Raw genomic sequence first — 125449 nt, 5'->3', positions numbered from 1 at the left:
CTAGAATTACCTATTAGTACCCTTTGGTTACTTATCTCTTGGGAAATAGATCTTATTCTTAAAATATATCTTAATTTTTTATAGGTCTATATAGGTGTCCTAAAAACCCTACTGCAGTTTTAAAGTTTTTATAATTTCAGAAATATAAATTCTACAAACACAACAATATCTTTTGAAATGTAAATTATTTAGATTTTTTTATATTTATTTAGTTTTGTTAATTTTGAAAAATAATTTTTTAATGTTAAGCTTAACAAGATAGAACACCCTATAATTATGTATTGTATGTGTACTACTACAGTTTTAGGATAATAAGACTTGTGGATTAATGTTTTATTAAAATTTTATTATGGAAATACCTTTTGTTTTAGTTTGATCCTAAGGACAATAAGCTAAAATGGAATTGCTTTGTAATTGTTCTTATTTAAATTAAAACATAAAATTAGAAGTAGGACAAAGAGATGAAAAATGGAAAACAAATATAGACATTTATAGTAAATTCTTTTTTAACAATCAAGGATCAGAGTGATTACATTTGGTCTCTATATCTAAATCCTGAATTGTTGCTAGAGGAAATGAAAGTGACTTAAACAAGACAATATGGAATAAGCAGTTAAAATAGATCTAGTTTACATAGAGGAGAACCATGCTTGAGGCAAAATAATTTTGAGGGCATTGTGTGTGTGGGGTCAATTGGCAAGATATCTAAGAGAGGGAGAAAAAGAAATCCAAAGGTCAAAAAATTGGAATTTTTTTTTTACATTAAAAATTAATTTATGTATCCTTTGTTTTTGTATCACCTACATTTCCCAATGTGCCCTTCTCCCCTTCTCAGAGAACCTTTTTATCATAAAGAATACAGTACTTGGCCTAATTCTATTTCTTCAGTTGCATTGCATATTTCTCTTCCTTTTTCACTATTATCTAGCCAAATTGGACTTCTGTTCTTCAGAAAAGGGATTTTTAACTTTCTGTCTCCATGCCTTTACACTGCCCATCCTTTATGTTGAGAATGTACTCTTTCATTACTATCTTATATGCTCTTTTTCCAAGGCAAAGTTCTTTCAAAATTTTCTGATCCAGCTACTAGGGTCTTGTTATCAGTGCTTCCTTATATTTATTATATAATAATGGCATCTGTCTCAGAGGATAGTTGTGAGATTCAAGCAAGATATATGTAAAGTGATTTGAACTTAAAGCACTATATAAATGATAGCTATATAATAACTTTGTATTTATCTTCTTCATATTCCTTACATACTTATGTAGTAGTTATCTCCCATGTTAGAATTTAAGGTTCTTGTGATTAGGGATTGCTTCTATCTTTATATTCTCATCCCCTATTATGGTGCCTGTCATGTAGGAGACACTATAATAAATGCTTGTTGATTGATTAATTGATTATAAAATGTTGACAGAACATTAGACTATGAATTAAATTAATCAACAGTATTTCTTAAGTGATATTGTCAAGGCAGTAGGCTAGACACTGAAGATAAGTCAAATGTGAGACAGTTTATTGCTAAAGTAATTTATAAATTGATTGGTGTGATAATATGCACATACGTGAATAGGTACTAAAATAAATGCAAGGTAATTTTGGAAAAAAGGCCCTGGCACCTGGGGGAAACAGGAAAAACTTGATACAAAAGGTAGCATATCAGCTAAGCATTGAAGGAAATATGGGGATTATAAGAAGTAGTGAGTAGTATGAAGAAGTACATTCAAGGTATGGAGAATGAAAAGGCAAGGTGATCTCAAAGAGAATATTGTGCATGAATAAAACAATGAAGCATGCCAGTTTGATTGACTTTGGTGAATGTAAAGAATACAATCTCATACTATATCATAAGGTATAAGATCATAAGGAGCCAGGTTGTGAATGACTTTAAATAGAACAAAATGGAAGTAATCTCAGAAAAAAGGTAGTAGCAATGAGTGTTGGGTGGAAAAGAAAATAAGAAAAGTTTCAGGTGAGTAATATTGAAAACTAAAATGTAAAGACTGGGGAGAAAAGAGGAAATACAAGCAATAAATATTAATCAGTTTCTAGGAGTTTCAATAATTTTTATCTTTTTGATATGGCTGGAGCAGAAGAAGGGAATATTTTTCTAATTATGTCTGCCTTTATTTCTTTAAAGAATGCTTTCTGGTTGTATTTAAATCTTATATATGTCTTAGTAGGTTAAGCTAAAATGCCTTATATATTAATTTCTTCAAATGGAATTTCAATCCTGGTTTTTATTAATATTATGTAATATAAATGATAATTTTTAAGTGGATTTACTTTGTATTCTGCTCTTTTACTAAAGTCATTAATCATTTTAATTTATTTCTTCATTGATTATATGGATTTTTCTAGCTATATAACATATTATCTACAATTAGGGATTTTTTCCTCTTTTGGCAGCAAATACATTTAATTCTGTTTTTTTCCCTTGCTATAGCTAACTCTTAAAACTATGTCTAATAATGTGGAGAAAAGAGCACTCTTGCTTTATTCTTATTTATACTAATAGAAAAGATTCTAGTGTTTCTCCATTGTAAACAATTCTAGCTTTTGGTTTGAGGTACATGGTTTTTTAATGGTAAACGTCCCTTCTATAATCATACTTTTTACAGTTTTGACATAATTGTGTATTATGCTTTGCCAAAAGCATTCCTACACAGTTTGAAATCATCATGTATTTTAGAAATATGATTAATTGTGCTAATTGTGTTCCTAATATCGAAACATCTATTTATCTCCAGATTGATGAATTCAGTTTGCTAATAATGAATAATTTTCTGAATGTATTGTCATATTGCCTAAAAGGATTTTATTTATAACTTTTACAACAATATTTGTTAATAAAATTGGTCTATAGATCTTTCTCTGATTTAATCTTTGGGTAGATTTAGGATCATCTTTGCTTCACAAAAGAAGTTTTAATAGTTTTTTTTTTTCTTTCTGTTTTTGAAAATAATTTTTGTAGCAGTTAATAGTTTCTCTTTATAAATCCGATAGAATTTACTTATAAAGCTATTTGGACCAAGAGTTTTATCCTTTCATGATTTACTTCTCATTCTTTTACTCTTCTTTTAACTTCATTCCTGACTCTTCAGATTTCTCCTTTTAGTTGAGACTTAGTGGAAGGCAGAAAAGTCAGTAGGCAGAGTTGAAAGAGAACATTCTGGGGATGGGGGAAAAGTAAGAGAAAAATGGCTATAGCTGAGAGATGAATTTTCTTTTTTTATAGAACAATCAAGAGGCCAATCACTGAAATGAAGAATACATGGCAAAGACTAATATATATATATATATATATATAAGATGATAGGAAAGATAGGAGAGGGATAGACTATGAAGGACTTTGCATGCTAGACAGATTATATATTTGTGGAGGCAATTGAGAGCCATTGGAGTTTATAGAATACTGGGATGATATGATTGGGTCTGCACTTTAGGAAAAGTCACTGAATGGAATGGGTCACATGTAGACTCATTAGCAGGATACTACAGTAGTCCAGGCCTATGTGTGTAGCTACTGTGTTTTAACCCATTCTCTTTATGAATACAAATTATAGTATTGTGAGAATATATATATATATAATAGCTTATAGCCTTTGCTATAAGCTAATTGTGTCTATTGGCTGATTATTAATTGAAAGCACATTAGTGGGAGCTCATAATGAGCTGTAGTGTTAGGAAAACTATATCTCATAGAGTTGGTCAGGCCTGGCTCAGGCTGGGCCAATAGCTCTGGCTCTAGATTATAATGAAATGAGACAGTCCATTCAATAGTTAACACACAGAGACTTACTCAGCCATAATCAGGGAAGGACATTCAGAACAAGGAAAAGATATTTTTTCATTAAGGATGTGATATTCATTCTATTTAGCATAACTTTCCAGTGTTGGCTGGGCTGCTAGGAGGAGCTGACTATTTTGCTCAGGTGAATTGGAGACTAAATCAATGGTTCCCTGAGTCAATCAAGTCTTGAGGACCATTTCAGTGCCTTTTAAGGAAAAACTTAGCCTAATATCCATGAGGTAAGGCCTTAAGAAATATCTAGCCAATTCTTTATGGTAGGAGACTAGTAGAAATCTTTTTTCACAGAAAGATAGAAGACTTTCTATTCTAAATCTGGTTCTTTTGGTTTTTCATATCACTGAAGACCCCTTGTTAGTGATTTGTCCGATAAGATGATTTCAAATATCACTTCCAATTTTGGGATTCTGTGGATTTGTTTCCTGAGCCACCTTTTCTTTTTCTGTTGTTTTAAGGAATTCATTTGGACTGTGTGCTGCTGTTTTGTAATTGTGTTGGCATTGGATCAAGTGGGGTGAATGGGAGCATTCTGGATTTGGAATCTGAAAATCTGGGTTCAAATATCTCAGATAACTATTTGAGTATACAATCATGGGCAAATTACTTAACTCCAGGGCATCTTTCCCCATGTTATTAATACTTGTACTATTTGCCTCAAAGTTGTGAGAAAAGCACTCTATAAACCTTTAATTATATAAATGTGAATCATTATTTCATCTACAAATAGTCATCATTGTGTATTCTGAATATAATTTATTATACATTTTTTAAAAATCATCTTGAGAATCAAGATTTTCAAAGCAAATCAACTTTGCCTTGAAGTGAAAACACCTTGAAAAGTACTAAAGAATATAATTGAATTAACTTGTTAATTTGATTTTTTGAGAAGTAGTTATCATGCATTAAATGCTTTGTGTTTTTCTTTGTTCTTTAGAAATTAAAAAGGAAAAGTCATGAAAAAAAAATAGACCTGTTTTAAGTCCTTGGCTTGACAAAGAATAATATAAATAGTTAATAGAGACTGAGTCACATTGAATATAGGAAGAATTTACTGGTGTTTTTTGTATTTCAGAGGGTTTTAATTAAACAGACGTAATCCAAGAGTCATTTCTGAATCTAATTTAAAACTTTAATAGAATTATATTTGATAGATGTATAATCAACAGAAAAAGCCTAAGAATTTTTGTATCCCATGTAAACTTTAATACAATTATATTTAATGAAAGTATAATCTATAACCCCAAACTGAAACTCTGAATTTGTACTATGATTAGGTTTGATTTTAAGAGCTTTCTCAAACAAACCTCTTTTGAGTCTGTGATCTCTAGTTAGATTTTTCTCTTGAAATATCAGAATATTGTCTGAGTCTGTAGTTTTAAAAGAAAGGGAAAAGGGCTATTGGTTGTCATGCAAGTAGTCAGATTAGTATAATATCAAATAGGATAGGCGTTCCTCAGCCTAACTGAAAAAAATGAAAAAAGGCTCATACCTAAACCCCAAAGCAGTCTAGATAGCTTTCTTTCTCTCTACAATTATCCCTACTTCTCATATAGGGACTTATATAGACCCATATAGGGATCTATATAGATCTCTAGCTTATTATTCTGATTGAGTTCTTTTTTTTTTTTTAATGAAATTCCATTTTACTTTGCTTTTTAAAAATATTCTTTTTTTTATAAAGCTTTTTATTTTTAAAACACATGCAGATAGTTTTCAACATTTACCCTTGCAAAACCTTGTGTTCCAATTTTTCTCCCTGTTTTCCACCTCCTCTCACTTTCTCTAGACAGCAAGTAATCCGATATATGTTAAACATGTACAATTTTACTATACTTTTCCCCACAATTATTATTCTATCTATCATTCTATCATTCAAGAAAAATCAGATCAAAAAGGAAAAAAAATGAGAAAGAAAAAAATGCAAGCAAACAATAACAAAAAAAGGTGTGAACTATCTTTTAGTCCTAACAATCCTTTCTCTGGATGCAGATGGCTCTATCACAAGTCTATTGGAATTGCCTTGAATCATCTCATTGGAAAGAGCCATGTCCATCAGAATTGAAAATCACATAATCTTTTTGTTATTGTGTACAATGTTCTCTTGGTTCTAGTCACTTCACTCAGTATCAGATAATGTAAATTTTTCCAGGTCTCCCTGAAATCATCTTGCTGATCCTTTCTTAAAGAACAATAATATTCCATTATTCATATGCCATAACTTATTCAGCCATTCTTCAACTGATGGACATCCCTCAGTTCCTTGCCACTTCCAGCCACTACAAAAAGGGCTGTTACAAACATTTTTGTAAATGACGGTCCTTTTCCTTTTTTATGATCTCTTTGAAATACAGACCCAGTAGAGCTCTGGTTGAATTCTTATCTCCCTTCCACACAAGGGGAGAGCACTTGGGGTTAATACCTAAGCAACTCTTTCTTGTGGTCAGGTCAGAATAACTACTTTAAAAATAGAATTGGTGAAATGGGGATGGAGGATTCTTTCAATAGGTATTTTACATTCTGATTCTAGGTATCAGGGCAGTTTTCCTTGATGATTTCTTAAGAGATGCTGTCCAGGCTCTTTTTTCATCGTGGCTTTTCAGGATTAGATGGTCTCTCCTGGATCTATTTTCCAGGTCAGTTGTTTTTCCAGTGAGGTATTTTACTTTTTCTTCTATTGTTTCATTTTTTTTTTTTTTTTTTTTTTTTTGGTTTTGACTGGTTCTTGATGTCTCATTGAGTCATTCACTTCCATTTGTTCAATTTTAATTTTTAGTGAATTATTTTCTTCAGTTAGTTTTACTTCCTTTTGTGTCTGGCTAATTGTACTTTTAAAGGAGTTGTTTTGTTCATTGGATTCCCTTCCCTCCCCATTTTACCAATTCTATTTTTAAAGTAGTTATTCTTTTTTTCCATTTCACCAATTCTACTTTTCAAGTTTTCTTTTTCTATTTCACCAACTTTATTTTTTAAGGAGTTGTTTTCTTCAGTCAATTTCTCCTTTTCCTTTTTCAAACTCTCCTGCAAAGATTTCATTTCCTTCCCCCATTTTCTTTTTTTAAGATCTTTTTTGAATTCTTCCAAGAGAGCCTTTTGAGTTGGAGACCAGTTCATATCCCCTTTTGAAGCTTTATCTGGAGGCATTTTGTGTTTAACATCCTTTGAATTTGAGTTCTATTCTTCCCAGACTCCATAATAGCTATCTATGTTTAGAACTTTTTTTCTTTTTTGCTCATATTTGAAGGTTGAGGTCTGCTCCTAAGGCACAGGGGAGATTGTCTCAAGCTTTCTCTATAGGGTGACAGGGCCTTCATGCTGCACTGGGGCCTGGTGGTGCAGGCTTCCTCCCTACACTAGGTAAATCTGGCCAAGTCCTGTCTGTTATGCTGGGGTTCAGAGGTTCACTATTTGTCTTCTGTAATTGTGTTACAGGTTTCACAGCTAGTCTGCTAATCCACTGGCTTCTGAACCGGGATAGAGTAGCCAACACTGTTGTATTTTGTCCGATTATATTCTCCACATGTAGGTCTCCACCTTGGGTATCTCCAGCTGAGCCCTGTCACCCCCCTACCCAATTGAGACATACCTTTCCTGACGACCTTCCAAGGTATCTTCTGCTGGAAATTTGTTACACTTCAAATGGGTTCTGTCACTCCAAAATCCATTCAGAGCTTGATCTGGTGTTGATTTTGAGGGAAGCCAGGAAGAGCTCAGGCAAAGTCCTGTCTACTCTCTGTTATCCTGGCTCCATCTCAATCCCCTGAGCTCCAAACTTATATTGTCACAGGCTTACTGGAAAGTTCCTAGGGTACCTCTGGTATCTAAAATTCAACTGGTTCAAAATAGAACTCATCATATTCCCTCAAAATCTGCTCTTCTTTCAAACTTCCTGGCTTCTGTCAAGAGTATCATCATCCTTCTGGTCACCCAGATTCATGACTTCATGAATCAGTCTTAGCTCTGCTTTCTCCCTTGTCCCCCAAATACCCTCAGCTGTTGAACCTTACTAATTGTATCAATGTCTTGCTGTTGAACCTTACTAATTGTATCAATGTCTTATCTTTTGCCTTAAATATTTCTAATCACCTCTTAACTGATTGACATGTTTCCAAGTCTTTCCCTTCTTTAATCCATCTCCACATAGCTGAGAAAATCATATTAAGACACAGGTATGGCCACATCACCCTCCTGCTCAGCAGCTTCAATGGCTCTCTATTGCCTTTCACTATACATAATACATATGTACACATACACACATATTTAGTCCTGAGTGTGCCACTTAAAGCCTTCCTCAATTTGGTTTCAGCCTATCTTTCTAAATTTTTTCTTTAACATATTACTCTCCTTCATGTGTTGCATGGCCCAGCCAAATCAGTCTATATGATATTCACTGAACTTGACATTCCATCACCTGTCCATCTACTCCTCATATCCATGTGTCAGAACCCTAGCTTCCTTCAAAGCTTAAATCTTGTTATTCAAAGCAGTGTCTTTCTTGATCCTTCAGTTTTAATGCTCTCATTTCCATCAAACTGTCTTGTCTTTATTTCTCTGTGTATATTTTATTTCCACCAGCAAAATATAAGCCCTTTGATAGTAGGGAGATTTCCTTTTTGCTTTTGTGTTTCAAGAAGCTAGCACTGTGTTTCACACTCTGTAAATGTTTATTGAATTGAAAAAATTGGATATAATTTAAAGAATAAGTATGATCCAATGGCTTAACATTCTTTAGGAGAATAAATTCCAGAACATCATGCCAAGAGCAGTGGAAAAAGTGCATAGCAACAGACAAAGGCTTGATTAAAGATAAAATTCCTACCAGCTACCAAAAAGTAGAATGACCGCCTTGAGATGTAGTAGGTTTCCCTTTACTAGAGGACTATAAGTAGAGGCTAGATTACCATCAGATATGTTGCAGATAGATTTCTTCATTAAGGTCAGGTTGAACTAGAAAGCTTTGGAGGACCTTGATTATACTAAAATTTCACAATTCTGCTATCCTATTCCAAATGTTTTTCCTATGATATATACTCTCCAAACAACCTTTCTAACTAGTCTTTTTTTTTTTTCCATAGTAAGACAAACTTATTCCATTTTAATGTCAAACTTTTATTTTTAAATGTGTTTGCTGTGGAAATTTGTGTGCTTCTGATAATTTGGAGCTGTTTTACATAATGAGTATCTATATATCTTTGATATAGTGTTCTAGTTAATAGTCCCTTTGTCTCATAAATATTCTTTTGTAATTGTTCCTGGAAGCTTTTCCTGCTACCTGAATTCTAGTAGACTCTAAATATAAGTGTTGTGATATTTGAATCCTTAATATTATGTTTGAAATCTGAGTCAGAGAGTTATAAAATGGTGGGTTAATTATTATTTACTATGCTCAAAGTGCCATGTTTCCCATTTTGTGTTTTTGGTTTTTAATTTTCACTTTTGCTCAATTTTCTTTCAGCTATTCCAGAACTAGTTACTTGCTTTTTTTTTTTTTTTTTTTGTCATTGTCTCTACTGTTGGCTGTTTCTTTTAATTTTTTATCTAAAAGCACTTTTAAGCTCATCAGAGTTGCATCAGGGTCAAGTAATTTGATAAGAGGAACATCCACCTGTTTGTCATGGTAGAGCTTATTTTTCAGGGTTATAGCTGCCAAAGAATCCAAGCCAAGTGATATAAGTGGTGTGTCCATCGAAATGTCGTTAAGATTTGTACTGCTGAATTCATTTGCAAGGGAGTTAAGGTATACTTCATTCGATGTCTGAGATACTTCCTTCATTATCTGAGATGAATTTTCATCAACAACTAAGTCAGGTTCATCCAAACTGTTGATTTCTTCTTGGAAAATTGTTGAAAAACGGATTCTGAGAGCTGGAACCTGAGTAAAATAGTAATCCTGTAAATTTTTGTAATGAAATTTAATAATTGCTTGCTGAGGATTATTCAGGAGTAAGCATTTACTAAAATACTTAAAAATTTCAGATTTCTGAAGAGTGAGTATTCCCTTGCTTGCTAAAAACTTTTGAAGATTGTCTTTGTTTAGCATTAGTCCAAGATTCATAGCTCCCCAGTTAATAGATTGACCAGCAAGACCATTGTTTCTCCGATAATGGCAAAAGATATCTAGAAAGGAGTTAGCAGCAGCATAATTAGTTTGGGTTGCATTTCCAAGGAATGAAGTAACAGATGAATGACAGACAAAATAATCCAGCTCATGCCCTTTAGTAGCACAATGAAGATTTATAACTCCTGCAACTTTGGGACTTAGTACGTTCTCAAAGCGAGAGAGGTTCAGAGCTTCAAGATATGCATCATCCAATACAACTGCACTGTGAAACACACCTTTGATTGCACCCTTTGGAAAGATATTGACAATATAATTGAATACCTTTTTCACCTCATATGTGTTACTCACATCACACTGCAAGCTGATGATGTTGCAGCCTTCGTTCTGACTTTCAAAAGACTGTATTTCTTTTCGTTGCTCAGCATTTGGACTTCTTCTTGAAAGAATCACCACAGAGCCACCTCCATTCTGAGCAATAAATCTTACTGTTTCTAAGCCAAGGCCAGAGAGTCCACCGGATACAATATACACTGCATTGGACTTAAACAATTTATTTCCTCCTATACACTTAGGTATGTCTGAAATTTCACTTTCTGAGGACTTTCCTCCCAAAGCAGCAAGTGGAATGGCTGTGCATGTGAAGTAGGAGAAAAGACCTGATTCTGTATTTTCAGATGACTTACTTTGTTGAAAAACAGAATAGGCTAAATTTGGAATTGATTTCAAGTTCGTTGAATATAGCCACTTAAACACAGCCATGTTGGTGTGTAGTAGAGCTGATTTCTGAAAAATCTGGTTCAGGTTTACTGTGTGAATTTGGATGTGTTCATTGATATTATGAAAAAGTTGCTGCAGAAATTCAGGCTGGGAACTCCCGTAAACAAACACCACATCTTTCAGGTGGGAAAGACTAGAGAGCATTTCCACTTTGAAGCTCGTTATTGGAGACAGAAAAACAAGAACTTGACAATTTTTTACATCATTCCATAGATCAGAAGAGGGCGAGACATGATTAACTTTCCAATCATTTCTTTTAGCAGCAAAAGCTATTACTTTGCTTAGAATAGATTCCACTTCTGTGGAGATGACAGCAAGGGAAGCAACAGGGTTTGCCCTTGGCAGTAATACCTGATTAAGAATTTCCCAAGCTATTATGAAGTGTGATACACAAGGTGTACTTTTAAGAACTTTGACCTTTGTGGTGTCAAGACAGACGGACTCGGGAATTGAGACTCTCGATGAGGCATCAACTGGGAAACATGTGGCAATGTGATCGCCAACCTTAACTTCTTTCACTCCCTTGCCTACATTAATTACTGTCCCATTGAAGTCCAGGGCTAGCAATTTATGTTTTTCTGTAGTGTGTTCAGTCCAGTATAGAGTTTTTCCAAAAGTCAAGCTAGAAGTGCTAACAGGAAAATAGTCTTCTGAATGGAGGCATATTTTTTCCATTTGAACTTCAACACTATATTTTTCCAGGTAAGTAGTCTTGGGATCTGATAACTGGACACACAGATTTGTTGTCTTATATGGATCTGCTGCATATAAAGTAAACGTTTCAGAGTTCTGAAGGTACTTTGAAGCTAGGATATCACTAGGATCTTGAAAAGGAGTATATTTGACTTCTGTAGTGTAAATTTTTCCCTGATCAATCCAGAGTTCAGGATAATCTTCTCCTTTATAGTTAGTGATAGTTTGTGCTAAGCTTTCTATGTCCTGTGCATTTGTAAAACTAATATCGATTATCTTAAAAGTAATCTCTGGAACTTCCATAAAACAGCTTCTTATCATACCAGGCAGAGCATATCCAGGATTAATGTGATTCACATTTCTTGATGTTGTTCTGTAAGTGACAACTGTCACAGAACAATGGTTGTTTTGTTCTTTCAAAGCCAAGACAATTTGACGAAGTGCCTCACAACACTTAGCTAAATGTTGCATGATCAGCATTGCTGATAGTTCCTCATTTAATATTTGAATTCCCCACAGGAATAACACATCACAGTAGCCCTGGATCTCCTTCTTCATCATGTCGCCTGCCCTTTCATAATTTTGAGTTGTTTCCCATTCCTCAAAGGTAACATACTTGGACTTGGTATGTAAGTACTTTTTTAACATTTGAGCTACTCCAAATTGATCCGCAAATACGATGAACCTTGGAAGTTCATTTGAATTGCTAGTCACTGGGAGGGGAGAGATTTCTGTCCAATTGTTTTCTAGAAAAACTTTATCAATGCTGGCTATTTCTGTTATAAACTTGAACCCTACGTTCTTCAGTACAGCCAAAACTTGGCCATGCTTATTTGTAAAGCAGCCACACATTTCAACATAGTCCTCACTAGACTTGGTGGTTTTTATATATATATGCATTTTGTCTTCCAAGTTTCCGAAAACTGCAAGGTTGCCGACGGTAACGGGAAATCCGGGTTTTCCTTCAGTTTCTATGCTTTTGGCGGCCATCACAGCTGTCATCTGAAAGAAACAGTCTAATAGCACTGGGTGGATGTGATAGTCATATATTTCCTTTTTGGTCTTTCCTTTTACTATAATGTTTGTGATGCCTTCCTTTAGATTATCACAGTATAAAATATCACTTAATTGTTTTAAAATAGGGCCATATTGAAAATCAGTAAGGGAGAGGATGTCATAAACTTTATTGACAGGTATGACTGATTTGCACCTTTGTGTGATACTTTCAAGGCAGAGATGATCTATTTCATTCAAAGTTTCATTCATTTTCGCAACTTTACCTGTTGCATAATTTGTAGATGATGAGGAAAATATTTTGAATTCTGTTGCCGCTTTACTTAATTCCACTTGGATCTTCAAATCTAGGACATTTTGTTTTACCATACAGGGAGTTACAAAAGCAATGCTTATCTGACAATCCTTTAAAGGTATTTTGGGTTTGGAACTATTCATCACTGAGGCTAAACCAAGCTCTATAAACAGAGCACTAGGAATCAAAGGCACGCCGTTGTTTTTGTGCTCATAGACATAAGGTGTGGTTCCCTGGGATATTGTGCAGGTGAATTCTAAGTCATTATCTGCCTTGTCAATGAGAGGATGATTGATATGGGTAATGCTGTGATGCTCCTGAAGACTTTGCAGGTATTCTTTGAGATTCTGATGATCAAACTGATATCTGGGGTAGTCTGTTGGAACTGCTTTCAACCCATCATAGAAATATGGCCAATTGAGATTATATCCCAATTCAAATAGATTTTTTACTAGATCAAAAAGGGTCTCATACTCTTTCTCCTTTTGTAGGGCAGGAAAAACAAGTGTTTTTTCTCCTAAAATTTCTTGGATGATTCGTTTGAAATGTGGCTTAGGACCTATTTCAACAAACACTAGGTTTTTCCTTTCTTGAGATGAAGTTGTGATGGCTTCACTGAAAGCAACTGGCTCTCGAACATTCCTGGCCCAATATTTGCCTGTAACTAAGTCGTTTTTAGTAGTTGCTTTTCCAGTCACCGTTGAAATCATTTCTGCTTCTGGCTCCTGCTTTACCAGATCTCCTATATTTTCTGTAATGTCCTTCATTATTGGATCCATCATAGAACTGTGATAAGCAGCTGGAACGGGTAAGATATACAGGAATATGTTTCTTTTCCCAAATTGCTGAGATAGTTCTTTATTAACAGCACTTATGGAATCTGCATCTCCAGACAAAGTACAACAATAGGGACTATTGAAGGCTGCAATACAGACCTCTCCAGAGTGGGGATCCAGCGCTTTTTTGATTTCCTCTATAGGGATGTTTCCAACTACCAACATTTTCCCTCCAACCACCTTTGACTGAAATAAACTTCTATAATGAATAACCTTCACAGCATCTTTGAGGGAAAGAAATCCAGCACAGTGGGCAGCAGCTACTTCTCCAATGGATGAACCTAGGACAGCAACAGGCTTAATGCCCCAGAATTTTAGGAGGGATGCTAAAGCCACCTGAATTATGAAAAGGAGTGGCTGGGCTATGTCAGGCTTTGAAAAATCATCAAATTCATTTTCTATTAAATCCAGAAAACTGATGGATTCATAGTGATAGAACAGATTATCAATTTCTTGGCACTTTTCTTTGAACACTGGTTCAGAATTGAGCAAAATCTTGCCCATCCCCTTGTAATGGGTCCCATTACCACAGAACACAAATACTAATTGAGGAATCCCCTTTGTGTAATGTATTTGTTCTTTAGCTGCAGAATTAAGACTTTGCGGCAGATTCTCTAGGGAAGTTGTTACAAATGCTTTTCTATATATGTGACTGGTGTGGTTCCTTCTACACGCTGATGTATAGGCTAGATCCTGCAATGATTCTTGTTTTCTTTTGCTCAGTTGTTGAACGGTGTCTTCCATTGTGAGCTTGAGAGATTTACTGGAAGCTGCAGAAAGTACAAATATTTCATAGGGCCTTTTAGAAGGTATATGTTGAGGTTGTTGCTTAAACTGTTTGACAACAATGTGAGCATTGGTCCCCCCAAATCCAAAACTGCTTATACCAGCCACTCTGCCAAATTCTGGGGATGCTTCCCATTTCTCTACTTTTGTTGGAATAGAGAGATTTAACTTTTCGGTATCTATGTTACTCATACTCTGTGAATAGTGGAGCGATGGGACGAACTTTTCGTTTTCCATCATGAGAAGGACTTTAATTAGGCTTGCTATCCCAGCAGCTGACTCAGTGTGACCGATGTTGCCTTTTACTGAGCCAATTTTCAGAGGAGGTAGGTTCTTAGATCTTTTTTTACCAACAGCGTTGCCTATGCTCTCTGCTTCAGTAGGATCTCCAGCAGGTGTTCCTGTCCCGTGAGCTTCGATGTATTGCACAATTGATGGGTTGATGTGGCTTGAATAAATGCTCTCTAAGAGTTTCTCCTGTTGCTTCTGAGAGGGCTTGGTGATCGGGGTTATTGCTTGTCCATCCTGATTCACTGCACTGATGCTGATAATACCCCAGATTTTATTGTGGTCCTCTTGTGCCTATTACAGAAAATATGACTTAGTAACATGGAATGGTATAGGTTTTCTAATTTTAAAAAATCCAAAGAGGAAATGTTACATTTTACTTTGTGTAATTTACCATTTTGGAAGTGGTATATCAATTTGTCTTGTCATTTAGTATATCAAGTATATGTATATTTTATGTATGTGTATATGTATATTTTATGTATGTGTATATATATATATGTGTATGATATATATTTATAATATAACAAAGCAATTGAACTCCATCTACTGTGTTTGGGAGCCATGGAGATGAACAATTGACCCTAACTCTATGTTAACTTTCCTTTTATAATTTGTAAGTTAGAACATTGAATATTTATCTGAAAACCACATTAGAAATTTCTCATGCATGCTTTCTTATTTTCTTGTATTAATAGAGTGCTCAGTCTTGAAATTGTTTTTTTCCTGTGGGATTCTATGGGATCAGAATAGGATACCAGTGGGTCCATTCCAGAATTAACTTCAGGAATATTGAGTGACCCAGGAACTTTAAAAGTGGTAACAAGTCTTCAAGAACCATCTCAGAGGTACTGAGAATCCTCAAGAGGCCTTCGGAACCATTCTATTCTCTTAAAAGTCTGAATTTTGGGAAATGAGGGTAGGTGAGAAATAGAATGAGAAAAATTAGATTATGTTATTGTATTTTTCAATAGTTTTATAGTTTTTTTTTTTTTTAACATGATAGACACCTGATATTTATTTGTTTTTCCTTTTTAAAATTTAGTTGGGGAAAGAGAAATTAACAAATTATCAGGGAACATCCAGCATTAGGAATGGGAATTGTACTTGTACTTGGTCAAACTATATCTTGAATACTGCTTTCAGTTCTGACAATCATATTTTAGAAAAGACAGTAATAAGCTTGACTGTGTCCAGAGGAGGGTAAAAAGGGTATAGAGATCATGGTATACATGGATCAGTTGAAGGAACTGGTCCTGCTAAGCCTGACAAACAGAGGACTTACATCTTCAAGTATTTGAAGGGAGGGAAGAATCCTGGGAAGACAACAGAATAGGTCATTAAATTTCAAGCTCTCCAGATTCTCCCCCCCGCCCAATAAAACAAATTCATGCCTCATGGAGAACATAGACTGGTGAAAAATCTATAAGGCTTGGGGCTGAACAGGGGTCCTCCTGGTACAATCCACAAAGATCCAAAGAAAGACTCCTGGCCAAGGATTAACACCTCCACAGACATACCTAGTGGGGCCCCTGGAACGAGCTGGGTTTGTCTGGAGCCTCAGCAGGAACTACAGAAAATTTTACCACCCAAACAGTGAAGAGTCTGGGTCTGAGTCTGGGGCGATGGACAAACCTCAGCTGATGAGAAAAGCCAGACCCAGCTTTGAGATGTGGCCCTGGCAAGAAGGAGCAAACACCCATGAGTGCAGAGGCAGGAGCACTCAGAGGCAGGGCCATTGCTACTTGAGGGCATTTAAAGGAGGAGGTTTGGGGTTCCTGGTTGGAGGGAAGAGCCAAAGTGAAAAACCATCTCCCCACCTCACAATTAGAAGTGCTTACCAAACAAAACAAAACAAAACAAAAAAACATTGACCTGCAAAGAAGAAAGACCCTAACCATAGAAATTACTATGGAAATAAGGAAGAAGGACGCTGAAATTTTTTAAAAAAAGCTTCTTCTACCCCAAAGAGTAAAATAAATAGCTTCTTGTCCAGAGAGAATTTTTAGAAGAATTTAAGAAAGACTTTTAAAAATAAAATGAGAAAGATTGAGGAAAAACTAAAAAATAAAACAGCACCTATCCAAGAAAAACAAGAAGATTATGAAAAAAGTTATCCAACTAGAAAAAAGAGATTCAGAGATTTAAAGATGAAAATAATTCTTGAAAAATTAGAATTGGGCAAGGGGAAGCCAGTGAAGCTATGAGATCAAGAAAAAACAGAATATAAAGAATGAAAACAAAACAAAATATGAAACATAAGAAAAACAACAGAGCTAAGAGGTGGAAATTAAAAATTAATTTTAAATTAATGAAAAATTAAAATCTTTCTCATTATGTATGTGTTTATGTGCTTAAAAGATGGAACAATATGACCTTGACAATATTATAATTTAAAAAATTAAGACTAGTTGAATGATTATAGCTAAAGAGTAGTTATTAATAGATATATGGTAACTTTGAGGAGGTCTCTACTGCCCTAGAGTTCTAGGTTTGGCACCATGCCTGTTTGTCATTATTACCAGGAGCTTGGATAAATTTATAAATTTGCCTGGGGAAAGTCATCGCTTAGGTTCAGTAAGGTAATGGTCCTCTTGGGCTCTGTTTTATTCATATTACCCATGGAATATTATGTTTAACTGTGTGTAATATATTTCAGGAAGGACAGTGATAAGTTGGAGACTGTCTGGAGAAGGGAAGGGACTTTGAGAATTAGATATAATCTAACCCCACAATTAGATATGTGGGAATGTTTAGCCTGGAGAAGAGAAGACTTGGAAAAAACATGAAAATATGTTCTATTATTTGAAGAAATAGAATATTAGAAGAAGGCTTAGATATGTTTTGCTTGGTCCCATAATAGGAAGAACTAGGAACAATAGGAAGAGGAAAATTTAGTCTTGATATAAAGAAAAACATTTTTAACTGAGCGCTACCCCAAATGGAACAGATACAGGTCAACCCTGCCTATTGGTCTGCAAGCAAAGTCTAGAGGACACAAGTGAAGTATGTTGTTCAGATGAACCAAGTGGTTTTTGAAGTTTCAATACTGATATTCTTTGATTCTATAAGCGTAAGAATTAGAATTAATTGAAGTGAGTTCAAGTCCCTGCTCTAATACTTACAGAATAAGTTATTTTACTCTCTCTCATCTTAAGTGTTCTCATCTGTAAAATGGTATTATAATACTACTTTTTTTTTTTAACCTATCTATCCTGTAGCAGCGGTTATAAGAAAATCACTTTGTAAATTGAAATGTGTTTTTATAATGTTGAATAGCTTAATATTATGAGAAGAATAGATTTTGTTGTTGTTTAGTCATTTTTCAGTTACGTATGATTCTTTCTAACCCTATCTGGGTTTCTTTTTGGCAAAGATACTGGAGTACTTTTCCACTTACTTTTCCAGCTCATATTATAGGTAAGGAAACTGAGGCAAATAAGGTTAAGGGACTTGCTTAGGGTCACAGAGCCAGTAAGTGCCTGAAGCCAGATTTGAATTCAAGAAGATGACTCTAGCTGCCTAGCTGCCCCAAGAATGGACTATAGACGTATTCAATAATTTTTATTACAAAAATCTTCCCCCAAATCTTACCTTCTTTAGTTTCTTCAGTAAGACAATGCCACAGCCTTCACCTCTTCCATAACCATTTGCTTTCTTAGAAAAGGGTTTACTCATCCCATCTGGAGCTATCATCTTGGCTTTGCTCAGCATTACATTAACATGAGGATCTAAAATGTAACTCACCCCACCACAAAATGCTGCTTGACAGTCTCCTGAAATGGAAAAAAAAGAAAAAAAGAATTTTTGCCTAAAAGAAGCAAATTTAGATTTAAAAAAAGAATGCTTTTCTTTAAAAAAAATTTCTATTGCATAGATCTGGTGAATGTAAAAATTGCTTTTTCTAAAGGCTCAATAACGTGATTATATTTCCTTTCCCCTAAAATCTTCATCTTCTCTATTTCTGGCTCCATACTCCTCAACCCTCTTATAAAATATATGTTCAATGTTTAATGCTGTAGTCTTTGTCTTCTTAGCTATAAGAGACTCATGTTTCACTGAATTTTTGGAATCTAACAGAAAGAAGTGATTTTTACTGGCTGAGACTATTTTTATTCCTTTTGTTTGTTTTTATTCAGTAATTTCAGCCATGTCTGACTGCATCACCCCATTTGGGTTGGTTTGTTTGTTTTTTGGCAAAGATACTGAAGTGATTTGCCATTTCCTTTTCCAGTTAATTTTACAAATGAGTAGCTAAGGCAAACAGGGTTAAATGTCTGAGGTTGTATTTGAACTCATGATGAATGTTCTTGATCCCAGCTCTGGTGCTCTATCCATTACAACACCTAGATACCCATTTTTAAAAAAATAGATCAAATTAGATTTGGACTTTGGATATATGGATAAAATTTTGTGTTTATGATACCAGGAATCCCTCTTTTTAAGTGTTACTTAAATAGACTATTAATGCTAGAGAGGGAGTGTGACACTGGGGAATGGGGGGTATTACAAAAAAATCAAAATCATCCCAGTTCAGATCTTGCCCAGCACTCTGTTTATCTATGTAACCATTATGAAATCATCCCTTAACCTCACCTGGACTTTAGACATTTGGGACAATAATATCTGTAGTATCTGACAGTGCTGTGAATCTCAAAAGAAATAATGAATGTAAAGTGCTCTGTAAATTTTAAAGTATCACATAAATGTCAACTCTTATTATACAGGGTGTCCCCAAAATGTCAGGACAGTTTTCAGCTTTAATAGCTGGCTTACTGTGCTTGTCATAGTATAAAAGCAAAGTTCTTGGCAAATAGTAGATTCTTAATAAATGTTTGTTGATTGAATGATTAACTTAAGTTTCTAGTCCTATTCTTTGCCAATAATTATCTATATCAACTTGATCATGTCTAGTCACTTTTTTTTTTTTTTTTTGCTGAGGCAATTGGGGTTAAGTGACTTGCCCAGGGTCACACAGCCAGGACGTATTAAATGTCCTCCTGAATTCAGGGCTGGTGCTCTATCCACTATACCACCTAGCTGCCCCTAGTCATCTTTTAAAATGATCTTTGGGAGCCCTTTCAGTTGCTATAATTCTTGTTCCTAAATTCGATAATGGCTTTTTCATATGTTTCCACAAAAAAGAAAATTAAATATAAAGAACCTAGAAATGGGATTTTAGAAATCTAATACTGGTTCTGTTTGCTTTGAAGTGTTTGACTTTCTGAGTATGGATGATTGAACAAATCATGTGAGATTTCAAACAACAATAGATAACTTCAGTCACATTATTCTTGGAGGGAAGAAAAGTTTTCTCACTTTGATCATTGTAGTAACTAATCCTGATTCTTGAAGACTGATATTCCATTAGCATAAATGTGCTAGATCAAAACTCTTTAAACTGTAGGTCACAATCCCATATGGGGGTTGTATAAATGAATGTGGGAGTTGTGAAATTATGAATTATTATCATAAATGTTTAATTTGTGTACCTATTTTATATATTCATTATACTGAGGGTTGCGTAAAAATTTCTCAGGAAAAAAGGGATTGCAAGTAGAATAAGTTTAAGAAGCCTTGTAGTAGATTATAAGTGTGGGATGAAGCATGTTTTCAGACCAAGACAATGTTTTGTTTGTACTTATTTGTTCCAAAAGGAGCATTCTATTGGAGGTAGAGAGGAACTATTGGAAAGAGAAAATTATATTTTAAAATATATCAATACGTTTTTAAGAAGAAAATCTAGTAATTAGTAACAGCAATTTCCAGCAATACAGCATTATTTTATAAATTATTCAAGTTCAGAAAATACCTTGTTTAATTGAAAGAAGTGCGTAGTGCAATGCAACAAGAGATGCTGAACATGCTGTATCTAATACAATTGATGGTCCAGTTAGATTAAAGGCATATGAAATCCTGTTAGCAGCCAGGCTCATTGCAGATCCAGTGACATTATAATTGTTCATAGAGTTTGGGATTTTGGAGGTCATGCACTCATAGTCTCGATTCATAAGACCTATAAATAAAAAAATAAGTGAGAGAGATAAGAATATAAGAATATATAATAGATATAGAATATATAGTAAATAATGAATCTGAATTATCTTTCACTTCTGAATATGTGTCATTTGAATTTTTAGTGAATGTTTTCAGAAAATAAAGTCAGATCAATCTATTTAGGCACTCTTACTTCATGGAGTTACAGGTTTTCCAGTAAGGTTGGTAATAAAATTGACCTGCGTGAAATGAATCTCATTTTACCTTTTTTTGTTAATATGAAGTGGAAGCATGTGCACACAATGTGTAACTACACACACACACACACACACACACACACATACACACACATAACCAGCATTGTCTTTTCATAAAATGAGTTGACAACATTGTTAAGGAAGGTTGTTTGAAAGAAATCTGTAAGATTAAGTAAGATGAGATACTGGCTTTCTGAACTGCCCCTTTAGTTAAGTGTGCCTCTTGGATTTTTGTAAACATCTACTTAAATTCTGAGAGTCATTTAAAAATCTTATTTTTATTGATATCATTTGCTTTTATATAACTTTTGTTTCCAAATATTTCCCTCTCTCACCTCAACTGAGAGAACCTCCCTGGCAACAAAAACTAAAAAAAGAAAGAGGGAAAAAACAAGGACAGGCAAATCAACCAATAACTGAATGTGGGGGTTTATAGAGCTCTTGGGTAATAAGGACAATGTTTTGTGACCACTGTAGGATGTCACAATTCTTATCATTTTGATTTCAACTTCCATCATTCCACTGAAATTACACCACTGACCATGTAGTTCTGAAACCCAATGACTTTTTCTCAGGATTCGTTCTTTCTGGTTGTCCTATAGCTTTTGACCTTGTTGACAAATTATTGATACTTTATTTTTGGAGAAGCATCAGTTTTGGGAAAGTCTACTTTGTACAACATTCCACTCTCTCATTTTTCGTTTTATGTCTTTCCTATCTATGCAGTTAATCCCTTTTGGACTCCTTCATTGCCTCCTCACTTTCTCGACCTCTTTAATGGGTTCTGTCCTTGGTCTTTTTTTTCTTGTTTCTAGATGTACTTCTTCCCTTGGGCAGCCTCAATCCTTCCATAGCTTCCGCATTAATGTATTTAATCTACACTGTTGAATATTTTAATTATCTGTCTTTGTGACTTATCCTACTTGTAGGTTGCAAACTTGAAGATGAAAGAGGCAGTGTCTTTTTAAAATTTGATGTGGGGTATCCCAGAAATCTCAGTGCAGTTTAAAACTTTAATAGTTTTATTTAAATAAGCTTATGATTCCACTAAGACTTTTGGATCACTCTGTACTTTTCTCTGAAGTACAGTGCTCTGCATATAGTAGGCACAACGAATATTGATTGGATTGAATTGAATTGAACTTCCTAACTTTAGACATGTGATTTTTAAAAATTTGCTTCTTTTTTTCTTTCTGCAACATTAATAAGATCTATTGGAGATGGACACGATACCATAATTCACCAGTCAAGGTTACCATCTTCATGTGATTAGATTAAGCTAGTCAGTTCCTTAAGTTTACAGATAACATATTGCCTCTTTTATTTTATTTTGTAAATTCAAACTTTTATATTTTGAACTTTTTAGTGTAAGAAATATCTATCAATAAGAACACTTGATATTTTTAAACCAATCCATCAGTGTTTGGTTTTTCGTCAAAATGATTCATTTAAACTACAACATGGAAAAAAAAAATAAACTACAACATGGGATGTACACAAATGAAAGGAGAAGTTGAATTTAATAATTCATTAATAAAAATAATACTTATAGATTATGGCTACCACAAACTTTTGAAACAACTAGTTTCCTGTTCTAATGCATGCAAAATAACCTTACAAGATAAGGAAAAACATTATTGAGTTTACTGTGGTGTGGATGGAATGTCAGCCTTATGTTTCATGAACTACAAACCTATTCAGGAGTGGGGTAGATAAAAAGAGAGCCAAAAGGGACATTCTCTAACTTATAATTTTTGGTATATGTGATGTGTTTACTTGCCCTACAATCCAAACCTTATTGGGATTAACATTATAGCATCACAGTCACTGCTGGTTGTATTTTTAATTGGTTCCTGAATTGAAAGATCTCTGGTACAGATCATTCCATCTCTACCATCTCACCAATAAAAACCCCAGTCCTGGAGCCAGATACTTCATCATTAGGGATTCCAGCACTCTCTAGAGCTCTGTAAGCACATTCCAAGAGTACTTTTTGTTGGGGGTCCAAACGCTCAGCTTCCAAGTCACTGATTCCAAACAATTTGTTGTCAAATTCATTAAATCTATGAAGGAAAAGTGGGAAAAACAGTCTGAAACAGCTTCTAATGAGGCAATTACTTTAACAAAGGTATCTTTAATTTCAAACTAGAGTTAGAAACAAAACTTAGAGTCATAATAATTTCTTGCCATACTTCTCTTGAAGATACTAATGAAACTGAACATCTTAGCTCGAAGACTTCTCCCTGTATATGATCAGTTCCACTAAATTTCTCATTGGTTTAGGATTTTTAGAAATGTAAATAAGTAAATATATAAAGGATATATAGAGGTGATAGAAAGTGATTTCAGAGAGGAAGACCCTCTGCAGAAGGGATTTGAATTGAGTCTTGGAGGAAGTCAGAAAAACTAAGTCATGGCTATCATCATCAATATCAAATGTGCAAATGATTCAAGCAGTACCCAATCCCAAGAGTACTCCTTATTTGCACAAAAGAGATGTTATAAGTGGGAATGTAAATACCTTCCATTGAAAGATATCTTCAAATACTTCATTCTTTATTCTGTAAAGCTAGTGAGGCTCTCCTCATCACAACTTTTATCATACTTATTTAAATATAGGTCTTATTCCTTTCATAAATTGTAACTCCTTCAAGTTATTCATAGTGATACTTTCAATTTCTATATCTCTTATCTTAATTGTGATAAATAACTAGCTAGTGCTTAATAAATGTTCATTGAATTTTATTGAATGGGATTGGTTAGAAAAAGTAAAAAGAAGGAAAGGAAAATAAGAGGAAATCAAGAGAGGGGATAATTTATCTTGCCAGTGATTAAATTAGAAGTTTTAGTAGGATTTGAAGAATGAAATCTTGTTCTGAAAAATTAGAATATTTATTTACAGAAATTCTAGAAATGATCTTACCCTTCAGTAAGAGCAGCTTGTCTTGTCAAGCTTTTACCAACTTTGTTCTCATCTGGATCATACCATTCTTCAACATTAAACCTTTCAAGTGATATCTCCGAAGTACAGTTTTGGCCTTCTACAAGCACTTTCCAGAAATTATCAATTCCTTCTCCTGTTAAAAATAATACCATTTTGTAATGTTTGTTTTAACAATTAATTGTATTGCTTTCAACTAAATTCATTCTTGATTTCCTTCTAAACTCATTTCAACCAGCGTTTGGCTACATGAAACCTTGGGAGATTAAGAAATCTCCAAAACTGCTAGTGTCTTCCCCACCAAGCTTCCTTGTATATATTTTGGATATAATTATATATTACATTGTCTCCCTGTAAACTTTTTTTTTCCTTCTCCATAGAAGATAAGCTGCTTGAACACAGAGACAATTTCATTTTTGTTCTCATGTGTTTAGCCCAAAGCTTGACATAATAGGACTGAGAAAAATTTGGAACATAGGATTTTGCAAGGGTGAATGTTGAAAACTATCTTTGCTTGTATTTTGAATAATAAAAAGCTATTATTATTTTAAAAAATGCCAAGCAAGGAAAGAAAGAAGAACTTACCTACATGAAAAATACATTTATGGCTTCATATATAAAGTAAATGCAAGTGAAAAGTGGGGTTTATATTTTTGAAAATGTTCTAGTGCCCTACTTATAGTAGAATCTTACTTGAATCTAAAAGTATCATGTTTAGAGAGAGACTTTCATAATTTAAGTCTTCTTGACTGCTATAATTCTGCCTCCACAATATCTTACATGGATAACCACTTTTATGTTGATATTAGCATTACCTAATTTTATTATTTCTTATCTACCCTGGGTATGCCAGAGTAGAATGTTGGGTTTGAAGTCAAGAAGAACGATAACTGTGGATAAATCACTTATATTCTCTGGACCTTTTTCGTCATCTCTAAAGTGGAGAGAATAATGTATTTTCCCACTGTTCTATTCTAAAAGGTTTAAATGATTATTAGGCATTGGATTTTGATCTCCTATCCTCACCGAAACACTAGTTATATCAGAGCAGAAGCAACTGAATGAGGTTATCTCAGATATGTTATATAAAAAAGCATTCGGGCAGGAAAAACCAGTAAGTTTCTTAACATATCAAAAGTAGGTCAAGTGTTTGTGCCCCCTCCCCAGAAAATACATCTATGAGACAGGTTTTATGCCAGATTGGTAATCAGTGTTCTAGGATTTAGATTTGCTTTTAACCTAATATACATTAATGTAGCGCCTTCTCTTATTGCCCTGGGCAAGATGCTAAGATTAGAAAGATGGAAAAACAATATCTTACCTGCTCTAGATGTACACAGAAAAGGTAAATGCAAGGCAAAGTGTGATGGGGACAAAAAAGAGGCACATTCAACGATCATTTATTTGTTTATTTATAAAGCTTTTTATTTTCAAAACATATACATGGTTTTCAACATTCACCCTTGCAAACGCTTGTGTTCCAATTTTTTTCTCCCCCCCCTCCCTTCTCCCCTCCCCTAGACAAGTGATTCAATATATGTTAAGCATGTATAATTCTTCTATACATAATACCACAATTATTGTGCTGCACAAGAAAAATTGGATCAAAAAGGGGAAAAAATGAGAAAGAAAACAAAATGCAGGCAAACAACAAAAAAGTGAAAATACTATATTAACCACCATTTTATAAAGCACCTACTCTGTGCAGGGCATTGGGTTATGATCTGAAGACACACAAAAAATTATGAAAACAGTCCTTGCTCTCAAGAAACTGATATCCCACTAGAAGTGGAAAGCCAGGGAATACAAGCATATATAAACACAATTGAAGAGAGGAAGAACTATTATCATTGGGAGGAAGGGAGAAGCAGGAAAGGCTTTGCAGAGGTGAGGTTTAAGGAAAGTGAACATTCTGCAAAGTCCAGGTGAGGAGGAAGTACTTAACTCCCATTTGACATGTAGATGGAGATGTAGAGGACATAGTGTGTGATTTGATTAAAAAATTAGTAAGCACCTATCATGAGCAAGATACTGTGCTGGGACAAAAGGGATACAGAGATAAAAACAAAAGTCTCTGCCCTCAGGAAGCTTACTTTCAATTAAGGAAACTCAAATATACATGACTGAGTCCTGTCCAAAGGAAGTTGAAAAAAAGTATACTTAATGCCATGGCAGTAGGGAGGGGAGGGCACTAAGGAAGACTTTGATGAGAATATAACACCTGAGTTGAGCTCTGAAAGGAGGCAAGGATTCTGAGAGGTAGAAATGAGGAGGGATTGCATTTCAGTCTTGAATAACGGTTTGTGAGAATGCAAAGAAACAGGAGATTATAACTGGAATTTGGAAGATAGCTAGAAGTCCAATGCATCTAGAGTGTAGAGTTCCTAAAGAGGAGTAGAATGAGTTAGAATTGGAGAGGCAAAAATGTTTGTGGCAGCCCTCTTTGTAATGGCTAGAAATTGAAAAATGAATGGATGCCCCATCAATTGGAGAATGGTTGAGTAAATGGTGTTATATGAATGTTATGGAATATTATTGTTCTGTAAGAAATGACCAGCAGGATGAATACAGAGAGGATTGGCGAGACTTACATGAACTGATGCTAAGTGAAGTGAGCAGAACCAGGAGATCATTATATACCTCAACAACGATACTGTATGAGGATGTATTTTGATGGAATTGGATTTCTTCGACAAAGAGAAGATCTAACTCAGTTTCAATTGATCAATGATGGACAGAAGCAGCTACACCCAAAGAAAGAACACTGGGAAATGAATGTAAACTGCTTGCATTTTTGTTTTTCTTGCCAGGTTATTTTTACTTTCTGAATCCAATTCTCCCTGAGCAATAAGAGAACTGTTCGGTTCTGCACACACACATTGTATCTAGGATATACTGTAACCTCTTTAACATGTATAGGACTGCTTGCCATCTGGGGGAGGGGGTGAAGGGAGGGAGGGGAAAAATCGGAACAGAAGTGAGTGCAAGGGATAATGTTGTAAAAAAATTACCCTGGCATGGGTTCTGTCAATAAAAAGTTATTAAAAAAAAAAGAAGAAGAATTGGAGAGGCAAGTGGGATTATGGAGGGTTTTAAATGTCAGGACAAGGAGTTCATATTTTATCCTTTTGATAATGGAAGTCACTGAAAACTTTTGAACAGAACAGTGATTTGATTAGAACCTGAGGAAGATCATTCTGGCAAGGATTTGGCTAGCATGCCAATAGAAAATACGAAAAAGCTGCAGGAGAAAGGAGGTACTTGTCAAGAGACTTGAGATCAGGGTCTTTAAGGGTGGTTTGGTGGTGGTTCTGCTCTATGAGAACTTAGTCGTGGCCATTTTGAACTGGATTCTCATTTCTACATGTTGGCTGAGAGGGACCTCCCAGCCTGCTTTCTGAGTTTTCAACTAAAGACTTTCGCTATTGGAAGTGTGAGATAAACATGAAGAGGGAAATGTATTGTTTCAGCAACATCCTTTGTTCTACTCTCTGGCAGCTCAAAAAACTAAAACTGGACTCTAAAATAAAAGGTTTTAAAGCAATCCATTGTTTACTTTTAGGGTTTACAGGGTCTTGGAAATCCCTAAGCTGCCCACAGGAGATGGACAAAAAATTTATTTTTTGTATCACTTTATTATTTTTATGTATTGTTTACTGGTTTTAAAATTTTGATTCTTTGTTATGGAATATTATTGTTCTGTAAGAAATGACGAGCAGGATGATTTCAGAAAGGTCTGGAGAGACTTAGATGAACTGATGTTGAGTGAAGTGAGCAAGACCAGAAGATCATTATATACTTCAACAACAACATTATATGAGGATCAATTCTGATCCACATGGCCCTCTTCAACAATGAAATGAACCACATCAGTTCCATTTGTTCAATAATGAGGAGAACTAGCTATACCCAGCAAAAAAACTCTGGGAAATGAGTGTGGATCACAATATAGCATTTCTACTCTCTCTGTTTTTGTCTGCTTGCATTTTTGATTGCCTTCTTAGGTTATTTTTACGTTATGTCTAAGTTCGATTTTTATTTCATTTGTTTATTTATTTATTATTATAATAATTTTTTATTGACAGAACCCATGCCAGGTAATTTTTTACAACATTATCCCTTGCACTCACTTCTGTTCCGATTTTTCCTCTCTCTTCCTCCACCCCCTCCCCCAGATGGCAAGCAGACCTATACATGTTAAATATGTCACAGTAGATCCTAGGTACAATATATGTGTGCAGAACCCAACAGTTCTCTTGTTGCTCAGGGAGAATTGGATTCAGAAGAAAAAAATAACCCGGGAAGAAAAACAAAAATGCAAACAGTTTACATTCATTTCCCAGTGTTCTTTCTTTGGGTGTAGCTGCTTCTGTTCATCATTGATCAATTGAAACTGAGTTAGGTCTCTTTGTCAAAGAAATCCACTTCCATCAGAATACATCCTCATACAGTATTTTTGTTAAAGTATATAATGATCTCCTGGTTCTCCTCATTTCACTTAGCATCAGTTTATGTAAGTCTCACCAAGCCTCTCTGTGTTCATGCTGCTGGTCATTTCTTACAGAACAATAATATTCCATAACATTCATATACCACCATTTACCCAAGCATTCTCCAATTGATGGGCATCCACTCAGTTTGCAGTTTCTGGCCACTTACAAACAGGGCTGCCACAAACATTTTGGTCCCTTTTCCTTCTTTAGTATCTCTTTGGGATATAAGCCCAGTAGTAGCTAAGTTCGATTTTTCTTGTGCAACAAAATAACTTTATGGATATGTATCCATATATTGTATTTAACATATACCTTAACATTTAACATGTATGGGTCTACCTGCCATCCGGGGGTGGGGGGGAAGGAAGGAAAAAGTTGGAACAGAAAGTTTTGCAAGGGTCAGTGCTGAAAAATTACCCATGCATATATCTTGTCTGTTTTCAACCTACTTGGTTTAGGTATCAGTACCATGTCTGTGTCATAAAAGAAATTTGGTAGGACTCCTTCATTCCCTATCTTTTCAAATAACTTATATAGCATTGGGGCTAATTGTTCTTTGAATGTTTGGTAGAATTCACATGTAAATCCATCTGGTTCTGGGGATTTTTTCTTAGGGAGTTGATTAATAGGTTGTTCTATTTCTTTTTCTTTGGAATTGTGGTGGGCCATTGTGTAAATCAAATCTAAAATCTTTCAGAGTTGATTATCTTTACATATTGTTGTTATTGTAGAAATTGTTTTGTTTTGCATCAATTCATATAAGTCTTCCCAAATTTTTCTGAAATCATCCCTTTCATCATTTCTTATAGCACAATAGTATTTCATCACATTCACACAACATAACTAGTCAACCATTTTCCAAACTGATGAGCATTACCTCAATTTTCAATTCTTTGCCACTACAAATATAATTGTACCTATAAGTCATTTTTTTCCTTTTTCTTTGATCTTTTTGGAAGTATTGCTGGATCAAAGGACATGGACAATTTAATTAGCTTTGGGATTCTAGTTCAAAATTTGTCAAATTAAGGAGAATGACTTGGTTTGAGGGTATTCTAAATGGAAAAGGACAAAATGGAATAGAAAGAGTATCAGAATGAGAAGGAACCCGAAGAGGAAGAAAGATAGTAAGACAAGGCAATAAGATAAATTGATAGATCAAGTAGACAGGTTAATAAGACAAATGAAAAAAAGTATTTAAAATAAATATTTTCTAATTTTCCTAATGTTTTTTGTATATTTGAAACCAATCCATAATGGTAGGTTCTAAATGGGATTGGGGATTTTAATGTATTCTAGTTTTTAAAAATGAAATTAAAAATAAATTCCTCTTTATTTTATTTAAAAAGCTTATATTTGTGGGCAACAAGTAACAAGCTTTTATTAATCATCTTCTATGTGCAAAGAACAATGCTTTCCTTATGTTGATAGGTCCTTCATAGATATTTTTATCTGATATTTTAAATAACAAGTAGAACTTTAGATGATTTTTTTTTTGTCTTTGCATGGCAACACATATCTTTATTTTCACAGGTAAATTCAAAGCATAAGTATAAAATAGTCCCATTCCTTTTCTCTAAGCAAACATTAAAATGTATCTATATAAGTGTTCCAGTTATGTTACCATTATGTAGACCATTTCTAGAATTCCTCTTTTGGAATTGCTTACTAAGCCAACTGCAAAGCCAGAGGTAGAAAAAGATCTATCTCATTGTATCACACCATGTTTTAGATGCAAAATGATCTTATCTAGCTTGCTAACATGCCTTATTCTACTCGTTTGCTCTGATTGATTTTTGGCAGCTCCCAAAATACTATGTGTACTCCCAAAGAATAAAGATTTACCAGCATTAAGGATAGTCCAAAACAAAACAAAACAAAACAAAACAAAACAGGAGCCTAGATACTGAAGAGAATTATAAAAGGGAAAATTCCAAAATGTCTTGAGTAACAGTATTCCTGTTGCAAGACTTTCTGTGGTGACAGTTTGAGAAAAGATAAGATTCATTTGGATCTATAAGTTCTACTTGTTTTAAAAAGTCATCTTATTTAATAGTTACATTTTGTAGGTAGTCCATAGGCTCTCCTACTCAAGGGATGGCAAACTAGAGATAGGTTAAGCAGACAGATAAATCCTCAGATAGTTAAATTCTCAGAAATATCAAACTAAAACTTTTCTCACATCTTTAAAGTACATTGAAAAGTTAAACTTCTTTGTTAAATATTTTGTAAATGAAGCATAAAATGTTTGTACATCTTATAAGTCCCCCAAATCCTGTTGATTATCATTGTTACTACCACACTCACCTCCTGGGAAATTGCATCCTATTCCCACAATTGCGATTTCATTGTGGGTGTCCATAATTTCTCAAATTTGCCTTACAACTGCAAAACAAACAAACAAAAATAAATGTCATGGAAATCAAATGAAATCAACCATCTCAGATAAAATCAAATAAAATCTGAATTGTAAACATCTTTTACTTTTTAGTAAATTGTCAAAACACATCCCAGAAATTTTACTAATTGGAATTTACTCTGTAGCTATTTAGGAATCTGCCTGTAAAATTATATGAAAACATATTAATTTTAAAAATTGCAAGCACTTACAAGTGGTAACTTTACTTTTTTATTTGGGACTAGTAAAATGTTTATGCACTTGACATTAAATAGTTGACTTATTGAACCATCTGTGTACTACTTTGGGATAGACTAGTGAGAAAAAATATATGAGTACATTTTAGATACTCACATATTATTAATTCATAGAAGGATATATTTGCAAGTGGTAACTTGATAGATGATCATTTTCACTTTTTAAAACTAGAGGGTCATAGAATTTGGATCTGGAATACAGTTTTGAGATGATAATCTATTCCAGTGTTATCATTTTACAGATAAAAAAACTGAAACCCAGTGAGGTTAAGACTTACACAAAGAACCAAATAGTAAATAGAAATTTTGGGCAAAAAACCTTAGAGTTGGAGTGAAAGAGACATTCTGGTCCTAGAAACTAGAGAGCATTGTTGTTTGTCCTTTGTTCTCCAAGAGAACCATGACATCAAGGAGGTGACTTGCAAGTGGATTGGATTTAAGTTGGGGAGGGCTGTGTAAAGTCACCAGCCTCACCTTTTCCTCCAAAGTTATCAGAGGCCAGATGTAGATCAAGATGACTTCAGATAGCCCTTAAGTTGCCAAGTATTGTGATGTACTGAAACATAGCTATCACTGACATGTAATGGAGAGAGTACTGTATTAGAATACAAAAGGTTTGAATTCAAGCCCTGTCTCAACAAATAATGAACTATAAATGCCAGGGTTTCTTAATATGTAAAATAATAATATTTGGGATATATGTCTTCAGAATTGTTATGAGGGAAGATGATAGCAGCTCAGCTCAATACTCCCCCCAATTTTTTCCAAACAACTTTTAAGGTCAGAGAAAAGGCAGGGACACCTTTAAGCTCTTCCAAATTCCCTTCCAAACAACTTTAAATAATGCCTCAAAATAAATTCTGGAGCAGTAGAACTTACAACAGGATAGAGTGAAACAATTTTCCAGTTTAAGTCTTTATAAGGTTGGCAGGAAAGGTTTGTTGCCCCGGAGTGAATGAGGAGCACAGTCCAGCACACAGTTGGCCACAATTCAGTAGTCAAGCAGCAGGTCTTAAAGCAACTGAAAAGCCAATTCTGGCTATACTGTGATTTTGTACAGGTGCTTAATGGGATCAAGTGAGGTAACTTGTGTAAAATACTACTGTTATAATTAATGATAAGTAGAACTGGATTGGTGAAAGGAAAAGGCATAATCCTTCATTAGACATAAAACTGGAATAGGGATAAGGCAGACATTCTATCCCCTGTTGCTATCAGAATTAGGTAGGTACTGTTTGGTTCTCATTCTTATATCCCAAGTACAGTAATTTGTTTTTAGTAGGTATTTTCTTGCATGGTTAATATTGCCACTTTATGGCCCAAATAAACATTACAGATAAGATTTCAATTTAAATAGCTCTTTTTATATATTTTGTTAAAGAAAACTTAATTTTCAAAAGTCTTAATTATAGCATTTGGTTATGAAAGACTAGGTTGACAATTAAAAATTTGTTTAGTTGAACAAAAAACTCATTCTTAATGCCTGTTCTTTAATTAGTATATAGTGGGCTGCAAGTGTATACATCCCCTAAAATTTGAGGATAAGTTTTTTAAGAGGTCACTCTTTGAAATAGAGACTACCAATCTAAGGCAGATGATATTAGATGCTTATAGAATCAATCCACTTGAAGTGATGGTTTAAAAATAGTTATTGTTGATGAGAGTAGATGAAACTTTCTTTGGGAGATATATTAGTTGTAGTAATAATAATAATAATAATGATAACTAAGATCTATAGAAAGCCTTAAAGTTTGCAAACAAACATATTAAATGTTATCTTATTTGGTAGATGTAATTAAAGTCTAATCAAAGTTAGAATTTAGAGCTGGAAAAGACTTCAGAGATAATCTAGTTCATTATGTATATCCATTTGTATTGTAACATATCTTTCATATCAGTGTTGTCATAAGAGAAAGCTGTTGGCAATCTGGAAAGTTGAGAGGAAAAGTGAAGTTTAATGACTAACACTTCAGTTGCCCAACTTGAAAGAAATGCATTTCTTTTTTTTTTTTTGTCTTTTTTCCCAGTACATGTAAAGATGGTTTTCAACATTCATTTTTGTAAGTTTGTGTTCCAAATTTTTTCTCCTTCTATTTTCTCCCCCTCTCCAAGACATAGAAATGTATTCAAGATTAGCCAATTTGTTTTTCTGTTTCCATGCTCATCCGATAACCTAATCTGCAATTTTGCTTCCTGTCAGTCATTATACTAAAAAGAAATATTAATGCTAATTTTTTTGCCATTGTAATCTGATATTGTAAATAAATCATCTGTTTATGGACCTAAGTTCCTCCATGCTTATCTACATGAGCTCCTGGCCAAGAGGAAGACTGTGACTAAAAGGAACTTCAAACAGTGAACTAAATTGCCAGGGAAAGAATGTGCACATGCTAAGAAAGGAGTACACTTGAGTTAAATTAAAGCTAGATGCATTAGACTGCATGCATTAGTTGGAAACATTTCTTCTGCTGACAGAACTGTGAATTTACACTTTTCATGCTTTAATTTATTTTCTTTGTAGCACTTTTTGCTCGAATCTCTTCATCTTGTAAGACAAGATGAATTTAATTCCACAGGATAGGATTAAAGCTAATAGTTTACTCACTATCTCATCACATTCCAAAGTCTCAAGTGAATTGAAACATAAGGTATAATTTTCATTTAAACAATAAAACAACCTGAATTATAAATTAGAGTTTAGTTAACATCAACCCACAGAGTAGGGAATGAGGATCCTTGAAGACTTATGAACCCAGAACTATTGACCTCTTAAGAAAGTGCCCCCCAGTAGCCAGATAACCTTTTCAAAACACACACACACACACACACACACACACACACACACACACAGAGAGAGAGAGAGAGAGAGAGAGAGAGAGAGAGAGAGAGAGAGAGAGAGGAGAGAGGAGAGAGGAGAGACAGAGAGAGAGACAGAGACAGAGAATGAGATGGAACAAATATTCGAAATTGTTCAAAATACCTGAGTTTGGGCTATCCAAGTAAGATGATGGAGAGAAAGAGAAAGTTTGGAAAAGGTCCAGGCTTCTCATATAGCTTTCAGAAAATGACAAATAAAAATATTAAAGAAGAAAAAAGTGGCTCAAACCCCATGCAAAACTAATTCACAAAAATATAAAATGATCAAAGTGAAGAAAAATGCTGAAACAATTTTTTAAAATCATGTGTATGTGTTTGTGTGTGAAATAAACACAAACAAACTGAAGTTTTAGAAGCAAAATAGATGGAAAAGAAAAAAGTTCAAGTACATAAATAGCTTAAATAAATGAAAAATCAATACAACTAAGAAAATCACAAGATCAAATAAAAGTTTTGTGTGAAGAAAGCTATAAATGTCACAAAAGGAACTTAAAATTAAAAGATGCTAAAAAAGTTTTGGAAAAAGAATGAAGACTGATTAATATGGAGAATTTACTGAACAACCTGAAAGATCCTGTAGAATTTAGCTGTCAATGAAATCCCTACACACAAAAAAAGCAGAGTTACAATGAACACAGATCAACTGGAGAAAACCAAGATAAAACTACATACTCAGGAAGTTAATGGATTATCCAAGGAATCTGAAAACATGAAAAACCAATAGATGGATATAAAGGATAGGTCAAGAAAAAGCAATATGTTACTAGCATCTCAGAAAATTTAAATAAATAAAAGGATCTAAAGATGTCATTGCAAGAAACCATCCAAGAAACCTTAAAAGAATTAGTAAAAACCTGAAAAGATATACAAATAGAAAATAAATCCAAAGGCCTCCAGTAGGGAAGAAAACAAAACCTAACTTCTCTAGATATTATGAAGGCCAGTGTTTCAAAAAGTAATTAAAAAAAAAACTCTAGGGGGCAGTTAGATAGTGCAGGAGATAGAGCACCAACCCTGGAGTCAGAAGGACCTGAGTTCAAATCTGACCTCAGACACTTAATACTTACTAGCTGTGTGATCCTGGGGAAGTCACTTAACTCCAAGTGCCTCACAAAAAAATAAACAAAAAATAACTCCAAGCTGTCAGAAGAGAGAAATTATTTACTAAGGAAAATCATTCAGGATCATTGAGAATTTCTCAAGGAATGATCAGAAAAAATACAAATAACATACAAAGTGAAGAACCATAGGTTAAGGTACACAGGATCACCAGTCCAGTCTAATTTAATAGGCTTCATTCAAAAAAACCCAAAACAATAGACATCTGATAAACATTTAGACATTGTAAAAATTTGCCAAGATACAAAAGTGCTTCAAGAAAGCCTTGGGCCTATAGCAAAGCTTCTGAGCCAAAAATGATAAGTACTTAAAACAATTGACACTTTTTAAAGCAAAATAAGCCAATTGCCAACAAAATAACAATTAAATCACTAAATGTTTCAGAGAAGTAATGGTTTATTTTTGTGTGTGTGTGTATGCATATATGTGCAGTCAGATAGAGGGAAAGGGGAGAGAGAGAGAGAGAGAGAGAGAGAGAGAGAGAGAGAGAGAGAAAGAGAGAGATAGAGAGAGGAAGAGAAGACGAAGAAGAAGAAGCAGAAGAAGAAGCAGAAGAAGAAGCAGAAGCAGAAGAAGAAGCAGAAGAAGCAGAAGAAGAAGAAGAAGAAGAAGAAGAAGAAGAAGAAGAAGAAGAAGAAGAAGAGGAGGAGGAGGAGGAGGAGGAGGAGGAGGAGGAGGAGGAGGAGGAGGAGGAGGAGGAGGAGGAGGAGGAGGAGGAGGAGGAGGAGGAGGAGGAGGAGGAGGAGGGAGGGAAGGAGAGAGAGAGGGAAAGGAAGAAGGAGAGGGAGAAGGAGAGGGAAAAGAAGGAAGGGAGAGGGAGACAGAGCTCTGGTGTCCAGAGCTATAGGTAGTCTAGGGCAATCAATTAATCAATCAACAAACATTATTGAACAACTACTATATATAGGACACTTACTGGATATTAAGGATAAAAATATTAAGATTAAGCAATTTCTACTCACAAGAAAATTGCATTTTAATAGGTAAATTAATCAGGACATATAGACCACATGAATACAAAGTGAATAAATGCAAATATGTACCTCCCTGAAATGTACTTCACCTTTACCTTTGGCTATCTTTCTTTAATATACAGCCACAGTGAAATTTTCAGCATAAAGTCTTTCTTAACCTTCCAATTACTAGTACTCTTTTTCCTACTTCTATGACCTCCTTCTACATGCATATTAATTACTTTGAATCCATTTTCTCTACTTTTCTTCTGGACACACCTTTCTTTACAGGAGGAAAAGACAAAAATAACAGATGCAAGCTAGAATATGACAAATATGAAGGAGATTATGAAAGTTTTTGAAAACCAAACATAGTATTTTATTTTTGGTCCTGAAAATAACAGGGAACTACTGGCATTTTTGAATAAAGAAGTGATATGGTCAAATAGTCATTTTAGATAATCTGATTCTGTGTACTCAGATCATGGAACAATTTGAGTGGCTAAAAATTACAAAAAACATATTGTGTGAGTATAGTAGTTGCAACTCAATTTATGTCAACAAGATGTTTCCCCAAAATGGGGATTGGAGAAAACAAAAATGTTATCATTTTCAAGTGAAGTTTAACTGATGAAAATAGTCACTGCACTGAGGAGGTCAAAAGAACTCAGAAATCACATAAGCCAGCAATTTCGTTTCTGAATGCAGTTAGAAGGCAGTCAAGAACAACATATTGTTTAGAGTTCAGGCTAATTTATACAACATCATGCAACATTCACACAGCATTACAAAAAGTAGAAAACTATGATCAGTATTGATTCACAAAATGGTAAAAAGGAGTAAAAAAGAAAACAAGTTTCTAAGAATGAAGCATTTGATTTAGTTAAGCTGTGTCACCCAGAGAGTATTTGTAGGTGAATAAAAGAGGGAGACAAACAGAATGAAAATGAAACAGATTTATCTGTATTTTCATAGCATTTTTTTTCCCACCAGTGAATAGTGGAACCACCATATTTAGAATCTGCCCATAAAGTGCCATAGAATCTGGCACTTTAAAAAATCAAGTCAGGCAAAGTTCCTGAACTGATCAAATAAAATATATAAAAACCTATTATGTAGGTGACCCAATCAAAGCATAGTATTTTTACTTTTTTTGTTTGTTTGTTTGCTCTTTCTTCCTCATGAGTTTTTCCCTTTTGGTCTCATTTTCCTTGCCCAACATGACAATATGAAAATATGTTTAGAAGGATTGTACATATTTAATCTATATCAGATTGCTTGCTGTCATGGGGAGTGAGGGAGAAAAAAAATAGAACACAAAATCTTACAGAAATGAATGCTGAAAAATATCTTTATATACTTTTGGAAAAATAAAATACTATTAAAAAAAGAACTACTATCACAAAGTAGAAAAAAATTATTTGCTACTGTTCTTTTTTTTGAACTATTGTCTTGTGTATGTTTTCTGGATTTGTTATCTTTTATAAAATTTTACACAATAATCTATGTACTGGTATTAAGGATTTGTATTCCCTTGAAGTCTTAAACAGGATTATCTCTCTAGTCAATTACCTTCACTGGCTTTAAATTTATACTAAATAAAATTAAATATCCTGATCTTGTTATTTAAAGTCCATCCCAAATGGGATCCAGATCATCTGACTCAACTGTTTCTTACTACTCCCTTTCCAAAGCCTATGTTCTAACCAACCTAGATGTTTCTTTCTCACATTCTCATCCTTCCTTCTTCCATCTCTATGCCTTTGCTAATATTTGCAACATATACCATTCCAATTCTTTCCATCTTTTTTTCTTTCAGGGCCCAAATGAAGTTTTTCTTTTCACCATTCCCATCCTACCTACTGAATACGAATGATTCTTGATGATGATATAAAGCTACAAATCTTGGAAGAGTCCAAATTACCTTAAACCCAAATGATAATGGAAAGACATATGTTGAAACAAACTGTAGCATATTATCAATAATGACTTGTATGGTACAAGAAGTGTAAAAACCAGAGTAGGAGGTATATTGAGAATTACATTTATATTCTTGACATATTAAAATAATTAGATGGAGAGCCTCTGAAATACTAACTAGGTTCTTTAAGTAGAAACATTATATAAAATAAAGCAGAATTGATGGAAATAGTACCCACACTAGTAAAAAATTGGATTCATTAAATATAAGCCCTAATAGTTTAGGTTTTATCTTTTCTTAACTGTCAACAAGCATCATTTAGAACTCTTGGGATAAAATATATTCTTGTGATGCTTTGTCCTTTTGAAAATGTTCTTCCTTTTTATTTGTTTATGTGTTTCTACATATTTTGGTGCTATTGCATGTGATTGTTTAAAAGGTATTTCTAATTTGGAAGATTGAAGTATAGCTTCATGAGTGACTCAATTGTCTCTTTAACTGAAATTTATTATTAATGTTTTTACGACATTGATAATAATGAAGTTTGACTCCTGTAGTTTGTAGTCATGAAAACAACCTCAGACTGAGAGTTTGAACTAGGTTCTGGACCTGCTGCTAAGTAGTCATGTCAGAGACAAGTTTATTTCCTTTGGCCTCAGTCTATAACCTCTTTGGGTTGCATCAAAATATATTTATTATCTAGTCCTAGGAATGAAGAGGTCTCATAATATAGTAGAGAGTCTGCTTGACTTGGAGTTAGGGAGACCTGGGTTCAAATTCTGGCATATACTAATAGATGGTACCCTGATAAATCACTTAACTGCTTCCAGTAAATCTCTAGAACTTTGCTACTTGGAGGAGGGGATTATGGCAGCTGGCTTTCCCTATGCTGATGAAATAACAGATGATTTGTGTTTGTGTATTTACATGCTGCTAATCAATTTTGTCTTCTATATTTTTAGTCCTGTCTTGTCTTTTGAGTTTATATTTCCATATGGCTCTTAAACATTTATACTTATCGATGGGGCATGTAGCTGATAATAGTGGATAGAATGTTACACCTGGAATTAGGAAGATTTAAATTTAAATCTAGTCCTAGACATTTACTAGTTGTGTAACCCTGCTACAGTGTGTTTCAACTCACCATATGTCCCTAGAATAGTTACATATACTTTCCTTTAAGATGTTTAAAATCTATTACTTTATCTCCATTCTATCTACCTTCAAAGTATCTATTTTTAAAATCATATCACACCTAGTCAAATAATCTTTCAATTATTCTTCCTAAATTCAATCTCTCCTCTGATCCATCCTGAATACTGCTAATTATTCAGTTGGGTATAGAAATTTATTGAACTCTATAAAGAAGTAGGAAGAGAAAGAGGAAGGAAATGGGAGGGCAGGATAGAAGGCAGGCCAGAAACACTAGGAAAAAAGATAAGAGATGGGGGAAGAAGTGATAGAAGATAAGGCAGTGGGTGGGGTAGCAAAAAAACCACTACTAAGAGAAGAATGAAGGGTGAGGGGTGATAAGGTAGTGGGCAGGGTAGTAAAAAAAAACACTTCTAAGGACAAGATGGAAAGAGAGAACAAAAGTATATACAGGGGAGAAAATAGGATGGGAAATATGGAGCTGGTAATTATTCCTGTGAATGTGAATGGAATGAATTCTTCCATGAAATGGAAGTGAATAGCAGAATGAATTAAAAACCAGAATCCTACAATATATTGTTTTCAAGAAACACATTTGACACAGAAACATACACAAAGTAAAGGTAAAAGGCTGGAACACAATTTATTGTGCTTCAGCTGAAGTAAAAAGAACCAGAACAGATTAAAAGAGATAAGGAAGGAAAATACATCTTGATAAAGGGTATTGTAAACAGTGAAGAAGCAACAATACTAAATGTATATGCACTAAGTGGTAGAGCTGCCAAATTTCTAGAGAAGATTTTAAGCCGGGTACAGGAAGAATAGACAGCAAAATTATACTAGTGGAGGACCTCAACCTTAACCACAAAAGAAAAAAAAAACTAGAGAGATTAATAGAAACCTAGAAAACGTAGATATGATAAACCTCTGGAGAATATTGAATAGGGACAGAAAGGAATATATTTTTCTCATCTGTACATAGCACCTACACAAAAATTGACCATATATTAGGGCATTAAAAACCTCACAGTGAAATGCAGAAAGGCAGAAATAGTAAATGCTTCCTTTTCAGATGAAAATGCAATACAAATTATATTCAATAAAGGGGCGAGGAAAGATAGACTAAAAACTAAAAAGAAATTAAATAATCTAATTCTAAAAAATGAGTAGGTCAAATAACAAATCACAGAAACAATCCGTAATTTCATCCAAGAGAATGACAACAATGAGACAATATACCAAAATCTATGGGATGCAGCCAAAGTAGTTCTTAGGGGAAATTTTATATCTCTAAATAAATACATGAATAAAAAAGGTAGAAAGAGAAGATCAATGAATTGGGCATGCAATTTAAAAAGCTAGGAAAAGAACAAATTAAAAAAATAATTTAATACCAAATTAGAAATTATGAAACTCAAAGGGGAGTTTAATAAAAATTGAAACTAAGAAAGCTAATGAACTAATAAATAAAACATGAAAAAAATCAACAAAATAGATAAACCTCTGGTTAATTTGATTAGAAAAAAGAAAGTAAAAAACCCAAATCACCAGCATCAATCTCTCCTTTGATCCATCCTGAATACTGTTACCAGACTAATTGTTCCTTAAATATCCCTTTCATCATGTCATTTGCTAAAAATTTTTATTTTCCTACTTCATCAAATTTAAACCCTTACTGGTTTTTACATCCCTCAATAATCTGGCACCATTTTATAATACTCAACTTTATTCCCATTACTACCTTGTGCATACCTTCCACTTTAGTCAGTCTCACCATTTTATACACACACACACCCACACACACACACACTCCCATCTCTGTACCTTCCATCATCACATCCTGTTTCCTTTGTCCTATATCCCTATTCCCCCTCAAGAATGCTCTTGCTTCTTTGAAGAACCCTTACCTTTCCACATCCTATTCATCCTTCAGGACCCAGTTCAAATCCTACTTCTTCCATACAATCTTCTCCAACTGCAACAGCCCACATAAAGCTCTTCTGTCTCAGAAAATCCTTTATCACTTACAGTCTGTACCACACAGTTTAATACACAATTATGTGCAGTCTTGTATGGTTCTATAATTGTTTCATCATAATATGGCCCTAACTAGATTCTAAACCTATAGAAAGCAGTTACTATCTTTTGCACTTCTTTTGTATTCCCAAAACACTTAGCACAATATGACACACATTTTGGCTTCTCTTCAAATATGGGCTAATTTATACATTAATTTAATAATTTTGCTATTCATGTATTTTTGTTGAGAGATTTGAGTGACAAAAAAGTTGGGGTGATTAATTTATTGATGCTCATTACCATTATCAAAATGCTAGTAAGGTGAATTTCAACCAAGGTCTCATCATAGCATAGAAATAACCTTGGATTCTCAATGACTATGCCAGTAGAATACAATTATGAAGGGTTCTACTAAGATGGGAAAAGTTTGGATAGAATCACAATGATTAATTTGATGCCCATAGCAACCAGTATAAACATGCCTTTATATCAATTTTGTACTTTATAATGTGAAAATGTTAAGAAGAATTAATACAAATTCAATTGAATGAAAGAAGGAATTATTCTAGCAACTCACAGTGAATCATTAGATTCCTATTTTAATTAATTATTTTTTAATAACTAGGTACTAAACAGTTATTTGCACCTTCTAAAGTAGTATACCTGTACATTTTTATATAAACTTCACCACCCCAGATTCAGATTATATGTCCATGTTGAAAATATATTCATTTGATCTGAAGATCTGTGAAACTCATAATGAAATCCAGAGAAAGTAACTCATTATCAAAAAATTTTTTTTTCCAGACTCAATATGTTATGAAGGCAATCTACTATAGCGTGGATGAGTTTTGATCCGCACTGGTTGCAGATGGACACATCTGAATTCACAAGGAGGCAATGGGAGATGGTAAAAAGAATGCTACATTTGGAGTCAGAGAATTTGGATTCTAATCCTTCTTCTGCTACATTCTAGCAGTGGGAAGTTGAGCAAGTCACTTAATTTTCACTGGTATTAGTTTCTTCATTTGTAGGAGGATGGACAATAGAGAATTTGTTTTCTCTTCTAGTCCTGTCTAGTTCCTTGATTTCAAAAACTAAGTAAAAGAAGGAAATGGTTGATGCTATATGATAGATGTTCATTCTTATTCATTAGGATAGAACAAGGGTTATGGAAGCTAATAGGGTGTAGGGTTGTGCTACACACTTTAAACCTTGTCTGAACAGGGAACTATGAATGCATGTGGGTTTTCTCTCATCTAGAGAGCTCAAAGACAATTCCAGAGCTGCTCATTTTAATTTGTAGCATCTTAAAGGTTCTAACTAGAAACATGAAATAGAGATGTCTATTTTAGTTAAGAGAATATTATATTTGTGTTTTTAAACTCTTCAAATGGTTTAGAATATTCATAATAAATTGGCTTTATATATGACTAAGAAACTGTTTACTTATATTTTGTTTTTTAAATAGTGATACAATAAAAATAGCCCAAAAACTTAAAAAATTACATTGGATGCTCCTTTTGGACTTTTAGAAATTGAACTGGTGAGGATAGGAGACCATATTATGCCATCCTTAATTCTTCTTTCCCCTCACTACTATCTTCATGACAAAATGAACACATAGTGTTGTTTTCCAAAATAAGCTCTTACCTCTTCCTGAAGATATGATTCCCTCTGGGCAAGGGATTCCTAACCAGTTTTTTTTTAATGTCATGGACTTTTTTTTTTTTCCTATCAGGAGAGGTCCATGAACTCTACCTTAGAATAATGTTTTTAAATGCATAAAGTAAAATACATAATGTTACTAAGGAAATCAATTATATTAAAATAAAGATGTACTTTTTTTCCTAATAAAATTCAGAGACCCCTTGAAATTTGCCCACAGAGTAGACCCCAGGTTAAGAATCCCCTATTACTTCTCTAGATGGTGCAGCAGCTAAGAGTGTTGCAATTGGAGTCAGGAAGAACTGAATTTGAATCCTCCTTCAGGTTCATTCTAGCTATGTGACCCTGAGCAACCATTTAACCTCTTGTCTACCTTACTTTCCTCATCTGTAAAATAATAATAATAATAACTCTTATTTCATAGGATTTTTGTGACAGTCAAATGAGGTAACAATATGTAGAAAGTTTTGAAAAACTTAAAGCATGGTATAAATTTTATATATATAAAATGGTATAAATCCTCCTTTTTCTCCTTCACCTCCTCTTCCTTCTTCCCCACTTATTAGTAGGGGCATTTTGTTCCATATTGTCATATTCAGTCTCTCCTATCCCTGTCACTCAGCATCTTCTCTTTTGAGTTTACTCTATTTAAATTTATTGCTTAATTTAGATCCAAGCTATGGTTTCTACTGACTCCCAGGTCATTTTTTCTTCTTCAAAGAATTCAGTACACAGCTAAGTCTTTCTTCCCCAACTCTTGTCCTCATACCAGGGGACTTCAACATACATATCAATGTTCTCTCACATACCCTAATTTACCAGTTAATCTTCTCAATTCCCATAATGTTCCATCATTCTATCTGATATATGCAGAGTCATTTCCTTGATTTTGTTATTACCCACAAGGGTTCTACTTCCATTTTTGTGAACTTTTGAAGTTCTCTATCATTCCATCTTTCCCCATCTTTAAGATCCCAAACTTTATTGTTTCTTTCACACTATTTTCCTATACAAACCCTTCTTTTTCCTTATGTAGTCACTACCTTGCTCAAAGTTCTTTTTATCTCAGACATGGACTATTGCAGTAGCTTTCTAAATAGTCCTCTTGCTTCTAGTCTCTCAGACTTCAATTCATCCTCCATATGATTGCCAAAGTGATTTTCTGCAAACATATCTCTGCATATGTCACTCCCTTCTTTGATAAACTCCAACACCCTTGTAATAAGCTTCTCTTTATCTTTAGAAGCAAATAAGTAGGACTCTGCCATTTGAAGCTCTTTGTAGCTTGGACCCTTCCACTCTGCAAGACTGGCTTAATTACTTCTTACACGACACATCTCTCCCTTTGCACTGACTGTTCACTAAACTTGCTATGTTCTCCCTCTTCACCTTTACCTCTTAGAATCCCAGATTTCCTTCATGGCTCAATTCAAACATCACCTTTTGTATGAAGTCTTTCTTGTTTAACCCAAGTTTTAAAGCCGTCCTCTCTATGTTTAATTTCCACTTGCCTTACATGTATCTTGTATGTACCTATGTTTTTTAAACGTGCTGTCTCTGTATAATGTAAGCTTGAGAGCAGTCACCATCTTTGCCTAGCATATAGTTAAGTATTTAATAGACTTTGGGGGATTAGTTGATATCATCAGGATCATTCCCCCTTTTCAAAGACCTTCTGTGGCTCCCTATAGTTTCTAGAGTAAGAAACAGATACAACTTGACATTTAAAGATCTCTATTTACCTTTACAATCTTTCTTTACATCTCCCTATTTTACATACCCTAGGTTCCAGCCAAACTGTCTTGCTATCACTTTTCAGCACTTGAAATTCAATATCTTGCTTCTTTATAGTTACTCAAACTTTCTCCCATGCCTTGTATGTTCTTCTTCTCTACTTTTTAGGAATTTTATCTTCTTTTAGTGTTCACTGCAGGTGGGAACCTTATGTGCTCACCATCAAATTTAAGTGATTGTCTTGTATTTATTCCTCTGTATACATTTTAAATTCCCAGTTAAATATAGGTTCCTGGAAATCAAGGATGTTTAACCATTTGAATTACTATGGGCCTTGCCCACACTAGACAACGATGTTTACTAAATTGAATTAAATTAGTGTCTTTGACCGTAGTACCTCATGAAAATCATCTGTCTGATAGAGTATAGAAGACTTGTGATCTACACTGATGGAGACATTATGCACACCCACAAAAAAAGGCTAGTTAATTATCTCCCTTGAAAAGGTCCTTACCTTGTGCAATTATTCTTCTCTGTTGAGATGAGTTTTGGAGCATACCTCAGATTTCTTTTATATAGGTATGGGGGGAAAGGATTGCATAATCTTTCCAATCCTTCCAGGTGATTTGTAAAATGCTTAAAGGGTATTGAATAGGGTCCAGGAAAAAAAATTCTACTTAATTAATTCATTATTGAAAATAATCAGTTTGAATAGCATCTGAGAAACACACCCAGATTCTGACTCATATAAGAATAAACATTTCTTACAGAGAATGAATATTTTTTAAAAATCACCTGATAAAATCTAAAAGAAGAGAAATACCAAAGCCATGATAATGAGGCCAGTAATGAGGAGGCTTTAAAGTTATTCAGGCAGAGTTTCTGAATTTCTTCTTAGAGAACACCCTTTAATCAGAGCTGGTAGTGAGGTAAATGGTATCTGTTGAAGGGTTGGTTCCACCGTCTGTTTCTTCCATCTCTCAGTTCTATAATTCTCTCATCCTCAAAGATCTTACCCATGGCACTTTGCTTGAATAGGGCCTATTTCCTTACCAAAAAAAAAATGGAAGAATTTTCTTTAGGAGGATCACTTTCTCTCATGGGCATACATTTGTTCATTATAAAATTTAATCATCACTGAAAACTACTAGGAATCGAATCTGGAGGGAATGAGACAAAAGGATGTGGGGTTGGGAGTAGAATGCCATAGCAATGGTGAGTCCTAGGTAAACTGAGAACCTTTTTTATGAGGTTCCAATAAGGATTCCAGATTTATTTGGAATGGCCCAGGAGCACTAGGAAAGTTAGAATCAGCCTGAGGATACTGTGCCAGAGAAGTTGTGGAGTTTCAGAAACCAAAATGGAGAAAAGACAGTGAAATGGGAGGATAAATAGGCAGTGATTTCATGGAGTGACAAAGTATGAGTACAACTCGAGTCCACAAGTATTTGTCAAGTCCCTGTTATGTACCAGGGATGGAGTGCTGGGGATGTAAAGAAAGACAATACACAATCCCTACTCTCAAGAGACTCACAAACATGCAAACAATGATGTACAAGCAGGATATTTATTACACAGTAAATTGGAGATCATTTCAAAGGGAAGACACTAAGATTAAGGATGACTGGGAAGGGCTTCTTGTATAAGGTGGGACTTGAGCTGAGACTTGAAGAAAGTCAAGGATGCTGGAGGCAAAGATGAGTATGGAGAGTATATAGGCAGGGGGAAGAATGAGAGATAATTCATTGAATTGGGAGATGGAGATTCATGTGGGAAGAAAATCATGAAGACGTGTCACTGGATCACAGAGTATATGGAAGAGAATAAGAAGATTGAAAAAGGGTGCAGTCCTAAAGGCTTTAAAAGTCCAAAATGAGGGGCAGCTGGGTGGAAGTAGATGGAATGTGGGCACTTGGTCAGGGGGACTGAGTTCAAATCCAGCCTCAGATTTTTGACACATACTAGCTGTGTGGCAAGTTACTTTACCTCATTTGCCTCATCAAAAAAAAAAAAAAAAAAAAAAAAAAAAAAAAAGATGATATATTTCATTCTGGAGATAACAGGGAATCACTGAAATTTATTGAATATAGTAGTGCTTTGGTCAGACTTACATATGGTCAGACTCACATGCTTGGAAGATAAGTTCGAGAGCTGAGTGGAGAATGGACTAGGGTGGGAAGAGACTTGAGACAGGAAGATTAACCAGAAGCCTATTGCAATAGTCCAAGTGTGAGGAGATGAGAAGCTGTGGCAAGATTGTTGAAGTATTAGGGGAGAGAAAAAGAAGTATATGAAAGATGTACTGGAGGAAGAAATGACAATAGTTGGCAACTGATTAGATATAGGTTGCAGATTTAGAGAAAATGAAGAGTTGAGCATGATTCTAAAGTTGTGAACTTTGGTGACTAGGAGAATGGTGGTAGGAAGAAGGAAGGTCTCAAGGGGAAATATAAGCCCAGTTTTTGATATGCTGAGTCTAAGATATCTATGGGTATCTAGTTAGAATTGTTTAGTGGGTAGTTTGGAAATGTGAACGTGAAGAAAGATGACTATGGGAGCTGATGAGATCACCAAGCAACATGATGTAGAAGGAGAAAAGAAGGCCAGAGGAAAGCGAAGGTGCACTTACAGTTAGTAGGTGTGATCTCATGAAGATCCAGCAAAAGAAACTGAGAAGGACTAGTCAAATAGCAGGGAAACCAAGAGAAAGTTGTGTCATGAAATCCCAGAGACAATAGACCATCAACTATCAACAGATCAAGAGAGCAAAATACAGAAAGGTCAAGAAAGATAGACTGAGAAAGAAAAGCTATTAGATTTAGTGATTAAGAGTGACTTTGGTGACTTTGCAGAGATTTCAGTTGAGTGAAGCTTTCCTGTGGAGGATTTAGAGTCAAATGAGAGGAGAGTAAGTGGAGACTCCTATTGTAGATGACTTCACAAGGAGTGTAGTCAACAAGGGGAGGAGAGATATAGAAGAATAACTAGCAGGGGCAGATGGATCAAGTGAGGGGGAGATGTGGAATATATGTAAGAAATACAGAAGAAACCAACCAGAAGACAAGGAAAAAGTAAAGTGGGTATAGAGGGAGCAATTGGGAATAGTGCCCAAAAGGCTATAAAATTGTGCATACCTTTGCACAGAAATACCATTATTAGGTGTGTATCCCAAAGAGATTTTTTAAAAAAAGAGTTAAGGATCCATTTGTAAAAATAATTTATAGCATCTCTTTTAGTGGTAACAAAGAGTTGGACATTGGACACTGAGGGATATCCATCAATTGGAAAATGGCTGTATAAATTGAACTATACAATTGTAATGGAATACTATTATGCTATAAGAAATGATGAGTAGATGGATTTCAGAAAAATCTGGACTTACATGAACTGATGCAAAGTGTAGGGAATAGAACCAGGAGAACATTATACACAATGGCAGCAGTATTGTACAATGATCAACCATAAATGACAGCCATTCTCAGCAATGTAATGATTCACTACAATTCCAAAGAACTCATGATAAAAAATACTATCTAGAAAAAGAACTGATGGAGTTTAAGGCTAGATTGAAGCATATGGGTTTTCATTTTATTTTTTCATGGTCTTTTGTTTATATTTTCTTTTACAACTTGACTAATATAGAAATATGTTTTGCATGATTGCATGTGTTTACCCTGTATCAAACTGCTTTCCATGTCAGAGAGAGGGGAGGGTAAGGGAAAGAAAGAATTCAGAATACAAAATTTTTAAAAAATATTAAAAATGGTTTTTATTTGTAATTGGGAAAATAACAAAGAAAAAAAAAGAGAAAATTCACTATTTCAAAAGGCAGATCAGTCAATTTTGGACAGTTCTACTTGTTGCAAACTTCTTTCTTGATAATGAGCTCAAACTTGTTTTCTCCAAAATTTCTAATTCTGCCTTGTAGAAGGAATCAGAGGATCTGGGTTCAAATTTGGGTTATATAATTTACTATCTGTATAACTTTGGGCAAATCGTTTAACTTTCTGGGTCTGTTTCCTCATCAGTGAAATGAGGGAAGTTAGAATGAATGACACCTAAGGCTTCTTGCAATTCAAAATCTATGATTCTATGGTCTTTCATGTTACAGGCCTTTAAATATTTGAAAAAACTTATTGTATCTTTTCTAAATCTTCTCTCCTCCATGCAAAACATTCCCAATTCCTTCAACAGTTTGCAATAACATGATTTTGAAACACCTTACCATCTTCATTTCCTCCCTCTGGAAGCACTCTCAGTTGTCAATGCTCCTCAACAAATATGGCTCGAGCCGGAACTGAATTTGCTCCTTCAGAAGTACCTTGACCAATGCAGAGTCCAAAGTTAGGGAGTAATCTATTTCCATATTCTGACCTCTTCTTCTAATGCACCTTAAAGTTTCATCAGATTTTTGGCAACCACTTTACATTGTTACCTTATCTCTAGCTTGCCTCACAAAAAGCTCCTGTCATTTTTTCCACGAACTTGACGATGTCAGGTCTTACTTATTGTCTACCATTGTATGAACTTAAATACAGGACTTTACATGTATTCCTGATGAGTTTATAAAGTGTTGAACTTTTGTCTAAACTTTGATTGCATCTCTCTATGAAGGGTGTGTCTATGGCCATTGGCATTTATTGTGACTGATACTTGATGATCGCATTAGGTTTTTCTTGGAAAAGATATTGGAGTGTCTTTTTCCACTCATTTTTACAGATGAGGAAACTGAGGGAAATAGGATTAAGTGATTTGCCCAAGGTCACACAGCTGTTAATCTAAAACTGGATTTGAACTCAGGTTTTTCTGATTCCAGGTCTGGCTCTTTAATCACCATGGCAACTAGCTACCCAATGAAGGAAGGTCCTAACGCTAAATATCCAAGGACTGATTTTCTTCTATCAAATGCCAGATCCTCAGTGAACACACATAACAAAAGGTAAGTAAACCCATTTTATCCAAGCTGATCACAAAAAGAAATCAAAGTATATACAGGAAAATATATATCAGACAATATGTAGGCTAAATGAACAATCCCATTAGAAGTGAAAACTCTCAGCTTGAAAGGGAGAGGGAGAGGGAAAGAGAGAGGGAGGAGAGGGAGAGAAGGAGAGAAAAAAAGGGAGAGGGAGAGGGAAAAAGAGAGAGAGAGAGGGAGAGGGAAAGACAGAGGAGAAACAGAGAGGAAGAGGAACAGGGACAGGAACAGGGAGAGGAAGAGGAAAAGGAAGAGAGAGAGGGAAAAGGAGAGGGAAAGGGAGAAGGAGAGACAGAGGGAGAAACAGAGAGGAAGAGGAACAGGGACAGGGAGAGGAAGAAGAAAAGGAAGAGGGAGAGGGAAAAGGAGAGGGAGAGGGAGAGGCAGATGGAAAGGGAGATGGAGATAGATGGAAGGAGAGGGACACAGACGGAGACAGAGAGAGACACACAGACAGAGACAGAGAGAGGTAGAGACAGACAGGAACAGAGAGAAGGGGAGAGAGGGGGGGGAGAGAGAGGAAAGGAAGGAGGGAGGATGGGGTAGAAGAATAAGGGGAGAAAGAGAGGGAGAGAGAATCCCAGATCTTATGCAAAGGAAAATCCCCCAGTGTCTAGTGTAGTAAACTGGATAGAGGGGCGTGACTGAGGCACTGACTCCTCTACACATCAGCTTCTTTCCATTCTCTCTTTTCAGGAACCTCTCCTAGAAGAGATTCTGGAAGTTTGTACCTTCTCTCTCAACACTGGAAGACAAAAGACCAGTATTCACTTCTCTTAAGTTCCCTACTACGGGTCATTGAATAATGAGAAGAACTTAATGCAAATAAGCTTTGAGATTCAGATTATATTCACATTATTGTAATAATAACAATAACAACAATAATAATGATAACACTAATAGTTTAGCATTTATATATTGCCTACTATGTGCTAGGTACTGTACTAAGCATTTTATAAAATTATCTCATTTTATCCCTACAATAATCCTGAGAGGGAGATGCTATTATTATCCTCATTTAATAATTGAGGAAACTGAGGCAAACAGAAATTAAGTGACTTGCCCAAAGTCACAGAGCTGGTAACCATCTAAGGCTGGACCTTTGAGTTTTACATGGAGAATTTAGAAGATGGGCACTCTTTTACAATTATCTGTTGAGGTAGACACAAGATTTATTCAGAGATTTCCCAGAATTGACTCTGTATCAGGATAGCAAGAGTTACTTGAGTGATTTAGGAAGTAGCCCTCAAGATTCAATTAGGTCCATGTGAGATCAGGGTTTGAGGAGCTGGACCACATGTTTTATCTCTTAGTAGAAACTATGGAAAGTGTTTTCTTGATGGTCACTAGGAGGTTTCTCATTTACAGTCAAATTTATAGATCTGTATTTTTTTTGTCTTCTTGTTTTCTTCCTTGTCTTCTCTGTAAGTTTTTATTTTGTTGACCACCCATACTTTGACTTCTGTGACACTGCACTGACTTGGTGTTAATCCAATCTTCCTGACTCAAAATGAAACAAATGAAAGGGGGGAAAAAGGAGGGAATGTTTGAAGAAATTGATGTGGAAGTGCAGAAAACTCTGCAACCACTCAGATTTAAAAAAAAAAAAAAAGAAGAAGCAAAAGTAGATAATGGAAGTTGAATATGTAAGCATAGCATGGGTTTGATTTTATTTTGTTTTTCTACACTGAGGGAAAAAGAAGTATGAAAGAAAAGATAGGATGCTGCTCGGCTTGGATAGAGTGAAGAAACCTGACAACTAAGAGAAGCCAGAGTTTCTAAATTCCTATTTTATTTCCATTTTCTTTCCTGAGGAGAACCATCCTTGGCCTGAAAAGGTAAGAACAAAAATGGCCTATCTTGATATGCAAGGTAAGAAAGGAAGCGGCAGAAGTACCTGGTAGGTGCTGTCTTTAATGAATTTAAGCTGCTTGGTCCAGGTAAAATGCCACATCTGGGACTGAAAGAACTAGCAGAAGTGATTGCTGAGCAACTTTTAGTGATATTTGAAAGATCATGTGGAATGGGAGATGTTCTTCAAGGGCTTAGGTTTTCCCAGTTTTCAAAAAAGGGAAGAGAATAATAGCATTTGCAAACTGTAGTCAGACTAGGGAGCTTCACTTTGGTAGAATTCTGGAACAGATTATCAAACAAGATGGTGAGTGAATATCTATAAATGAAGCAGCAATCACATACTACCACTTCATCAAGAATAAGTCTTCATACTTGGTTAACCTCATTTCCTTCTATGACTGGGTCCCTAAACAGGTATATCAGGGGAAGTCTGGGAATATGGTTTGCTTAGATTTTAGCAAAGTATCAGATAAAGGACCTCATGCTATTGTTGTGGAAAAGATGAGTTATGGGTTGGACAATAGTGTAGATGAATTCAGATTTGACTGAATGGCCTATCCCAAAGAATAATCACGAATGGATCTTTGTTAGATGGGCAGAGAGTCTCCAGTAGAGTGTTTCAGGGGTCTGTTCTTCAACACTTTTAGAATGACTTGGATTATAGTTATATGCTTGCCAAATCGGCATAATTCACAGAGCTAGGGCACAGAGCTAATTTATTGGATGACAGAGTCAAGGTCCAGTAGGATCTTGACAAGCTAGAACACTGGGCTAATTCTGATAAAATAAAATTTAATAGGAATATATTTAGAATCTTTTATTGGGCTTCAAAAAATCTACTGTATAAAATGGAGAAGGGAAAAAGGAAGAGAGGGGGTTAACCAGGTATTTAATTTTATTTTAATGAATATTTACTAAGTAGCTATTATATGCAAAATGTAGGGGTCACAAATAGAAAAAGTCCTTACTCCTTAAGAGTTTCCATATATGCAATAAATATAATACAAGATAGGGAGCAAGTTATGAGACACCTACAGTGAACAAAAAAATACCTCTAAATTACTTTAATGGCCATGTGAGGTTGTTCAGAAAAGGCTACTGGAAATCCACTTTTCATCTTTCACTCTTGTTACATTTTGGCCAACCTGGCAGTGTGAGAACAAAATGACAATTCAATTTTATGTAGTCTCTGGGGAAAATCCAATTTAACACTCTCACTCTTATCCAATATTCTATCAATGTAGTGATCTACCAATGAATGTCAGCAACTTCTCTGCAATTTACAATCTTAAAGGCATAATGAATAGATTATTAGACTTGGAGTCAGGAAGATCTGAGTTCTAATCTAGGCTTGGATCCTAGTTGTATGATCCTTGGCAAGTCACAACCTCTGTCTCTCTCAGTTTTCTTAATTATAAAATAGGGATCATAATAGCACCTACTTTCTGGAGTAGTGATGATCAAATGGATAACATTTGCAAAGTGTTTAGTATAGGGTCTGGCACATAGGAGTTACCCAATAAATACTTGTTTCATTCCTTTCTTCCTCCCTCTCTTCTTTCCTTACTCCTTCCTTCCCTTCTTCTTTCCTTCCCTCCCTTCCTCCCTTCTTCTCTTTCTCCTTCCCTCCCTCTCTCCTTTCTTCCCTCCCTCTCTCCTTCCTTTCCTCTCTCTTTCCTCCCTTCCTTCTTTCCTCCCTCCCTCCTTCCCTTCTTCCTTTCTTCCCTCCCTCTTTTTCTTCCTCCCTTCTTTCCTTCCTCCTTTCCTCCCTTTCTCCCTTCCTCCTTTCTTCCCTTCCTCTCTCTCTGCCTAAAGCACTAAAAGATGAAATGACTTGCTCAGGTTCACATTGTCACTAGGTATTAGAAGTGTGACTTTGTGGCTGTCTCTCCATCTATCACATCATGCTCTCAAGAGGCTAATCATCTAATAGAGAAATACTTACACAAATATGTAGATAAAAGGTAATTTCCAGAGGTAGGAGATACTAACATTTGGGGGGGGGGGGGAGGTTGGGAAAGACCTTTGATAGGAGGTAATGCCTTAGCAGAAAGAAGCAAAGGATACTAAAAGGAGGAAACTATGGGATTGCTCTTTCCAAGCAAGAGGAATGACCAGTACAAAGGCCTGGACAGCAGATAAAATGAGGAGTTTGGGGAACATCTAGTAGTCCATTTTGGTTTCACTATGAAAAGAGAATAACATGGAATAAGTCTAGAAGGGTTAATGGGAACCTTATTGTGGATGGCTTTCTTATTCTCAAAAATAATAGCAGAAAAGGATACTGGAAATCCACTTTTCATCTTTCACTCTTGTTACTTTTTGGCCAACCTGGCAGCGTGAGAACAAAATGACAGTTCCATTTTATATAGTCTCTGAGGAAAATTCAATTTAACACTCTCACTCTTATCCATCATTCAGAAGATAATTGCTTATCAGGGCTGACATTAAGAATCAGCTGAGCCAAGTATTTACCTCTAAGGCAATCAACTGAAGAAAAAGGTAATTAATGTTGGAGCATGCTCCACCCTATATTTACATACAAAGGAAGACCTCACCAAAACTGAGTGACCCGCCAATCTCACAATTATCAAGAAGATATTACTAGAGTCATCATCTCTGAGGCATTCTCTCTGGGTTAGCCCATGAACTCAATCTTGTTGAGAGATCGCTGATCTTCTCGTTTCTTCTTCCCTCAGTGAATATTAAGAGAAATCAACCCACTCAGTTGCTGCTACTTGTTCACCTTAGTTGAACAGCTTCAAAAATATGGGGTGCACAGACCTGGAAAAGTTAAGCACAATTGATCCCATTTCATCCCAGCTTCTTTAGATTTCCCCTCTATCATCCCAGTCCTCTCACTAATCTTCATTCTCTCTCTCTGTTTCATTGCTGCCCACACACATACCCATGTCTTTCCCCTTCTCAAAAACCCTTACTTAATTTATCTATCTTTGCTTACTTTCATCCTCCATGGCTGAACTCCCTGAGAAGACTGCCTCCAATTAGCAGCTTCACTTCTTTTCCTTTTACTCTTTAACATTCTGAAGTCTGACTTCTAAGCCCACCATCCAGTCAAAGTCCCCAGTACTCTCTTAATTGCCAAATCTAATGACTTTTTCTCCACCTGGATCTTTCCTCAGTATTTCACACTGTTGTTGATCACTCTTCTTGATTCTCTTTTCTCTCTAGGCTTTCATGACACTTTTCCCTCCTTATTCTCCTACCTGTCTGTTTGTTCCTTCTCAGGCTCTTTTTCTAGATGATCTTCATCTGGGTTGCGCCCACTCCCTATGGGGATCCCTCAAGGCTCTGTCCTGGGCTCCCTTCTCTTCTTGCTCTATACTGTTCCTCTTTGTGGTCTCTTTTGCTCCCATGAATTCAATGATCAGCTCTATGTCAATGATTTCATTATTTAGCCCTAACCTCTAGACCTCCAGTCTGGAATCTCTCATTAAATTATTAAATATCTCAAGTTGAATTTACTGTGACATATTTAAATCATGTCTAAAATGGCATTTTATATTATTCCTCAAGCTATTCCCCTCATAATCTGACCCTTCTTACCTTTTCAGTCTTCTTACTCTTTACTTCTATTTCCCTCTCACCACGTACACGGATGCAGTGTCATTGGCTTCCTTATCGTTCCTCAAATAAGACACCATCTCTCAACTCTAACTAGACATTTTGACTGTCCCCCATGTCTGAAATACTCTCCCTCATCATCTTCACTTCCTGGTTTCCCTGGCTTCCTTGATATCCCAACTAAAACCTCACTTTCTATGAGTAGTTCTTGGGTCTACTTTAATCCTAGTAACTTCCCTCTGTTGATTATCTCCACTTTGTCCTAAATATAACAGGATGTATCTTCTAGATTATTGTTTGAATGTTTTATCTCCCTTTAGGTTGTGGGGCTCTTTGAAAGAAGGGATTGTTTTTGCCTGTCTTTGGATCCCCAGTGCGGTTGACATTTCCCAATGTCCATATTTACCAAAATTTACATCCAATTTTCCTAATACTCCTTACCTGGAAAATTGATCTCTTTATCGCTCAGCTTAAAGAGAACAATGAAAGCATAATATTTGTATCTCTGTAAAAATGTAAAAAAAAAAAAAAAAAAAAAAGAATGTTCCTAACTACTTGTATTTTCTCTCTTAATGTAATTAATATTTTGTAAAATTACTGTAAAAATGTTATTCATAGTAATTTTACAAAATATTAATTACATTAAGAGAGAAAAAATACAAGTAGTTAGTAACATTCTTATACAGTCAGAGATTTGAGGTGGAAAAGCAATAGGCATTTATTAAGCTATTACATGTCAGACACCATGCTAAGTACTTTACACATATTCTCATTTGATCCTCACAACAATCCCATGAAATAGATGCTGTTATTACTCCCATTTTACAGTTAGGGAAATTGAGGTGACCAGAGGAAGTGACTTGCCCAAAGTCACACAAGTGAAAGCAAGTTGGAGCCAGTGCTAGTGTTCAAAAAGATTTTTGTGTTCATACTTAAGTTCTCTTTCTTCTGTATTATAGACAGTCAATTTAATTAAGTTTCCTTAATAAGAAGTTCTTTACAACAAAGTAATCACACATAGTTCTAGTCTTTGGTTCTATGTTGTAGCCTATTCAAAACCAGAATGTATCTCTCCTTTTTAATTCTTTAAAGGCTTATATTTCATGGCATACTACTGTATAATAACACCAGTAGCACATAACTTTGCAAAGGCTCACCAAAGATGGGCCTTTTCTTTCATGGGAAGTTTGGAGTCATTAAACCTTGCAGTTATAGCCCAGACTGCTCCCCTCCTTTTGCTTCAGTTCTGTGTCAAATTTTTTTTTATTTAAGCTTTTTATTTTTCAAAACATTCTGTGTCTAATTTGTTGCCTATATATAAAAGCTCTCTAGCCTGAGCATTCAAATATATGTTATAATTGGAGCAAAGATAGTTTTTGTTCCTTTGGTTTTTCCATTGTGGATGGTTAGGTCAAACTTCTTTGAGTGATCTAGGATTTTTTTAAGATTACTGCAATCAGCAAAATGTAATTTATAAAGAGGGACATCTGGAGTATCTTACAAGTAATTGGAAATATCTCTTCAATTTGAACTCTGTTCTGGATCCTCTTCATCACAGTTGCCAGGACCTTTGGTGAATATACTTTAATTTATTTTATGTCTGTCCTGATGCTTATGATCAAAAGTTGCTGAATAGAACTATTCCTTGCCTATGCTTGTCTGGGAAGGAGAAGAGCTTTCTAATCTTCCTGAATGTGCATTTTATTGCACTCCAACCATCCTTTCCGGCCTCTTTTGGCTTCCCATCTTTAGCCTTGTCTATGCCTGGACATTTTCTCCTCCCCTCCTCTCAGCTTTCTAGCTATTGTCTGATTTCCTGTCACCTCTTCCCCCTGTACCCCAAGCCTTCTTCCTGTCTTAGAATCATGTTCCATTTTCACTGGAAAAAAAGGACATTCTCTGAAAGTTTTTTCTCCTATCACTCAGATGCCTTATGCTATCATTGCCTCTTTTATTTCTGTGTGACATAAACAATTGGTCCTTCTTGCCAAGCAAACCCCTGTATGTGTACAAGAAATACCGTGTCATCCAATCTTTCCTAGTACCTTGTCCCCTCTATCATCCTTTATCTCCTGGCTTCTTTCTTGCTTCCTATGAATGTCCATGTCTCCTCCATCCTCAAAAAACCTTTTCTTGAGCCATCCATCCTTGCTGGTTATTATCCTCTATTTCTCCTCCCTTTTGGGGCTAAATTCCTTGACAAGACCTTCTATATTCATTGCTTCCACTTAATTTCCTCCTACTCTCTTTTTAATTCTCTGTCTTCTGACATCATGTTACTAAAGAATTCTTCCCAAAGTTAGCAGTAATCTCTTAATTGGTAAATCCAATGGCCTTTTCTCAATCTTGATTTTCCTTAACCCCTATGTAGTCTCTGGTTCGATTGACAACTCTCTTTTTTTTATTCTCTCTTCTCTTTAGGTTTTTTGGAAAACATTTTCTCTCGATTCTCCCACTACCTATTTTAGTGCTCTTTCTCAGTTTTATTCGCTGGATCCTTATCCAGATCATATTCTACTCAGAATTTTGTCCTAGGCCCTCTTCTCTCCTTCTTCTGTATCATATGACTACAAGTTTACTACTTTTCTCCCCTTAACAGAAAGATGGAGGGAAAGAGAGAAGTCTAGATGGAGGGAAAGAGAGAAGTCTAGAGAAAAACATAATGAGTTCCATTTTGAAGTTTGAGATATTATTGGAGAATTCAGAAGCAATACCCACCATCCAATTGGTAACATGAGACTGGAGTTCAGGAAAGAGATCAGAACAAGATATGTAGATTTGGGAGTCACCTGAGTATAAATGATAATTAAGTATATGGGAACAGATGAGATCACCAAGAGAGATTTTTTACAGCTATACAGAAAGTGAGGCTGAGATAAAACTTTAGACAAACCCATATTTAGTGGGAATGAATTGTATAATGATCTAGTAAAAATGATTGAGAAATAGCATTTAGATAGGTTGGAGGAAAACCAAAGGAGAGCAATGTCATGGAAGCAAAAGAAAAAGAAAAGAAGGGTAATTAGCAGTATTCAGTATCCTAAATGTCTACTAGAATGACTGAGGAAAAGTCATCAGAGTCAGCAAATAGGGGATCACTGATAATTTGGAAGAAATTTGAGTGATGGAAAGTCCCATCGCAAGAAGTGCCAACGATGAAGAAATGGAGACAGTGATAGAGATGAATCTTTCCAGGAGTCTGACAGCCAAAGGAAGGAAAGTTATCTTCATAGTAGCAATGCTGAAACAAATTAGTAAAGCTTCTCAATATTTACAATTTGCATCAAAATTCGTAATTCTATTGAAATGATCATAGATTGAATGGAAGATGGTTTCAGTGACCAATTTGCAGTGTGGTATAGTAGAATGAGCTCTGGATTTGAAATCAGAGAACCTGAAATCACCTTCTAGATTTTTCACCTACTATCTGTGTGATTTTGGGCACCAACTAACTCATTTAATCTCTTCAGATCTTCGTTTCCTCATTTGCAAAAGTGTCTAAACTATTTCTTATGTTCCATCTAACTTTGAATATATGATTTATAGAAATCTGAGTCTGAAAATTTGTACCAAATTCTGTCCTGGGAACAAGAGGAGCTGTAACATTCTTGCTGGGCTGCTGTTGTCTCCAAAAACAGATGATGACACTTTATATTTTGAGAACTGAATTTCTATCTGATTGATTTGCTTTGTAATTCCATGTATTTTATTTTATGTATCTAGGAACAATATTCAGAAAAAGAGAACCATAAAACTCACCGGGTTGTTCAGGGGGTACAGGAAACATAAAAATTTAAGAACCCTTGTTGCAGAAAGTGATGCTTGAACTGCATCTTGAAGAAAGAGGGGTTCTATTAAGAGTAGATGAAGAAGTATATTCTAGGTGTGGGGGATAGCCCGAGGCAAAGCACAAGGATAGGGGATGATGTAGTGTAGGAAAAGCAGACCATTTTAGTCGATTGGCAGGGTACAGGAGTAATGTAAAATAAGGCTGAGAAGGTTGGTTGGGGACAGGTTGTGATGAATTTTATTTTTTCCATTTGTTTTAAAAACAAATTGAGTTCCAGTGTGATAGGCTTTATTTATTTATTTTTTTATAAAAATGAACTCTTTATGAAGTTAAGTTCTTATTCTTTTGGAAGTTGAGGGTGCAGAGGGGATAACTGATGTTGGCAGGGTTTTTTTGGAAGGAAAGAATGCTTCAATCTGTATTTAGACACAATCAGTTCCTTCTCTGGGTATGGATAGGATTTTTTAATCGTAAGTCCTTCAGAGTAGTTGTGGACCAGTGTACTACTGAAAATAGCAGTCATTTACAGCTGATCATCCCAAAATATTGCTATTACTTTGTATACACTACATTGCACTTTGCTTCAAGGAGGACTTTCCAGGTTTGTTTTTTTTTCTGAGAGCATCCTACTTATCATTTTCCAAAGAACAATTATATTCCATCACAAACACATGCCACAATTTATTGAGCCATTTCCCAATTGATGGGCATCCCCTCAATTTTCATTTTTTTTTTTTTTTTGCCCTGAGAAGAGAGCTGCTATGAATATTTTAAAGACATATAGATAATTTTCCTTTTACTTTTTGAATCTCTTTTGATATTCATATCAAGTAGTGGTGCTTTTGGATGAAAGAATATACAGGAATTTGTTGCTCATTGGCACAGATTATATCTTTTAGTCATTTAGCAATTGAAGCATGAATCTTATTTTTTATGCATTTAAAATAACTCAGTTCCCTTTAAGTTTGAGAAAAGAGCCTTATCAGAGAAACTTGCTTTGAAATTATTTGTTTAATTACCATAGCAAACTGTATTACCACACATTAATTCTCTCTCCCCTTTCATCCTGTCCCTCCCCAAAAGTGTTTTGGTACAGACTACTCCCTCTCCCTATATATCCTCTCTTTGTTCACTCTCCACCCTTTCCCATTCCCCTCCTATTTTCCTGAGGGTAAGATAGATTTCTATACCCATATTGGGTATGAAAGTTATTTCCTCTTTGAGTCAATTCTGATGAGAGTAAGGTTCACTCATTACTCCTCTCCTCCCCCTCTTCCCCTTCAGTATAAAAACTTTTTTCTTGCCTCTTTTTTATGGCAGATAATTTTCACCATTCCACTTTTCCCTTTCTTTCCTTTTCTCTCAGGTCATTCTTAATTTTCTTAATTTTAATTAATTTCTTAATTAAAAAAAATATTACAGTGTGATAGACTTCAAACATCAAGCACAGGACTTATGTTTCATCTTAGAGGCAACAAGGAACCAACTGAGTCTGTGGAGTAGAGTTGTGACATGGTCAGAGATGTGCTTATAGAAAATTAGTAGTTGTTCCATCTCCTAACTCTAGGCATTGTCCCTTGTGCTTGGAACCCTTTCCCTCCTCATCTCTACTAATTAACCTTCCTAGTTTCCTTCAAGTCTCAGATAAAATATCATCTTCTGTTGGAAGCTGATCCTTCTCTCTATTGACTATCTCTAATTTATCCTGTATATATTTTATTAAAATGGTTATTTGTAAACTCTCTTGATAAACTAGGGTAAAAGAGAGACGGAGACGGAGAGGACAGGAGAGACAGACAGAGAGATATGAAATAAATCTGGAAAGGCAGTAGGAAGGAACTAGGTAATAGAGAGTTTTAAGTGTCAGGTTGAACAATTTTGTATTTTATTCTCCAGCCAACAGAGAGAGACCCCTATTAGAATGACATTATGAATTAACACCACTAAGGAGCCACCAATTGGTGATAACTTCTAAGTTCAAAGGATTTTTTCTTAAGATAAAACAGAATTGATCAAGTTCTCTGATCTATTTAAATGCCTGTTTTTGATGGCAAACATTTTTTTTATTTTGATTCCGTGGCTTACTCTAGGAAGGGAGAAGGAAGAATCCATGTACAGAAGAGACATATCCAAAGCAGACATATTGAAAGATATTCTTTAGAGTTTATGGAGACTGCAGGATGGGCTAGAATGGTGATGGTAATAGGTTTGCTATAAATCCAAGTGCTCCTTCGTTGCAGTTTGAAGTGGGGATTTATTAAGAATGACTACTGACATTTATCAAGGATGTTTTCCTACTCAGATAGTGCCTCTGTTTTCCTTTTTACTCTGAAGAGGGAGAGTTAGGGAATGGGATAGGGAATTTTCAGTTCTTTTTGGGAGGCAAAACATGCTCCTTGTTGACTTATGAGATGCAGGGCCTACAGAGGGCCTTTAGGGAATAATTTTTTTTTTCCCTTTAGGGAATGAGGGCTTATTCCACTTTAATTGATGGGTTAGGAGTTTCTTTTTCATCAATAGAAGACTGGATTTCTTTCTCACATTTCTCCCAGTCCTCAGCTGTGGATATTTTCCACTATATAGCTGATCATATATCTGAGAATGTCCCCCTCAGCATCTTGGGGCCATCTATCCGATGTTAGCTCATAGTGTGGCAGTTGGAGGGGATGTTACTGTCCTAAGGTCTTGAAAATTTTATTTTTTTCATCTATAGCACTTTCTGTACAGGTAGCTAATTTGAATAAGTACTTCCCTAATCTCCATGATAGCTGCAATAAATGACATCCTTCTATTTAAAAAACAAAGCAAAACTAAAGTAGCCTAGAGATAACCTGAGAGATCACCTGTAGAAGATTGTGATTATCCTAAATCTTTAAGGAAGACAGAGTTCCTAAAAGACAGAGATAAGAAGAGAGCATTGCAGGTTTAAGTGGCAGCCTATGAAAAGGTATGCCAATGGGAGGTACGATGTTTTATACTAGGAAGAACAAATAGATCAATAGACCATAAAGCATGTGAAAGAGAATAACACATAAAAAACCTAAAAAATTAGGAAAGAATTAGGTTTTGTGAAGACCTTTAAATGCCTAACAGAGGAATTTAAACTGTATTCTGAAGGTAATAGGGAGGCACAGCAATTTATTGAGTAGAAAGATGACATGCTCAGTCATTTTGGCATATATAAATACACCTGTGTTTAACTGTAGTCTGTTTGGGGGAGGTGGGGAGATGAAAGGGGGAAAAAGAGTAAAGTAAAAAGTACACAGTAGAAAACAAAAGAATAATCTAAAAGGAAGCAAAGATGGATATTAATGAATATAATCTCTTCTATTATTATATATGCGTTTTTGAAATGGAAACTTATTATATATTTTGAATCCTTCCTGATATTCTTCTGGGAACATAACACTAAAAATTTTCCTTTTCTGTCTTTCTTTTTCTATTCTTTTTTCTTATTTTCTGTTAGGATTCTTATAAGGTGCTAAGTAAGTGGAATTGAGGAGACAGTGGCTAAATCTAGTTTAGCATTAATTTAATTCTACAACAAATAATGGTTTCCTAGTGATATAATTGGTGTATACTCAGTGTGGAGCATATAAGGAGGAGCTGTCAGGGCCAGAGAGGACAAGCCCACTAGAAGCTCTCTGAGGTTGAGAGAGATTCATTGATCTTCCACCTTTGTTATGGCTGGAGACTGAAGCACAAACCTTTGAAGTAGGGGAGATTCAGAAGCCAGAGAAGGCAGGTGGGAGCAGAAGCTCAAGGAGCCAAGGAGAGAGATAGGCCTTTAAGAAAGCTAACCAGACCCCAGGAAAGGAGACAAGACTTTGAAAAAGACAATAAAGGATTTGGACTTTAACACCTGGTTGTATTGTACTTGTGATGATTACTGGCTGCTCCCAGAAGCCCTCCCTCCCTCCTCCCCCCCCCCCCCCCACCCCCCCCCCCACCCCCGGAAACCTGTTCCCAGAGAACATTATATTTTAGAGAAGAATATTACAATTTTCTATTCAGCTCAATAAAAAAGATTTAAAAAAAAAGAAAAATCATTTTGACAGTTAGTTGTGCTGGGGGATGAATAGGAGAGGGAGAAACTGGAGGCAGGAAGACCGATTAGGAGGCTGTTGAAGTAATCTAGGCAAGAGGAGCTATGGTCATAGCAGTGTAAGTGGATAGGATATGGTGAGAGTGAAGTTTATGGATAATATTAAGGTTGTAATCTGGGTGACTAGAAGGTGTTAGTGCTCTCAACAGTCACAGGGAGAGTCTGTGGAGGAATGAGTTTTTGGGGAAGAGATAATGAATTCTGTTTTGGATATTTTGAGTTTAACCTCCCTGGAGGACATCCTAAAAGGCAGGAAGTATCATGGGTAGAATCCTGAGCTTGGTCCACATTTAGCCTCAAAAATTTATTTGTTGCATAATTTTGGGCAAGTCAGTGAATCTCTGTTTGCCTCAATTTTCTCAATTGTAAAAATTGTAAAATAATAGCATCTACCTTCAGGATTTTTGTGTGGGTCACATGAGATGATAATTGTGAAGTACTTAGCATAGTGTCTGGCACAAAGTAAGGACTAAGTGTTTGTTATTATATTATTATTATTATTATATCCAATTCAAAGGATCTAATAAGAGTTTGTAATGTAAAACTTGCTCTCTGGAAAAAGAAGAGGGCTGGATTTATAGGTCTGAGAGTCAGTTGTATAGACATGATAATTTGATCTATAAGAGTTGATGAGATTCACCCAAACAGATTATGGAGTAAATAGAGATGAAAACTCAGAACAAAACCTTTGGATATGCAGTTAGTACTATAACACAGATAAAGATTCCATATAGGAAATTGAGGAGGAGCAACCAGATAAATAGGAAAACCAAGAGAGAACAGTGTTTTCAAAAATATTTTTCCAATTACATATAAAAACAATTTTCAACATTGAGTTAAAAAATTTTTGAATTCCAAATTCTCTTCCTCTCTCTTCTCCCCCACCCCTTATTGAGAAGCAAGCAAATTTATATAGTTGTACAATTGCAGCCATGCAAAACATATTTACCTATCAGTCATGATATGTGAAAAAAAACACAGACAAAAAACCAAACCAGCACCAAAATAAAGAAGAGAAAGAAAGTTTTAAAAAGTATACTGCAAGAGGTAACTAGTTGTTATAGTGGATAGAGCACCAGCCCTGAAATCAGGAGGACCTGAGTTCAAATGTGACCTTAGACACTTAGTACTTCCTGGCTATGTGACCCTGGACAAGTCACTTAAACCCAATTGCCTCAGCAAAAACGAAAACAAAAACATAACAATGTAGTTCAATCTTTAATCAGATGGAGATCAGCTCTTTCTCTGAGGGAGGTGGATAACATTTTTCATATTGTGTCCTTTGGAATTGTCTTGGGTCATTGTATGGCTGAGAATAACTAAGTCATTCACAACTACTCATTGTACAATATTGCTTTTACTGTGTACAACGTTTTTCTGGTTCTGTTCACTTCACTTTGAACAGTAAGGTTAAAATCTTTCCATGTTTTTTGAAAACATTCTGTTTATCATGTCTTATAGCACAATAATATTTATCAAATCCTATACCACAACATATTAAGCCATTCTCCAGTTAATGTCAACACAAAAAGAATTGCTATAAATAATTTGTGAACTTATGGGATCCTTTCCCTTTCCCTTTGCCTTTTCCCTTTCTCTTTGCCTTTTTCCCTTTTCCCCTTTTCCCCCTTTTCTCTCTCTTTTCCCCTTTTATTCCTTTCTCTTTTTTCCTTTCCCTTTTTCTTTTCCTATTTTTCTTTCCATTTTCCCTTTCTTTTTTCCCTTTTCCCTTTTTTCTTTTTTCCCTTCTTTTCCTCTTTGGGATACAGACCTATTGGTGCTATCACTGAGTCAAGAGTATACTCAATTTTATAATATTTTGGATGTAGTTTTTAATTTCCAGCAAAGAACAGGCTTACAAAAACTGAGACTGGAGAGACTATCTAGGAGGAAAAGGTATTCAACAGGGTTAGATGTTAGGTTAAGAAAGATGAAAAATGAGAAAAAGTAATTATGTTTGATAAGAAATCAATGTTAACTTTGGAGAGAGTAGTTTTATTTGAATGATAAAATTAGAGGTCAGATTACAGAGGATTTAGATCAGAGTGAATAAAGAAGTAAGTGCAAAGCAGGTAAGTGCCTTTTTTTCTTTTATTCTGAACTTAAATAAAACAAACATTTCCATAACAAAATAGACTAGGAAAAAAAAAGAGGATTGCATAGGAAACTGAAAATCTGTTAAATACAACCTGCTTTTCTTTTTAAATATATAATAATTATCATGAAACTTTCTTCCTTCCCTTGTTCCTCTCAGCTCTAGATATGGCTATCATTAGACAAAATGTGTGTGTGTGTTTTTATGTGTAGATCTGTATTATACCTATTTCTGTTTATAAGTTCTTTCTTGTTGAAGACAATATTTTCCTTCATAGTTCAAAATGACTTGGATACTGAAAGTTGTTTTTAAAACAATATTGCTGCTACTGTATATAAGGTTCTCTTGGTTCTACTTATTTTGCTTTTCATTATTTCATATAAGTCTTTCCATGTCTTTCTAAACTCATTGAACTCATCATTTCTTATACCACAGTAGTATTCATCATGATCAACTGACTGAGCCATTCCCCAGTTGATCCTCACAATTTCCAATTCTTTGTCACCATAAAGAGAGATGCTTTAGAACATACAAGGTTTTTTTTCCTTTTTCACTAATTATCCTGATAAGTAGACTTAATAATGATATTGCTGGGTCAAAGGTATAGGCTGTTTTATAACTCTTTGAACACAATTCCAAGTTATTCTCCAAAATTGTTGGATTAGTTCACACTTCCACCAACAGTGTATTAGTGTCCCAATTTTTCCACATCCCTTTCAACATTTGTTGCTTTCCCCTTTTATCATTTTAGCCAATACAGTAGTTGCAAAAAAAATTTGTTTGAATTTACATTTCTGTAGTCAATAATATTTTAAAGTAAATTTTATATGTCTATAAATTATTTTGATTTCTTCATCAGAAAACTTTGTTTATATCATTTGACCATTTATCATTTGGAGAATTTCTCTTATTTATATAGATTTTACAAAGTTCTTTGTAAATTTTGGATATGAGATTTTTATTTGAGAGACTGTTTATAAAATTCTCTCCAATTTTTTGCTTTCCTTCTAATCTTGGCTACATTGGTTTTATTTGTACAAAACCTTTTAAGTTTAATGTAATCAAAATTTTCCAATTTATACCACATGATATTCTTTATCTCTTGTTTATTCATAAATTGTTTTCCTATCCATATGCTTGATAAATATGTTCCATGTTCTTCAAAATTTCTTGTAATATTCCCCTTTATATTCAGGTGATGTATCTATTTTGACTTTATCTTAGCAAATAGTATGATACTGGACTAGGCTCAATTTCTTCTAGATTATTTTCCAGTAATACAAACAAAAGCTTGCAAGACGATATAGCGAGAAATGCCCCATTTAAAATAATTCTAGAAAAATAAAATAAAATAATTCTAGATAGAGAGACCTTAAAAGAACTTAGCTTAAAAAAGCTAAAGCCTCCCACTACATCCAAGTCCATTTCTAGTCATCCTGATCTATATCTTGTCACTAGACCCAGATAACACCAGAGAAAAAAGTGAGGCTGGTGTCTTTGCATAAATCTCTATGCAAATCTATTCCACTGACCCACCTTTCTATTTCTTAGCTAGAACCAGATAATTTTGATATTTACTGCCTTATAATATAGTTTAATTTAGTACTGCTAAATCTCCTTCCTTTACATTTTTTCATTAGTTCCTTTGATATTCCTGACCTTTTGTTCTTCCAAATGAATGTTCTTATTATATTTTCTAACTTAGTAAAATAATTTTTGTAATTTATTTGGGATGACATTGAATATATAGATTAATTTAGGTAAAATTGTAATTTAAAATTATATTGACCATGAAAAATTAATATTTCTCCAATTATTTAAGTCTGATTTCATTTGTATAAATTAAAAAATATATTTTGTTCATATAATTCCCAGATTTGTTTTGACAGATCTGCTCCCAGGTATTTTATACTGTCTGTCGGTTCTTTGTTCTCAAAGAGGATCATGTCATCAGGAAAATGATACCATGACATGCAAGTGAATTGTATTTAAGTGAGGGAGAGATATGCGAAGTCACCAGCCACACTTTTTTCATTGGAGCCATCTGGGTTTTTATTTCCTTGCAAAGTTTTGTGGATGATATATAGGAATGGGGTTTACTTTATATTTTGCTTCTTTACTATGGTAGTAAAATGTCTTTTATTTGTGAAGGTAAAATTGGATGTGTATTCAAAAGGTACTAATTAGTTAAAGTGTCTCTCTCTTGACTGGCTGCTTTTTGGTAAGGAAGTATAGCAAGAGCTAGGATCTGCAGTCTATTCTTCTCATTAGTTGAGATGAAGCCATGAACACACAGATATTGCTTCTGTTCCTATTATGTTTCTTCTTTTTCTGTCTTGGGTTAAAAAAACAAATTGGTCCTTATCAACCAAAAAGTACAGGCTCCACATAACTGGATCCTGGAATCCATACCAGAGTTTATAAGTCTGAAAGTTCTAAGCAGGAGAAGCTATTGAGAGCTAGCTCAGCAGTAGATTTTTTCCACAGCTGAGTTGCAGGATCCAACAAGAGATAGTAATGTGTCCATTGGCTAGGCTGCCACATTCAAAAATGAACTTGGTGGTGATGGTGGGGCAAATGTCCCACATGGGGCACCTTTGTAAATTCTGAAGTCTTTATACCAACTCCCTCCACCCTGATGAATCATTATACATATAATTTGTTAGATGAAATTTTCAAATAATATTTAATTTTCCCCCAAAGTACACGTGAAAGCAATTCTTAAGTCATTGTTTTTTTTTAAGTTTTGAATTCCAAATTCTATCATTTTGTGCAAGAAGAATCAAACAAAATGAGAGAGAGAGAGCGAAAGAAAAAGAAAAGGGGCAAGGAGAGAAGGAAAGAGAAAGATACAGAGAGAAAGCAAGAAAGCATGCAAGAAGGAAAAGAAGGAAGAAAGAAGAAAAAAACAGTATGTTTCAGTTTGTATTCAGAGTCTGGAGGAGTATAGCATGAAATCTTTGGTATTATCTTGGATCATTGTATTGCTGATAATAGCTAAATCATTCACAGTTCTCCATCATACAATATGTTAGATGGATTTTAGAAAATCATGAAGAATGAATGTAACTTGTAAAATTGAGGATTCTTATTAATGAACATATATTTCATATTACATAAAAGACAAAAGAGGGCAAGGGTTTGTATTTACCATGCTGTTATTTACAAAAGATGTTGAGTAGTTTTCTTATCATTTCCTGATTGCTGTGACACAAAAGAAATATATGCAAATTCCATGATTCCTAAAATATCAGTAAAGTAGAATATATATATATATATGTATGTATATATATATATATAGCAAAATGCCATTTTTTAAAAACAACTGTGCAGAACATAAAGCAATATTCCCCAGTTCCTTTTATGACTTCTCTTCCCCTTCTCTCTCCCCCTCCCTATCCCCTCTCCCCCTCTTCCCTCCAATGTAATACCTGTATAATTTCGTCCTGATTTTCATTTTACTAAAGTCCAAGGATCAATAGTTTTCTCAAAAACACACTGGACACTAATGTAGGTTTTTGCGCCAGCATTTATTAATAACATTCTTCAGTGTAAATTTCAGGGTTTTGCGTCCATCCAACTTCATGATTTTCATAATTGATTTTGTTTCTTCTTAACATTTTTATGTCATGCTTCATCAGAGTATTTTCTAATTTGTTGAACCAATTATCCAATTTTAAAAAAATTGTGTTTCCTGAGGTCATAAATGAACACACCTTGTATAACTCTATAATAGCCAAAAGGTAGTGTTCTTGACTTGCAATATTACATATTAGCAATTTAGTTTTATTTACATTGGTATTGTTTTTGCCTTGAAGACAACATGCATTGTTGTTGCTTAGCTCTGCAAGTGTGAGATAATGTTGGAATGAAGATAATGTTAGATTGGATAGAATTTTGAATGGTAAACTGAGAAATCTAGATTTTTATCTTGAGGTCATTTGGGAGCTATTGCAAACTTTTGAACTAGGAAATGGCAAAATTAGAAGAAATGGAAAATTTTTCAGAAGTGTATGGGATTGATGGATGGGAGAGAGAAAGCTGAGGTTTGGAGATTGGATGCCGAAAAAGGAGTTTGAAGTCTTAGGATTTAGGCAGGATTAGAATACAATAACAATAATGATAGCTGGTATTTTTATAAATATAATACTTCATGGTTTTTAGAATATTTTTTTCTGAAGTATTCTGTAAAGTAGGTAGTACAAATATTAATTTCTTCATTTTCCAAATGAAGAAACTAAAGCTCACAGAAATTGCGATTTATCCATGGTTGGGTAGCTTCTACCCAAACTGTGACCCCAAATCAAATCTCTTCTTGTGCTCAGTCTAGTATTGTTTCACCTATATCACTGTTCTTTACTCTTCTATTACTCTATCTCCAATACATAGCATCACAGTAACAGCTATGACTGCTGGAGAATAGAAGAAAGGATGGATGTAGGATACATTGTAAAAGAAGTGACAATAGGATTTGTTGGGTAATGACAGCAAAAGAAATCGACTAGGAATCAAATTATAAGCCTCTGATCTTAGAAAATAAGAGTGCCATAACAATAAAAAGGTGATCAAGATAATGAGATAGTTTTGTGGGAAAGAAACTTTTTTATGTTCATGTTGAGATATGCAGAATATCCAAGTAATTTCAGAAATCTTAGTATTAAAAGCTTTTTCCTTGTCTGCTCTCAATAAATAAAAATGTTTTTATATTACCATAAACATATTTGAATTTCAGAAATCTTAAATTTTAAACTAAGATTCAGGTTTGGCACATTTTTTTGTTGTTGGGATTAATTAGCAAATCTCTAATATTTAAGATATTAGTCATAATAAACATTTAGACAAAAAAAATCACATATATTTTATAGTTGCTATCTTTTGTTTCAGGATCACATTAACCAATTTCTGTTTTTAGCAAAACAAATTTCTAAAAATCCTTCACTTGTCCCTCTTTTGGTTTATCAAAATATATTCTTAATTTGTTTTCTTTACTATTGTTCTAGTGTAAAAACAAATAACAAAAGACCTTCATTTACTAAGCCTGTTGGTACAAAACAAAAGATAATAAAAAATTGATAATTTTTTGTGGGCTACATAAAAAATGTATCCCATTTTTGTTTCAGTACAAAAATATTTCAGCCCATTATAGGAGTTGCCATTTCCTGGATAAGGAAGGTTTCAACTTCTTTGAGTGAATCAAATGATGTGACCATTGCAAGATCTGCTAAGAGTATTTTGTAAACGTTAAAGTGTGAAGGAAAATTTTTTGAAATTTTGAACTACAACCAATTGTCCCATGACATCTAGGTTCTAGCTTAGGGAGGATTTATTTTTTTCATCCTTAAATGTGATTTCTATTCTGCAATTTCAAACTGATAATCTTGATAAAAAAAAAAAAACAACTTCCAAAATGTGGCTCTCTTCAACAATGAGATGATTGAAACCAGTTCCAATTGTTTAGAGATGAAGAGAGCCATCTACACCCAGAGAGAGAACTGTGGTAACTGAATGTGGTTCACAACATAGTATTTTTACTCTTTTTGTTATTGTTTGCTAGCATTTTATTTTGCTTCTTTTTTTTTTACTTGTTTGATTTGATTTTTCTTGTGCAGCACAATAATTGTATAAACATGTATGCATACATTAGATTTAACATATATTTCTACCATGTTTAACATATATTGGACTACTTGCCATCTAGGGAAGGATGTGAGGGAAGGGAGGGAAAATTGGAACAAAAGGTTTTACAAGGACTAATGTTGAAGAACTGTCCACACATATGCTTTGAAAAATAAAAAGCTTTAATTAAAAAAACAAACAAACAAATATAGATTTGAACTGAACGAACAAGCAGTCTGACAATGGGCAGGTAGCAAATAGTTGGTTCTCTTCAACAAAAGGAGAAGTTGTAACTGAATTATTTAGTTATTTGTCAATATGGATCAAACTTCGTTATTAGTTGCTGTGCTGACCCCACCTCTATCTTCTAGAGAGTTGCAAAAAGCAGGACAAGATTTTACAAATTGATAAATCTCATGCTTTCCATTCTGTAGTTAAGTTTTCCAGCATTTTACAGGGACTTCAAAATGTTACGTTCTGTTATCTTAAAAATAAGTGTCTTGATTTCTATCACTATGTCCATTATCTACTATTTTCTCTGATTGTTTCTCCAAAAGTGAATGGATGGTCATCAGAGTTGTGTTGGGATCAAGTAATCTGATAAGAGGAATATCCATTTTTTTGTCGCTGAAGAGTTTATTTTGTAGGGTCATAGCTGACATCGAGTCCATGCCGAGTGACATGAGAGAGGTGTTCATTGTAATGTCCTCGACATTGGTATTAGTGAGTTCACTTATTAAAGAATAGATATAATCTTTAGTTGTCATCTGAGATGAATCTTGATGAACTGTGCTGTTGTGCTGTGTTTCACCTGCTAATTTGTGTTCATTCTTAGCAAGAGAAGCAAATCGGATTTTGAAAGATGGAACCTGACTAAAGAAATAATTGCTCATTTTTCTGAAATCAAATTTAGCTATTGCTTGCTGAGGATTATTTAGAAGTAAGCTTTTTTCAAAGAATTCATAAATTTCAGATTTCTGAAGAGTAAGTATTCCCTTGCTTGCTAAAAACTGTTGAAGTTTCTCTTTGTTTAGCAGTAATCCAAGATTTAAGGCTCCCCAGTTAATGGATTGGCCAGCAAGACCACAGTTCCTGCGATAATGACAGAAGATATCTAGAAAGGAGTTAGCAGCAGCATAATTAGCTTGGGTTGAATTCCCAAGGAATGAAGTAACAGATGAATGACAGACAAAATAATCCAGCTCATGCCCTTTAGTAGCACAGTGAAGATTTATAACTCCTGCAACTTTGGGACTTAGTACTTTCTCAAAGCGAGTGAGATCCAGAGCTTCAAGATGTGCATCATCTAACACGACTGCACTGTGAAACACACCTTTGATTGGAACCTTTGGAAAGATGTCCCCAATGGAACTGATCACATGGTACACTTTCGTGTGAACACTCACATCACACTGCAAGCTGATGATCTTGCAGCCTTGATTCTGCTCTTCCAAAGATCGCATTTCTTCTTGTAGCTCAGCATTTGGACTTCTTCTTGAAAGAATCACCACATAGCCACCCCCTCTCTGAACTATAAATCTGACTGTTTCAAAGCCAAGGCCAGAGAGTCCACCAGACACAATATACACTGCATTTGGCTGAAACAATTTCTTCCTTGTTGCAGTCTTAGGTATTTCTGAAACTTCAGTTTCTGGCAATTTTCCTCTCAACACAACTAGTAGGATGGTTGGGTAAGCAAAGTAGGAGAAAACTGGTTCTGGGTCCATAACAGACCCAGTGGGTTGAAAAATGGAATAGGTTAATTTTGTTTTCTTTGGAAAAGTCATTGATTTTGCCCACTTGAGGACAGCTCTACTATTTTGCATTAAAGCTGATTTCTGAAAAACCGGATTAATATTAAGGGTGTGAACTTGGATATGATCGGGACTATTATGAAAAAGCTGCTGTAGAAATTCAGGCTGATGACTCCCATGTAAAACTACCACGTCTCTGAGATTCGAAAGGTCAGACAGCATTTCTGTGGAGAAGTTAGTTAATGAAGGCAGAAATATGAGTGCCTGACATTGTTTCACAGTTTTGTGAAGATCAGGAGTGGGTGAGAGAAGACTAGCTTTCCAACCCATATCTTTAGCTGCCAAAGTCAGTACTTGCCCTAAAATGGATCCTAGATGAGTACAGATAACAGATAAAGGAGCAAGAGTCTTTGGTTTTGGCAAAATCTGAGTGAGAATCCTCCATGCTATTATGAAATATGAAACACAGGGTGTATCTCTCAAAATTGGCAATTTGTTGGTTTTGAAACAGGTCATCTCAGGAATTAAGACCCTTGAGGATGCTGTGACCGGGAAGCATGTAGCAATGTGATCACCTATCTTTACTTCTGTTACTCCTTTGCCTATGTTGGTTACTATGCCACTGAAATCCAGGGCTAGCAATTGATGTTGTTCCACAGTGTGCTCTGTCCAGTACAGAGTCTTTCCAAAGGTTGAACTGGTGGTGCTAACTGGAAAATAGTCTTCCGAATGGATACATATCCTTTCCATTTCAACCTCAATAGCGCGATTTTCAAGGTGAATGACCTTGGGCTCTGTTACCTGAGCAGACAGGTCTATTGCTTTGTATGGATTTGCTGTGTATAAAGTCAACATTCCTGAAGTTGTTGGTCTTTCAGGAGGGAGTTCAAAGGGAGTGTGCTTGACTTCGGTAAAGTACATTCTTCCCTGATCAATCCAGAGTTCAGGATAATCTTCCCCTTTATATTTAATGATAGCTTCTGCTAAACTTTCTATGTCCTGCATACTTATAAAGCTGATATCTATCATCTTCAATGTGATGTCTGGAATTTCTACAAAACAGCACCTCATCATGCCGGACAGAGCAAACCCGGGATTAATGTGATCAACATTTCTTGATGTTGTTCTGTAAGTGATTAGCGTCACAGAACAATGAGCATTTTGTTCCCTCAAAGCCAAAATAACTTGACGCAGTGTCTCGCAACACTTGGCTGACTGTTGCATGATTAGTAACCCTGGAGAGTCTTCACTTAACTTTTGAATTCCCCACATGAATAATACGTTATGGAAGCCCTTGATCTCTTTTCTCATCAAATCTCTTTCCGACTTCTCAGATTTTTGAATTGTTTCCCATTCCTCAAATGTGATATATTTGGATTGACTGTGTAAGTATTTTTTTAGCTGCTTAGCTATTCCAAATTTGTCAGCAAACACCAAGAATTGGGGTGATTCAACTGAATATCCAGCCATTGGCGCTGAAGAGATTGGTGTCCATTTATTTTCAAACAAGAAGTCATCATTAGCAGATGTCACATATGTGATCCCAACATGCTTTAATTCTGCCAAAACCTGCCCGTGTTTATCTGTAAAAAACCCACAGACTTCTAAGTAATTCTCAGTGGATTTGTTGGCTTTCATATATATCTTCATTTCCTCTTCCAGGGGTTTGAAGACTACAAGGCTGCCTATGGTAGAAGGAAATCCAGCCTTTCTTTCAGCTTTTGTGCTTCTGCTAGCAATGATAGCTGTCATCTGTAAGAAGCAGTCCAGCAACACTGGATGAATGTGATAATCATGCATTTCCCTTCTAGTTGCCTCATTTACTTTAAGCGTTGCTATGCCTTCCTTTAGCTTATCACAGTAAAAAATATCATCTAGTTGTTTAAAAATGGCACCATATTGAAAACCAACAAAAGAGAGGATTTCATAAAATTCTCTGATGACTATGATTGACTTACACCTTTGGAAGATGCTCTTAAGAGAGAGATGTTTGCATTCACTTAAATTTCCTTCTGGAATTTTTGTAACTTGTCCTCTTGCAAAAACTGCAGATGGCGAGAATATTTTGAATTCAGTTGCTGTCTTTTTCAATTCAAGTTTGACCTGCAAGTCAAGAGTATCTTGGTTTACCACACAGGGAAGTAGAAAACTGATGCTCAGCTGACATGTACTTAGAGGTATTTTAGGTCTTGAACTGATCATTATTGAAGCTAAGCCAACTTCAGCAAAAAGGGCCCCTGGAACCAAAGGTATGCCATTGTTTTTGTGCTCATAAACATAGGGTGTTGTATTCTGAGATATGATGCAGATGATTTCCAAATTGCTGTTTACACTGTTAATGAGAGGATGACTGGAACAGTCTGGGCTGTGCTGCTGCTGATAGCTCTTCAGGTATGTGTTGAGTTTCTGATGATCAAATTTATACCTCGGATATTCTGTTGGAACCACCTTCACTCCATCATAGAAATGTAGCCAATTGAGATTATATCCTGATTCAAATAGATTTTCCACTAGGGCAAAAAGGGTCTCATAATCTTTCTCTGCTTTTAGTGCAGGCAGAACAACACTTTCTTTTCCTAAAGTTTCTTTAATATTCCTATGTAATACTTGTTTAGGAGCTATTTCAATGAACATTACATTGTCCTTTCCTTGAACTGAAGCTTTGATGGCCTGGGTGAAAGCAACTGGTTCTCGAATGTTTCTGCTCCAATATTTACTTGTCGTGAAATCCTCTTCAGAAGCTCTTTTTCCTGTCACTGTTGAGAAAATTTCCACTTCTGGCTCCTGCCTCGATAGATCCTTTATATTCTCTGTAATGTCCATGACTATTGGGTCCATCATATGACTGTGATAAGCAGCAGGGACTTCTAATTCAAAGAGAAATATGTTTCTTGCCCCAAATTGCTGAGATAGTTCTTCACGAAATGCATTTATCGTATCTGCTTCTCCTGATATTGTGCAGGATTTGGGACTATTGAAGGCTGCAATGCATATCTTTGCAGAGTGAGGGGCTAAGGATTTTGAGATTTCCTCTACGGGAATGTTCCCAACAACTAACATTTTTCCCCCAGTGACCTTTGCCTGAAACTTACTCCTGTAGTAAATAATCTTCACAGCATCCTCAAGGGTGAGATACCCTGCACAGTGGGCAGCAGCTACTTCCCCAACCGAATGCCCCACAATAGCGACAGGTTCAATGCCCCAGAACTTCAGGAGGGATGCTAAAGCCACCTGGATTAGGAAGAGGAGAGGCTGAATGATGGTGGGTTTTGAAAAATCATCAAATTCTTCCTCTATTAAATCCAACAGATTGATAGGTACATGTTGGAGAAACAATTTGGAGATTTCTTGGCATTTTTTTCTAAATACTGGTTCTGACCTGAGCAGGACTTTGCCCATTCCCTTGTAATGGGCCCCATTACCACAGAACACAAATACTAATTGAGGAATCCCTTTTGTTTGAGATGTTTGAACTCCAGTTGCCGAAGTAAGTTGTTGCTGCAGATTTCCTAGGGAAGTTGTCACAAATGCTTTTCTGTATTTATAGTTGATGTGGCTTCTTCTACAGGCAGATGTATAAGCCAGATTCTGTAGAGATACACAGTCATTCTCATGCAGCTGTTGAGCTGTGTCTTCGATTGTGAGCATGAGGGACTTACTGGAAGCTGCAGAAAGTATAAATATTTCATAGGGCCTTTTAGAAGGTATATCTTGAAGTTGCTGCTTAAACTGCTTGACGACAACGTGGGCATTGGTCCCTCCAAATCCAAAGCTGTTTATGCCAGCTACTCTGCCAAATTCTGCAGACTCTTCCCATTTCTCTACTGCTGTTGGAATGGAAATATTTAATTTTTCTGTGTTGATGCTACTGACATCCTCTGAATAGTGGAGAGATGGGACGAACTTTTCATGTTTCATCATCAAAAGGACTTTAATTAGACCTGCTATCCCGGCAGTTGACTCAGTGTGGCCAATGTTGCCTTTCACTGAACCAACTTTCAGGGGAGGTAGGTTTCTAGATCTTCTTCTACCAACAATGTTGCCTATGCTCTCTGCTTCAGTAGGATCTCCAGCAGGGGTTCCTGTCCCGTGAGCCTCGATGTATTGCACAATTGATGGGCTGATGTGGGTTGAATAAATGCTCTCTAGAAGTTTCTCCTGTTGTTTCTGAGAGGGCTTGGTGATGGGAGTTACTGATCGTCCATCCTGATTCACTGCACTGATGTTGATAACACCCCAGATTTTGTTGCAGTCTTCCAGTGCCTATTATATTAAATGAAATTCAGTGCAGATACAATGGTATTTAGGTAACATTTTCTAATTAAAAAATAATATCCAAGAAAGCTCCACTAACCCCAAAATCATTTGACAGTCAACATTTTCATCTTATCTAAATAATTTAATTTCAAATTTTAACATAAAATTTTGACATCAGAATAATGCACTGAGATGTACCATGGATTAATGGAAAGACTTAAAATGTTCTTGACATCATCTATAAATGGGTGTCTTGAGTGGTGACTTTTTACTGATGGGGATCAAACTTTCATTTTCACTGTGAAATTCTCTTTAGAACTCCAAATCTCTAACTTCCAAAATAGTTTAGAACTCTTTGCAGAGAGCTTCCTTTTAAATTCTAGAGTGAAGGAAAGTCATTTATTTTTTTCTCTGAAGGGGAACTAGTCCATTTCATCTAGTTCAGCATTCATTTTATTGTAGATAACTTAATAGTTAAGTTACTTGTCCAATTTATGTACCCATTAATAGTAAATAAATAAATAGTAAAAATCCCCCTCCTAAAAAAAACCCAGATTCTCTGGGATCTCCCAGGATTTTGTGTTTCCTTTCACCACTATCCTATCTCAACATCATATGAGAATCAGTTTATGATTTTAGCATTCTCTCTGTAGTGCTTGATAGAAATTAGAACTACTTTTAATTAATTAATGGATCGGCCAATTTATAGGGTTTTAGGAATAAAGTTTTAGATTTGGGATACTTACAGTAAAGTTCAAAAGAAGATCTAAGACACTGACTTTGTATCTTATAGCAAGGATATCAATAGCTTTTCTTTTTCATCATTGTGCCAACTTTTAAAATAGTAGGCATATACATCTACTAAATATTTTCAGAACAATATCAAAGACCTATCTTTCATATCCCTATATAATTTTTCTGATGAGGAATTTTCTTATCAAAATGGTATAGTTGGAAATTCAGAGGAAACAGAGCCCCCCACATCTCTTCCAAGAATACCAAAGAGTATAAAAATTGCTTAGAAAAAAATGAAGAAAATAAAAATAACCCAAAAGATAAAGTGAACGAAGAGGAGTGAAGTGTCAATACAATTTGGAAAAAAAAAAGTGATATTATAGAGAGACTAACTTTCTCCTCCAGTATTACCAGGAACAAAATAAATTAAAAATATGTAAAGCATTTGGAGAGAGTCTTACATGGATAAATAACAAAAAGTACTTAAATTAAGCAAAAACAATACTGATAAAAATGTCACAAGAGCAAATGAAATGTCTTACAGAAATTTTTAGAAGTCATGGGAGGAACTTAAGCTAAAACTTAAAATGGTATACAGATCAGGAGGTGATAGAGAAGTAAACTAACAAAGATTGAGACTATCATTGAATTCCATGCAGTCCATCATGCATTTTAAAGTTCTTGTATGTCAGAAGCCCTGTGCTAAATGTTGGGGAGCCACAGGCAAAAATGAAACAGTACCTGTCTCTAAGAAGCTGATATTCTTCAAGGGGTCACAAGATATATAGCATAATCTGAAGAGATCAATAAAATGAATCAAAATGGACCCACAAGCTGAAATAGCAAAAAATAGGAGTGTAGAGAATAGAAACAAATTGAAAAAAAGAACTGGCTAAAGGAATTAGTGAACTATCCAAAGAATGAAAAAAAAACATTTAGAGTTAAGGAACAAAACTGGGGGGATAATCAATAGTGCAATATATCATCTATTTATCTCACAGGGTTGTGATGGGCAGAGTCTAGAGAACTGTGAATTGCCTTCTCACAGGGGTTATATGCTATGTGCCATGAGAGCTATTATTAAGTAAAAAGAATCAATTATTTGGATATTAGACATTATTGGATTTTCATGAGGGAAACTCCAGAAAAAAAAAATCTTACCTTCCTTAGTGGTTTCAGTAAGACAATGCCACAACCTTCTCCTCTTCCATAGCCATTTGCTCCTTTAGAAAAGGGTCTACTCATCCCCTCAGGAGATATCATTTTGGCTTTACTCAGTGCCACATATAGTAAAGGGTCTAAAATAAAACTCACACCTCCACAAAAAGCTGCCTCACAGTCTCCTGAGTGAAAAAATAAATAAGGGAATCATTTCTTTGAAATTCTTCTCATTGTTCTTCTTGACCATGTCTCCCACATCTTTGCCCACTAGGCAGCTATCCTGGGGCATCACCTCACATCTGGTCTTATAGCAACAGCCTTTTGGTTCAATGGGGTTAACTCTTCCCCATTTCCAGATTGATGTGATCTCTTATATTTTTCAACTTCTATAAAGATTTTAAAATATTTTACCTTATTTTATGATATCTTCTGCTATGCAGATACATTAAGAAATCTTTGCTGTTCTACATACAGATTATAATTTTTCTCCTTGTTTCTTCCTCCCTTCCTCCCTTCTTCCCTTCTTCCTTTCCTCCCTCCCTCCCTTCCTTCCTTCCTTCCTTCCTTCCCCCCTCCCTCCTTCCCTCCTGCTCTCCTTCCCTTCTTCCTTCCCTCCCTCCCTTCCTTCCTTTTTCCTTCCCTTCTTCCCTCTCTCCCTGCTTTCCTCTCTCCTTCCTTCCTTCCTTCCTTCCTTCCTTCCCTTCCTCTCTCCCTCCTTCCCTTTCCTTCCTCTCTTCCTCCCTCCCTCCTCCCTCCCTTCCTTCCTTCCTTTCTTCCTTCCTTCCTTCCTTCCTTCCTTCCTTCCCTTCCTTCCTTCCTTCCTTCCTCTCTCCCTCCTTCCCTTCCTCTCTCCCTCCTTTCCTTTCCTTCCTCTCTTCCTCCCTCCCTTCCCTCCCTCTCCTTCCTTCCTTCCTTCCTTCCTTCCTTCCTTCCTTCCTTCCTTCCTTCCTTCCTTCCTTCCTTCCTTCTTCTCATGGTCCCTGTCCTCAAGAGGCTTACAGTCAAATAAAGGACATAACACAGCACAAGATAATACAGTAAGGTAGTTTGTGATACAGTCCCATATGAATGGTACTAGCAAATATTGTATTCACTCAATTCTCTGTATTCATGCTGATAGTATGATCTTGGCTGGTTGGTTCTCCCTCTTCAGAATCTTATTATTTGTCTATATCCTCAAGGTTCTTCCTTGAAGATTCCTGTTTGTATTCTGCTATATATTGGCCACTTCTTCCTCTAAACTCTTATAGTATTTAGAATACATATTTTATCATTCAGCACTTAGTTATATACTATTTTTTATCGCTTTCTAATTATTTCATGTCTATTAGTCTTATTTTTTCAATTGAATTGTAAGCTTCCTGAGATAAATGCTATGCCATATGCTTTTATTTTTTCTGATTAAAAAAAAAAACATTTATAGTTAAAGTTTTGAGCTTCAAATCCTATCCCTTTCTCTTTCTCTTTCCCTTCTCCTTGAGACAGTAAACAATTAAATATAGGCTTTTTATGTAAAATTATAAAAGTGAAACAGGCTAATTGTTATCTCAAGTTTTTCCCCCGTTAAAAATTATTATTTTGTTTATTCTAGTTTAGTTCCAAATTTTCCATAATGTGCACCTTTGAGTGATTTACTGTGCAATGTTTTGATTAACTATAAGAAGATTAAACCCAATTATAATGTTCATGGTGATGAATACCACCTTTTTTACTCACATTCACTTGCATCTCTCCTGCCACCACTACCATCACTGTAGTCATAATTGCCACTAATAGAAATTACATTAAGGGCTGGGAATACAAAGGATTATAAGACATAGTTGCCCCACTTTTGTAGCTGGGTAGATATGACATATCCATTAAAAGATAAACAACAAAAGAATAATAATTATAATAAGATAAACAACAACACAGGATTAGCATCTGATCTTATCATGTGCTGTTTTCTAGCAGTGTTTTCTAGGTTGCGGAAGTCCAATGAATACCTTGTTTAATTGAGAGGCAGGCAAAATGTAAGGCAGCAAGAGATGAAGAACAGGCAGTATCTATACAAAGGGATGGTCCAGTTAAGTGAAAAACATATGAGATCCTGTTTGCTGCAATTGTTGGTGAAGATCCAGTGATATTATAATGGTTCATAATTTTGTAAAGGTTGCGAGTTACTTGTCCGAACTCTTGATTCATAAAACCTGAAAAAAATAATTCAAAGAATTATAAGAGATTCATGAGAAAACAGCATAATAAATATGAACTCCAATTTTTATTTACTTTTAAAATTTAACGAAATTATATTCCTCCCTCCTTCACTTTTTCATTCTTCATTCATTCATTTGTTCATTCCTTCTTTCTTTCCTTCTGTCCTTCCAGAAAGGCTGACTTGGTTTATATAGCACTTTCTCTGTACTTTTTGCAAATGTATTTTCTCTCTTACTTTTTATTTTAAGTTGTATGAAGTAAAAGATTATGTCTTATATACCTTCCAGCATTCAATGCAACATTCTTGTGTATAGCATGCACCAACGAAGTGTATTTTTAAAATTTGAATTGAGAGTGTTTACTCTGTTAGGTACCAGGTACAATGCTGTTCAGAATGCAAAGATTATATTAAAACATTTGTTCCTGCATTCAGGAGACTTAAAATCTAGTAAAGATTACACAGCACAAGTAATACATCATAGGGCAGTAGGCAATATTTCATGTGGATGACACTATAATGCCCCAAATTCTTTTAGGTAGACCTGCAGCCTGAGTTTCACCCTTAGTTCTAGGACAAAAAATATTTAAAACCTTGGTCATAGCTAGGGCTTATTTTCTCCAGCCATCTCTAGAAGTGAGGCTCTGCTCCTGACCCAATCCCTTTGGTTAAATGTCCGCTGTTGTTGTCTGACTTGCCTGGACCTCCCCAAACTAGCCTCTACCATTTTTATGTATTTAATATATGCTTACTAATGATTATGTCATCTTCATAGATAATATGTAAGTTCCTTGATCAAGCCTCTGGTCAAAGATACATCTATTGCCTCAGCCATTCATGTTCTGACATACTGTCTTACCCATCTGTTCTGAATCCTTCTGATGCCTGCTTCTAGGACTTTCCTGGCCCACTTTCTCTATTCCAGAGGACCCTTCAGATTCTGTTCACCCTAGCCTATACTCCTCTAATTAATCTCCCTGAATCAAGTTTCTCCCATCTCCAATCCATCTTCAGCTGCAGAAGTGATATTCCTAGAAAACCAATTTTTTATCAGTTACTTGCTAGATAAACTCCAGTGGTTTCTAATTAATGCTAGGATCAAATACAGACTCCTCTGTTAGGTCTTAAGACCTGCACAACCTGGTACTAACTTACCTTTTTAGCTTTATCATACATTACTATCCTTCATATAGACCAATGAATCTTTGTGTTATTGCTCACTTATGAGACTCTATTTCACATATTCATGACCTTGGATAGCTCCGAGCCTAGAATGCACTACCTCTATACATTTACTTCTTAACATCCTTAATTTAAAGCTCAGTTCAAATAAAATGAAGATTTCCTGAAACCCCCCCCCCATCTACCTCAGACATTAGTATCTCCCTCAAAAAATTACCATGTATTCATTTTATGTATTTAATATGTGCTTACTAATGATTATGTCATCTTCACATATAATATGTAAGTTCTTTGAAAGCAAAAACTTTTACTTTTGTTTCTTTTCACAGGACCTAACACAGTGCCTGAAAGTGTTTGCCAAATCCATGGACATTGATTGATAAAAATATTTGGAGGACGTGACTCAAAAGAAGAAGAGGCAAAATTTTTGGAGAATAGGCTCTAGAAGAATAGGGTATTATTACTCATTATGGTTAGGGAAAGTTAATTAAAGACATAATATTTAATCAGGGGGTTGTGAAATGAGTATGAATTAGAGATGCAATGTGCTTGGCTACAATGTGGCTTATCACTGCTAAGTATGAGAAATAACTATCCCAAAATGGAATGAGTTTGTGATGGAAGAAAAGGATTCATACTTTATATGGGAATTAGTCTAAATTCTGAGCTCTATTTTTAGCCTACATTTCAATGCTTCTAAGTAATAAGGGTCTTTACTAAGGTGGTAGTTGTGGAAATAGAAAGGAAGAAATAAATATGAGAAGAATTGACAGAATTTTGTTATTAACTATGGAGAATAAAAGTAAGGGAAGAATTGAAGATTGTACTGTTCCTAGCACGTTGCAAGCAGTTGATTAATGCTTGTTGATTGATTTTTTTTTTGTTTTTTTTTTTTTTTTTTGTTTTAGCTGATTGTTTTTATGCCTGGGTGACTAAGAAAATATGGTGGCATCTATAGAAAAAGGGAAGTCAGAAGAAGGAACTAGTTTAGGGGATTGAGGTTAGGGAAGGAAAATGGTTAAGTTCTAGTTTAGTCATGTTGAATCTGAGGTCCTGAAAGTCTATCCAAGTGGAAATTCCTAGCAGAAAACAAGAAATGTGGAAATGGACTTAAAAAGAAAAGTCTGAGATGAAGCAATAACTTCAAGATGTAATATTAGAAATCATGAGACTGGAGTAGGTCTCTGGGGAAGAGAATTTCAAAGAAAAAAGGTCAAGAACATCATCTTAGGAAAAGCTCACATTTGGGATAGGAAAGGATCACCAACAGGGGAAGATGTCAGAGAAAGACAAGTCAGAGGGTTGAGCGGAAAAGCAGAAAAATGTTAGTGGAGCCAATGGAAGACAGTGCTTCAAGAAAGATGGGGTGTTCAGATATTTCAAATTATGCAAAGATTAAATAGAGGGTGAACTGAAGGAGAGCTATTGATTTGGCAATAGGGTACTTGTGATATTTAAAAGAGAAATCTCAATAGAATTATACCACTTTGCAGAGGTATAAGAAGTAAATAGGCAGAAAAGTAAAGAAATGAAAAGACAGAAAGGCAGTGACCATCTACTAATCTTTTGAAAGATTTCTTGATGAAACTGTAGTCTTCTTTGTGGCATAGACCTCCCCTTCTCTAGAGACCAAAGAGATTTGATTTAAGTGTCTGCATGTGAGTAGATAGATATTACTCAGGGTTGCCCAAATTGTTGGGCAACCTTGAATGGCTTCCCAAAGAGTGACAATCCATTGAACAGTCTATGAAGGGGCTAAGAAGGTGAAAGCCAAGAAGCAAAGGCAAAAAGGGAGATAAGGAAGGAATACATGGAGATGTTGAGATGCTTGGAAGCCATCTACAACCTTATAGGGTTTCTCACTCTTTCCTGTAAACATTAGCTAGTTTATTTAGGGGAGGTTTATTGTAAGTGCAGGATTTCTACCCATCTCTTTCTCTCTCTGGAAAAGTGAAGTCTTTCCCATTTCCCAATTCACCACTTGTTTCTTACCTCTCTTTCTGATCATTTCATAGATATGGGCGGTGGGGGGGGCGACAAAAGGCTTTGAAAAACTCAATTTCTGTCCCTTTTGCAAGAACACACCAAAACAGCTTTTGCAAGATATGTTTCTTTTTACTATTTATTTTCATTCTGTGCAATTTAAAGCTACTGTTTTTAATAACTACACAGTTCTCTACTAGGAGTTGTTTATCTGTGGATTTACAGAGTAAGATTAAGAATGGGAAATTCAATACTTAATGAGAAGAGCAAATTTCAGTTTTTATTCCTAGAATACCCTGAGTAGAAGCCAATTAGAATGAGAAAGATTATCCATATCTATTTTTTTATCTTAGGGCAAGTGATCAAATAAAAAACAAATCCCAAATAAAAAACAAATCTAGTGTTATGGTTGCCTAATTGAGATTTTTTGCTTGATGGCATTTTGTGTATTGCTGTTGCTTCCTGTTTTGGAGCAGGAAAGAGAGGGAGTAATTATGTGTGCCTGACCACTGGCAAGGTAGCTACTGGTCACCTTGACTGACGCTTCCTCTCTTTCCTTGAGGGATACCCTTCATATCCAGATATTACAAATGGAAGACCTGTTAATAGCTGAAAAGTATAACAATGTCTACATGACCTGGGGGTTTTTACCCACATAAACTTTTGTGTTCTTTGAATTAGTATAAACTGTTAGGATCAACAATAAAGGAATTATGGTAGGACTCAGGAGGATCTTACTTAGGGGAGACTTTGCTATGAATGAAGTTCCTAGAATTTCCTTTTAAATGAATTATTCTTGCTATTTGGGTATTAAACACAGTTGCTTCTAACTATTGAAAAATTGAAAAGGGCTTTTAGTTTCCTTTAATTTTTAGCAAAAGTGCACAGAGCTCTGATTGAGTATACTACTTTAGTTTTTTGGTCCCTATTAAAGAATTTCTTGGTCTATGAGTTGGAAGGGCTATGAAAAACATCACTGCTAGGTTGCTATCTCACCAATAAAAACACCAATTTTGGACCCAGCTACATCTTCAATTGGAATTCCAGCATCCTCCAGGGCTCTATAGGAACATTCCAGGAGTATTTTTTGTTGAGGGTCCATGCGTTCAGCTTCTGCATCATTGATTCCAAATAACTTGTTGTCAAAATCATTAAATCTGTGAAAGAAACAAAAACAATTTTGTCTGAAATATATTCTGATGCCATACTTTAATAACTTTTTAGTAGAATCTCTGGGGTTCTCTAAGTATACCATCATATCATCAGCAAAGAGTGATAATTTGGTTTCCTCATTGCCTATTCTTATTCCTTTAATCTCTTTCTCAACTCTTATTGTCAAAGCTAGCATTTCTAATACAATATTAAATAGTAACGGTGATAGTGGGCAACTTTGTTTCACTCCTGATCTTATTGGGAATGGTTGCAGTTTGTCCCCATTACGTATGATGCTTACTGATGATTATTTTAAAGAAAAGTCAATTCATTCCTATACTCTCAAGTGTTTTTTAATAGGAATGGATGTTGGATTTTATCAAATGCTTTTTCTATGATGTCATACTTTAAAACCTTGATACTTCAAAGGTCTTGAAGCATTTTTGAAACCTTTGCTTTCAACTGTGCATACCCTTTGATCCAGCAGTGTTACTACTGGGATTATATCCCAAAGAGATTATAAAGAAGGGAAAGGGACCTGTATGTGCACGAATGTTTGTGGCAGCCCTTTTTGTAGTGGCTAGAAACTGGAAACTGAATGGATGTCCATCAGTTGGAGAATGGCTGAATAAATTGTGGTATATGAAAATTATGGAATATTACTGTTCTGTAAGAAATGACCAACAGGATGATTTCAGAAAGGCCTGGAGAGACTTACACGAACTGATGCTAAGTGAAATGAGCAGGACCAGGAGATCATTATATACTTCAACAACAATACTAGATGATGACCAGTCCTGATGGATCAGGCCATCCTCAGCAACGAGATCAACCAAATCATTTCTAATGGAGCAGTATTGAACTGAACTAGCTATACCCAGAGAAGGAACTCTGGGAGATGACTAAAAACCATTACATTGAATTCCCAGTCCCTATGTTTGTGCACACCTGCATCTTTGATTTCCTTCACAAGCTGATTGTACAGTAATTCAGAGTCTGATTCTTTTTGTACAGCAAAATGATGTTTTGGTCATGTGTACTTATTGTGTATCTAAGTTATGTTTTAATATATTTAACATCTACTGGTCATCCTGCCATTTAGGGGAGGGGGTGGGGGGGGTAGGAGGTGGAGAATTGGAACAAGAGGTTTGGCAATTGTTGGTGCTGTAGAGTTACCCATGTATATATCCTGTAAATTAAAGGCTATTAAAAAAAAAAAAAGAAACCTTTGCTTTCTTTTTCTTTTGTTTTGTTGCATAGTTTTTAATTAACTAATTTAGAATTAAAAATTGAATGTACCAATAATTAAGTAAAAGGCTTGACTCAAGTTTAATTATAAGCAGCAGAAATCAAAAGAAGTATTAGTTCATCTTCCTAAGTCAAAAATTATGGGCCAAAGAAGTCACTACTCCTCTGACAGAATTACTGCACTCAAGAAACAAGAGTGTGGGCTACATACATAGCTGCTGTGTTTTTCCAGATGTCTGAGGACAAGTCACAGGTCTACAAGAAATGTCTTTCTCTAAAAAACAAACAAACCAACCAACCAACCCTGACTAGCTCATTCTTCAGAATCAAGCTGATGACTTGGAATGAAACTGCTGATCTTGGACTTGACATTGGTACCCAAGGAAAACCCCTTGGTTCTCTGATCCTAGCTATCATTCATTCCCTTCTGGTGTCTGTAGGCAGGATGCCTTGGTTTAGACCCTATGATGGAACATGAGATGGTTTGCTACCAAACCAGTTGATGAGCTTCCAGATGGGACATGGATTATGTATGGATTTCTTCTAGGTAACAGTAATCGGTTGACTTGGTTTGATACTGATAAATCACCCTTTAACTGTCCTGTCTGAATGATCTTGCATATGACCTCCAGAGTTGCTGAGAAGCCTCAAAGGTTTGACTGGTATCTCAGAAAGTGACTAATACACTAACCACACTGATTTTCTAAAGGAAAATGAAGTAAGATTTTTTTGTCTTCGTCTTTTTTGGTCAAGGAGTAACAATACCAATGGATTTTGAGAGTGATTTAAGAAATAAAGATGTGCAAGAATAGATCACACAATAGAATTTAGCAAACCCTAACCTTACTAATTAAATTTTTTCCCCCTGAGGCAATTGGAGTTAAGTGACTTACTCAGGGTCACACAGCCAGAAAGTGTTAAATGTCTGAGGCCAGATTTGACCTCAGGTCCTCCTGACTTCAATGAATGTGCTCAAAAAAATTTTTTTCAATCTCTGTAATGCTATTGACTTTTCTTGCTTTGACAGTGCTTTTCCTTTTGGAGACTGTCACTCTTAGTTTTTTTTAACTCTTGTAATGTCAAATTATAGTTATAGCAATTTCTGATTTTTCAGGATCAATTAGAACTCGAGTTTGTAATGACTCTAATTGTATTTATTTTGATTAAAGCATAACATTGTATGGTCTTTTTGTATAAAATAGACAAATAGAAATGGTCTGATTAGTTTCCTTTTTGATATGTTTAAAATAAGCAGGTAGATCTATTTTCATGTTTTTGATCAAAAGTTTTATCTGGGATATGTCTGGGTAGGGGCCAGTAAGAACTCTTATTTGAAACCTGTACTGGGTGGTTTGTGAACTGCCTTTTTATCCCAAAGTTGTTGTAACCTGCAGTGATACAGATACGTCTTAAGTCAAGAGGTAAAGTAACCTGAGCAGGAATTCTGTGACACACCACTAATCTGTCCATCATTTAGTTATATGGCTGACATTCCAAGCCTGAGCTACTTGTCTTAAAATACATCTGTTAGCAAGGAAGTGATGATAAGAAAGCTAAGTTAGATTCTAGTTCCTTAATATTCCTTTTTTTTACTTCTATATTTTTCCAAAGGGACTTCTGTTTGCTGGAGATACACATACTAAAGTACAACACCAGAGAACCAAGACTCTCAGTTCATTTTTTTCTAAGGGGTATTAAATTCATCCAAATATTTTCCTTAGTAATTAGAAAATTGAGATTTGTGGATGATGAGAAGGTTAAAAGAGAGAACCAATAATAATGGAAAATCACAACTCTGATAGCATCCCATGTAAAACACTGATGAGAATGTATCTCTAGCAAAACATGAAGCATGACAAAATATCCACTGAAGTCTTATATTTTTATTTCTTAGGTTGCAATGGAACATATGCACTAAAATGTAAATGAAAATATATAGTAAGTAGGACATTCCAACAATTGAGTTTTTTGATGTTTTTCTTAGGGAAATGAATTTTAGAATATCAGATTTAAGGAGTCTATAAAGCTCTAATTACTAAAGTTTTATCCTATAGACACTTTTTCCTCATTTCTTATCCACTGAAAACTGGAAATTACTGACATGCTTAATGCCAATTTACAGTAAAATATCCACATCATAGCATAGTATTCAAATTGCTAAAGAAGCTAAATTAATTACAGGAGGAAATAGTAAAACTATTCTAGTAAGGAACCTCAACTTTCCTCTCTCAGAACTGGATAGATCTAGCCACAAAATAAACAAGAAAGAAGTTAAGGAGATGAATAGAATTTTAGAAAAGTTATATATGACAGGCCTCTGGAGAAAATTAAATGGGAATAGAAAGGAATATATCTTTTTTTCAGTGTCACATGACATCTACACAAAAACTGACCACAGGAGGAAGTAATGAAATGAATTATGATTATGGACTTGATTGATTGTCAACAACAAAGAGGAACTTGCTACTGAAATAGAAATAATGGGAAGGTTGGGAAGTGACATATCCATCTGAGAATTTATGATGATGAGAGAAAAGAGAGTTGGACATAGTTTGACACACATCTTAAAATTCTGAAAAGCAAATTTCAAAGTGTTGAAAGAAAGAATATGTGAGATCTCAGATTGAAATTTCACTTGGAATTCATTCAATAAACAATAGAGAAGACTAATGAATGGAATTCTGAATATTCAAAACATTATTTCCATTGAGCAAGAAATGGAGGAGTTACCCCCCCCAAAAAATTTTAATGAAGAATCATAGGAAATTGATCAATCAATTTAGATTTTTTTTAAAAAGACAGATACAGATGATGAATATAGAAACACCACATATTCCACTCTGATGTAATGATGTCTTTTGTTTAAGCAATTCAGGGGAAAAGATGAGGGTGAAAGAATGGAATTGCTTTGATGTGGAAGAGCTATCAATGACACAAAAAGTCAAAGGTGAAGCATTCAGTCCATTCCACTTCTGTTTTCTCTACTAAGGAGAATGATCTTTGAACTGGATAGAACAGAACAGAAGTGGTTATTAGGGAGCTGATAACATGGAAGATATTAAGATAGAACCTAGCTTCCCTTTTTTAGGTAAGGGCACTGAGAGAACTGGCAGAAATGATTATTGAGCAAATTTCTATTATTAGCCTCATCTTAAAGATGAAGAAAACTGAGAGACACAGGTAAAAGAACTTGGCCAGGATTACACAGTTAGCAAGTGTCGGAGGCAAGACATGGAATCAGGTCTTTCTGACTCTAACTCTAGTCTTCTATATTCTGTGCTGTCATCAACTAACCATATGATGGTTTATCTGAAAAGATCTTAGGGTATTAGTGAGCAGCAGACTCAATCAATGTGAGTCAAAAAGGTGATACAGCAGCATCAAAAATTAAAAACTGCTGAATGGAATCTTAGACTGGGTTAAGAGAATTGTATAGGACTAGGTGAACTGATTTGGATTAATGACCAAATCTAAAAAGAAACAAGTCAGATCGGGTAACAAATGATTATTAGAATGGTTCCGAAAATGAAGTGCTCAGTTCAAATGAAAAAAAAAATCAATATTTTGAAATTCCAGTTATGACCTTACCCTTCAGTAAGAGCTGCTTCTTTTGACCGACTTTTACCTGCTGTATTATCATTTGCATCATACCATTCTTCAATGTTAAACCTTTCAGGTGATATCTCTGCTGTACAGTTTTGGCCTTTCACAAGTACCTGCCAGAAGTTGTCAATCCCTTCGCCTGTTATAGGAATATAATGTTTCAAAGTTAATGAATAAATTGCTAGGCAAGGCTCTGTACTGACACCAGGTCAATCAAGTTTCTCTTTCTAAGCAATAAATAAACAACAAACATATAGGGGTTTTGTTTGTGCATGAAGTTTAATTCTCTACTCTATATGCTCAGTGGTGGGATTGGAAAAGGAAAAGGAAAAGTCCTTTTCCTTTTGAATCCTGACTGATCTTACTCAGATAGGAAAGGCATTTACAAAAAAAAGAGCCAAGATTAGTATCAGAATTAGCACATTTCAATTATATGGATATGTGGGAAGTGATATAGATTTGGCAAGGAAGAATGAGTGGTGGAAGGAAGAGTATCTCTCAGCCTGGACATGCTCTTGGGTATGGCTCTACCAAACAACTTATGATGAACCCCAAGAAGCCGGCTCAGAGATTCCTTCTGTGATAGAGATGTGAATCAGGAAAATATTAGCTTGGGGATATCGTAATTCCCTAATTTGAGTTTCCCTATTGATTGTGCTCAGACCAACAAAGAAGTCACAAGTAGAACAATCTTGGAAAATGCTTGTTAGTTCCTGATGGAACATCAGACAGGGAAATGTGACTCTAAATACCCAAACCATTCCTACCATTTAGGCTCTTTGCCTAAAGACTGATTTGGGCTGCCTGAGACTGGCAGGAACCTTGGGCACCTAAGTCCTAAGGTGGTTGTTTTAATATGTTGGGTTTCGTTCTTCTTGCTTCTATCATCTTTATGGAGAACATTATACAGTTAAATTTGTTTGGCTGATGAAATAATAATAGCTAGCATTTTGATAGTGTTTTGATGTTTGCAAAGCTCTTGGTAAATATTAATTCATTTGAGATAGTTGCTATTTTTAATCTCCATTTTACAAATAAGAAAGACAGTTTTACAATTAATTATAATTTTACAATTAATTAAAACAGAGGTGAATGATTTGACCAGGATCATAGATATTGTAATATCTGAGGCTTGATTTGAATTTAGCTCTTCCTAACTCTAGGCACTAGACTATCCAGAGATCTGTAAAATATGACTATGTTAGGCATGCTCACTTGATTAAATTTCATTTAAACTCTTCCTCAAAAGGTAAGAGGTTCTTTCCCAGTACCAAGAGGCAGGGGTTGGAAGAATGTGATTTCATAAATCTTAAATTCCCCTCACCCCAGACTAATGAGATAAACACTGCTGTCTGTTAGGGCAGGGGTTACAAACTTCTAGCCTGAAGGCCAAAACTAAGAATGCCTTTTTTTTTCATTTTTTCAAAAAAATAAAACTTTTTTAAAATCTAGGAGAGAAAATGCCATTTATATAGCACCTATTGTCCCAGGCATTATACTAAGTGCTTTGTAAATTCTATGTCATTAAATCCTGCAAGGTAAGTGCCATTATTAGTCCCCATTTTATACTTGAAAAAATTGAGGCAAACAGAGATTAAATGATTTGTCCAGAGTCACAATTAAGGTAATAATTGCCTGAAATGGGATTTGTATCCAACTTTCCCTGACTCCAGACACAGAACTTATTTACTGTACATCTAATGGTTGGGTGCAGTTGATTTGCCTCAACATGGCAAGCTAAGAAGTGATTTGTTATTAAGTGTGTACCTTCAGGACCAGGGAAAGCTTCATTCCTAGTCAATGCAGTCTAAAGGTCCTGGAAACAAGGAAAGCAGTCAGGGCTGATATGTAGTACTAAGTCACCCTGGTAAAGTAGAATTATATCAGTTACTCATGAAGCAGCTCTGTTATTGTCCTCTATGGACATTTACAAGCCAATGCTCTTCACTGGGTTGGTCGTCATAGGTATATGTGAACCTTATCTCTAACTTCTGTACTGACAAATTAGGTATATGGAAAAGTAAATGAGTATATAGGTACTATGATGCTCAAGACATCTTAGGATCTGTTCTCCTTTATGCTGCAAAGTTCTGTCATTTCATTCTTAAGGATACTCCCATCCACTGACAGGGACCACCATTCTTCTACCACTTAGTAGACAGACTTAGTCTGCTTAGACAGTCTTCAAATACAGTGATATCCAATGGTGATTAGAAATGAGATTCTGGACATTTGGACATTAATAAGAACAATTTGCAAAATTGTTGCAATATTGTTGACTTTTGTCATTATTACTATTATACTCACCCCCTGGAAAGTTGCAACCAATTCCTACAATTGCAATTGTGTCATCTGTCTCCATCATTCCTCAGATTTACCTGATAGTTGCAAAAAAAAAAAAAAAATGACAGCACAGTATGTTAAAACCTATATTTAAAAACATTAATATTTTCCCCCAGTAATACCTAAAGCAATTTTTTACATTTGTTTTTAAAACTTTTGAGTTCTAGGTTTTCTTTCTTATTCCCGTCCCCAATTCCCATTAAGAAATGTGAAGTTATGCAAAACACTTCCATATCCCCAGTATGTATCATGTAAAACCTATATTTTTAAGGTAGTGTGACAAAACTGAGTACTGGATTTGGGAGGCAGAAGCCATCATGTCTGTACAAAAATAATCTCTAAGATCTTTAAATTTTTAATTCTGTGTTTCTATGAATAAGGAGAAATTATCTATCTCAGATAAAATAGAAATTGTTAGAACCATTTTCTTTGAAATATTCTTTATATTCATATATGCCTCCAAGATACAGAATTGAAATTTGTTTATTTTGACAATTACCATGTAAAAGAGTAAAAAATAATTTCTAATCAGAAAATTCTTAATATTACAGTCACTTATTTGATTGGGGGTAACAGTAATATTTGACTTGGATCAATAGCAAAGAAATTAATTTAATCCTCTACTCCTCAACTTCCCATATTTTCAACTACAGAGGAGATGATTTAAAAAAAAACTTATGGTCAAACTAAATAATAATTAATAAAACAAATATTGGACAGAAGATACTTTATTAGCAAGCCAGCTAGGCTGAGGGAGTCAAAGGTTTCAAGAGGCCAGAAAGTGGTGAAATTAAGCTCAGTTAGAGTAATGGTGAGTTTTCTTCGTTCTGCAGAGTACACTGACATTTATCTAGACTCATATTTAGGTAGAAAATGACAGAAAACTTATCTAACTGAATGAAACTCACACATAATGAAAGGCAGCATCACAGGTTTCAATTATAGGAAATTAAGGCATAGAGAATCAAGTATTTGACCAATATCATAGAATTAATTAGCCTCATGGGTTGAGAGCAGGGGCAGTATGGCATAATGGCTAGGTCAGCATTAAATTCAGGATAATATAGGGTCATGTCCTGCCTTTGACACATATTTGTTGTGTAACTTTGAATAAGTCATTTATCCTTTCAGTGCCATAGACATCTTTCTAAGTAAGATTATAAGCTCTTTGAGGACTGGGGCTATCTTTTGTCTTTTTGTATCCTCAGTGCTTCCTACAATGTTCCCCCCACAGATAAAATTAGAGATACAATTTTTAAAAGTCTCATGTATAAAAATTTAAACTATTCAAATATTTAGAATATGAATAATATATTTTAAAAAATTATTTTATATTTTGTATATTTTAAAATGACATAGTACATTATATTTTACAACATAATTATGATATATTATTGCATGATTTCATGTCATATATAAATACATTATTATTTTACTATTTAATATATTATTACTATATTATTTTAATTATTTAATATACCATTATATAACATATTCTATATTACATATATATAAAATCAGTATGTGTGAATATATGTATATAGATATTGTACATATGTAACATGTATATATAGGCATATATATAATGTGTATATGTGCAAGCTTAGAGCTTGCCATAATTTGAAGTAAGATTAAAACAACTAGTAATGATATGTAAAAATAAAAAACAAATATAAACTCCTTGAGAGTAGGAACTCTTGTTTTTTGTTTTTCTTTGTATGTTTGTAAGTTTATTAAATGTTTGTCAAATTTAGTAAAATAACACAATTTCATCTAGCACCAAATTTGGCATTTAATAGGATTCAGCTTGGCTTTCATTCAGAAAGATTTAGCCACCAAGAATCCTCCTTCAGGAATGGTTGTATCGTTGTCCATTTAGCTTCATAGGATCAGCCACACAGAGTGCTGTGATTAGGCTTCCAGGTCCAGATTTTTATCAATTAAAAAAGAGATGGTTTATTCTTACCTTTTAGTACTTATTCCTCTCTTCTCCTAAGATGAAGGTTTTTAGACTCCTTTTCATAGTCTCCTTATATAAGCAGACAGGATTTTAAATGATTATCTAATGAATCAGTGTTTTTTTTTTTTTTTTTTTTTTTTTTTTTTTTTTTTTTTTGGGGTTTGTTTTTAACAGTTTATTGAGGAGAGATAAATTAGTTTGTAAAAAGGGCCTTGACTAAAGTTCAAAAAAACCTCAGCATTTCCTTCATTCCAGTAAGTAATTGGCCTGAAATAAGTATCTGACAATACCCTGATTCAGCAGAAAAATAATTTTATTGACGATAGGTTTCATTTTCCGACACAAAAGGAAACAAAAGGATTCAAAGTATGAGAAGGAAAATGGCACATTAGTCCCTCAATTTCATATCTTTTCTCTAGAGGGAGCCTCTTGATAGTCAATTGATAGTCATTTCAAAGATGTATTCCATCCTTCAAATACTCTATTTAAAATAAATCAGATCAAACAATGCTAATCACAGTTTGTTACTGACTTTTCCCCTTATATCCAGTTGTAATCAATCCTTTTTATTATATTTGAAATTTCTTTGCCCATGACTTTGCCCTCTGAAAACTAAGACTAATGGCTCACTGATCCTGGCTCTGTCTTCATCTTTTTAGATTCTTTCTGTCCATGTACTTCTTTGATACTCTTTGTCTTCTACTCTTATCTTATTCTTCCATGTAGATTTTCCCTTTTTTCTCTCATCAACTTATTGTCTTATCTATGCCCAATACCCTATGCTTCTGTCATTCCTGTTTCTTCTTTTCCTGCTGTCTGTTGTGGCCCAATGGTTGCCCTAAGCCTGCTTCTATTAATAAATATATATATTATGTTTCCTGCCTTTCCACTTAAGCTAGCACTTCTTTCTATCTCTTTTTCATACCAGCTACCTTCCTCCAAATATTCCATCTTTTTTTTGTTTGACAAAATGCTGTAGCCCCTCCATTCATCAACAAGCCCCATGATATTCTTTAATTTTTTTTGATATTTCAGTTTATCACAACCTTGATTTTCTTTTTTCAACTTAATTTTTATCCTGAACTTAACAAATATCAAAAATGACCATTTCATATAAAAAAAGTAGAAGACAAAAGGCTATTATGTTATTTCTTATATCACTTTCTTTCTCCACCCCCCCTCCCAGAATAATGGTTTTATTTTTATTTTTTGGTAATTTAAAAAATTTTTAAATTAAGCATGAAAAGAAAACAATGCCATATGTGCAGGAGACTATAAAAGGAGATTGAATATAAAATAATACATTTCCATTTCAAGAAAACCTGTATAATAAATACTACACTTTTTTTTTTCTTAGCTGCCCAGGTTTCCTTTGCTTCCTTGTTGGTTTCTTTTTGTTCTCTGCTCTGCACTCTTAATTTTTCCCTCCCCCCAAAGAAAGGTACTATTAAGCATGGATATAGTACATACATAGATATCTATAAACATAAATACACATATTCATGTATACACACTAAGTCCATACTACGCTTATTTCCTCCTATCATCTCTTTCTCTGAAGATGGATAGCATCTTTCTTTATAAGTGTAAGTCTTTCCATGTTTTTCTAAATCAATCAGCTCATCATTTTCTGTACCTAACAATATTCCAGTCAAATGCATCCTATCTGAGAGATGATCTATGAAAGTTTTCCCCCAATTTTCTGCATTCCTTCCATTCTTGGCCACATACATTCTATTTTTACAAGAAAATGTTAAATTAATCAGAATTATCCTTTTATACTTTGACAATGCTCTCACTTTATAACGTAGTTTAAGGTTTAATACTGTTGCATTCACTTCTTTTACATGATGTTGCTGACATATAGTGTAGTTAGTATTGTTTTAGACCATTTAAAAGTCCTAGACAGTATAAAATACCTGAGAACGTACCTGCCAAAACAGACACAAGAACTATAAAAACATAAACATAAAGCACTTTTTATACAAATAAACTCAGATTTAAATAATTGAATTGGTATTCCATGAGTAACATACAGAGAAATGCTCATATAATGAAAGATATTCAGGTTTCACAAATAATGTTAACTATTTCCATCCCAAATCCTTGAGACTTACTTAGGTCTGTCTCTTTTTGCTAACAAATTAATTCCATTCAATAAATAATAAATAGATACCTACTCTATGGAAAACATTCTTACTGTACACAAAGACAAAATGAAGTAATTTCTGTACTCAAAGAGCTTACCTTTTTCAGGATAATAACATGTTTACAAGGACATACAATAGAGTACATATAAAGTACTGTAATCTCAAGAAGGAGAAAGGGCTAATAAATGGAATAAGAAAAGTTTTCTTTTCTTTCTTTCTTTCTTTCTTTCTTTTTTTTTTTTTTTTTTTTTTTTTTTTTTTTTTTTTTTTTTTTTTTTTTTTTTTTTTTTTTTTTTTAGAATATGGCACCTGGAAAAAGGAAATATAAAAAGCTAATGAAGAGAAGAAGGCCTTACAAAGCAAAATTGGCCAATTGGGAAAAGAGTTACAAAAACTCACTGAGGAAAATGATTCCTTAAAAAATAGAATTGAGCAAATGGAAATGGATTTTTGAGAAATCAAGAGGCAATAAAGCAAAACAAAAAAAATAAAAAAATAGAAAAAATATGAAATATCTTATTGATAAAAACAGCTGAGCTGGAAAACAGATCCAGGAGAAATAATCTTAAGATTATTAGTCTATCTAAAGAGAAGATCTAACTCAGTTTCAATTGATCAATGATGGACAGAAGCAGCTACACCCAAAGAAAGAACACTGGGAAATGAATGTAAACTGCATTTTTGTTTTTCTTCCCGGGTTATTTTTACCTTCTGAATCCAATTCTTACTGTGCAACAAGAGAACTGTTCGGTTCTGCACACATATATTGTATCTAGGATATACTGTGACATATTTAACGTGTATAGAACTGCTTGCCATCTGGGGGAGGGGGTGGAGGGAGGGAGGGAAAAAATCGGAACAGAAGTGAGTACAAGGGATAATGTAAAAAATTACCCTGGCATGGGTTCTGTCAATAAAAAGTTATAATTATGAAAAAAAAAGTCTCTTCTGTTCAAGGGGAAAAAAAGATTATTAGTCTACCTGAAAGTCATGATCAAAAAAAAAAAAAAATCTGGACATCATTTTTCAAGAAATTATTAAGGAAAACTGTCTCGATATTCTAGAACCTAGAGTATAAAGTAAAAGTGAAAAAATTCTACTAATCATCTCCTGAAAGAGATCCCAAAATAAAAATTTCCAGGAATATTACAGCCAAATTCTGGAACTCCCATATCAAGGAGGAAATATTGTAAGCATCCAGAAATAATTTTAGTAGAGCCACAGTCAGGATAACACAAGATTTAGCAACTTCTACATTTAATGACCAGAGGGTTTGTAATTCCAGAGAGCAATGGAGCTAGGGTGGCAATCAAGAATCACCTACTCAGCAGAACTGAGTATAATCCATCAGAGGAAAAGGTGGTCATTCAATGAAATAGAGAATTTTCAAACATTTGTGATGGAAAGACCAGAGATGAATGGAAAATTTGACTTTCAAATATAGGACTCTGGAGAAGCAAAAGGAGGTAATCAGGATAGTGATATTATAAGGGACCTGATAAGGTTTATCTGTTTATATTCCTACATGAGAGGATGATACTTAAAACTCATTAGAATGATCTCATTATTATGGCAGTTAGAAGGAAGATATATAGACAGAGAGTATGGGTGTGAATTGAATATGAAGAAATATCTTTTTTAAAATTATGAAATTAAGGGGTGACAATGAAAGAACACTGGGAAATGAGTGTGGACCAAACATAGCATTTATACTCTTTCTGTTATTGTTTGCTTACATTTTTGTTTTTTTTCTCGGATTATTTTTACCTTCTTTCTAAATCCGATTTTTCTTATGTAGCAAGACGACTGTATAAATATGTATACATATATTGTATTTAACATATACTTTAACATATTTTACATGTATGGGACTACCTGCCATCTAAGGGAGGGGGTGGAGGGAAGGAGGGGAAAAATTGGAACAGAGGTTTTTGCAAGGGTCAATGTTAAAAAAATTACCCATGCATATGTTTTGTCAATAAAAAGTTATAATAAAAAAAAATTAAGGGGTAAGAGAGGAATGTACTGGGATAAAGGGAAAGGGAGAAGTGTAATGGGGTAAGTATCTGCCACAAAAAAAAAAAGGCAAGAAAAATCTTTTACAATGGAAGGGAAGAGGGGGAGGAGAGGGAGAGTAAGTGAAACTTAACTCTTATCAGAATTGGCTCAAATAGGCAATAACATACATACTCAATAGGGGAATAGAAATCTATTTTACCCTGCAGGAGGGGAATGACATATGGGAAAGGTGGGGTGTATAATAAAAGAGAGGGCATATTGCGGGAGGGAGTGGTCAGTAGTAAAACATTTTTGAGGAGGGACAGGGTGAAAGAAGAGAGAATAAATGGGGGAATACAATTAGCAATAGTAATTGCAAGGAAAATTTTTGAAGCAAGTTTCGCTGATGGAATATTATTGTTCTCTGCAAAATGATGAGCAGAATGCTTTCAGGAAAAATCCTGGAAAGTCCTCCATGAACAAAGTGAAATATACTGTATACAAAGTAATAGCAATGTTCTGGGATGACTAGCTGTAAATTACTTTGTTATTCTCAGTAGTTCAATAATCCACAACTACTCTGAAGGACTTTTGAAAAACCTTATCCATACCCAGAGAAGGAACTGATTGAGTCTGAATACAGATCAAAGCATTCTCTATTTCTCTCTGTCTCTCTCTTCATTTTTAACTTAATTGTTCTTGAGGGTTATTTTCATTAGAGTGGGAGATCTATGCTTTCTTTCACAACTTGATTTTTATGGAAATGTTTTGCATAATTTCACATGTGATTTCTTAATTGTGGATGGGGATAAGGGAGAGAACCTGGAACTCAAAAATCTTAAAAACAAATGTTAAAAAAAATATTTCGAATGTAACTTGGAGAAAATATTAAATAAATAAATATATTTTTAAAAAAATAAAACGAAAATAGTTTATGTCTCCACAAAGACTATGTAAGAGGCTTAAAAGCATTTGAAATGACAAGTGGCTATCCCAAGATTTAAAAAGTATCATTAGTGTAAAATCTAATATTTTTAGGAGCAATGGTATCAATAAAGCAACTTTCTAGGGAGAAAATCAGAGATTAGCCAAGGAAAGTCAAATTTATAAGAATACAAGTCATTCCACAATTGATAAAAGGCCAAAGGATATGAACAAATAATTTTCAGATGAAGAAATTAAAGCCATTTATACTCATATGAAAAAATTCTCCAAATCACTATTGATTAGAAAAATACAAATTAAGACAACTCTGAGTTACCAGATCACACCTCTCAGATTGGTTAAGATGATAGGAAAAAATAATGAGAAATGTTGGAGGGAATGTGGGAAAGCTGGAACACTAATGCATTGTTGGAGCTGTGAAATGATCCAACCCTTGTGAAGAGCAATTTGGAACGATGCCCAAAAGACAATCAAACTGTGCATACCCTTTGATCTGGCAATATTACTATTAGGCCTATATCCAAAACGTACCATAAAAAAGGAAAAAGGACTTACATGTACAACAATATTTATAACAACTCTCTTTGTGGTGGCAAAGAATTAGAAACTGAGGGCATGCCCATCGGTTGGAGAATGACTAAATAAGTTATGAAATATGAATGTAATGGAATATTAGTGTTCTATAAGAAATGATAAGCAGGTGGATTTCAGAAAAGCCTGGAAAGACCTACATGAACTGATGAGAGTGAAGTGAGAAGAACCAGAGGAACATCATACACAGCAACAAGATTACATGATAATCAACTATGATGGACTTGGTTCTTCTCAACAATGTGGTGATTCAAAGAAATTCCAATAGACTTGAGATGGAAAATACCAATCTTATCCAGAGAGAGAACTATGAAAACTAAATGTAGATGTGATTTCTTGTTGTTTCCTTACTTGTTTTTTTCTTTCTTCTGTTTTTTCCCTTTTGATCTGATTTTTCTTTCACAACATGACAAATATAGAAATATATTTTAAAGGATTATACATAATTTGGAATATAGTCTCAAAAGAATGAATATTAAAACTCTCTTGCCATGTATTGGGAAAAATAAAATACTATTGAGAAAAGAAAAGATTTGCTGTTATCATCAGAACTAGGGATAACAGTTCCTGCCTTTTAAATATCCCTACTACACCTTGGTTCATAACCACACAGATCAGTTGGTTATAGTTGTCTCCTCTTACAAGTTCCCCTCAGTTTGGTTGGGCAAACTTGTTGAGGCCTCTTGAATCAACTTTGATCAAATTCTGTAGCCACAAAGAGGGAATGAATATATCCACCTCTTTTCCAAGTGTATTCCTTCAGACTGAATTCTTTATTGACAACTTCAATTAAACTTAACCAGTTTTTATCCAGTGCCTACCAGGTATAAGGTACTATACAAGTAAGAAAGTAAGTTCTTTACAAAAGTAAGAAAAAAGATTAAAGACATAACTTAGTCAATTGAAGGGATAAACAAATATTAATAATTTGTGAGTAGTTAATTTCTAGGTCACTGACCCCCTTACATGTCCTTTGATTTCACTCACACAGAATCAAAATTCACCCCATAGATACTCTAGAAATTTGGGGAAACGTACTCATTTAATGTACAAATTCTGAAAAACTCAGTGATCTTCAGGTGTATGGTAGTCCAACAAGTCAAGAAGTTCATTGTCCAAGAAATGACAAATAGACCTCTGTAGGTTGTCAGGAGGGCTTATGTAAAGGGAGATACCAGTGATTCAGCCATTTTCTTGGTTCCTACAGTGGTGCCTTTGTTCTCCTGGTTTATTTGGGACCTGCCCCGCCCCTCCTCCTCCTCAATGTTTGTTGAGTTTACTGAGTAACCTGGATTCCCATTTTCAGATATTAGTGCCAGCATGGGCTGAACCTCTCCTATATCTTGCCAACCAAACACATGAGAAGAATCCTCAGGCTACTTGAAAAGATGAGCTTCAAAGGGCAGAGTATATTTCATTTTTCTGACAGATCTTGCCTTAACCAAATTTCATTCTATTATGTGTGCTGTGTGTGTGTTTAATATTCTTGCTTGTATATTCCAGGTGTTTATTTGCCTAGGGTAGTAAGTGGTGGTGTAAGGGAGATAGGAACCAAAAGCAGAGTACAGAGCAAAGGTTGCCAGCTCCACTCTACTCTAATGGGGTTGCTAAGAGACTTACTGTCATTTGCCAAAGCTACAGGGTAATTTTAATGGTCTTGGCAACCAGCTGGAAGGGATTACATGGGAAATGAAAGAAATTTACTCCTGCTTAGCAACTATCCAACACTCAGATTTTTAAAGAAACTTTGTTTAATATTTTTCTCCAGTTGAATTTAAATATTTTTTTACATTTGTTTTTAAAACTTTTGAATTCGTTTCTCTTCCTTATCCCTACCCATAGCTTCCATTATGCAAAACTCCATGTCAAGTTTTGCAGAACTTTTCCATAAAAGTCCCAACACTCACATTTAACAGTTATATGAGGGACTTCATCAGTCTTAAGAATACCATTATTTCATAAATATTTTCTATTTTTTAACAATGGTTCAGAGCCTGAGTTCATGCTGGTGGAAGCTGATTCTGTATGATCTATTTGTACATTTTGTTCATGCATAATTCCTCCATATCTAGTATGAATCCTAGAAAGGCTTGCTATCTCTGGGAAAGATATATTTTGGGGACATATAATAAAAAGGCAAAGGAACTAAAGGGATACTTATTGAATTATGAATACTTTCTTGGTTTGTTTTTTTTTTTTTCTTTGTAGTGAAAATGGTGAAATTTGTGCTAGGTAAAATATAGCAGAAAAGTCCCTGGCAGTTATGTGTGATATGTGAAGTTGTGGAACCTGCCTTCTTCAGCTAGTTTTTGTTGCTGCCCTAGCTTCATTCTCATACTACTCCAAGATGATTTTGGAAGTTAGTGGAGCTTCATTATCTCAAACCCTCCATATAAAGGTTACTTGGGATTTTCAATAGCAGATGAGTTTTGGAGATGCAAATTCACAAGCAGGAATTTAATAGCAGTTAAAAAGAATTTTTGAATCCCAAATCATATAGCTGGCTGATACCAGAACTTTTGAGTCTTCTTCCTTCTTTTTTCTTCTTCTCCTCCTTCTCTCTCTTCTTTATTTTTCTTCTCCTCCTTCTTTATCTTTTCTCCTTCTCATACCAAGAAAAGTCAAAATAATATACTAAATTTTAGCCTATGGAATACTATTGGACTCTGTTGACTCCATAGTTTGGTGTAGTGGTATAGAGCTGTAGAACTATAGCTTTCCTTGCCAGAAGTAGGCTTTCTAACCACTACATCTCTAGTAGCAAATTGTCTTGATACCAGATACCAGAGTCCTAGCAGTGTCACATAGATTATCTTGACACAAGATCATTAAAGATTAATTAATTAATTAATTAATTAAAAGTTAGTCAATTGAAGGGATGAACAAATATTAATAATTTGTGAGTAGTTGATTTCTAGGTCACTGACCACCTCTTATTCCTGGAACTAATGATAAGGAGTCATTGCAGGACTGGAAGGCAGCCAAATTGATTCCAAGAGATAGATTTTCCTTCAAGACTTCCCTTATTGGTATCCCTTGCAATCAAACATGTGTTCAATCTACATTAGGAGATAGGAGAGGTATTATGTAATAAAAAATGCATAGAACTTGAACTGTGAAGGACTGTGTTCAGATTCTATCTTTAACAATTGCTGACAGCTATGTTTGGGAAGATCATTTAACCACCTAAGCAAGACTAAAGTCTTGTTACCAGTAAAATGGTAATACTTATAGATGCTTTGTTTCCTACATAGGTTTGCTATGGAGAAAGATGTCCTGTGTATTGTAATGGACTTTATAAATGTGGATTTTTTCCCCCATTATTAACCAGGAAGGGCAAAGGCCCCCAAATACTGAAATATTGTCTCATTCTTACTATATCTTACTTACTGATGCTGAGTGACATGAGCAGGACCAGGAATTATATACTTCAACAATAATACTATATGAGGATCAATTCTGATGGACGTGGCCATCTCCAGCAATGAGATGAACCAAATCCGTTCCAATAGAGCAGTAATGAACTGAACCAGCTACACTCTGTGAAAGAACTCTGGGAGATGACTATGAACCACTACATAGATTTCCCAATCCCTCTATTTTTGTCTGCCTGCATTTTTTATTTCCTTCACAGGTTAATTGTACACTATTTCAAAGTCCGATTCTTTTTGTACAGCAAAATAACTGTTTGGACGTGTATACTTATATTGTATTTAACTTATACTTCAACATATTTAACATGTATTGGTCAACCAGCCATCTGGGGGAAGGGGTGAGGGAAAGGAGGGGAAAAGTTGGAATAAAAGATTTGGCAATTGTCAATGCTGAAAAATTATCCATGCATATATCTTGTAAATAAAAAGCTATAATAAAAATTTTTTTAAAAAAAGAAATATTGTCTCATTGTGCAATTTCCCAATCATTGTTCAGAGACCTTACATAATAGTTCTTTTTATCTTATTTTATTAACTCTGCCTTCTTCTTCTTCTTCTTCTTCTTCTTCTTCTTCTTCTTCTTCTTCTTCTTCTTCTTCTTCTTCTTCTTCTTCTTTCTTCTTCTTCTTCTTCTTTTTCTTCTTCTCTTTTCCCTCTCCTCTTCTTCATCCTCTTCTTCCTCCTTCCTCTCTCTGTCTCTGTCTGTCTGTCTGTCTGTCTCTCCCTCTCTCTCTCTCTCTCCCTTATTCCTTCCCTCACTCCCTCCCTCCTTCTCTCTTTCTCTCTCTCTCTCACACACACATTCTCTCATTCTCTCTCCTGTTATTCTTCTAAAGTCTGCTTTTGACTACTGCTTCCTTTATCTGTTCTCCTTTTTTATCACTCCCCTTATTTTTCTCTTATTTCCTTTTCTTCCTATTTCCCTTTTGAGTAAGATAGATTTTTATATCCAATTGAGTATGTGTATATGCACATATATGTATATATTTCTTTAATTCTATTCAGATGAAAATAAGATTCAAATGCTACTTATATCCCCCATTTCCTCCTCCACAATAAAATTCTTCTTTGAATGCTTCTTTTATTCTTCATTTTCTCATAATCTCAGTGTATCCCTCTTTCCAGCTCATCCAGTTTTTTAGATTATCCCATCATAATCGATCCCCTCTCATACCCTAATAACTTAGGAATTACATGTATCATCTTCCTATTAGGAATGTAAAACAGTTAAACTTGTTAAATCACTTATGATTTCTCTTTCATGCTTGCCTTGGTATGCTTTTCTTGAGTTCTGTATTTGAAAATCAAGTTTTCTATTTATTTTTAGTCTTTTCAACATGTCTATTTTTCTTCCCAAGGATTATATTAAATTTTGCTACATAGATTATTCTTGGTTTTAATTCTAGCTCTTCTGCTTTCTAGCATGTTATATTCTGAACCCCCTGTTTTCTAAACATAGCTGCTAAATCCTGTGAGATCCTATCCAGTTTACAGTATTAGGTATTTTTTTTTTCTTGGAGTTTACAATATTTCCTCCTTGAAAAGCATGTGTGTGTGTGTGTGTGTGTGTGTGTGTGTGTGTGTGTCCTGCAGCCTATACTCTGTATATATTAGCTATTATCATTATCATTGTAATTACTTTTGTTATTAAGAGCTTATTCTGCCTTCTTTATGGATTCTGGAATCTTTTTTTTTTCCTAAAAGAGATTGGCACCCTGCCTCTTCATTAAACAAGACTGCTCCTCCTGATTCTAAAAGAGCTTGACATTTTCTGATATATTTCGTCTTTTTTCATAGATTCGATGATCATTTCTATGTTGATGATGCTCACATCCATAACAACATATATTCCAAAAAAACTTCAACCTAAGATTGGAGATTGAAGGAAAAGAGGTTTGTTTTTTTTTACTTCCATCATAGGTGTTTAGCAGAGGAATGAGACAGAAACCCATATAAGTATATTACTCAACATCACATGGCAAGTACATTGCCTAGGAGCCCCAAAGCAGAATCATATAATGCCTGTAAAATGGTATAAGTGGAATCTGCCTATGAATCCTACCTGGGTGATACACACACACACACACACACACACACACACACACACACACACACAGCTATGCATCTGTAGGCTAATCATTAGAATTTTTCAGAATTTTAGTTTCTTCTGTAAAATGAGGATAAAATGCTTGCAGTCTCTTGTGTTTATTGCAAGGAAAATATTTGGGAAACCTTAAAAATGTGACTCTCCTTATTCTAACTCTCATGAATTATTAAATTCCAGAGAAGTAGAATTTACAAAATTAAAATTTAGACTGTGCTAACAGATCCAGATCAAAGGCCAGTGAGAGTTTGAGACTGCATGGAAGAACCCTTCACCTTGAAATTCTTTCTCTTCAGATTGATTCTACCAATTTTGCATCAACACTGTATTAGAAAGTCTCAATTTTGTCCACCTGAGAATTAACTTCATTGTGCTTTGTATATCCACTGAACATAAAAAAAAATCCAAAATGGCCTTCTCTTTCTACAACTGCTTCTCATCTAAGCTCCTTGCCCTATTAGCCGAAGATACAAGAAAGGAAATGTGATGGGAAAGGTCACTCAAGGTCATTCTAAAAATCTGCCTTTTTTTTTTCATGATTTGGAGATGACTATATTGTTATCTTTTACATCCTTAGAAAATTGTACAGATGGTGCAACTATTTTTGAAACTGGGTAGGCCATCAATGCCCCTTCAAAGACCCCATTGGTTTTCTACATTACTGGTGCATTAATATCTATTTATTATCTATTGTCAATCTTTCTATTTATCTACCTATCTTTCCTTTTATCTATTTATCTATATTCTATCTTTCCTTCTATTTATGTATCTTTCTATTTATCTTTTTATTTATCTATCTTTCTTTCTATTTAACCCACCAGTCTTTCCTTTTATCTATTTATTTACCTATCCTTCCTTCCTTCCTTCCTTCCTTCCTTCCTTCCTTATGGATTCTGGAATCTTTTTTTTTTCCTAAAAGAGATTGGCACCCTGCCTCTTCATTAAACAAGACTGCTCCTCCTGATTCTAAAAGAGCTTGACATTTTCTGATATATTTCGTCTTTTTTCATAGATTCAATGATCATTTCTATGTTGATGATGCTTCATCATCATGTGAAGTTGTGGAACCTGCCTTCTTCAGCTAGTTTTTGTTGCTGCCCTAGCTTCATTCTCCTACTACTCCAAGATGATTTTGGAAGTTAGTGGAGCTTCATTACCTCAAACCCTCCATATAAAGCTTCCGAATTAGAATATAGAATTATGATGCTTGTTCAGCTTCTTGGCGTGGACCCTTTTGCTGGAGTTCCACACGGGAATGGAGAGAATATCCCAGCCAGGTTGTCTCAGTTCCCGAAATCCAACCTTCTCCCTCCCCCAAGATCCCGCCAGAAGTACTGTTTCAGCCAGTCCAAGGTCTCAACGCACAGAGTCAAACTGAGACCAGGAAAAAGTGCTTGGAGTTTCACTTCCCCGCCTCTCCCCTGTCTGTCGCAAAGGCTGGCTCTGGATGTGACTTCCACCTGCAGGGCCTGGGGGATCTGTATACGGAGAACTAGACAAACCGTTTCGGGAGCGACTCGAGTGGTCCGGACAGCTCCCCCGACCGCGGAGCCTCTGATCAGAAGGCCGATCTGTCAGCGGAAGCCGCCGCCCGTCAGCTCTCTATGTATTCGAGCCGCCCGGAGACAGCTTACCGCTGGTGGTCGCCGCCGCCGCCTGAATCTCTTTTAAAGCAGCAGGGACACTTGCCACTTCCCCCCGTGGTCGGCTGCGGCAAGTGCCAAGACGGCGCCCCCCGGGTCAGGGGCTTCCAGTGGCACACGAACTGCATCGAGGCCCCACTGTCGCGGCTGTTCGGCGGGCTGGGGCGCTGCGTGGCCAGGTACCCCTGGCTCTTCCTGCTGTCGTCGCTCTTGCTGTCGGCCGGCCTGGGAACTGGCTTTATGTTCCTGGAGCAACGCAAAACGGACGACATCGAGGAGCAGTTCACGCCAGTTGGGGGCCCGGCCAAGGGAGAGAGGAGTCTGGCCCAGAAGTATTTCCCCACCAATGACTCGGAGAGCTTTTCGGCGTCGAGGCTCACAACCGAGGGCACGTTCGCCTCGCTCCTGCTGGTCTCCACGTCGGACTCGTTGCTGACATCAACGACTTGGATGCAGATCCGACGGCTGGACAACTTCGTGAGGAACATCAGTACAACGGATGCAGACGGGTTCTCCACCTACAAGAATCTGTGCGCCCAGACTCTCTCCGGGTGCAGTCTCTCCAACCCGCTTCTGGAATTTCAGGTTCTCCCCAGTAAACTTACTTTCCCCTTCATGGTAAACGGCCCGGTTTCAGTCTTTCTGGGCAACTCGGTCGGGGGCGTGCAACTCGGGCCCGGGCTGGCCCCGAACAGGATCCTGGAGAAGGCGAAGGCTCTGAAGCTGATATACTACCTGCGCGAAGACTCAGAGCAGGATCGCCAAAAGAGCCGGGAATGGCTGAGAACTTTCCTCCGGATCATGGGGTCCGAGCTGCGGAACCAGAAGCAGGAGAACTTGGAGGTACCTATTGGAACGCGCGGCTGGAGATGGGGAGGCAAGGGCTTCTGGCTAGGGGCGCAATGTGGGGTTTCCCCTGCTCTAGGGCTTTGAAGGATTGCCCCCAGGACACAGAGAGAGGTTGGGACACTTGGCCAGGGTCTCACAGCCAATTTGGGGCAGGTCTTGCTGGCTTCCAGACCAACTTGCTACCGACTATGCCGTTACGCTTTCCGGGCTGGGGGTGGGGGTGGGAGGTGTATGTGTGTGTGTGTGAGGGGGGGAACGCTTTGAAATGAAAGTTGCCATCTGGTGAAATCAGTGGCTTCAGTGGGCTAGGTTTTTCTCTTATTTTCCTACAATAAAACTCTCAGGATGGAAACTGCCAGCAGACCTATCTTGGCTCATCACCAAAGCGAAATGGGGGTTCTAAGAATATGGAAGCATTTAGAATTGAGTACAGTAAAAAGCTGTCCCCTTCGTTGATATTAGATTGTTCTTGTTGGAAACCCCATATTCTTATTTTTTCTTAATTCAAAATTGATTTTGGAAGTGCATTCCTAAGCTATTAGCCTTTTTTTTTTTTTTTTTTTTTTTTTTTTTTTTAAATAAACAAAGGGAGTTATCACCCAGTGAGGAACGTAGAAGAAGAGCATGGATGGTACCAATACATTTGCATTTTTCTGTAGCAAAAAACAAAACAAAACAAAAAAACTATACATTTAAATTTCTCCTAGAATTTTAACGTGTTATAAATTATAAAATATTGCATTTCACTGTTTAAAATTTATATACAAATAAAAAAAAAATCTAATTTGCTCTGATTCGGTTTTATGTCAGGTATCCTACTTTACATCGCTATCCAGGCAGCAGGAATTCGAAGGAAATGTGAAGGAAGTAATTCCATTGTTTTCTGTCTCCTACTTTCTCATCATATTCTTTTCAATTGTCTCATGTTACAGGTAATTGTAAATTTAAAAAAAATTCTTTAATTAAGTTTGAATTGAATTGAATTGAATTTTATCTTCCCTGTAGCTTCCTAAAGGAATAGAAACTGGTATAAATTAGAACTGACACATCATATTTGCCTTATCCAATGCCTTATTGAACCTATTTTAGTATTTGTATTTAATATAATGCTATATTAAGAGAGCAGTGGAACCTTAAATGTAAATCTGTTTTACAATAGATTTTACAATAAATCTCTCCCTAATGGGAACTGGATTGGACTAGATGGTTGATAAGAGTTCCTTCCTACTCTGAAATTCTCTGTTTTTGTGATTTAGCTCAAAACTCTGAACTTACATTCTGGGGATTTCAGAAAACGCTTATGCCATTTATTGACCACATTATATTCCTATTGAAAGAGGCCATGTTTATGCCTATACTTAGAAAAAAAATAGGAGAGTTGCATTGCCTTTTATATATCTCTTTGCAGATCAATGTTGATGGAGCCATTAACCTTCAAAAAGTAGAAGTTTCTTATTTTCAAAGTGGGGATTTCTATAAGCTAATAAGGTAGTTGAAGTCATTGCTTCAAATACATTTACTATTTAGTGATATCTTACAGATTTCCAACAAAACTTTTTTTTGAATTAGCTGAAGTTAAGTAGATGAATCACTATCTCAATAATATTTCTGCTCAAATTTTTAGGATGAACCACATAATCAGCAAAATGTGGGTGGCAGCATTTGGAGTCATTTCGGCTGGTTTAGCAGTACTGAGTAGCTTTGGTCTTTTGCTGCATTGTGGAATACCATTTGTTGTCACAGTTTCCAATGCACCATTTCTTATTCTAGGTAAGCAAAAGAGAAATATGATTATAAATCTATGTAGCTAATCTATTTCAATGTTCTTAGCACTAGGCCAGCAAAGATAGAAATTAAACAGCCCCTATTCTTAAGGAACTTATATTTTGCTGAGGGGTAGAAGGGATAACATGAATAGTCAATGCAAAATAATTACATGGTAATTTTGGCAGAGAGATTACTAACAAGCTGATGATTGGAAAAGGCAACATGGCAACTGAGATAACCTTTGAAAGAAGCTAGGCGTTCTTTGAGGTGGAGAGAATACCTAGAGAGGTACTCTGTGCAATCATATGAAGATAGGAAATGGAAGTTTGGCTATTGAAAAGCTCAAGTAGAATAGATTTAGAGTTATCTTATATCAATAAAGAAATACAGTCTCAGGAAAATTTCAGAACAAAAACCTACAAAATGAAATGTACTTAAAATGTTTAATTGCAGGGGCAGCTAGGTGGCACAGTGGATAGAGGACCATCCCTGAAGTCAGGAGGACCTAAGTTCAAATCTGGCTTCAGACACTTAACACCTCCTAACTGTGTGACTTTGGGCAAGTCACTTAACCCCAATTGCCTCAGCAAAAAAAAAAAAAAAAAAGAAAAGAAAAGAAAAAAATGTTTAATTGCATAATTTAGAAGTTAATTAATCTGTGCTTAGTATGATTGTAAAGATATAAACTCTTTTATCAAATTGCTTGCCATCTTGGGGAAGGAGAAAGAAAAGGAGAGAGAAAAAAATCAAATAAGCATTGAAAATTTTTTAAAATTTAATTTTTTAAAATCTTTGAATTATTTTTTAAAGTTCATTTATCTTATGTGTCTGTGATTTCCATCCGGACTATTCTTTTAAACATTACAAATCTTAGGATCATTGATGCAGACCTAGAAGAGACCTTAGAAGTAATCTAATCTAACTTCCTCATTTTACAGACAAGGAAACTGAGGCCCAGATAATCCTTGAACCTTGAGAAAAAAAGATGGTATTGGCCCGGTTCTGAGATAGTGAACCAGGGTGTGAAGTACCCTGAAGTATTATGGGGTATCTTTCTTATCTAATATCATCAGCTCAAATCTACAACATGTTCTTCTCTCATTTAAGTGCCAATGACTCACTAGTCACTAGTCAGTGGCAGGGATATAACCTATCTTTCTATTAATTAAAATAATTTATTAAAATAAAGAAGTAGGAGTAGGAGTTACTACAGATGTAATGCAATGATTATTATGCAATGATATTCCACCTTTCCTTTTATGATTCATTTTGAATAACATATGCCATTTCATAGTCATAATTCAGTTATGTTACATCCTACTAGTTCTCAAATACATGTTAGTATCTCTTACTGCCTATCTGCCCTCCTCCTGTTTTATTATCTAGACTTCAACAACTTGACAACAGTAAGTTGAGCCATGTGATGTAGTGATGCTTTTCTTTTTGGATACTGTTTCCCATCCTATTTTTTCCATATTGGATCTTCCATGGGTATCTTTCTTTGTGTATCATGTACATCAGCAGGTTTCTCCCTCCTGCATTTAAATTTTTTTTTTACTATCTCTTGTTTATATATTACATTCATTTAAAAATCTATCCATCTCTAACCCTTTCTGAAGCATCCCTTATTACAAAGATTTTTAAAAAAGGGTTAAAAAAAGTAATTTAGCAAACTTAACCAGCATATCAGTTTAGTGACAGCAATATTCCACATTCATAGTGTTTCAGCTAGGCAATGAAAAGGTTATTTGTTCATCTCACAATTCACTTATATGTTTCTCTGACAGCAAGGGAATAGGACCATTTAGCTTGAAGAAAAGACTCAAAAGAAAAATGAAAGGTGCCTTTAAATTTTAAGGACAGTCATGTGAAAGAATTATTGGATTTGTTTTTGGTTGTTCCCAGCTGGTAGAATTAGGATGTGTAAATATAATCTTGGTGCAATGAGAAACTTCCTAATTATTAGGATAATCTAAAAGTGGAATTATTTTCTTCCAGAGTTGCTGAGTTCTTCCTTACTTTAGATCTTCAAATGATGACTGGATGACTACTTGGAAATGTTATAAAGAAATTCTTTGCCAGGACTGTTTGGCCTAGATAAATTTAGCATTTCTTCCAATTGACTTTCTGTGATTCTGCTTTGTCCATACATCATAGCTAGGTCAGGTCCCTTAATACAAATATCAGATCCTACAGTGGGGTGTGAGCTATTCCATTATTGGTCCTGGGATTCTGTGGAGGTTGCACCCTTATGGCAAAGATTTTGGTACATTTTCATGATCTGAGGGGACTCACAATACAGATTAATCATCTTCTAAGGTTAAGAGACCCAGGGGATGGATAGTGTCTCAAACCCATCTTTTACATGGCCAGGCAATCATGTTTTAATGTCTGTTTATGAGATTTCAGGGTTGTGACTTTACCACCTTTGAAGGAGGCTGACACATTCCATATAATATAGGAGCTGTGATCCTTTCTTCAGAATTTTATCATGGCATCTGGTTAAATTGTAGAATTCTAATCCAGCTTGTCCAAAAGGGTATATTTTGTCATTGTTTTTAAAAATATATCAATTAAAAATTTTTTTCATCTTTTTATATTATCTTAATTTCCAAGCATACCTTTTCCCCTTGTTCTATTCAAAGAGGCAATCTTTATTACAAAGAATGAAAAAGGAAGAGCAAAAAGCATTTCAATAGAACTAATCAGAAAATCAACCAAGTTCCATAGTATGTGGAATGTAGAAATATACAGTCCTCACCTCTGTAAAGAAGGAAAAGAGTACATTTTTAAATAAATAAGAAATTTGTCTTCATCTGTTTAATTTTAAGTGAACTGTTATAAATTGCAGTTCTTTCCCCCTGTTTTATAGGAGTTGGTGTTGATGACACGTTTATCATGATTTCTGCCTGGCAGAAGACCAAACTCATACATAGTATTGAACAGAGGCTGGCTGACACCTATGCAGAGGCTGCTGTGTCCATCACAATCACCACGTTGACTGATGTCCTCGCTTTCTATATTGGCTTCATGACCCCTTTCAAATCCGTGCAGGCCTTTTGTATTTACACAGGAACAACCTTCCTTTTTTGTTTTTTATATAACATTACCTGTTTTGGAGCATTTCTTGCCCTCAATGGTAAAGTTGAAGTCTATCTGAACCAATTTGTCTTTCAGCAGAAACAGGAAAAAAATTCCTGTGCAAAAAAGATTCTCTGTAGAAAAGGCTTTTATATCTCACCAAATGGTGAAGAAGAAACCCATGCAATGAATATATTCTTTAGGAAGTATTATGGCCCCTTGCTCACCAAAAAAGTGTCTAAGCTCTTTGTGGTACTGCTCTATGCTGGCTACCTAGCTGCTAGTATTTATGGGTGTTTCCAAATCCAGGAAGGTATAGACCTTCGAAACCTAGCCAATGATAACTCCTATGTCATTCCTTATTATTCTAAGGAAAAGGAATATTTTTCAGAATTTGGTCCCAGGGTTATGGTTTTAGTTACTAAATCTGTTTCATATTGGGATGAGCTCACTAGATACGAGTTGAACGATTGTTTGAAATCATTAGAAAGTAATGATTATGTGAATGCAACTTTCTCAGAGTCTTGGTTAACGACGTATGAGGTATATTTAACAATTGTACACCAAAATATAAACAATAGGACTATATTTTTAAACTTCATAGACCCATTTTTAGAAAAGTTTCCCCAATTTAAATGGGATATTAAAATGAATAGAACTACACAAGAAATATTCTCTTCACGCTTCTTCATTCAGTCAGTAAATGTTAATACTTCAGTCTATGAAAAGATGATGTTAAACCAGCTAAGAAACACTGCTGCACAATGCAGGATCCCCCTTACAGTGTATCACCCGGCATTTATCTATTTCGATCAGTATGCTGTAATTGTAGACAACACTATTCAAAATGTTGTCGTTGCAGCTGGCGCCATGTTGATAATTTCCTTGTTGTTCATTCCCAATCCACTATGTTCTCTGTGGGTTACCTTTGCTATTGCCTCTGTGATTGTAGGTGTGGCAGGTTTCATGTCCTATTGGAACGTCAATCTTGATTCTATATCCATGATCAACCTTATAATTTGTATTGGATTTTCAGTAGACTTTTCTGCTCATGTGTCCTATGCATTTGTTTCCAGTGATGCTACGAATGCAAACCAAAAAGCCATTGAAGCACTGGATCTTCTGGGCTACCCAGTGGTACAAGGTGCTGCTTCTACCATAATAGGGGTGATTGCCTTAGCTGCAGCAAATGCTTACATCTTCAGGACCTTTTTCAAGATCATGTTTCTGGTTATATTGTTTGGGGCGGCTCATGGACTCATCTTCATTCCAGTGTTTTTAACCTTTTTTGGAATTTGCAGCAAAGCCCATGAAAAGACCCCTGACAGAGATCCTGACTGTCCTTAATTTCTATGCTCTTTTGTAAACGATGTTTTTAGAGGAGTTGACAATACACATCTTTTCTTAATTTGAAATCCACATTTCTCAAATGCACTGTATTGGGTTGTTTGGGTCAAAATCCTTCTTTGCTAAGCTTTTAAATCCATTAGCATAAGATGCAGGTTCTGGCTAGGTTAAATGACTTACTCTTACAACAATATCCCCTAACACTCCACTCCTCAATTCCACTAATGTACTTTTCCTTCCTTCCCTCTATAATTATACCATCTGTGGTAAGTGTAGGGTTCTCCTTTCCAAACCCATGCAGTTTATGCTCATTTTCTCTAATCAACTTTGAGACTTGATTAGTTCAGGAGATTAATGACTCAAACTATTGATTGCTTCTTGGTTTTCTGAGTCCAAAAATTGCTAGAATGAGCTTCAGTCTTGCTCTAACATTTGTTAATGGTCTACAATGAGCAAATATGGAACTTTGCTCATCTGAATAACTCAGGATGACCTTATTGCCTTTTTTTGTTGACTTTTATTCTCCTGCTATTCTCAAATATGTGGAAACTGAGTCAAATTTGTAAAGATACAAGTCATTTCCCAGTTAATAATGGTCAAAGGATATGAACAGATAGTTTTTAGATGAAGAAATTAAAGCTATCTATAGTCATATAAAAAATCTCCAAATCACTATTGACTAGAGAAACTCAAATGAGAACAATTCTGATGTATCACCTTAGACTATTAGATTGGCTAATAGGACAGAAAAGGGAAATGATAAGTATTGGAAAAGATGTGAGAAAATTGGGACACTAAGGTACTGTTGATGAAGTTGGGAATGGCTGATCCAGCTATTCTGGAGAGCAATTTGGAACTTCGACCAAAGGATAATCAAACTATGCATACTCTGATCTAACAGTGTCCCTATTAGGTCTGTATTCCAAAGAGTTCATAAAATAGGGTAAAGGACCCACAAGTACAAAAATGTTTGTAGCAACCCTTTTTGTCGTGGTAAGGAACTGGAAACTGAGTGGATGCCCATCAGTTTGGGGAATGACTGAATAAGTTGTGTATATGAATGTAATGGAATATTATTGTTCTATAAGAAATGATGAGCAGACATTTCAGAAAATCCTGGAAAGACTTACATGAACTGAAGCTAAGTGACATCAATAGAACTAAGAGAACATTCTACACAGTAACAACAAGACTATGTGATAATCAACTCTGATGAATTTGGCTCTTTTCAACAATGAGAATATTCAAGGCAATTTCAATAGACTTGGGATGGAAAGAGTCATCTGCATCCAGAAAGAGAATTATGGAGACTGAATGTGGATCAAAGCATAGTATTTTCACCTGTTGGGTTTTTTTGTTTGTTTGTTTGTTTTTTTCTTTCTCATGTTTTGTTTTTACCTTTTAATCTGATTTTTCTTGCATAGCATGACAAATCTGGAAATATGTTTAGAAGAATTGCACATGTTTAACTTATATTGGATTATTTGCTGTCTAGGGGAGATGGGGGAGGGAGGGAGAAAAATTTGGAACACAAGGTTTTGCACAAAGGGAATGCTGAAAACTATCTTTGCATATATTTAGAAAAATAAAGAGCTATTTAAAAAAACACAACTCTGATGTATTTATTATCTTACCCCTGTCAGAACAACTAGTAGGACAGAAAAGGAAAATGATACATATTGGAGAATATGTGGGAAAATTGGGACACTGAGGCATTGTTGGTAGAGTTGTTAATGGCTGATTCAGCTATTCTGGAAAGTAATTTGGAACTATGCCCAAATGGCAATCAAATTGTGCATACCCTTTGAACCAGTAATACCATTACTAGGCTTGTATTCTGAAGAGATCATAAAAAAGGGGAAAGGACCTGCACGTATAATAATATTTATAGCAGCTCTCTTTATGATAGCAAAGAATTGGAAATTGAGGGAATGTCCATTAATTAGAGAATGGTTGAACAAATTGTGGTGTATGAATGTAGTGGAATACTATTATGCCATGAGAAATGATGAGTGGTTGGATTTCAGAAAAACCTTTAAAGATTTATATGAACTAATTCTGAGTGAACTGAGCAAAAATAGGAGAACATTGTAAACAATAAAAGAAACATTGTGTGATGATCAATTATGGTTGACACAGCTTTTTTCTGAAACGAAATGATCCAAGACAAAATTCCAAAAGACTCATGATGAAAAATGCTATCCACATCCAGAGAAAGAACTCTGGAGTCTGAATGCAGTTTGAAGCATACCATTTTCACTTTTTTTGTTCTTTATTTTTTGTGGTTCACTCTACTCTAGAGATGGCTTTCGATACATCTTTCTCTATATCTATAACTCTTTTTTTTTTAAACATGAGGGATGTTTTATTGTTTTCTTTTTTTTAGTTATATATATACATTAATTTTTTAAAATACACATTTCTTTATGAATCTTATGTGTACATAGTTATTTGCATGTTATCTCTTGCATAAGATTGTAAGCGCTTACAGGGAAGGCACCATATTTTTCCTTTCTTTTTTTCCCAGTGGTTAGCACATTATTTGGCATATTACAAAGAATATATTTAATATTAATAAATGATGGTTGGTTTAGTAACCTCATCATAATGACTCATGTGAGTAGGATTTTACCTTGATGAAAATCAGAACAAAAGGGAAAAATCAAGAGAGAAAAAAATAGATTAATTAAGTAATAAGTACTCTGTGTAAATAGTAGTTACTCATTCATTAGCCAGATATATCTCCCATTGCAAATGAATAAACTAGCATTCTAATTTCTTGTGAACTAAGATTTTGTAAGTTATTTCCTCTGGACTTTCTCCTTATAAAAAAGTATGAAATGCATTACTGAATGGAAAAGCCTATAATGTAGACTAGCCACAGCCCAGAAACTGAAACCTGAGTAATTTCTCAGTTGTTATCTCTTTTCTTCTCATATTTAAGACCCAAGTTCTAGTCTCTTTTTATCTCAAAGAGTTTTATGACATTGAATAGCGTCACAAAAGATAATTATGATGAGAGTCATTCTCTTCTTTAAATTTTTGTTTCTTTGTAAAATGAAAGAGTTGAAGCAGATAGTTTCTAAGGCTCATTCAGTTTCTGTTTTTTAATTTCCATACCTAGAATAATGTCTTCCATCCATGCTTTGGGAAAAGAGTAAATAAAGGCAAGAAGCATGGCAGAATAGAGTGAGCACTACCCTTGGAATCAGGAAAGAACTGGATTGTAATACTGCCCTTGGTAATCCTGGGACCACTGAAAAGTCACCCAATAACCCAGCCTCCATTTCCTCATAAGATAAAGCTAATATTATTATTATGGGAATCTAGCACATGCATAGACTCCTTCAATTTGTTCAGGTGATGGAACTTTCATGTGGAAGATTATGGGAGATGAGGAGGGGTATTTCCCCAGTGACAGCAGTTGTATCAACCAAGGAAGCTAAAGTCCTCTGCACATGAGCCAGATCCCCATACACTATCCATGGTGCTTATGTAATAAGTTCCTTTTGGTGATGATTTTCATTTATTTTATACCTTTTTAAGGCAAAAATGTGACATTTGTGAAAAAACTTAACATAGAAGCATTTTTCCTTTTGCCTTTTTCATACTTTTAAAATAATATAAAGCTGTGAATCTTTAGTTTTTATATTAAAATTTGTCTTTTAGAATAGGATTATGTGATGTTTTAAATTTCAAAGTAAAATATGATTTTGTGCAATTAATAAAGTAATAAAAGCAAAATTCTTTAGGTAAAATTTTAAAGTTGCTATTATTACTCTGAATTTACAGTAAAGCAGGTAGATATTAAATAGCTTTCTCATAGCCATATACCTAGCATCTAAGGCTGGATTTGAACCCTCTGATTCCAGGCCCAGTGCTGAATTTCTTTTTCTTTGCTGAATTGCTGATGTCATCTGTTTCTTGGTGTTTTTTCCCCTCCTAGATATTGCCATTTTTTGAAGATGTCCCTGTCACCTAGGGCTGATTCTTTCTTATGTTCAGAATTTTCAGTCCTTTTGTTAGTCAAATCTACAACCTTAGCTTACCAGCATAGAAAAGAGTATCCCCTTTTCTAATTGTATCACTCTCTTCGGCAAATATCTCTACCCATCTCACTCCTCCACATGATATTTAGGAGAGGAGATATGTAAGATGTTTTCCTTTCCTTTCATGTCCTCTTGGCAAGTCCTTTATCTCCAAGATAACAAGACCTTAGATGCTATGTAGGAATGTCAATGTGCCTCAATGAACTTAGTGTTGGAACTAAAAACATTTTCCCTGAATTTTTCCCTACCCTTTCTCCTTCAGCTTCTTTAAGTTAGCAAAGTGCTCTATTTTATCTTTAAATTTTGCTATTTTGATTTTAAACACTTCAAACTACATTTACATACCCTTATAAAAGGAGGATTCTCTATGAAACTCTGAATCTCCATTTCATTATTTGCTTTTTTTTTTGGAAAGCATATCGTAAATGTTACGTATTACTTTCATAACTGTCCTGTTTATCTTTGCTTTCTTTTTTACTTTTCTATTCTCTTTTTTGCATTAAAAATGTTATGATGGTCATCTTTTGGAGGTTTTTGTTTTTGGCATTACTATTACTAAACCCACTTCCCTCTGTCATAAACACACACACACACACACACACATACTTTAAAAACTGAGAGAGAAAAACAAAATAAAAATTATAATAAATTAGCAGAGCCAAGCAAAATGAATCATACACTTGCCATGTGAAAAAAAAATGCATGACTTGATTTTACTTGGAAAGAATAAAATATCAATGACTTGAGTCAGGTATTATAGGGTATATTTGCAAGTAGTAGTCTTATTTTAAAAAAGATATGAGGTAATTATATTCCAAGAGCAGTGATCTTTTAAGCTTGACCCTATATCAATAACAAAATTTAAATTAAATTAAAATAATGAAAGTAGGAGAATGAAATGATAATTGTAAGAATTAAAGGGAAAGAACACTTTTAACTATGTTTTTGTTGGGTGTGGTGATCTCTGTTTGGTCTTGTTCACTGAGGTCTGCACTGGTCACCATCTTTTGACCCTCCCTGGACTTTGGAGGTTCAGAGCACTAGGTCTTCAAGCAATAATTCAGGGGTCCTCAAACTATGGCCCGCGGGCCAAATGCGGCAGCTGAGGGCGATTATCCCCTCACCCAGGGCTATGAAGTTTCTTTATTTAAAGACCCACAAAACAAAGTTTTTGTTTTTACTATAGTCCAGCCCTTCAACAGTCTGAGGGACAGTGAACTGGCCCACTATTTAAGAAGTTTGAGGACCCAGTATATCTCAGGATACCATACTAAATATCCTGGAGCCCCTGGTCTTAATATAGCAGTCTGAACACTACCATACTGCATATTCTTTAAAACCATTAGAACTTTGGCATATAAAAGAATGGAGCAAAAGTATTGCTCACCTGATCACCTTTCCCATAATGCCTTTTTTTAAAGTTCCTAAATCTGAAATTCTATGAGATGTGTGCCTGTTGCAAGGGAATTGCTTTAGGAGGTGCAAATTCTGTTAGCACATCAGGAGACTTCTAAAGAGTAGAGCTGTGTGGTTGAGTCCAAAATGGTTGAACCCAAGAGCTCAGGTCAGAAATATGCTCACTTTCAGCATATCCTTGAGAACTGGGAACATTTCTTGAGCAAGAAGAATTCTGAGTTGCTGGGAGTACAACCAAAAAAGCAAAGAAACAAACAGATTAGATGTAGGATGCTCTCTGCTGGTTCAGGATGCTCAGAGAACCAACTCTATGTGGATGACCCAGCAGAATATCAACCAGTGTCAGTACTGGTTTGAATCATATCTTGGAAGTTTTCAGATCAACAGAGAAGACATTTGCTATATACTCTGTTCAGGCTTGAAGAGACATTTTCTCTACTCTAAGGATATTTTATTTTAGAACTCTATCCCTGAAGTGCAAACTTAAATTTCTTAATTGTTTTATAGAAATCATTTATTCTATATTTTTCTTTTTGTTGATTGTTTTGATTCTGATGGAATATTTAACTTTTCAAAAATATGTTCTTTGTATGGTCTGCTAACTTGGTGTAAATGCAGTTCAGATGATGGTAAAAGAGCTCAATTGAATTAGTTTGGAGGATCAAGGCACTTGAAGTACACTTATTTTCCAAATACCCTACTTTGAATTGAGTGATCTGAGCAAATTCCAGAATGGAATGAAAAAGCAGACTATATTTATTTGGAGGAAAGTGACTCATTTCCCACTATTTTAATATAAGTCAATAGACCTAGCACTGTGTGAGACTCACAAGAAACCAGAGACCAGAGACATTATCTGTTGCCCCATGGGGTCTGAAAACTATCACAAATCTTTAGGGATCCAGAGATCGGGAGCTATATGCATGATAATTACTATTTAGTAGCATAGACAAGCAGTCAAAACTCCCTATTACCTCCACTACCCATAGCCTCCTGGTTTGGGGAACAATAAATCTCATGGAAGGTGATCTCATCATCTTTATTCTTGGTCAAAAGTTATTAAGTTATGCTTTAATGGTCTGCTAATACCTTAGTAGCTAGAAACTCTAGAAACAAAAATGAGACACTGAATAGAAGACTGGTATTACAAAAGGTCTCAAAAAGAAGAAAAAAATATTAACAGGGAAAATCAGAGACCAGATCAAATATTTACCCCCTAATTTTGCTTAGGCCCTTGCTCATTCCCTCAAACTCATCTCATAGGGCACTTTCTACTTATATATGGATGGTACAATGGATAAAGCATTGGATCTGTAGTCAGGAAAATCTGAGTTCTAATTCAGCCTCAGACGCTTATTTTGTGATCCTAGACAAGTCACCACTGACTCAGTTTCTTCATCTATAAAATGAGGATAATAATGGCACATACTTTATAGAGTTGTTAAGATAAAAAGACAATATTTATAAAAACTTTACAAATTTTAAAGATCTAAATAAATGCTAGTTATTACTGTTAATATTATTTTTTTACCAATTGTTAGTTTAATCGAAACTTGAAAACGACCTTAGATGACAAACTGAACGTTTCAAAGTCACACCTATCTAATCAAGTCTTTCACTGTGTCCTGAAATCCAGAAAGATAACCAGATAGGGAAAGGAAACTTAAGCCACAGTGTACCTGTTGTAATTAAAAATTTCCCCAGCCCTGCTTCTCTTCCTTATTGCTGCCCGTTAATGGTTGTATAGTTGTATGGATCAATTCCTAAAAAAAATTATTGCCCTACCATTTATCAGTGAATTTTCCTATCTATCATTTATTCTTAGATAAATATTTACAGTAAGCTGGGGAAGGCAAATGAATAACATTAATCCCTTTGTTAACCATTAGAAAATATATTATCCTTCAGATCCACAATTAGGAATTCTGGAAACAGATAAATTCTGTTAAGGGATGAAGGAAGGTACCAACATTTATCCTTTTATGGATCCTAACTCCTTTCTTCTCTTCTGTACACTAAATGCCATTCAAAAGACAAGATGTCATTCAAAATTTCAGACTGCCAACATTTCAGAGAAGCCAACAGTCTTCTCTTATTAGCATCTCCTGATCTCTTATTATCCACATGAATTCTACTTTTTTCCAGTCCTTTTCTTTGTACCCTTTGGAACATATGTTTATGGTAAGCAAACCTGCTTTTATTTTAGAACTTTTCCTGTCCTATTTCTACTATATTCTTGTATAATCAGAAATCTAAATATATAATCAGAATAGAATTGCTGGAACTAGTCAGGGAGATTCAAGTTCAAATCCAGCCTCAGACATTTATTGGCCGGGTAACTCTGAGCAAGTCATTTAACATGTGTCTGCTTCAATTTTCTCAGTTGTAAAAGACTGACAGTAATAACTTCATCTCCCATTGTTGTTGCAAGGATAGTGAGATGTTTGTAAAATGCTTTGCAAACCTAAAATTTTTTGCTACTATTATTGTTATTCCTTGGTACTTTCTCAGTACTGAATAAATATTCTCTAATGAACTCCAGCATACTGCACTAGGTGGAGGAAGAGAAGCAGTCCTATTGCTTGTTCTCATTGTCCCCTCTAGAACTTCCCTTGACTTGCTGACCAGTCTCTCCACTCCCTCTTTCCATCTTCCCTAAAATGGCCATCAGCTGGCATTCCAGTATGAATATTTACATGTCAGTTTAATTTCTTCCCTTTTTCTCAACTGTTGGGATGCTGAAATAAAAGGCCATACTGGTTTCAACTCTTAAAAAAAAAAAAGAATAAAGCATAAACAACAACAGCAGCCAACAACAACATTTTGTCAATCTTTTCTCCTTTGGGGTTTATTACATCTACCTATATATCACCCTAACTCAATTTTAATGGTATCATCATAATAGCTACATATATATATATATAGTCATATATAGGTTAGCATATCACTTTACATATTCTGCCTCTTAGAATCCTTAGTTATTTTCAAAGCTAGACTCAAGCACCATCTTCTATGGGAGGTTTTTCTTTATGTCCCAATGCCTCCCTGCATCAATAGCTCTGTTCTTACCCCAAATTACCTTGTATTTATTTTGTATATATTTACTAATATATATTATCTCCACATATAGATTGTAATCCCCTTGAAAGTTAGGTTCATTTCATTTAATTCAAGGCAGGACCAGGCTTTATGTAAGAGGATCTGGATCCAATTTTCACTTCAGAAAGTCGCTAGTTAATGGGACCCTAGACAAGATATTAAACCTTTCTATTTCTCAGTTTCTTGTCTTAAACTTGGTGGCCTCTAAGTTTCCTTCTGACTTGAAGTCTGTGATTCTGTGATCATTTAGGGGTTTGTGCTTTCAACCTACAGCAACTACCACTGCACCTAGGACATAAAGGTCCTTCAGAGAGGAGGAATCCAAGATACATTTGGAAGAAGACAAATTATGAGTGTTGTTAAATGATCGCAGTGACCTAGTTAATGGCTATTTGGGGTCAGTCAAAGCTAGATAAATGGAAATTGCTGAGTAAATTCCTCACATTGTTTCTATACCCCCTACTAAAATTGGGGTCACCCTTTAGTTCCTATCAAAGTAGCTGAAGAGAAGGAGGAAATTTGGAATGCTTTAACAAAGTGCACCTAAGTTACTTCTCTGGTGGCAGATCATAAACCCACCCTCAGGGAACTAAAATGGAGATAGATTTTATGCTTATCTTGGACAAGTCAGCTCCCACTTTTCTGCAGTGGGAGGAAAATCACTTTATAAAAATCTGGCTACAGTTTGGAGACATTTGTTCATCCAGTAGCATTAGTTGAATGCATGAGGTTCCTTTCTTGAATCAAAGCTTTTTATTGCAATACATAGCACCCACCATGCACTCAGTGTTGTTGAGAGAGTGAATGTGTCCTCTCCCTGAACATTAATGGATTCCCACTATAGAAGACAGAGAAAAAAAAGAGATGAAAAGTCAGAGTGAAAAAACTGTGTGGTTGGTTGGATCCTGCTCAGGCTGACCTTTGCACAACATTTGCCCTTTGGTATTCTAGTTTGGGTGTTCAGGAACAGGATTTTAAAATTCTTTCAGAATCAATCGTGCCCTTGGAGAATGATTTGCTGTTAAAGTGAATGTCAGTTTATTACTTTACAATATGATATGTCTTTATATACTTGGCACTGAAAAATGGCATCACTTATTACCTTTCTGATAAGTCCATCAAGAGGTCAAATTATAAAATCAATAGTTTTATGGTGGGGATGTGGAAGAAAAAGAGTGATATTATAGAATAAGAACAGAAGGAGATAAATTTTCTTAATTTTCTTTCTTTTTCCCTTTCTTTTCTTCTTTCCATCCCTCCTTACCTCTCTCCTTCCTTCCCTCCTTCCTTCCTTCCTTCCTTCCTTCCTTGCTTCCTTCCTTCCTTGCTTCCTTCCTTCCTTCCTTCCTTCCTTCCTTCCTTCCTTCCTTCCTCTCTATCTGTCTCTCTCTCTCTCTCTCTCTCTCTCTCTCTCTCTCTCTCTCTCTCCCCCCTCTCTCCCTCCTCTCTCTCTCTCTCTCTCTCTCTCTCTCTCTCTCTGTCTCTCTCTCTCTCTGTCTCTCTCTCTCCTCTCTCCTCTCTCTCTCTCTGTCTCCTCTCTCCTCTCTCTCTGTCTCTCTCTCTGTCTCTCTCTCTCTCTCCTCTCTCTTTTCTCTCTCTCTCTCTCTCTCTCCTCTCTCTTCTCTCTCTCTCTCTCTCTCTCTCTCTCTCTCTTTCCTTCCTTCCTTTCTTCCTTCCTTCCTTCCTTCATTAGAATTCTTACAAGGTGCTAAGAAATCCCAGAAGTGGTAAATAGAATCTCTTGCTTTCTTTTGATTTAGAATATAGGTGGTCATTATCTCTCTGACTTCTCAAGGAGGTGAGAACCCCCCAAAAGAAGGTGATCATGCCTTCCTTGACTGCTCAAAAAAGGGGTGAAAAACCATGAAAAGGAGGTGATCACACCCTCCCTGACTGCTCAGGAAGGGAAATTAAAACACCAAACGAAATGGGAAATCAAATCAGATTAGCGGGTTTCTGAAGGGTCTCACTCTTAAAACAGGTATACATAAATCCATCAATATGGGAGGCATTACACATAATTACATAAATTACATAAGCACCTAGCAATATAACACAAGCTAATAGTGAGGTAACAAATAATATGAATCAACATGAGAATTTATACATGTCCATAAGTCCTAGAAATAGTCCAAAAGGAATCTATTGTCCATTAGTTCATGCGCCAGTAATCCAATAATTCCTGCAAGTTTTGAAGTCCTGCAATAGTCTCATCAACAATTGTTCATTTCAAGGAATCCAATGATTCCTGCTGGTTTTCAAATCCTGCAACAGTCTCATCTTGTGTTAGGGAATCCAATGATTCCTGCAGATTTTGTTCTTAGGTCTTCTCCTTTGTTTTGACGTTTTTCTCTTTTTCTGTCTCCAGGTGCTCATTGCCACCTGTTTCCTTCTCCATCTGTAGGAATACAAGCAAACCCTCTTCCCCAAGCAGTTAACCTATCTAGTCCTTTCTATTTACCACTTTCTAAATTTCTCCTCATCATCTGACAATTACCTTGGAGCTGTTTGCACTGGACACTGCCCTGTTGGTTTAAAAAGCCTGTATTCTCCCCAATTGTAATCCCTTTCTCCCATCTGATTGTTTTTTGGCTGACTGATCACGTAATCCCTTTCTACCATGTGATTGCTTTTTGCCTGATTGATCACATCAGAATCCTGACCTTCTAAAGACTCTTTGGGTGTAACCTCAGCTGCCATCATGCCCCACCTGTTTTTTGTATGATATCTTGGAGCTGGGCCCTGCCTCTCATTTTCCTGGGTCAATCTACATTCTGAAGCCCAGTGGAAGCCTCGGTTGCACTTTGGACATGGGGTTTTGGGTTTTCTCTCACCCTGTCTTCTCACTCTATCTCCATATCTACAATGAGCTCTCAAATGTCCAACTTTTCCACACTGAAAACATTGACAACTCTCTCTAGAATCCCCTTGCCAAGAGGGACTCTGCCTTTCCATGTTCATCATAGTCTGGGTATAATAAGCACTTGTGCCCACTGTGGCGGAGTCTTATGATCTCTAAAGGAGCATCTTTGTGTA

At 35.3% G+C, this 125449-nt stretch overlaps 3 protein-coding genes and 1 long non-coding RNA gene across 4 annotated transcripts; 2 read left to right on the top strand and 2 right to left on the bottom strand.

Moving 5' to 3' along the window:
• Nucleotides 1-9208: 9208 nt before the first annotated feature.
• LOC111721162 (phthiocerol/phenolphthiocerol synthesis polyketide synthase type I PpsD-like) lies at nt 9209-40952 on the bottom strand. Its single transcript, XM_023505067.2, has 7 exons — nt 40832-40952; nt 30555-30632; nt 23737-23890; nt 22716-22876; nt 20372-20575; nt 18154-18335; nt 9209-14853 (listed from the first exon to the last, which is right to left on the bottom strand). The coding sequence occupies exons 2-7, from the start codon at nt 30607-30609 to the stop codon at nt 9280-9282; spliced, it is 6330 nt and encodes a 2109-aa protein (XP_023360835.1). The 5' UTR covers nt 30610-30632; nt 40832-40952; the 3' UTR covers nt 9209-9279.
• Nucleotides 40953-41096: 144 nt separating this feature from the next.
• On the top strand, nt 41097-50087 carry LOC116419284. Its single transcript, XR_004229551.1, has 3 exons — nt 41097-41853; nt 49162-49284; nt 50020-50087. It is a non-coding gene; the product is annotated as an uncharacterized LOC116419284 (long non-coding RNA).
• Nucleotides 50088-70853: 20766 nt separating this feature from the next.
• On the bottom strand, nt 70854-91999 carry LOC111721161 (highly reducing polyketide synthase 40-like). The gene is made up of 6 exons (XM_023505066.2): nt 91945-91999; nt 89623-89776; nt 84631-84791; nt 80261-80464; nt 78276-78457; nt 70854-76385 (listed from the first exon to the last, which is right to left on the bottom strand). The coding sequence occupies exons 1-6, from the start codon at nt 91997-91999 to the stop codon at nt 70854-70856; spliced, it is 6288 nt and encodes a 2095-aa protein (XP_023360834.1).
• A 14363-nt stretch (nt 92000-106362) lies between these two features.
• PTCHD3 (patched domain containing 3) lies at nt 106363-114463 on the top strand. Its single transcript, XM_023505070.2, has 4 exons — nt 106363-107648; nt 108465-108586; nt 109279-109424; nt 112294-114463. The coding sequence occupies exons 1-4, from the start codon at nt 106767-106769 to the stop codon at nt 113847-113849; spliced, it is 2706 nt and encodes a 901-aa protein (XP_023360838.1). The 5' UTR covers nt 106363-106766; the 3' UTR covers nt 113850-114463.
• Nucleotides 114464-125449: the final 10986 nt, after the last annotated feature.

Source organism: Sarcophilus harrisii, chromosome 5 (genome assembly GCF_902635505.1).
Source record: "Sarcophilus harrisii chromosome 5, mSarHar1.11, whole genome shotgun sequence".
Taxonomy (NCBI): Eukaryota; Metazoa; Chordata; class Mammalia; order Dasyuromorphia; family Dasyuridae; genus Sarcophilus; species Sarcophilus harrisii.
Note: the sequence above shows the minus strand (reverse complement) of the source record. Positions and strands in the feature narration are given on the sequence as shown.

What these genes read in the sequence shown, in the direction of transcription:
- LOC111721161 (XM_023505066.2), bottom strand. Translation starts at nt 91,999, where the DNA reads ATGGAGACAGATGACACAATTGCAATTGTAGGAATTGGTTGCAACTTT. An exon ending in GAAGCAGCTCTTACTGAAGG is followed by an intron (nt 84,792 to 89,622) that starts GTAAGGTCATAA and finishes TTTCTTTCACAG; the next exon opens with ATTTAATGATTTTGACAACA. An exon ending in CAAAATTGGTGTTTTTATTG is followed by an intron (nt 80,465 to 84,630) that starts GTGAGATAGCAA and finishes TATTTTTTTCAG; the next exon opens with GTTTTATGAATCAAGAGTTC.
- LOC111721162 (XM_023505067.2), bottom strand. Translation starts at nt 30,609, where the DNA reads ATGGACACCCACAATGAAATCGCAATTGTGGGAATAGGATGCAATTTC. An exon ending in AGGATGCAATTTCCCAGGAG is followed by an intron (nt 23,891 to 30,554) that starts GTGAGTGTGGTA and finishes TATTTTTAACAG; the next exon opens with GAGAAGGAATTGATAATTTC. An exon ending in CAAGCTGCTCTTACTGAAGG is followed by an intron (nt 22,877 to 23,736) that starts GTAAGATCATTT and finishes TTTCCTTCATAG; the next exon opens with ATTTAATGAATTTGACAACA.
- PTCHD3 (XM_023505070.2), top strand. Translation starts at nt 106,767, where the DNA reads ATGTATTCGAGCCGCCCGGAGACAGCTTACCGCTGGTGGTCGCCGCCG. An exon ending in AGAAGCAGGAGAACTTGGAG is followed by an intron (nt 107,649 to 108,464) that starts GTACCTATTGGA and finishes GTTTTATGTCAG; the next exon opens with GTATCCTACTTTACATCGCT. An exon ending in TCAATTGTCTCATGTTACAG is followed by an intron (nt 108,587 to 109,278) that starts GTAATTGTAAAT and finishes TCAAATTTTTAG; the next exon opens with GATGAACCACATAATCAGCA.